This window comes from Vanessa atalanta, chromosome 11, assembly GCF_905147765.1.
Source record: "Vanessa atalanta chromosome 11, ilVanAtal1.2, whole genome shotgun sequence".
In the NCBI taxonomy this organism is placed as follows: domain Eukaryota; kingdom Metazoa; phylum Arthropoda; class Insecta; order Lepidoptera; family Nymphalidae; genus Vanessa; species Vanessa atalanta.
The window spans coordinates 5,595,020-5,710,857 of NC_061881.1; the positions used below are offsets into that span (position 1 = coordinate 5,595,020).

Below are 115,838 nucleotides of genomic sequence, written 5' to 3' on the forward strand. Positions count from 1 at the left end.
AAGAAATATCAGTATACTTATCTTAGCGTCTAATCCAAATAGCTATGTGTGAATGCACCGCAGTACGGATTACAAACAACGCTAGAGTAATTTATAGCTTGTGTTTTATTACTATAATGAAAAGACAATACTGTATAACAACTTTATATAATGTTTTCTATGCTTGCAAACTTTAATATTATAAACAGATAAGAAATTATTGAAGTTCCTCATTACCAAATACTATTCTTGACTATTTACGCCATTATTACGTTAAGTAAATAGTATATTATTTTATTTAATACAATAATAGGCCATGTTAAAAAAATATTCTTATAGTGAGAGTTTACATTATATATTTAGGTATATTTTTTTTTGGTAATTGCAATATAATTTTACTGTTACTGCGTCGTGGGTTATGGATTCCATTCCTTAGACGCGCAAAGCACTAAACCAGTAAAATGATTAATTCATTATAATTTACAGAAGTACTACTTACGATAGTTATAAATTAATAAATCTATCGGCTATCAGCAATTATACTGTTACATTACGAAGCCCTTGTTCTCGACTGCGAGGCTTTGGCGCGGTTGATCAGATTATCTGCGCTCAAGAACGCCGCTTTCACGTCCAGTTATTCATTACTGGATCATTTATAATGAAATAAATGATTAATGAAACGAATAATTAAAATTTTATGGGGTTATAATATATTGCAGCAGTTAATACAGAGTAAAGAATACATGGATAATATAAATAAGTACATGACTTATGCATTTAAGTATAAAATAAAAACTCTAAATATTGTATTATTACAACATATTATATTGTTTGACTTGAAAAGATATGTAATCTGTGCAATTTTAGGGATAAAACAAGAAATAACCTTTTTATAATTATATACCGACAGTTATGTCAACACAAGTCAAAATAATATCAACGATTTTACGATATATGAAGAAAAGCCAGCTGCATCTGAGTATGTAAACCTTTACCCTTCATAACATTAGCCTTTCACAAATCATATTGAATTCGAATTCTAAATATATAAGGCTTAAGTAGACGTTATGTTGATAATCTAAATACGAACCGACGAGGCTCTCATGCGCCAGGAAATTAGAGTTGTACAACAGGAATATTGAGTTAATTTCACCTTTTCCTATCCTATTTACATAATCTCGTTAGCTTTTGAAACGTCTATCAAGGTACAATCTAAAATATAATGGTAAAGCTATATTATTACTAACAATATCAAGCTTATTACTAAGGAGTACCCATTGTTATCAGAATATTAGGCACTAAAATGACAACCGCTTCTTGTTCCTTTGTCTCTATTACCGTTGGTCCCGACAGTCTTCCTTATCTACACGTGTACCGCCTGTTTGGTATCACTCTATATGGGTACCGTTCGGTATTATCACATCAGGTTGTTCGAAACGCAGTCGCACGGTAAGGGTCCCCATTAGCATACAAGTAAATATCTCGATCTACGAGCAGAGCGCAGGCAGATTACCGCCACAACGCTTCCGCACTATATTGAATTTGGCGCTAACGTTCCGACTCCCATTGCCCGTGCACGTTTACTTGTTAGCGTGATTCCCAAATGATAACGATCTCGCTGCGTACGAAACACACCATTGTGCCTAGAAATACGTGAGCGCAGGGCCCTTTCTACGTTCGCATTACCTAAGCCATATTTCACTGCGACTGACATGCGGACTATTCTCAAGTAGGTAATTTGAAGTTTACTAGTTTACCTACATGCGACATTGTTATTTTGAAGTAAATCTGACTTTGATGCATGTTGACAAGCGGAAACAACTTTCGCCTTTTATGACACACTTTATACATCGGTTTTGTTTATTACCAAATATAAATAATAATATTATTCGGTTCTTTTATATTTAAATTATTAGGAGGATCTAACACAAAAATATACTGATCAAAAATAAAAGTTTTTAATATTAAACAACGTCTTAAATAGAAAACGTGTGTGATTGAGCCAAACTTGTATAATATACATATATACTTTCAAAAGCATCTGACATTGTACCTGTTAAAAATTAAGAGCAATATTGCTTATCATTACAAAGTTTAAGAATAACAGGCGGTACGATTGAACAAAACCCTTAAAAAATCTCCTATAGTTTTGTGATTATTAAAAGTCAAGCAACAAAAAACAAACTTTGAGTCAATTAACACTTTTGGGGTTATTTTTGTTTCAAAAACACAAATGTGTTTTCTGTACGTTATAATTTGACTATTTTTAACAGGATATTATTTTTATTAACTTCAACTAAATGTGAAGACTAGGTTCGTCCTAATTCTCCTAACCGATATTGATTCATTCTTTTTTTAAATAAAATACATAAACAAAGTATATAAACAGTCGAGAATTCATCCCGTGTGGGAAGAGAAAGTCGACTATTGTATGCTCTAATACAAGCTTATCTTATACCTATTTATAAAACTACTTTTGTCATGTCCGACCAAGGATATAACATATACCATTCATCAGCTTCAGACATTCATTCGTCATTATGGTTCATCGTTAAATTATAATACTTTATAATGAAAAGTCTAGGTACGTAATTTAATATAAATGGTACCTGTCATTAAGGTAAATAACTGTATGGTTACAAGGTATTTAGGAAAAACGATGTCATAGTTCAGAGAGTAAAAGGTAAGGTAGAAAGAGGCACAAAGTACATTATATTACATACCTCGAGGCTTGATTACATAGATTGGGTTCAGCGTTTGTTGATAAAAATCTACATATATTTATCGAATGACGTTGATTGATTTGATGTATTTCTATAAAAATAAAATATATACATATGTGTCATATACACATATAACCCATAAAGTAATAACATGGAGAGAATTGACTTCATGACCACAACATGTAAAATTACAATTAAATTCGATTAGAAATTTATGAATAACTACGATTAATAAAACATAAAAATTACAATTAACACTATCATTCGTCTTATATTGCGTAGTCTTGGAAGGGCATCATTATGTTTTAAGTCTATTAATTCAAATAATACCTATTTGTTTTTATTTTATTGTAAGCGTTCTTCCTTCTTTCTAGGTACAGAACAAAGAGGCAACTATTACAATATATTATTTAGGCTTTAGCCTTTTACCTACATATCTCCTGTTATTTGTCACTCCATGTATATATATGGTTTAAACGCGAATATTTAGTTTGTATATTTCCTTTTTCTTTAAGGGTATAAGGTAAGGTAAGTCTACCAATATAAATATTTATGTTATTTTTTCTATAACTTTTAAAAAATTTTTTCGATTTTTAAAGTTTTATTTATACCTATAAACACTATCCGTCGCCTTAAATATTAGCAACATACATTAGCATGTATACAATTTTGAGCATTACAATATAATATATGTACTTAGATTATTTATATATCTAGAAAAAGTGTCGCACTACAATAGAACTAAATCAAACGGCCAACGGGCAACTTTATTATCTTGGTATGCATGACAGCTATGCTTGACGAGTGCTAAATAATAACTAACACTAATAAAACATAACTAATAAACACTAATAAAGGCACAAAGCAAAATGGCATTCGCCAAACGTCATACTTTATCAGAGTGCCTTTTCTTAATGGAAACAGTTGGCAACTATTTTTTCCGACTCATACTCCGCACTGAGAGTCTATCTATCTAGACTTTTTTATAATCAAATATAATATATTAGGAGCCCTGCATAAAACCCAATAAATTTATAATAAAATTAAGTAACTATAAAATAATTTTAAAATATAAATATTACGACTTCGGGTGTTTTTCATAATTGGCCATCCCAAAATAAATTAGTGATTCATACAGAATGCAATGATCATTATATAATAACTTACTGTAACTTACAGTCTGCTTCAAGATAACCAATATAATATATTTATTTGTTAAGCGTTTAGTTCTAACGCGGGACGCCATCTGCTGTAAAGGACTATTACTAAACTAATTAATTTAAATTTTTTGATACTTTTGTGATAGATGCCACTACTAGTTATATAACGTCTGAAGACCAAGAATAAGCTTTGTACAATAAATAAAGTATTTCTCAAATATTTTATAATTGAATTAATAATATTTTATGTTCCGCTAAAATTCAATATTTTAAACACAATGGAAAACTACATTCGTCAACAAATGTATGTGATAACAAAACGCAATCTACCAACATACGTAATTGGCCTATCCTGTCCCAACTTATAACGTCATAGACATGTGTATGACAAAAATGGTTGCCATTTACCAGCTGGCACTTATTTTTTAATTACATATTAACCAATATACTTTTTAATAAAGTGTAGTGGTATGGCGTCGGTTTTAGATTTGGTAAAACATTACCAACATTCTATAGAGAAATACCCGAATGATGAGCAAAAAGTAAGTACAGATGCTGATTTGTTTAGGAATATCCACGTTAGATAATTTAAAAATCTAGAGGTTTCATTGTTATAATTATTACGCTTTAATAATCTGCAAATAATAATGCATTATACAATTTAAAAAAGACTACTTTACTTCTATCAAGTGACGGATTTTTCGGTCACTACTAACTTTTGTAATATTAATAACATTACATTAAAATTATAAAAAAAATAAATTAGTATTGACCCCTTTAGTACAAGTGTGTTATATAAACATTAATCTGACAAACATTTTTTTTTATTAAATATAATTTAATTAGTTCAACATATTATGACATCTAAGCTCTTAAGAACACTAGAATGTTATTTATTTATTAATAAACATATTATAACAAAATAGGAAAACACTAAATGATCGTAGGCACCCATTTATTCTAAATTTGAATACTTAATTTTTTTTACTATTTTACTTAAAAAATGAAACAGTTTGTAATCTTTGTTGTATGTATCAAAATACAAAATCAACATGTATAGATAATTTATATCAAGGCACATAATTTTAAGAAGTAAGGAGTGTACCTTTTCGAATGTTTAAACTAAAACCCATTTTGACACTTAAATCTATTGTAAAAAAAATTCATTGCAGGTTTTAAAATGTATAGACAAGTTGTATAACTTGACTGTGACGGTTCAACACTTACAAGAAACAGGCGTAGGTCGCACTGTAAATGCTCTTCGTAAAGAACCTGGTGATGTGGGCCAAGCAGCCCGAGCACTTGTTTACAAATGGAAGACAATGGTAGCAGCTGAAGAAAGTGACCAAGAAGAACACAAAAATGACAGTGAGCATTTTGTGAAATTAGAAAATAATTAATATTTCCATTTTATTGTGTGATTTAAATATGTATTTACAAAATTTATACAATAAAAAGATTAAAAGATTTTTTTATAGACTTGCTTTTGTTTTATATATTTTCTCCTTCTAATATAATGGTTTTCATTTGACAGCTACTAACTATAATGGACATGAAAATGGAAAATACTATGAGAATGATTCAAGTGATTCTAGAAGTAAGCATGACAAGCGTGAAAAATCACAAAAAACACCAAAGACTGAAGAAAGACACCATAAACACACAAATGGAGATTATGGAAATAAGAGAAAATATCAAAGCAGTGAGGTCAGTTACTACAAATATTTAATATTCGCAATATAAGATTACTTTACATATACAATTTTATTTTATCATAAAAATACATTAATGATAATGAGACCACTAATTAAATAGTATTCAATAAAAAAAATATTAGATTTTTGAGCTTTTATTAAAAATCAAGCTAAGTATTGTTGAATAATATTATACTATTTTATTATGTTTCCAACTGTATTTTATCTTTAATATTTCGGTGTACATTAAACCATGTTCTATTCCATATTTTACAATAAATCTGAGAATTATTTGTCCATCTTTTACTTACTACAATAGCATACTAATTGACCAACCGCTTTGAAACCTTTAACCTAATGGTAAAACATTATGCAAGCCTGTTTGGTAGGTCCCACCCAGTATCTAATAAAATAAAATATTCTAAGGCCAAAAAGGAATATTTAGTGTTATTGTTAATTACAAGGATCATTGAGCCTGATTAACGTAACAGTTCAGGGCTCCTATGGTTATTGGTACATTAAAGATTTAAGGGATAACCGTCCCATTCTCTATGGGAAACTCTTATTTCACCACCATAACTAACTATTAGTTGGCACATTAGCCTGCCTGCATAATATTTAAAGTTAAAAAAAAGTTTATTATATTAGAATAGGACATATTAGATAATTTGAAAGCTGTTCTAAGCAATAGACAAAAAATAGTTTTAAAGTATTTGTGTTAAGAGGATTATGATTTCTTTACAGGACGAAGAATCTGAGACAAAAAAATGTAAATACTCAAGTACAAAAGATAATGGTTATAAAGTAAAATCCGAAACAAAAACGGCACGAGATTCATCTGAAAGTGAAATGGATAGCCAAGCAGATAGTTCTCAAAGTGATTCTGAAAGTGAGGATTCACAGTCATCTGAAGAAGAAAGAAAACCCGAAATCAAGATGGTGAAAGAGAATCACCAATCTTCATCAACTAAACATTTAACAGGTAGTCAAGATAAACATAAACCTAATTCTTATTCCGACATTTCATTGGAAAAATCAGAAAAACACCACACTACGAATAGTTCAGACATTAAATCATTACCCGAAAAACTATCTTCAAAAGACAAGTCACATAATTCCCATTCACATAAGAGTTCCAAAGAAAGTGAACATCATATGGAAAAAAAAGAAAGGGAACACAGGTCCTTAGAAATAGAAAAAAGGCATAAAAGCGAATCTTCGAGCAAACATTCAGATAAACATCGATCCTCACATAGCTCTGAAAAACAGAAGTCCAGTGGCAGTTCAGATAAGCATAGATCCAGTAGTAGTTCGGAAAAACAAAAAAGCAACAGTAATCCTGAAAAACACAGATCCAGTAGTAATGTAGAAAAGCATAGATCTAGTAGTAGTTCAGATAAACATAAATCAAATACAACAGAGAAACATAAAAATAATTCGGATAAAGCTCATTCTAGCAAATCTGAAAAAGAAAAACATAAACTACCATCTGAAAAGGAAATTTCAAATGAGAAACACAAGTCAAAAGAAAGTCGTAGTAGCAGTAAAGATAAGCACACTTCAGCGAGTAGAGAGAAAACAAAAGATAAAAGTAGTTCTTCAAAGGAAAAAGACCACAGTAGCAAAAGTGAAAAGAAACATTCATCATCAAAAGAGTCGAAAAGTAGTGATGAAAAAAGAAAATCTGAAAGCAGTAATCGAGAGAAAAGTAATAGAAAGAGTAAAGATAAATCTTCAAGTAAGTCTAGTAGTAGTAAGTCTAAAGATGGGGAACCAAAGAAAAAAGACGCTGGCGGGGATAGCGACGATGGCATAGATTGTGGCTCAGGTGTGTTTTATTTTGCATGCGACACTGTTACCAGGGAAATTTAAAATGTAACGTTTTGTAATTGTTTTTTAGGTGCTAGCTTTGCTGAAGCATTAGGCATGGTAAGTCCTGCCAAGCCGAAAAAAAAATCAGTTTTCACAAAGGATAGTGCATCGCCGAATTCTAATGATGATGTGAGTACTAACTTGAATATATTATAATTATTGGGAAAATCAAAGATATCTGAGAGGTAAAAAAGTAGAAAATAAATAAATAGAGTATAATATGCGAATAATATAATATGTAGATGAGTGAACTATTATAAAAAAGTTATAATATTTAAAGACCTCTTATTTTGTATTAGGCGAGTATATTTTTGAAGTTAATATTCTCTCATTCACTTCGCGGGCTGTAGTATATATATTGGCATATCGAACGAAATGATTCCTCGTTTTGCGTACAATGAATGAAAGATTCTGATTTACTTATTAAAAATCGAATTGAGACCGGAGTATAAAAAAACTGTTACTAAACGTACGGACGAGCAAGTATACTGCTATGTCCAAAAAATAAGGTGACTTTTGAATTTCAACTACGCGCGTCAAAGATTTCTTTTTTTTTTTAGTTTGATAGTACCGTCAGTGACATCTATGTAAATTTTCATGTCAAAATATTCATTAGTGTTTGAGATACGCGTCGTCTTGTGAGCTACTAAAAGTGAGTTTTTCGTTTTTTGAGATGTCGAAATTTGTTGAGCAAAGAATTTGCATTAAATTTTGTTTGCTCAATCAATTTTCTACTGCGGATACGTTGAGTATGGTGCAAAAAGCTTTGGTGTTGAGGCTTTGTCTAAAAAAATGTTTACAAGTGGTATAGTGAGTTCCAAGCCAGCCGTGAACGTGTCGAAGACGACGAGCGTCCTGGGCGACCATCAACCTCAACCGACGAAGCTCACATCCAACAAATCAAAGATTTGGTGTTGAAAAACTGTCGATTAAGGATTAGAAACCTTGCTGATGAGGTTGGCATATCGAAAGGCTCGGTCAATACAATTTTAAAGGATGTTTTGGGCCTCAAGCGCGTCTAATCTCGACTGGTACCAAAAACGTTGAATTTTTATGAAAAAAGGCGTCGCGTTGAAGTGTGTGAAACGATGCTTTCTGACTATCAGGACAAGATGGAACGCATGATCACTGGAGACGAGACTTTGATTTTTGCTTACGACTCGGAAACAACTGATCAATCGATCGAATATCGTGCCAAAGGAGAGCGAAACCAAACAAATCGCGCCAAAGTCACTCAAAAATAAAGGTCATGTTGACTGTTTTCTTCGATTATCGTGGTGTTGTGCATTATGAATTCCTTCCGGCGGGCCAAACAGACAACAAGGAATATTATTTGAACGTTATGCGTCGTTTGCGTAACGCTATCCGCCTAAAAGGGCTGGAATTGCGGAAAGACAATTTTCAATTTTTACACCACGATAATGCACCATCCCATACTGCACTCTTAATTCGTGATCATTTCGCCAAAAACTCAACCCATATCGTTCCGCAACCACCGTATTCACCTAATCTGGCGCCGTGTGACTTCTGGCTGTTCAGTAAGCTCAAAAGACCACTCCGAGGACACCGTTTTGATACTATAGAGGAGATTCAAGCCGCAACGAAGACCGAACTGAAGGCCATCCGGGAAAGTGATTACAATCAGTGTTTCGAAGATTGGAAAATCCGTTGGCATAAGTACATTGCATCGGGAGGGGATTACTTTGAAGGGAATTAAATTAATTTGGAAGAATAAATAAAAAATCAAAATAAATACAACGTCACCTTATCTTTTGGATACAGTAGTATATCGTTGTACCAGCCGTAGACAAAAATTAAAGTTGTTGTTCGAGTCCATTCATAACAAATTTCCGTCAGCGATTTAACCCGCGTGTTAGGAGGCAGGTTTAAGGTACCCTGTCTTTTTCTGGTATGAGTAGTTAAAACGCCTAACAAACTAATAATATTACTGTTTTTCATAATTAAATAATTATGCGGACAGACATACGTGCCACCTGATGGTAAATATTCATAGACATTGACATCACCCTTAGTCTCATTTTTTTCAAGAAGTGACGAGTAGGTGGTACCTACCCAGATAGGCTAGCACAAATACTAACTTTGTGGTATTTTGGTTATGAAGTAATAATTAAAAAAAACTCTATATCGTCTTAGTGCGATTCGCGAAGTCCAGACTGAAATTAATGTAAAAAAATCCTTCCGCTCATTTTTTAATATAGCAATTTTTTTTTTTATATTTCTAGATGAGTCCAGCTACTCTTTTAGCGCCAACTGCAAAACTGGCTCCGCTGCCAACACTAGAAATATCTGCACTACCGGAGATATCACCCAACTACAGACCCCGACCACCACCCAAATTCCTGCCCCATTTCACAGACGAAGATGCCATGAACGCCGGTATATCATCTAAGAACCAAAGGTAAACAAGTAAAAACCCGTTAATGTCCCAAAGTTGGGCAAAAATTCTTCACTTCTGTTAAGGACCTCGGACGTCTACTGTCTATTGGAAGAGATGTTACACAATATCTATCTTATATAGTTTTTTGATAAGCTTGATTAAAATGTCAATCGTCGAAATACACTTAATATATGCGTTATCCACAATAAAAAATAACTTATTTTATGCTTTTGTGTATAATGCGGTAAATATCGCTGTTGTTTTATACTTTGCTTTATTCAATATAACATTCATTAGCATTACATACTTGTTTTAACCGACGGAAAAAACTCATCAGGCCTGTTTTGTTTTTTATAGATTGCTCACTGCTCCACGAATATCGTATGGATAGAGAATAACAAAAAATGTTTTAATTATTTTGTGAATTTTTCAATTTTCTACCCAAATCAGTAGGTGTCTCAATGTGCTTCTTTCACTGCCGAACACGATATTATAAACACAAACTACGTAAACCTCGACGGAGCTTTTCGTATTCCATCTATTGGCCTATATCAGCTTATCCAAAATTTTTAAAGGTCGTTCTTAATATCATAATTACACCGTATGCTTTTTTTTTCAGAACAAAAGTGTATTCCGGCAACAAAGTAATTGGCAAAATTCCTACATTATACGAAATGTGTGTGCATATACTGCAAGAACATATTGACTGTAAGTTTATATAAAAAAAAAATTTCGGTAACAATTATGTCGAACAATTTTACTATAGAATAAATATCAGTAAAATGTTTTACTCCAATATAATGAATGTATTATATTAATATTTCAGCACTTGAATATACTGGCGGTGTTCCATATGATATACTTAAACCTGTTGTCGATCGAGCAACGGCGCAACAACTTTTTGTGTTGGAACACTATAATCCTTATCTAATGGAAGACACAGATCATCTTTGGCAGAAATTTTGTGAAAAAAACTTCAGGAACAAAAAGCGACAGGAAATGGAGACATGGCGGGAAATGTATATGGTATAATTCTTTTTTTAATTTTACGATTAAATATAAATAATTACATTAAAAATCTATTATCATTTTATTTATTACTAATATATTTTTGTACAATTGTGTAGAGATGTCAAGAGGAACAGGAAATTAAACTTAAGTCACTTACTGCTAATATTCGAATAGCCCAAGAAGCGAAAAAAGCACCTATCAAGCAAACTAAAATGGCCTATGTTGATTCTGTTGTAAAACCACCGCGGAACGTTGCAAAAAAACAAGTAAGTAAAATATTATTACATTTATATCAACTTAGACAAGAACAACAAAATTGTTGTTGTTCTTGTCTAAGTTGATATAAACAAAACTGTAAATACATTAGATATACTTTAGAAGCAAATAAAGATAATTATATTTTACTACCTTGCCCAGTCCAGTAGTAATAAGCAAAAATGGATCTTTTGTGTGATCACAGGCACAACATGGGACAGCTTTTGCAGCAACAGCCAGCCCCGCAGCCAGAGTGGCTTCATTGGCTGCAGCACCAAATGTCCTCCGAGGTGGACGACCTACACCTGTACCAACCGTATCCACGTCATCATCTTTCAAGCCTAAGAAAGCTCCTCTTATGCAGAAAGCCTTGCAGTTCTTACGTGGACGAAAACGATGATTATTATTACACCTTTTTATCTCAGGGTATGTTTTAAAGTTTCTGTCTTATACATTGAATAATGTCTATTTAATTCAAATGTAGAAATGGTAATGTTAGATTTCAAAACATAAAGACTTTTTATAAGATCATTCATCATGGTTTATAGAATTTAGAATATTAGATGTCATAATTTAAAATTAATTAACAATCTTTTGTACATTATTACCTATATGAATAGATCTATTGGTATTTGTCAACTCTCACTCTCACAAACATTGTTATGGTTTTTGTTATATAAATGAAGTAACCAAATCACAGAAAAAAAAGGCATACATTTTCGTAAGTGCTTAAAATTAAATATTGCAACAGCCAAGCACTCAGACAAAACAATTGCGTGAATCAAAACGATTTATGATATTATATTGATTTAAGAACACAGAAGGTATTCTTGCAAGTTTGATCAAAGTTAAATTGTAAGCCAGACTGATCTTTGTTGCAGAACGAAATATTTTTATATTTTGCAAAACAAGTTCAATTTAATTCAAATTAAAATACATACTAGATAATTCTTAAATATGAAGTTATAGTATCCATGCGAAAGCGCAATTTTATTACTATTTGACTGATGATTTTTCAGTTAGGGTTACTGAATTATTTTGTTTCTCATTATTTAAAAAATTGTATATATTGAGAAAGTAGGAGAAGTAGTATTATATTCGTTAAAAAAACAATACAGACCCGACAGTGTATTTACATAACCCAACTATTTGTCCATGAGTTTCATATATTATTTATTTTATTATTCCATGCTTATGCTTCGACTGGTAAAAAACTACTAAAACACAATTTCATTAATTAATTTAAAGAGAACTCTGATGTTTCAGTTGTTAGACATAAGGGCCATGAGTACTTTTTTGGAAATCTAATTTATTTTCAATTAGGAGTAAAATTTCATAACCTTTTCATTTGTTAAAGAAATTTTAAAAATAAAAAATAATAATGGAGTGACTTTCATTTACTATTAACAATAATCAATTTATATGAATAAGTGTTGAGTTTTAATGAAGCGTAAGTCTTAAACTTAATTATATGCACAGCATTTTCAAATTCTAAGGGTATAATTATGGGTAATAATTATGGACTCATATTAAAAAAATAATCATTAAAATCAATATGTGGAAGTGTAATTAGTTTTTGTTTCAATTTTTGCTATAACTATAAATGATAGTCTAGTAGTGATAGTATCTTTTAATATTCCATGTTGTGCAGAAATGTATTAAGTCACAGGAGAACTAATAAAACTTATTCAGATTTAAAGTGGAAAACTAATGAGTTAGTACATTTCTGCACAACACAGTTCAATTATTTGCCCATTCATAGTATCAAAATTTGTATAAAAATAAGGATGAGTTTGATATATAAATATATATTTCTTAATATTTATTTTGTGTTAAACATATTTTAATATGAATTAGAAATGTCTTATTTAAATTCAACAACTTTTAGGAACACTACAAATAAAGGTTCACATAGATCAATTTTTTTAACTCTAGTTTATTTTCAAAATTATGAAATGATTTATTTAAGCAAATGTATATATATTAGATAGAAGTAGAAAATCATAATGTTTAAAATCTATCCTAAATTAGGGTGTTTGTATTTTTTGTTCCTGAAATAAACCAAAAAGGAATATGTACAGAAAAAAAGCTAGAACAATCTAAATTAAATTTCGAAAACTTTCATAGAAATAAATAGAAAAATAATTGTGATCCGTAATGTTGTAATACTAATAGTATAGATGCATCTTCTCAAAATAACTTATTATAAATAAAATTTAAATATATCTAAACTTCTAAAACTTAAAAAATTAAGTAAGTTTCTTAATACTATATGTTCTTACAAAAATTAGTGTACTGTTTCTATATTTTATTGGGTCTTGCTTGTCTTATGTCTTTATGATCAAGTTTTATGAAGTAACATTTTAGATATTTTATAAAACTTATTGAGTTTCTTCAGGTAAGTTTTTAGAATTATAAAAAAATACAACAGAACAATGGAGGATGAAATTGAGGTTGCCGTGATAAATATAGCTACAAGTGATGTAAAAATATATTTTTATATATTGTTATAAAACTTCTTTATACACATACAAATAACTATGTATTACACATAAGTTTACTAAAAACAAAATAATATATATGATCACTTAATGAAACCACATCACACTTACATTAATCATAAATGAATTATTATCATTAGGTTATTAAATTCACTGAAAAATAATTTTATACAAACAAATATTTGTTTCTTAACATCAATGTTTTAAGACATGTCAAAAAGTATTTATGCAAGAGAGCTTGCTTGTCACAGACAATTATTACCTACCTTTAACAGGTAGCACTTAGTTGTTAGCTTAAAATTACTACAAGATTTTCTTGATGAAACAAACTCTCTTGCATTATTATGTTAAAATGCTTTTATTTAGGAATAGAAAAGCAGGAACATAATTATTATACATTGAAATTATATCATAAGCTTATGACTATAGCAAATCATAGTTACCTAGATGTGTTTCTTTAGTACAACATATTGTAAATGTAAATGTTTATAATGTAACAAAATCAACATCTTGGTAAAAAAGTACTTTAGTGAAATATTTGTTATTATTTTAACTTTTTCTCATTTATTACAATGCCATTGTTTATACTGTGAATATACTTAGTTTGTGGATTTTATTATGTCTTTTCTTTAAGTGTCATCCAATTTCATTTCTAATAAAGTACTACATCAATATTTCTAAATTTTGATTTAAGTTGTTTCTCATAATCAGTATTTATTATTCTAGGGCACTGATATAAGGCTAAAAACTTAAGATTCTTATAATATTCAGATATAAGATCAACTATTACAGGAGTGATATTTTGTATTCGAGATAGACTCAAGCTTTGTAAATTTATGAATGTAGAACTTCCTAGAGTCCTTAGCAAAGCTAATTCAGAAAAGTTAGTATTATTCCATAACTGTACATGCTCTATACTTTTTAAAGAAATTAAGGTGACCAGTCCTGCATCGGTCAGATTTTCACACCTAATTATAGCCAAATCTTTAAGATGTGGGCAATTTGATAACTGTTTGAAAGAATTGTCATCAACAGAATTTCCACCATAAATATGAAAAGTCTCTAGTATTTTCTGTTGAGAGCTGATCAGTTCTTTTATAAAATGGGGTTCCAAGTTTTTCACTTTTTCAATTAAAATATGACTGAGGTGGCTACATTGCAATAATGTGTCACAATTAAAAGAATACAAACCAAAATCAGACAAAGCTAGATAATTTAAATGTTTAAATTTATCAAATGGAATGATTAAGTCTTTATCACCTAAAAGCAGAATAGAATTTTTTAAACTTAACTTTTTTAATTTAGGCCAGTTCAGTATGTCATTTACAAATTCTTCCCCAATTCGACACATTACTAATTCGAGACTAATTAAATTTTTACATTGGTCTATAACAGATTTAATGGATGGGTAACTATAGACATATTGTATTTTTAAACAGCAAATATACTCACTATGCGTTGAAATTATCTCAAGGTTTTTTTCACTTACTTCACTCTGACCAGGTTTACCAGAGTAAATTAATACAATGCGTCTCCATAATGCTTGGTCGCGTGCTAATTTTTTCCACCTTTTACACACATTTTCACAACAGAGAATAGTATCAAGTGGGAGAAATTTAAAAATATATATTAGTAACTCGTCAGGCAAAATATTGATTTGTTGCGAAGATTCATCACAATTATAGACGGTCATATCTTCGTTTAAATCTGCAAGTAATAAGTACAAAAATATTTAAATAAAACAGTACAATAACGTTATAGATATTACACTTTAAAATAATTTTAATCTTTACATTTTTGTAAATAGAGAAGTAAACCAAAAAATTTACCGATGAAAATGTGTTATTTAATGCGTTGTTAGCCAAATAAACTATTTGCACTCGCAATTTGCAAATCATCCACATATCTATATTTGTACACAAGCTCGCAATTTCAATAGAAGCGCCACAAATCTAAAACTCAGTAACTAATCAGCAATCAGCACCTATAAGTACCGAAAACGTCAAACAATAACAAATACAAAAGTCAAAATCACCGCTCCGGCTGGCGGCTTCCATCTAGATATTGAATGTTTAATAATAATTTGTTATCTTTGGTAAATACAGTGCTAACAGCTTTTTTTTAAGTACCTTTATGTCATTAATAGTAATTATTTTCTTGATTTTTTGGCAATTTTGTATTATTAAATTATCAAATTAAAGAAAATAGATTGCTAAGCGATTATTATGAATAAGGTTATCCTTTTATTAAGTGATTACTTTAGAAGATATTTAAACATATTTTAGAGGTCAGTTTCAGAGTGGTATTTACTATTTGCATCTGTACACTCACACCATGCCATATTTATTATTTATTCATGTAGCACCACAGGACGCTGACACCATGTGTACGAAAAATATATAACAACCGTTTAGTCTTAAACACACAATATGTAAAATATTTTATAAGTATTATAAACAACATGAATATATGATAAGAAAATTTTCTTTATTTACAAAAGATAAACATTTTATTTAAAAAACGAATGTCTAAACTATTCAGTATCATTTTTCGATTAATTCTATCACATAGACTCATATAACTTTTTTCATTATTTGTTAATTTTACAATAAAAAAATTGTCTAATTTTTATGTTTCAATTTTTATTTAGAGTCATTTTATTTTTTATTTATTATTTAATTAGTAACCTTTCAATTTAAACAAATAATATCTAATAACGGCATGAAAATAAACAAAAAACGTCTTTGTATTGATATTATATTTTCCAAAAATTTATCGATTATCACTTTTTCAGATTACAAGCTTCATATAATTTATTCAAAGAATGGGTAAAGCATTTTTATTACGATTAGACGAATATTAAAAATACTAGTCATCATAATTTAAATAAAACATGAATACTCAAGTATGTACAGTTATAATTATTGCTCAAGTAATATCATCAATAAACACTTGCGCATTAGAAAGAGAAACCAAATCCGCATGATCAAAGTTCTTGAGCCTTTTGTCGCTGTATCGTTGTCTATGGTCATTTTAATCACTACACTATCACTTGTGCAAGTCGCTATTCGCTTTGCCGGAGTCAGAGTTTCATAGTCTGTCGGGGCGGGTCGTCTCTGCAGATTATTAGTAACTCGTAGATTCGTGTATTTTCATATTTTGATTTAAGTGTAGGGCGACCCGATTCCTAACCCGACTTAAGTACTTAAAACAGACAAAATGTTACATCTAAAGAATATTGCTAAAACAGTTGTACCGCCTCTTAAAAACACAATTCAAAATGAGGCAGTCAATAATATGCTAAAGATCGCACCCGCTGCAGTGAATGTTTGTTGCCGTACCTATGCCAGTCATGAAATACCAGACAGGCTCAAAGATATTCCAACAAGTGCAAATCCTAGATTCTTTGACATGGTGGAGTATTTTTTTCACCGGGCGTGTCAAGTGATCGAAGACAAATTGGTAGAGGACATGAAATCCAGGGTTACAATTGAAGAGAAAAAGAAAAAGGTCGCCGGCATTTTACAATTAATGCAGCCATGCGATCATATTCTTGAAATCCAATTTCCTTTACGACGCGATTCTGGTGATTATGAAATGATTCGCGGCTATCGTGCCCAGCATTCATCACACAGGACCCCAACAAAAGGAGGTATGCACCTTATAATTTGCCCATCATTGCTTACATCACTCCGTACATCCAGCTGGCGGAGTTATTGTAATAGGGATTTTTTATTTATAGAACAGGTAGACACGTGATTTTGCCGACCGTAATGTTACGTAGATAACCAAAATCTGCGTGAACATAACCTCTTAAAATGTAAATTATATTAACGATGACTCATTCCTAGCTGAAATAAAAGTAAATATATTGATAACCCTTTAGTGCAATACGTTTTTATTGTGTTATTATTAATTAAATTAATTTCTCAAATTACATTATTCAACTTTAATTCATTTGTTTATAAATCATACATTTATTCAAATATTAGTCATGGTTTATAGTACATAGTCACACAAATAAAATAATTATTGGATTAAATAATGTTTTACCGTTCTTATAAAAGCATAAATAGTTAGGTATATTTTCATAATTACAATTACAATTTTTATTACATTACAATTAATGTTATCAAATACTTCTTTGAAACCAAATTCAGTTGTGCCTTATTTTTAACAACTTCAACTTTTAGAATATGAATACTGAAAATTGACATAACATGTACATTATTTTTGAGAGTGTTTACTCTAAATATAACATAAGAGAAGTGAGGCTTACTAAGTTAGAAAAGTTACAGCAACAAAGATGTTGATAAACAAAAAAAAAAAATCTTAAAAAAAAGTATAAGACCACAGATAATATCGATTAGATAAAAATATAAAATTTTTTGTAGTAATTTTTCTGAAGCATTGCAAAAGTTAAGTTCGTCTTCCTGATTATAAATAAATTATAGATTTTTGTTTGTTATATTTCTCTATTACTTTGCATTTTTTCAATTTGAAATTCCATAAATGTCACATTATAACTACGTTACAAATAGTGATGTTTTAGCGGACGCAAAATTTTTCGAAGATTGATATCTCGTTGCAGCAATAATGAACAACATATTATTGCTTTTACTTTAAGTTTCAGGTTGTAGTTCGAGATGTCCATTTTTATGATGAACTAATAGGTCTATTCTAACTCCAACGAAGACATTAATATATCTATTCGCATTACTTTAAATTAGTATCAGTATTAAATTCGTGAAGGATTATGTAACAAATTAAAAAAAATATATATAAGTACTTGATTATGTAATATCATATTTTTAGATTTAAGCGAACAAGTTGTAACGTCTTAAGGCTTTCTTTTGTACATCTACTGAATAGTCATATGTATAAATTGTAGATTATACGCAGCCCACAAGATTTGTTAAAGTATTTCGCACGTAATAACATTAGTATTTTTTGCATCGAATTTTGTAGAACAATCAGACAAAGGTTGCTTTTATGTTATATGTGATACAGACTAATAACATTTTGTATTACGTGGGCATATAATTGAACACTAATTCAATTTGTACCCGCAATTTAGTTATTGTAGTCTTACGATACAAACCCAATAATCATGATGTCCACCTAATTCATTTCGGCCACGACGGTAATTCTCAAGATGGTTAATCTGCACAAGTGTTAGCTCAAGCAAGTGCACTCTTCTTTTTCATAATATGATGGGATAGCAATCTGACCCAACTGGTAAGATTTCAGGCGAAGGATCAATGGTTATAATTGCTTTCCGTACACGACAGTTTAAACACTGCCAACCTTAAAGCTACCTGAACTACTGCTACAGAATTTCTTGACGGAAATTGGCCCGACCCGATCTGCAACCTTATAAGTTAACCATTTATTACGCAAGGAAATCCTTTAAATATACCTGATGGGAATCCGTGTTACGTGGGATTCTTATCACTAACACATCTGCATCCCAATCACTTCAGTAGTATTACGCATGAATTTAGCGAAGTTCGCTTCGGGGGTATCTCGATCCCACCTAACAGATCGTCAGCGCATACGAAACGTGCGAGGCTATCTTGCTTGCCATCCTTCTCTAGGCAGTTTGAAAGGATACGCAAGGTGTCCTTTATACGTCCTCAACCCGAGGGAAAGTTTTTTGGGGGCGCGAAATGAAGACGCCTCAGTCGAGCGGGTTTAGCTCTCTACCTTTCTCGCTCTGGCGTCCTTACAGACCATGACTCTCATACCAGAGGAAGGTGAATAACCTGCACCCCTTATAAGTAACTCACTGCATCAACGAGGTAGTAATATATTGTATATGTTACCTTGGGCTAAAATTTTTGGAATACCATCAGTGCCAAAGTATAAGTTATAAATAAATCCTTAGTAATTTCTAAATAGCATTAGTGTGTGTGTCTCATTTCTATTTGATTCGGTTGTCATTTAGGTCAGTATGTAGCGTATTCTGTTTATGATGAATGTTTATACAAATTGCATAATGATATTTAATTGGTGTCAAGTTCAAGACACTGTATTTACTTATGCTTTCTAGCTATCTTTATTGTCTATACACGAATTTATAGAATTTCAACGTCGTACCGGCATCGTCTAGTCTTGAATATAATATATTTATTAAGACAAGGCAAAAAAAGTATCAAGGCGATCGTTCTCTAGTAAGATTAGCTAACTGCGCAAGACATTATATAATAGTGAAAAAGTGTGGGGCTAAATACTCTATTTAACCCGATATTCCCAATAACTTTTTATTGTATTATCAAAGACCTCGGGATCTGAGCTTTATAAGCTTAATAATTGGAGATTATATACTATACCAAGGGACACACAAAAACATAATGTACCGAGTATTCGTTATACGGGGAAACGAGTATCAAGTTCTGCTCGGCATCTGCAGAGTACTTCCGAGTACAGGTTTATATACATTTGCATCGCGTGCATATAGGTAAACACGTTTAACATGGTGACGGTGTTTGTACGCATCAGTTTTAGCCGTAAAACCTCCATAGTGATTCTATTTTAAACTATAAAAATCGCCTAAACCTAAAGCTTAAACTCCAAAATGAACTACATAGCTGTAACTATTGCTGTTACGGTCAGTATAAACTGTAAACATTCAAGCCAAAAAGAACAAACAGATATTATATAATGATTATAGTAGCTATTGAGCGACGTTCATTTAAATGTTCCTATGTGTTTATTTAATTAATGCAATTAACGAAACAATTGGCTACATCCTCTGTCATGTAAATTTAAAACTAAACTAAATGCACATAAAAAACAAAAGAATTTTTAAACGCCTTATTCATATCTATAACTTATTAGAAACTACCTGATGGAATATTTTAAGAAAAGAAGCTCAGCTGAGTATCTCGGTGTAAGTTATCACGCGATTAATTTAGGCTAATAACGTAATTTTACGAATTCACTAAGGAAGGTTAATAATAATAATTTTGAGGAAGGTGGAGGAAAACTATCTTTTCTATTCCCTTTCTCCTCGTACGACTTGCAAAGAACAATCGCTTGCTGTCACACTTTAATGTATATTTGTTGACCATTACAAATCTAATTTAAGAGCGATAGGATTCTTAAAACTACTTTTAATTTACAATTTTTGTATGAGGCTTGCTTTTGTTTGCGCGAATAGGATTTCGTGTGCCGATTAATATTTAAAAATAGAAATAATCCAAAATTTACGAGGGTTAAACTTTGCGGTACGTCTCTATTTTTTAACAGTATATATAAATAATAATAACATTTGTTTATAAGAACTTTTTGCTGTAATACTTTATCTCAAGCCATTCACACGAAGTATTTTCCTGTTTGAACATTTGTGTACAGTAAAGACATTTACAACAAGTATGGAGTATTAGTATAAGCCTAATGAGTACGTCGTGATTATGTTTTAAACTTGTTTTCGCATCACAAACCTAAACCTAGCATACGATGCATCACTAATAAAAGTACTCTATGTTGACTAAAAAAATATTATACTTTTCTTACTGTATTCCGTATTTGAAAATTAATTTATAATTTTAAATAATAAAATGTATATATTCAAGGAACGTAGTAATTATTGACTAAAGTTATTAAAGTTATGGTATAAAACGATAAAAGTAAATCAGTTCAGTTTGTTTTTGTAAGTTTTTATTTTAGTGTAATAATATATATGAAAATTTTACAATTAAAATAGTATACTAAACTTCATAAATATGGCTCTAAATACTCACTGTACTGCAGTAAGAAAGATTTTTGGTCATTCCTCCCTTTTTACACATTGTTGCACAAAGTGCTTCTTAAAATATTTTCAATGAGACAAATTGTATTTTAATCGGTAGTTCATTCTGCTTAGAAAATTCAATGATGCTTAGAAAGTGAAAAAACAATCTTATCATATCATATTATAAGAAATTTTTAAACGAAAATAGTAGATAACAACCCACGTATGATTGTGTTTACGCTATGCCGGTGGTAACAGGAGGCGCGGCTGTGACGTAACCAGCGTCAGAATTTTACGTAACAAATATTTAATTTATAACTTATATAACATTCATAAAAGTAGTACATTTGTGTAAATAATCTAAGCAAATCTTATCACTGAGTGAAAAGTAAACTATGCACACCCACCCAGTCACGTATTCAAATATCACGGGGGCTCAAGGTCGGGCTGACATCATAATTTGCTATTGTTATCCTATATTTAATAGTGAATATGCTACATACATTATCAACCTGAACCTTTTATCAACATATTGGAAATGACTGTGTGCCTACATTTTATTCGAGTACAATTTATCAATTAAAATGAAACGCATGGTAACAGAAATCATGACGTCACCGTTTTTAATCCTTTTTGACGGATTTAAATGTATCCGTTGATAATAATAAGTAGAAATATATTTCCTGCTACATTAAATTTGCTTTGCATTGAATATTTAATATTAAACTGGTATTGCCATGCAGTAGTGGAATGATGTATATGTAAACTTTTTGGTTTCAAATATCAAATAAAAACCTGACAAACAACTACTGACTCTGAAGGCCTGATCGGTCTTAAGTCATTTAATTTTAATTTAATATTTAAACAACCACCGGCTGAAGTAACATTCACCTCAACAACAATTAAACATACCGTATCTTGCAAACAGGCAAAATTATTATAATTTTCGAAAAAATTGCTACCTATTTTTGTTTAATTAAAAAAAAATCCTCTGATGATAGACTTTAGTTATCATTTAGTATTTTGCAGGTGCTAGTAACATTAATATTTATTTTAATATTATTTTATTTTAGTCTATAATATATACTTTAAGAAATCATTTTTTTTAATTCAGAACAACAATATTTTTTATATATTTATCGATATCACAATACCAAATCGTCTTAATATTAGACATGCAACATAATGTTCTGATTATAATAAATTTATTTCAATTATAATATAATATTTATTATCTTAATTCGTTCAGGTATAAGATTCTCAATGGACGTGACAAGAGACGAAGTCAAGGCCCTGTCCGCTTTGATGACCTTCAAGTGCGCATGTGTTGACGTACCCTTCGGAGGAGCCAAGGCCGGTATCAAGATCAACCCTAAGGAATACTCCGAACACGAGCTGGAAAAGATTACAAGACGCTTTACGCTTGAACTCGCGAAGAAAGGATTCATTGGTAAGACAATTTGAATACATTACTAATACTTAAATAACTAAGAAGCGTCATATGATCACAAAAACACAAGTTTCCTTGAAATAGATCCAACAGCTCTTGCCGGATAGACTGTGCGAACGTTTTTCTAGTCGGTGGCTAAAAAAAGCACGGAACCGAATTTACAAATTCTTATTACTAGCCATACGTTTTTTATGGTACATTTAGATTTTGCTTAAGATATTAAGAAGTCCTTTTTGAACAGAAAATAAAGTAAATAAATGTAACTTCGTAGTGAGCAGTTATGTTATTCATGGTGAAAAACCTTATCACTATTCTTCACTCATAATCAATCCAAATTTATAAAAGCATCAAAGCTAGTGACGTAATATACATACTTAAACAAACATACTTATGTATTCTTCGGGTTTTCGTTTACGTATTCGTTATCACATAAAAATTCTCAAATTTAGTCTAGTTTAAATAATAAAAATTGCTAGTAAAGAGGTTATAATGAATTGCTCAAATAAATCGTGACATAGGACTATAGTTTGTATGAGCTATTATAAATAATAACGTCTGTATCATCGTCATTAATTATAGACCAATTTGGACATAAATCGGTTGGTGATTGGTCTATACGCTATGTCAATAACCCCTTCTCCGTTAATAAGTTTGCATGCCGTAAATTGCTCTCACGTCTTCCTCGCCAGCAATAATCCATTTAATTCGTACATAACAATATTACGTTGCGTTATCGGCAATCGAATGAAATCGAATTAACATTCGTTTAACCTTGACAAAGAATCGAATTCTTAATAACAATGTGGCGGCCATATCTCGCTATTGATAGATTTTACCATCTACCGGCGAATTTACGATTGTATTAAAAATTAGAAAAAAAGGAGTAATTAAATTCATATCGTGGCTTTCAATTCGATAAAGACGTGTCACAATTTGAGCATAATTGTAAATATAATCTATTCACTATTGATTGAATTTAACGTAGCAAGTCAACATAATAAAACATTTTAGCATGTCTATTTCTGTAGGGTTTACGTTGTGTATTGTGAGCGCGTAGGTAAGCTTAAAATGTTGTTAAGGAATGGGAGATGGGATGGGAAAGAGGTACTATTAAAACTGATACTAATATATATGGTTAATAGAAATGATATTGCTGTCACAGAGTTCGAAGCAATGGCCTGTAGTGACTCAGCTTCACTTTGTCATTTTGCCAACGTGGCTGGTCGTTCGCTTTGAACAAATGCAAAGACCGCACTCTCTTTAAATTATATCAAGCGTCTCAATTTTGTTTGTCTGCATCACGTCTGTCTGATAAAATTGATACCTATACGCGAGAATCCATACAAGAGATCCATGGAGAGATGTAGGTTAGTTGCGTATCTAAGACAAAAAATATAATTACATAATTATGTGGAATTCTCGTTTGATATTCTCAGATATTAGTAGTTATTAAATGTATAACTTGTTTGTAACTATTTATTTTTTTGCTGCGTTGAATGTTATATCTAAAATATATGTATCGGTTAACTTCACTGGAATTATGATAAAAAGCGTTAACCTAATACTTGTTGAATATCAGGCAGGATATGTTATATAAATGTACCGAATTGTATATATCAGTTATATAACTTTGTATTTCAAGTGTTGAAAAAGAGCAACTACTGAGTTTCTTGTCGGAACTTCTCGGTAGAATCTACATTCCGAACCAGTGCCGCGGTGGTAGCTCATTATGTTTAATAAAATTCTGTGAAATGATGATTCAAAACATCCTTGTAAAGCCTACTTTAGTAAACTATATTTTAATTATAAATATTATAAAATTATTACTTTTAATAATTCTATTTCAGGCATTCGGTTTTTGTCTTATGTATAATACATTATTATAATTTATATTATACAAGAAATACCAGTTAGTGGAATAAAAGTCGAAATCGAGAAAATATTACTAATGGTATATATAATTATTCTATCCGCTTCGATAATTAATTAATTACATTTACTTAAATACAAATTACAAGTCAATTAAATTAGAATAAAATAGCGATTCTTTCTTACAGTTGAAACACTGTAAAATTGAATTATAAAGAAATACCTACGTCTGTTATAATGCTACCATTTTTCTTTTAATATGTTTGAATTAACGTAGATATTATGTATATTTTATTTTTGAAGCTAATTACATATTACATTTTTTTTTAGAACTATCTATAGTAGAACAAATATATATATTAACTCTATTGCTATTACAATACCTATTTAAACTTCACATTATTAAAAATGGCGGATGTTACTGTACTAAAATTGCCAGACTTTAATATTCAATCATTTCTTTCAAAGCATTCAAAGACGAACATTGCCTAGACTACAATTTCCTGTCTTGTGAAAAATGAACCACTCGTAACTGTCTTTCAATTGAAAATGATTTCTTTTAATTTTTATTTCGTACTGGGTTTCTATAGTCTAACGTTTTTAGGGCCCGGTGTTGACGTCCCCGCCCCTGACATGGGAACCGGTGAACGAGAGATGTCATGGATCGCGGATACCTACGCTAAGACCATCGGTTACCAGGATATTAACGCACACGCTTGCGTTACTGGCAAACCAATTAACCAGGTTCGTATTCAATTTGCGACCTTATTGTATATACAATATTACAAATGATGTTTCAAAAAGTTAATGAAATGTTTGTTATTTAGGGTGGTATTCACGGAAGAGTATCTGCCACTGGCAGAGGTGTATTCCACGGTCTTGAAAACTTCATCAACGAGGCCAACTACATGAGCATGATTGGTTAGTAAAATTTCACAGAATATTCGGAATTAACTATTAGCCTACGCTGGATTGTAGTCTCACGCTCACTAGTAAGGTTCGGCGGGAAGGTTAATCGAAGTGAATGGAGAGATATGCTCTCCCTATGAGGAGAAAGTTTGGAACTAATTCCACCTTGCTGCTCTAATGCGGATTATTTGGGATATACATATAGACGATTTTCTTGGTGTGTTGTGAACATTTATATTTCCTTCACTGCCGAGCACGAGATGAATTATAAACACAATAAGTACATATTTATTCAGCGGTGCTTGCCTGGGTTTAAACCCGCAGTCATCGGTTAAGATGCACGCTTTCTAATTACTGTAACTTAGGCCACGTTTGAAAATAGATATTCCTGTGTAGAGTCCCAAAATATAGCATTATAAATGACGACTCTCCCAGGCACAACTCCGGGATGGGGTGGAAAGACTTTCATCGTGCAAGGTTTCGGTAACGTGGGTCTGCACACGTGCCGCTACCTCGTCCGCGCCGGCGCCACCTGCATCGGCATCATCGAGCACGACGGCTCCATCCACAACCCTGACGGCATTGACCCCAAGGTAAATATCACGTTAATTTATAATAACACAAGATACTTAAAGTCATAAAAAGGAAAACCTATTGCTGTCAACTTTTGGCGGCAAATATGCATTAGAGAAAAACATAGATTATGTAATAAATGCATTATAGACGCGTAAATAGATGTATTAGAAGTTTACTGGAACAAAACATCTTTATATGTTTCATTAGTTACATTATATGTGTGCAAAAGGTGATAATTGACAAAGGTTCTTTGAAACATTGCCTTCACAGTTTGCAATATCTTGTTATATTTGTAAAATCATAATCATTCGTAATGACTTCAACAAGACGGCATTATTTTGCAATTTAAATACATAGGATAGTTTAGTAACGAAATTATTTATAGTAACAGCCTGTAAATTTCCTACTGCTGAGCTAAGGCCTTCTCTCCCTTTGTGGAGACCTTGATGCTCCAATACGGGTTGGTGGATTCACATTTGGCAGAATCTAAATCCAACGAAATCGTTGGATTTAGACACGTTAGGTTTCCTCAAGATGTTTTCCTTCGTCACCGAGCTCGAAATGAATTATAAACGTAAATTAAGCACATGAAGATTTTGTGGTGCTTGCCTGGGTTTGAACCCATCATCGGTTAAAATGTACGCGTTCTAACCACGGGGCCAACTCGGCTCTCGTAATAATATCATTGTTTTTTTTTATATGTAATGAAATATTTATAAATATTAAGAAAGAAGAATTTTTTATGTTGTCTAGCTACCACGTGAAAGCCTTGAAATGAATATAAACTTCACTTATAAAAGTTACCGATAAAACGTTAAAAATGATTAAAAAGAAATTACGAAGTTAAACGATATATTTAATAATTTCTAAAGAAAGAGATAAAAATAACAAATATTTTTATATTATGACATTAAAACTTGAAACCCATCAATGCCCTACATTGATACTAATGAAACTGACCTGAGCGAAGCTGAAGTCGTGCTATAATCTGGCATTAACTTATAAGAACCTCGGAATAGTTTTCATCGCTACTCAACTAACTCTGAAATAACAATTTATTTTAAAATTCGCAATGGAAAAGATAAGAGACAGACTTCATATAATTTAAACTTCTAGATTGGGGTATGTTTGTACTTTTAAATAATTACGTATTTGCTTAGAAAGTATGTGCAAGTATACAAATAAAATAATAATTCCATTTCAAGCATGTTATACAGCATAATATAAATATATATTAAAAGTTTTGATTTTGGGCTGTTAAAATAAGGAACAATTAAAAACAATATATTAAAATTATTTAGTGGCAACAAAAGACATGCACCACTACTACTTACAAATTTTAATTTTCAGAACTTACAAATAAAACTTATTTGTGTGTTGTTATGTATTCATATTCATGATTAAAGGAAATAACAAGTGGGTACTTCGTAAAAAGGTTAAATATTATCTGAAGTGTAATATTGTCGTCGGCTATCATTTGTTTTATTATAATAGTTTTACAATTGAATAGATAGCACTGGATACACTTTTATGTTAAGACCTATGATTGACATATCGTAATCGCAACAAGGCGTTTTTTATGTTTTATCTATTTTCACAAACGTCAAATTCTTGCGTGACGTCACACAGATATCAGTAATTTTAAATAAAGAAGCAAGTTATATGACGACGATTCGGTCATATTTATTTATTTTTTACCAATGTTATAAATAATTATATCAAAATAATATAATAGAAATGTGAAAACTTCCGCTTGTTAGTCGACCATGATCAAGCAACTGACGTGATGTACTATTTATGAAAATATTTATTGCGAAATGATGCCGTCCTTCATCCAGTTATTATCCATTCCAAAATTATTTATTTTATTAGTATTTGTATGGTAAAATATAACTAAATAATTTCCATATTATTATTTGTTTTGTTTTTAACAACTGGCAACATAATTTTGAAATGTCCAAAGTAGAGGAAGATCAAGTCGATTAGTGATTCATAAGATCGATATTAAGTGATTTTATTTTTTGATAAGATAAGATATGAGCACTTCATTATTCAATCTTTGACTGATAATGTCTTTAACAATCTACCGTTTTATGAATTTCATGATACGCCTTCATTTTTATATTGATGTTTTGTAAAAAGTGAGATATTTATTAGTAAGAATTGTCATCTATTGGCATTATTATTTTTATTCGATTCAATTAATAATTAAAGAAATAATTATCTCTCTCTCAAGAATTCTATGATTGTACGGGTTGCCCAATGATTTGATAATGTTCACAAGCTTACCTAGTTCCATTTTGATTTATTGAATAGAAGATCTGTAGAGAAGAATTATTTTAAAACAATCTATAAATTAGAAATTTTCAGAGCTTAAATACGTAATAGGAATACCATAAAAAAGTACTGTAACTTTAAACTAATGTTCCTCTTCAGGCTCTCGAGGACTACAGGATCGAGAATGGCACGATCGTCGGCTTCCCTGGCGCGAAGGCCTACGAGGGTGAGAACATGTTGTACGAGAAGTGCGACATTTTAGTTCCCGCTGCCGTCGAGCAAGTTATCCACAAGGAAAATGCACACAAAATTCAAGCTAAGGTAAATAATATTATATGTGTACTAACCAATTCAAATACAAATTAACATCAATGAATTCCGCAGATTAAATACGATAACTCGATTTAAAACTCGGAAAATTTTACAGAACCCTTTGATCGCTATTAATTTGATAACCTGTCGCGGTACTAACTCATATAAACGAATTGATGTTGTATGGCTTATGTGACCGATTACAAAGAAAGTTAACACATTACGTACATGTATATTGAATCATAGAGATTGTTTTTATAATATATACTTTTTATAAATCACAATACTGTTCAACGGATCGCCATCACAATTACTATAGAGGACAATGTCTGACGTAATTTGCTAATTCTATATAAAGATAAAAGTATTTGACTCTAATTAGCTTGAACCTTTTCCAATGTAAGTGCCTTTTGATAATTTTATAAAGTGTTTACATTCGTCATAATAATAACGCCGTGAGCTAAATGAAATAATAAATTATAAGTAAGTGTCGTCGTATGAAACAACAAAATTACTAGTAACGTTGGCAACAATATTTTTGTATGACAAATTTATCAGGCTTATTTTCCATTTAATAACGATTAAGATGTCGTTTTCTGGAAAAGCAATGAATTACGTGATTATCAAACGTTAAGATATATGAAATAAACATGATAAAACATGATCGCATTACCGTTCCATTTAGGTAACAAGTTCTATCACCAAGTGGATAAAATATATCAGCGTTACCACGAGTCACGACAATTTATCAATAAAAAATAGAAACGATAAGAAAGCTTATCTATTGATAAACTTATTTTATAAATATTTAACGAAGCACTTCAATACAACAACATTTAATTAACAAAATTGCAGCACTTTCAAAAGGTTAACATAATTATTATGATATTATATATTCTTGTTTTTAAAAATACGTACATTGAATGTAGACAAATGAAGTATGAAATAAAATTTGTAGAATAAAATGGAAATTAATAAAACTGGCCACTAAAAAGTACTTTAAAGCTTAAATTTTGCGTATTATATAGAGAGCAGGAAGGTAAATAGTCATGGCATTTTTAAAGCTTACTAATACTACCTAAACTAATTTTTAAATTAATAAAATAAATGTTGTAACAGCAATTGGCATATTTTCGAATGACGTGCAAGTATTAGTGCCTTAATTGTTATGTCCTTCGTCTCCATCATCGCAATGAAACTGTTATGCTTATATTTTTGTCTGATGATAGCTTTCTATAAATTATATTACATAATTATTCGTCGTTCTTTGATGAATGCTTAATGATTGAATCTATAATTAATAAAACATCACATTCCCTAAAACTATTTCTAATTCCCATTTCGCGTCATAGTACCGCAAACATCTTATGTAAAAGCGTAACTGGCCAAAGTCCAAGAGACAAAAATCCAATTTTAAATGGGTCACTGACCTAAATGTATTGCAGATAATCGCGGAAGCAGCCAACGGCCCGACCACGCCCGCCGCAGACAAGATCCTCATCGACCGCAACATCCTGGTCATCCCCGACCTCTACATCAACGCCGGTGGTGTGACCGTTTCCTTCTTCGAATGGCTCAAGAACCTCAACCACGTTTCTTACGGCCGTCTCACGTTCAAGTATGAACGCCAGTCTAACTACCATTTGTTGGGTGAGATTCTTTTTTTAACGTTGTATTTGAGTAAACTAACTTTGAATTTAGAATTGTATTTGGATATTTAAAACAAAGAATGAAATCAATTTCGTTATTACATAATATGTAATGTATATTGTAATTATAGAATCCGTACAAGAGTCGTTGGAGAGACGTTTCGGTCGCGTGGGCGGCCGCATCCCCGTCACTCCCTCAGAGTCCTTCCAGAAGAGAATCTCTGGTGCTTCGGAAAAAGACATCGTGCACTCTGGTCTCGACTATACCATGGAAAGATCAGCTAGGGTAAGTTCTCATTTTTTTTTATATAACTACACTATATTAAAAATTTAAGAAAAGTAAGATTGTCCTTTTAAAGTTATAGTATCTTGTTTCTTATATTATATAGTAATATTCTCAAAACAAATGCCTACAAATTTTTAACTCTTGTATTAACAAGAGTAAAAATTTGTAGGCATTTAGAATATATAATCATATTTTATTATTATTACAGGCTATAATGAAGACTGCCATGAAATTCGACCTGGGTCTAGATCTGAGAACTGCGGCGTACGCCAACTCAATCGAGAAAATATTCACCACATACGCAGACGCCGGTCTCGCGTTCTAAACACTCATTTAATATACGAATTTAAGTATTGTCTGCATTTTAAAGACATATAGTCCCTTTGCACTTAAGTATAACTTTTAAGACATTATATTCACAGTATTTTATTTGTTGAAATCATGGCTTTTTATTTTTAAACTTAAGAGAAGCTTTGTTATTAAACTCAAAGTAAATATTTCAACTTCCGATTGTATCATCTTTTATTTTCGAAATAAATTGTTTTACTGTTATTTGGTTGTTTAATATGTCCCGATAACCTCTTTTTAAAGATAACGTAATAAGCTCTTCTGTCTACTAAGTATTATCAGTATGCAGACATAGTACAATACGTCTATAAGTGCAATTTGTATATTTTTTTAATATTTCCATCTTTTGTACACAACTTACTGTTTTTTTAAATGTCAGTTTATCACGTAACTTTCTTATAAATAATAAAATTACACAGATTTGAAGTAGACTTGATATCATAAGCCGTTCATCCAAGCGTGCCTAAACCCTAAAGTAGAAGCCATACACATACTTGATGCTCACCTATTTCAGTTTTATGTTAGATTTCGCAGATATCAATTGTATTGATTATATGAGAATTTTAATCCTGAACTATTTAATAAACGTTTTCTAGTATTCATCTATGAGTTATATTTAAAATTAAAGTATATTTTTAAACTTATTTACGGTTATATAATATAATATTTTAAACACTGAATTATCAAACTCCAAACATATTTTAAAAGAAATGAGTTACAAGTAGCCCATTTTCTCGGTCAAAATATATATTAGGTTAAACCTTTAAAAAAAGCTTTAAATATTATTTATTTATTTCTAATTAAACGAATTAGGTAATACGTGTACTTCGTTTATACGTATTTATTTCATGCTTCTAAAAGTTACTAGTTTATGTCATTTAAAAAGTAACCAAAAATAAAATTTACCTTACTACGAATAATATCATAATTTATCGTTATCAAATGTTTAACTAAATAATTGTGATACAATATTGTGATTGTCTTTAAGAGAAATTAGCCACGCGCACTGACGAAATAAATAAATAGACGGCTATCTTTTATTTAAGCGTTGAAAATATATAAAATTTTAACTTCGCACTACCATCTGTATGCCGATGACTTGCAGCTCTACGAACACTCTACTGTCAATGATCTTGCCACGGCTATTAACTCCCTAAATGATAATCTCCACCGCATTTCTCTTTGGTCCGCTAAATATGGTATCACTGTCAATCCATCCAAGTGTCAAGCCATCATTATAGGCAGCAGGAAACAGTTAGCTAAGTTAGATGTTCTGACTCTGCCCAGCCTACGATATAATAATATACCAATAGAGTTCAGCAGTAGTGTTAAAGACCTCGGCATTATCATTGACAGTAAACTCAGTTGGGGGGAACATATTAAAGAAGTTTCTCGTAGGTTTTACGCCACTATGCATTCCATAATGCGTTTAAAAAATTTTTTGCCTATGGAAACTAAAATCCAGCTTGTTACTACCCTCTTGGTTCCAATTCTTGATTACGGTGACTCCTGTTATCTAGATCTTTCGGAAGAACACCTGAATAAACTTAATCGTCTCCTTAACACTGGCATTCGCTTTATCTTTAGCTTACGTAAATTCGACCACGTTTCTCGTTTTATGAAACAGTTACACTGGCTTCCTATACGGGAACGTAGATATACTCGGCTTCTATGTCTTACTTATCCTCTAAATTTTCTCTTCTTTCCTCTACTCATAATAAGCCCCTACGATCCTCTCATTCCCTTACCCTTTTCATGCCTTCCCATAAATCTGGCTTTGTTTCCAACTCTTTCTCTCTAGTTGCAACCCGGCTTTGGAACACTTTGCCTGATTCTATTCGTAGAGCTCCATCGCGCGACTCCTTCAAGCGCCAAGTAAAAGATTTTTATTTGTCGTCTGTCAACACTATGTGATGTCTTTTCATAAATACTATTATCATAATTGGATTATCATAATTATATATATATATATATATATATATGTATATATGTTAAATATTTATGTATATTATGTATATGTATATTTATGTATTATATATAATATCGAAATGTACTGTATTATTATTATATATATTTATAGGCATGTATTGCTATGTATATATTTTTTTAAAATTATTCTTTAACTTCTGTGCACACCCTACTGACTACTCTCCTACACTATTCTGGGTTGGCTGGCAGAAAATGCTGTTATAGCGTTAAATCCGCCCTCTGTACATGTTTTATTTGTACAATAAAGAATAATAAAAAATAAAAAAAATCTTTCAACGGAAAGTCAGACTGCAAATTTGATTATGATTCAAATTTATTTTACACTATTTGATTGATTGATTTTGAGTAACATATAAAGGGTAGGTAAACGATGATCAATAACATAAAATAATAAAAGTTTGTTAGAATCTTTTCACCTATTAATATTAATATATTTTTATTTTTAAGTCCCTATAGCTCCATTAAAAGTAAGCGAAAGAACCATGGAAAACATTGTGACAATGCTGTATAATAATTATTATCAGCGTGCATAATGGAGTTAAGAGTACCACATTCTACCAAGTAATTTGGTTTATAATAACAATTATTCATAAGATGCTAACTAATATGATGCAAAGAAGGACCGCATCCCATCCCGATATACTAACTTGTAGTGTAGGTCGCGTAACCGGCACTACTCCGAGCACGACAGTGGTCCGACGAGAAAAGAGGAGCATCGAGGGAAATCTGGTACCCGTCCGGACGAGAAGTTAGCAGGTTTAATTGGGAAGGTATATTATCCTCCGCGTCTGGGATAGGTCGGATCAACAGATCTCGCCGTATGACCGTTAGCTAAGCAATTAGGTGTGGTGTTCGTTAAAGTGGTCGAGAATTAGTCACGATCTCAACGAATTATATCAACTGTAGCACGAAATCTTTAGCTAGTATTACCGCTATGGGGCCAAATATATATGAAGATATAGGCAAATGATTTTTATAATAAACTATGGCAGTTATTTGGAATGTTTATAAAATAATAAATTAATGATAAATAATAAAAAGTGTATCTAATTACTGAGTTTCTGGGCAATTGTTCTCAGTACAATCTACTTTCAGAAATTGTGGTAATATTAACTTTAAATTAATTATTGTTTTTATACTGCTTATGATTGTATTATAAACCTGGTTCTCTAAATTTTTCAATGTAACCAGGCAGGGCAACACAGGTAAACATTGCCACTTGCCATTGTAAAAAAATCAGTATTACGTGTAATGTGTATGCCGATTGCAATGTCACTGTCAAGTAATGCGATAGTTTAATCATTATTATTTTTTAATGTTTCTGTGCTTTCTCAAATTATAATTACAAAATGTTTATAACGCCTCTTCTATTTACAATACTAGTCGCTTTAATTAGTGGTATTTATTCGAAAAGTGTAGAACTTACATTTGAATTACCCGATAGTGCCGTAGAATGTTTTTACCAAGAAATTGACCAAAATACTTCTGCCACGCTAGAATATCAGGTAAATAACTTTTTATTTTTCCTGTCCCTTTTCAAGGTTTTGTTTCCCTTACTTACATTACGCTATTATTTTTCTTAAAACATTTTTTTTCTTATTCGGATATCAGATATAATTAGTCAGAGTTAATGAAAACATTGAATTATAGCTTAAGAAAATATATATTAATTTAAAAGAATATAATTTTTTTTATACTAATACTCTAAAATAATATCTCGATATATTTTATTCAAACTTTCAGGTTATAACTGGAGGCCAGTATGATGTAGATGTGAAAATTGAAGGCCCCAATAAACAAATTTTGTACCAGCAGCAAAAAATGCAGTATGATTCCCATAAATTCATAGCACAGCAAACAGGTACTCGTTGATTTGTATTCTTGTAAAGATGAAAAAATTTCAAACATTTAATCATATTATCTTTTACTCAACAACATTTACATTTTTTAATAATATTTTCAGGGGTGTATAAAGCCTGCTTCAGTAATGAATTTAGTACTTTTTCACACAAACTTGTTTATATGGAGTTCAATGTTGGTCCTGAACAACCACTTCCAGGAATTGGTGAACATGCAACAGTTTTAACTCAGGTTACACTATTAACATATTTTTTAATTGTATATATACCTTAATTTAAATTTCTTATATAAATTAGATATTTATTAGAATATACAAATTATTTGTCTTCATATAAAACATTATTTTTTTAGCTGGAAACCTCTGCTGAAGAAATTCATTCTGCGCTCAATAAGATTATTGACCAACAAACACACCACAGACTTAGAGAGGCTCAAGGTCGTAAACGAGCTGAAGATCTCAATGAGAGAGTATTTTGGTGGTCCATGGGAGAAACCCTTGCAATTATGTGTGTTGCACTTGCACAGGTTATGGTCTTGAAGAACTTCTTTAGTGATCGACCAAGTTTATACAATATGAAATGATATTGTAATAATTAATTAGTTAATGTATTAATATTAATATATTTCATGGGCTAATTTTTGTTTTGTTTTAAACCTATTAATAAAATCTTTAATTATAACTTTAGTGTGATTTATGTCTACAGATTCATAAGGCTCGACTTTTGTAATGCACTTGTATGCTTTAATAATTTTTACTAAACTTTGTCATGGCAAAAACTGAGCAAATAAAACTTACACTTGTAAACAGACGATTTTGACACTTATTGGCAAACTTACTATTTTTTTTTTAATGAAGAATTATTTACACTTCCTTACATCACATACAAATAAAAATTAAAAATAGTTTACTTTACAAAATACAAATCATGACTGCTTAGAATGATGGCAAGAATGCTTGCAGTACTTCCCAGTTGAATTCTATTAATTAAAATGATATTGACTAGTAACCTGTTTGTAAATTAATTGACAATGTACAATAAAAATCTATTACTATCATTTAACTACAATTCACAGCTTACTGTATGAAGTCATACTGAAACAAAACACTAACAGTCTTATTAATAAACTTTGTTTCGGTGGAGAATGATTTTATTGATATATGACAGATTTTTTCAAGACATTGTTTGATTAATCACCCCCTAAACAACATTTATTGTTAAAGTCATAAGAAGACTAAAGTACCTACTTTAATAATTTGTTTACCTAATATATATATAAATACCATAGGAGTATTCAAGGATATGGTTTATCAAAAAAATATATATTAGCTAAAGAAAAATTTGTGTAGAAATTATTTAGACTAATCAATCTATTATTGATTTTTATGCGACATTGAAGTTCGCTAATATATTGCTTACAAACATAGTAAACTAAAAAGACTAAACCGATCATGATATAGTTATATTTAGAATAAATATGAATCCTATCAGCAAATATACAATAGTCAAATTTTGTACTGTAATTGAGCAATAGAAAATAATATAAAGTATATTAACACTGAATTAATTATATCACACAGAAAGTGACTAATGTTACTACTTAGCAAGTTTATATTTTGTAGGTAAAAACAATTTCAGTATGTTTGTCTTGCTAATTTCTCATTATATGAAAAATACTATCTCAATTAAATAATTTTAATAATAAAATAAGCAAAAACTTTGTATTTACAGTTTATTTATTGCAATACAGAATATCATAATATTTAAATTTATATAATAAAGACAAGGGTTACATACAGTTACTTGTTAGTCCATATGACTTTCTATACAAAATATATCAATTTAGATCTGTAGTTATTTTAATAAAATTATTTGTATGATACATGCATTAAAATAAAACAAGGAGAGCAAAAACTCCATTGACTAGGGCACATGGATATGCAATTAGTGGTCGTTGTTCAGAATCACCAGACATTGTTACAAAGAGGCGACTTGCAGACAGAGCTGACCAAATTACTGCAATGGCAGAAAGAGAGAGTCCTATAGAACCTTCAAGAGAAATAAATATACCAAGACTAGCTAAAACCACCATAGGTAGCATACAATAGCCCAGTACACTAGCAACACTCAGTAAAGTAAAAACTCCTTCTGTTCGACTCATTAGGGAAAGTAAGAAATACATTAATATAACTGACATTACTGATAATCCATATACATATCCAAAATGCGCTTTATTTCCGGAGAGAAAGAGACAGACAGCTAAGGCTAGACAAAATGCTATGGGACCTGCTATGTCTGTATCTCTTAGTAGAAAATTAGCATCATCTGCTTTAGATTGACCATGAAATGGATTAAGCACAGCTAAAGTCTTCTCAAGTATTCTGTCTGGATAAATTTCTAATTCATCAAGAAGTGGCGGTTCATCAAATTCAGAGGTTTCTCCTGGTGTTGGTTCTCCAGGTATTGGTGCTGGGGTAAATATATTAGGATTATAATATTGATTGTTGTTGGCAGGAAGACTCTGTCCTTGGTCGAAGGAATAATTCTGTTGTTCTGCTGTAAAGTTCTGAAAATCTATAAAAAATAAGGCAATTCATGTTGATGTTTCTAAAATTCATAATTGTAATAAAGAATATAAAATTTATACCGACCTAGTGTTTGAGAATCACCAAATGTATTTGAATTGTTAAAAGAATAGTTTGAGGTGTTATTTTGAGGTTGCCAAGAGTAATCTTGGTTTGGGTATGCCATTTCGTGTGTTTAAATGTGAGTATTCTTATTGGCTTATTAAAACGATATACCACAATATTTATATCAAACTAATACTAACGTCGGCATATTTCTTCAAAAATACGTTTTAGTTAATGTCAACTGTCACTCGATATTTGTCAATACGTCAACAAATGCACGTCAGCCTAAATACTTTAAGCATTGAATGCAAGGCTTTAAAGAATTCAATGTAATAGTTGAAAGTCAGGACTCAACGCATGGACTGAACAAAAAATATTTAAAACTATAAAAAAAGATATTATTAAATATTTAAAACTATTAAAAAAGCAACTTTGTATCCTTGTTTAAATATACAACTAGTATTAATCATGGTTTAAAAGTATGCTTATATTTTACTGGTAATATGAAAACACCGATGAATAAATGTGTGATATGTTTTAGCGTTCTTTGAAATATTATTATTATTATAGTAGTCATACTTCTGCTCTAGTCTTGGGTTTCCAAGGTTTTCCAAAGCAAATGGTGCTCATCCAGTCTAGTTCGGCCAAGATCCTTAGACAATTGGACTAGTGTCGCATATACATAGTCCACTATCGATAGACAATCGATAGTCTATCGATAGTTAATTTTAGTAGGTTTTTGTTGATTATGTTACGAGTTTGAAATCCATCTAAAAATTAATTTATAGTTTTAACTGTGTTTTACATTTAACAATGTTTAACATATGATTTTATAACATTTGCATGTCCTCTATTTTTATCTTTATGCATGCAACATAAAATATCTTTAGAGTACATTAAATAGCTCTAGCAAATAAATAATCTTGCCTCATCTTCTAAACATTTTTGTAGGGCAAACTAAACTTTTTGCACAAAAAAAAAAACTTACAGCTCAATATGAAATATCGAAATCTTAGCTATTAGTTTAGCTTGCTTAGTATAATTTGCTTTCTATACTTTCCAAAAAGGGCCCCAAATTTATGTGTGCCCAAGGGCCCAAATATAGCTTGAGACTTGAGCTTGAGAAAATCGCGCCTTTGTGGATTTTCGGACATTTAGGTGGTGCGGATGAAACTTGAAATTCTGATGTGAGGTCTGAAGGTGAAATTCAGCTGGGAATAATTCAAACAATCCCACGGAACATTGAAAACCAGTGAAAAATACAGTAGAAGATGCCTTGTTCCAACTTCTCTACGCAAAGACAAAATATAAAGCAGACCGGACTGGGCTTTATCGTCGATAATTCGAGCCTCTCTGCGTTGTATTTGATCAAATGGAAGAAGCTGGCAGTTGGAAGCTGCCGCCCGGAGATGAGTAATTGACACCTGGTATAGTTTTAGGCGATGGGCCGACGTGAAGTATCGTCTTGCCTTGCTATTATTATTATAATTGACCGTGGAACTGAACGAGGCTCGAAACATCAACACTAAGTATTCCGATACCGGCTACGGCACTTGCTGCCAATGGGAATGGGAATGTTCTCAAAGTGTGGAGATACGACAAATGGTGACATTTTATCGGTTCGGACACAAGTTTGTTCCTGTTTTTGTCCACGTGTTCTTGAGAAATATTAGCGCAGCCGGTGTATAGGATTTCTACGGCACCATCGTCTGCATAGCAGTAAATATTGCTGATATGCAAATCATCAAAATCATTGATATGCAGAAGAAACAGAATTGGTGACAGTATGCAGCCTTGTGGAACGCCAGAATTGACGAATTTTAAATCAGAGCATGCATTGATACTCCGATCTGCTAAAAAGCTGGTGATCCATTTGCATAATTTCCCGGGCAGCCCATATGAAGGAAGCGCTTTCTGCCATCGCTATGTCAAAACTGGGTGCTAATGCCTCCCTCTTGGACTCAACTACTTCCGCCCATCTATGTGGTAGGTAAACTAGAAGATCACCGCCTGAGTGACCCCGATAGTAATCGTATTGGCGGTCCTTATTCAGCTGGTGCTCCTCTACGTACCGTAGGAGTTGGCAGTTAGTAGTAGACTTCATTATCATGGATAACAAGGCGGTGATGGCTATAGGCATAACCCTATAGGATTTATTTATGGATATGTCTATTGTCCATAGCCATCACAAAACAAAAGCAGCAAATCATAATTTGCTTTGAAATACTTTGCAATTGTCCTGGATTTGAGCGTCATCGCAGCAGTGTCATACATTCATCACAGCTCGATTTGTCTCTGTATTGTTTTCACTATAGATTAATTGTCTTGTTTAACTACTATTTACACTTTAAACTTATTATTACTACAGAGTCCACCGGCATAGAGCCTACTCTGACATTGTTTTTTGGCGTACAGTCAAATAGTATATATCAGACTTTTAGATGTAGACAATTTTATTACTATTAAATAATTGTTAAAGCCTTAGTCTCTAATCGATGTTACATTATGATTTTAAAAGGATGCGATACTTGGTTTTGAATTTGGTAGCAAAAATTTTAATAAAATACGTCGTTCATATGGCATACTTTATTTCGTTGAATATATCATTTACCCATCGACTGTGATCAAGGAATGGTTGCCAGATACATTTATAAATCCATCAATTGGATATACAGAACACTTACATAAGCGAAAATTATATTTACATCGAACAGAAATATATAAGGGCTGATTTAAAAGAGAAATATTTTAGTTTAGTTTTGAATTTCACCATATATAATTTTATATTCGGTTTATTATTATAATTGTATTTATAAACCGAATACAAAATTATATAAATTGTGTTGTTTCAGAACAATATCATAAAATATTAACATAAATAGTCCATACAATGTTCAGCTTCAAAAGTCGTTATGCATCTTTAGAAAAATTCGAAGTGCATTTGGTTTGTTAGAAGATTACATAGTATATTTAACTTGTTATCATTGCATAGATTTTTCCATTAATCCGTTCGAACTGATTAATCTCACTATTGATTTTTATTGGATTTCTTTAAATATGATGTGGTTGATTTTAAGGAAATTTGTACAAACTGTTATCAAATCTAAAAACTATTAAAAACAAATTGTAACAAAATAAAATTGTCATCATATTATATTACAGTTATTAATAAGAATTACCTATAAAGAAAAAATAATAAAAATCTATCAACTTATTTAATTAAAAACGTGACCTTGAAATCTGAGGTAATTTTGAGGTTTATTTTTTTTCCAACAAACTTTGTACAAATTTGATTGAAAATAAGTCCTTCACTTTTTTAAAATTTCATACAAATAAGACGTAACTGCTAAATGATTTTTTTTGAACAAAATAAGGAAATTCTCTTATCCATAATAACCAGTTGTTAGGTAATATGTTAAACCTCTAGATTTAAATTTGAACAAGTGTTTATTTTATATATTGCATTAAGATAACTTAATAATTGTGAGAAAAGTGGAATATTGTATTTAGTAATTTGTTTTGTAATGATTTTTTGTTATTGATGATAGCACCAAAAGTAAATACACTCGTTAGGATCAAGAGTATTTTGTATTATAATGACAAATAATAGCTTGTATATTGAACATTATACATTTAATAATAATAATACTACCAAGGATGGGTTTTACTATGATGTAAGTACTTATCGAAAACCAAACAATTTTTATTTAAATTTAAAACATTTCATAATAAATTATATGTTTAAAACAAAAGATCAGGTACTACTTTATAAGTCACCTATCATATTTTTATTTAATCGATACGGACGATAAATTAACTTAAAATACTTAATTATAATCATAACATACTTTGTGTATTGATAACAAAACATAACCATTAATAAAAACAAAATATATCATATACCACAAGAAATATATTAGAATCAGTTTAGTATTATTATATAGAACCATTAAATATTTCGATAAAAATATGGATTTTGGCTATTAAATGCCCATTGGTTTAAATTCGCTAAATTAATATTAAATGCCTGTACAATAATTAAACAAAATTGTATTTATATTTCTCTTGTTGGATCGAGGATGGATGGGCACTAGTTGTTAAAATTGCTTTGAATGCATGATGAATGAAAAAAAATGGTAAAGGTATGATAAGGTAATGGATCTCATTATGTCAGTGTGTGTGTTTGTGTGTATGTGTATCGGTTTAAAATAATAATTGGATGTATATTGTGTCATTATGGACAACCAGATCAAAGAACATATAAGTTCAAATATCGACTAAATATAACACATTTAGTTACAGAAGGTATACAAAATGTTTCTACTTTTGTTACGATGCACTTGGTTAAGATAGAGATACATTTAAAAAACATAGTTCTAACTGTTACAAACTACGTCCGCAATTATATGTACACTCTACAATTTGTACATGTATGTATATATAATCACATGTAATACACCTGTTTTTAAAAATATGAACACACTAATAAATGGAGATTACAAATGTTTTAAAAGCCTGCATTTTAATAAAACATAAACAACATTGATGTCGAACTTAAAACTTAACTGAGTAAGAAAATTTTCATACTCACAATATATATCACAGATACCTAAGGAAGATATTAGGTTACATCTATCTTTGAGGTACTATACACAGTATATTTGTAAAAATATAAATAAATAAAAAGCACAAAATCTCAAAGTTATTCCTAGGTATGTCGTCAAACACTAACTACGTTTATGACGCCATCGTAGGTCCATTACAAGTAAAAAAAATACTTTATATCAAAAGTTAAACTTGGAAATAATCACTTACAGTGCAATCGGCTCCATTATTAATACTGTTTTTTGAGTCCTTCGTTTTTTGAACGTTAATCTTCTCGTAACCCGCTGACGAATCAGATCTGTCAATACCAGAGCTTTCAGCGGTTTCGTTGTTGACCTTCTCATATGGCGGTTCTCTTTTAGATAATTCGAAATATTTTACACTTTCATAGTTTGGATCTTTTTTAGATCTAACTGAGTCGTATTTAGGGTCTTTTGATCGCACAGATTCATATTTAGGATCTTTGCATCTTAACGATTCGTAATTAGGATCCTGACTTTCAAAGCTGGAATCTTTCGGTCGAACGGATTCGTAATTAGAATCAGATTCGCTTCCAGTATTATAAAAAGGTTCGTGTGTCATCGATTCGTAATTTGGTTCTAAAGTAGAGTCATCGTTATTGTTACCAGACCAATTGTTATATTTTCCTGTCCTCTTATTTACCGTTGAATATGTAGGTTGGACTTTGTAGTCAGGAGCAATAGTTGCATAAGGCGGTGTCGGTGGTTGATTTCTTAGCACTTCATAATTTGGATCCGAGTCGGAAGCATTGGCATCTGTCTTCGAAATATGTTCGTATCCAGCATCACTACTTAAAATACTATTAGGGCCACTGTCGACATTCAAACTATTTAATTTCGATAAATTGTTATTAGGATAGTTCGGTGGGCCAGCTTTATTTATATCCTTGACCGTCTCGTAACCTGGATCCTGATTGGAGCCTTTCCGTTCCTTGCGTGCTATAGTCTCATAGCCATGATTAACAGATTGCTTCCGGTCTATAGTTTCATATCCGGGATCGTCACTTCGATATTTCAGTACTTTCGTTTCAGTTTCGGTATTAGTGGGGTCTTTTGATTTCCACACTAATTCTTCTTTCGCCTTAGCTTTTTTCATTACTTTAGCGTACATTTCCTCTACATTTCGAGAAGGACTTTCTGTAGCGCGTTGCTCCGAGTTGATACTGTTATTGGCTTCTGCCGAAGAATAATCACTGTAGCCGGGACCGTCGATAGAGTTATAAAAGTTGTCGGTGGGGTTTTCTTTTTGGTCAATATCAAAGTTTAGTTCTCGGGCTACAAGTGGTCGCATGAGGTCGCCGGAGCTAAACCGATGTTTTTCAACCGGATAATTACACCCATAAAAGTCGGAAGAACTGACGCAACTGTTATTCCTCTGGTGTTTCTCATTGAGGCTGCGGCGTAGTTTGTCGTGATTAAAATGAAGGTCACCTTCAAAAAGATAAGATTATTATTTATTAGAATTGATAATTTTATTATTGACAATGTTGGCAAAAAAGTACTAGAATAAACAATACAAATTCTGCTAATACCCGATCAACAAACTAAACTAAGGTATGTCCTCTCACATGAATTATTTTAGCATTATCAATGCATTCAGATTCTTACCAGTGCTAGATATCCTCTGATGTCTTTGCGCAAGTGTATCCGCGGTGCGAGGCGGATGTGACGCGTGCGGAGCGTGCGCAGTGTGTGTTCCGTGCGCTGCATGTGTGCTGTGTGCAGCATGTGTGGCGTGGGCGACGTGTGTAGAGTGTGCAGTGTGAGTGGCGTGTGTGGCATGTGTGGAGTGTGCAGAGTGAGTGGCGTGTGTTGCGTGTGAGGAGTGTGCGGCGTGAGTGGCGTGTGCGGTGTGCGTTGTATGCGTGCCGTGCGAGGCGTGTGCGGGATGTGGAGCGTGCGAAGGGTGTGGGGGCGGTGGCAGCGGAGAGTTGGCCTGTCGCTTCTCCGGTTTAGGAGATCCCAGTGCTCCCGTCGAGTTTGAGCAAGATGACATTGACGCTGAAAATATGAAATTATGGTTGGCATTCATCATTTATAAGACCATTTTTAATATAAATATTATATACAGTTTGAATATTGTTTTCGTTGTTAAAAGTTTATGTTATCGGTAAATAATTCATATAAAAACAGAATTCTAATAAGATATTTTTATATAATAACAAATTAGGAAGTACTTTCTCACCAAACCTTAATTAAGTTGACAACAACATCTGCCTCTCAACATTATATGGAAAAGATAAATAATACAATTTGTTATTTATAATTACCTTGGCGGGAATGTGTTGCTGTAGACGTAGATGCTCCAATTTCAGGTGGAGCACTCCTTCTGAAATAACACAATTATTGTTTTCAAAACACATAACTAAATAAACATTTGACAGTTTCTTACGTACTAACAACACTTCGGCTAGTATGACCGAGACACTACATTATAAGAATCTTCATAATACGATATCATAGTATTGCGGACGCGGGCCGCACTCACCTGGCGTGGTGTGTGACGTCGGCCTGCAGTGCGACGGGTGCGGCGGGCACGGCGGCGGGGGCGACGGAGGGTTCTCGTCGGCGAGGCTCGGGCGCGATCTGCGCGTACGTGTCCGACCCCTCACCAACGCTAGCTTCCTCTATTGCTGCATACATCTCATCTGGTGAAATAATCCAGATTTCAAATACCACCAACGCACATAACGTAATTTACATAAAAAAAATAAGAATGTAATGAATGAAGTTTGTTTTTTAACTTATTAGTATAGTAACTGCGTTTTTGACTTTTGATTAATTCTAAGGTGTATTTAATTTAACATTTTTATTTTATTTTTAGTAAGCGTATTTTTTCGAGTTCTAGAAACAGTATCTACAATACGGTTTCTACATACATCAATTGAAATTCCATAACACACTTTTTAGTGGCAATTTTTCAGATGGAGCATTAATTATATTCGAATTTTGTACGTAAAAAAAAGGAAGTTACCCGAATCGTCGGAGACGGTAGCGTAGTGAGGCTGCGTGGGCTTCGCGCTTTGCGCGCGGATATTGCTCAGCGGCTCGCGCACCGAGATGCTCGTGTAACCCTCTGTAAACATGAATATTAACTAATGAATAAAATTAGTAATTATACAATTCGTCTTTTTAATATTAATCCGAAATTTCAAACCGACAAAAAGCAACACAAAGTATTTCTGTTTAACTGTCGAATAAACTGGGGGAAACCCCATCTTTGTAGCGGGTATTTTCCCAGGAATCCCTGAATGAATGAAGTGCATTTCAATTCAAGTGCAAGTGCAATTCTCTATTTACGTCGAAAAATAAACATTTGCCTCATTTGAAATATATTCAATTTCATTAGGTTTATATTCAATAGTTTATTAGAGCGTACTGATATTTTCGCGAACGAATAAGCCTTTTTTCAGATTAACATTAACAATTATTTATGCATACAAACGTAAAGTAAAAAAACTTGTAAAACTACATTTTTTTTAAAACTTTTTAGTCCGTCACTGAGTTGATTCGTAGTCAAACAGGTGGCTTTGCACAAAGTCCGGTCATCGGTAAGATTTGAGCGAGATTGGATGCGCAAACGGATTTCTCGGGAGAATGTTCGGCAAGCGAGACGCGGCACGTACTGGCGGAGTCGGTGGAGTCTCCGCTGAAGTGCACGGGCTCGGGGCGCGGCGAGGGCGGCGTGATGTAGGGCAGCTCCTGGCTCGACGGCAGCTGGCCGCTGATCGCCACCGACGCCGATATGAGCACGGCTTCAGCTAAAAGGCACATGAACATTTTAATTTTTGTTAAGGGTTCTTTATTACATTCATATGTATATTATATATCATATCGATACGTTATATATGTCGCAGACAACTGGTTAAAATAGCCGTTTAATTAATTGCTTAGACATTTTACTAAAGGGCGCCGTTCAACCAGCGGCCTGAATGACACCCTCATACATATTCAACTCATAGAATAGGGTAAATAAAAATATTTAGATTGTTACTTTAGGCTCTAATATTAGTAGTAGTTATACTATAAGGTTAATTGCTAAATATTTATAACATCGCGTCTACATTGTGGCAGATTTTTTTAAAAAGGTTTTGACATCATAACTATTGTTGTTACGTAATAACGCCACTGCAGCATAAAAAAGAATGGGTCTTAGAATTCCGCCGCGCGATATTGGGGAATCAAAGTGTTGTATGGTAGAGGTTTGGTCCCTGATTACAAGAATATGTTTGTTGTAGTTTTCTTTGATCATTCTGCTAGAAGACTCAGATTGATTGCACAAAATTTACACAAAACCAACTGTTAGCTCTGACTCAATATGGTCTTGTTGCTTTCGCCTTTCGTATCAAAGCACAGGCACGATGTTGCCAATATCTCAGAACTGAGCATTTTTAGGTTAGGGGTCAGACCAACAATACCCTTATTGAGTTAGAGAGTCGCGCCTTTTTAACCAATTTTTCTTAAAAAGGAGAGTCTAAAGCAAGTTACCCTATTCTATGAACGGAAGATGAATTCGCTGAGTGCCATTCAGGCAGCTGGTTGAACAGCACAGTTTAGTAAAGTAGCTAGGCGTTTAATTGGATGGCTAATTAAGCTAGTTTCCTGCGACATATACAATCAAAACAATTTATAATAAAATTAAAAAAAAAATCGTGACATATTAAAAATCAAAAGTATTTAATATGAAATAATTAATTAATTATAAGGTTTCCGCTTATTCTTAAATCAAGGTTACAGTTCACTTCCTCTGATTGATAAAATTAATAAATTAGAGGATAATCGATTAATGTGTAAATTATTTTCAATGATTAGCTTTAATGGTAACCAAAGCAGGAGGTATTTACCGGCGGACGAAGGGGCCGCTTCTCTTTCATCGATTTGAATTTCATTATCCGATCTTTCGTCAGGTGTTATTTCTACGATTCTGAAAAATCACACAATACAATGAATTTGAAACAAGTTGGTTAACTCTAGTGTTGCTAGGCTATAGGATATAGTCCACGATCAAGAAACCACAAAAGTATCGATAGTTTGTCGATAGTGTCCTCACAATAGCTCTCCATAAGCATTACTATTGATATCAGCGATAATATGGCGAAAACCAATCGTTTAACCAAAACGTATCGATACGATCGATAGTTTCGATGGTTTTGTAACATCGATATTCAGTGATTTTTCGATAGTGTTATTTTCTTAAGGTAATTAATTTAGTACCTAGGCCTCGTAACGACACTATTTAAATAAGTTTTGTTAAATTAATGTTTTTTTTTAGCAATTAAGGCTAATTGAGTGAACTATTATTAGCAACACTACTATTGTCGATATGTTTTTCTTTGATTTAAGAAAAAAAAAACATTAAAATATACCCTTAAGTTTAAAATTAAACTACATTACTTATATTAAAAAAACATACATACAAAAAAACAAACATACATAAAATACTATCAAAAAATCTACAAGCATTAATAGTATTGCTGTTGTCAGTAGTATTACTTACGGAGAGCTATCGATACTATCGATAGTGTCGATAATATTGATACAAGACGATACTATCGATACCCTGAATAGTTTTGGGGATCAACTATCGATGGTTCTGCAACACTGATTTACCCAGACCGTTTTCCTACTTTTCATCAACTTATATAGTAGGGTAGTTTTTTTATATAATCATTTTTTTTAATCGAAATCACATAATTAAATTTATCGTTGAATGTCATAATTTCTACAGGAGATATGCTAGGTACGCGTATCGTTCACAAGTCACAAGTCTACAGACTTGGAAACGTAGATAGGTTACTGCCCTCCGTATCAATTCCCTGCGCAGCAATGCCGTTTAGGTTGGGTTAAGACTGCGACGGAAGCGACTTTCTATAAGACCGTCTAAGCATTTTTTTAATAATAAATACAATTTGAAATCATTTACTATTTTTTTAACATTTGTGTATACTTACACGTTGTGACTTTCGTTTTGAAGTTTAGCATAGGCATGTTCGTAGGGATGGTCTCGGCTCGTAGACGCAACCACTGCGGTTTTATTTCCTGGAAGAATGCGTAACATGCATAATACTGATAACGACGTTCTTTAATCAATTAAAGATATTTGATCAATTTCCAGCAGCGGCTCTTTCAAGTCGCCATTTACGATTGATAAATAAATATATCGCGATAATCGATTAGATTCCTTTAATGAATCCAGTAGCAGATATAAATGCAATTTATTTTGTCGTTACGTTTATAGTCTTGATTATGTTTAAAAATAAATGTATCTCCTATTAACAGTATTAGTCAGATTCGCACGTTGAAGTGATTCATTCAGTAATTGCATTGTACTTTAAGATGTTTCATTATTCTAAGAATGTAGTAGTTATTAAAAATGTAAATTGACTTGTATAGAAGATACGTAATAGATATAGCAATAATTATATGCTTACATAACATATTTCTTTCAGTCTTAATTAAAGCTGCATTTATTTTACTTATGTTTTAATTAAATATAAAGACCCGATATCGAACACGAGAATCTTAGCTGAATTGAGGGTTCAAATCCAGACAAGCAGCTCTAAATTTTAATTAGTGTTTATAACAAATCTTGTATCCCCGGCGATAAAGGTAAACATTAAGGACAAATCTGCTACATGTATATCCATCAAACACGCAGCATAGTAGAATAAGCTCCATTAACATTTTTCAAATTAGAAGAGGCTTTATATTTTTATATTAGCCAAACATCAGCTCTTACAGGCTCTAGTTTATTTTAATTCATTTACCGGGTAAAAGAAACTTCTTAATAATTATTTCTTCTCATCGTTTTTCAATAATAATATAAAAATATTCAAAAACATTAAAAGCTGTTTAATGATTACTACTGGGTGAGTTTAGAAGCTAATTGAAATATATTAATGGTTATCGTTTTAAGAAATTTCTAATATTCCTGCTCTATTTATATTCAATTTTTGTAAGGACCCAATGATTACAACTATAGCCCAAGGTTTATAAGCCTTGGACTACAGTCAATATTGGGCTAATTAGACTTATTAAATCAAAGTGGCACAAACTTAAATTTGTTTCTTTTTTATTATTATTATTTTTTATTACCTTCATCTAAATTGACTGTTGCATAAATTTCAGATGCTGTGTCACCACTGTCATGTCTTCCAACAGGATGTGGGATTTCTGGCAAACTACGCTGGCTGTTTTGTGTGGATGCCCTATTGAAAATTAAATTATTCATTTATACACTAAATTAAATATTACAATTGTAAATGAAAATAAGTAATCATTTTGGTTAAATGAAAAAATAATTTACAGATCTTTATAGCAATGTAACAATTTAATACCTTAAGTTTCAAGTAATTTTTACTACATGTTATACTTTTAAAAACATCAAATAAGCGCAGAGTATTGCAACAGCTTATCAACAGTTCACTAAAAATTGAATAAAACAAAATCACATATGTACATGCAACAAAAATATATATAAAACATTAAAATAAATTATAATCATTACAAAATGTTCCCACAAATAGTTAGTAGATAAACAAATGTCTGGCTGTTATGTAGCTACTAACATGAGAGGCTAGACTTTAAATAAATAGCAGTGACAGAAACCATAGAACATTAAAGAAATCATGTTAAATTAACAAGAGAAGATAAAAGAAGTAAAATAATTATGAAAAATAAATATTAGTAGCATAATTAGCATTATACATCTATGTTAGCCCCGTTAAATTTATTTTGTCTAGGGCATGCTAATAACAAACCGCTTGATGGAGGCCGGAGTGGTGGGTGTTGGAGATGGTACCTCCTCATCCAAACGGATTTTGACCACACCGGCCGTACCAACCAACTCACTTCTGTTAAATACAATATATCTTTAAATTATGACTAGGAAAATAAAATTATGTATTATCGATCATAGAACTATAGTTTGTGACATATCTTTTAGATATTTTTTGGAGTTCTTTATTTACTTGATGTTCATAATCTGCTCCACTTTTATTTTTTCTATTCTGTAACATTCTTTAATATAAATCGTACAATAATCCAATTTGAATTCCTTAAAATTATCCTAGTATTAAAACACTGCTATACATTAGTTATGATATTTAATTCTATATAATTATATAATAATTAAAAAAATATCTGAAATATAAAAGAGTATATATTTAAAAACAAATTACATAAATAACTATTTTCATATTTCACTTCATTATTAATTTAAATGAAATATGTTTAGGTAAAGTTTTACATTCACTCATACAGTTGTATATAGATATGTAAGAAATTGTGTGTAGCACAGATATGTTAAAATGTAAAATATTTTAACTTAGAGAATAATACTTACTTTTGGTTGGAGTTCTTACAGCCACAAACGCATCCTGATAGGACAGTGACAAAAGTGGCTAGCACTGCTAAGCTCAAAGCTATCTCTATTAATGTATACATAATAGTTTATCAATCGATTTCGACACCATAAAGCCCGATAATATTACCCATTACAAGTTTATTATTATGATCCCTTATAAAGAAGTACAAATACGAAACTTTCTTCCATTTGAGAAAAAGTATGAAATGTAGGGCACTTGTTTACGCGACGATTTCAGGCGTAGGTCTAGTATTGTTAGAAACATTTCTTGGCATTTTTATAAAGCACTCTTCACTTAACATTTCACAGATTTCATTTAATATCGTGGAATAACTGGTTTTATAATTTTGTAGTAAAATACGAGCACCTTCTGGGGCATAAATGTCGCAAAAAGTCAAAAGCTACTAAATAAATAATAAAATAGTGACAAATCTACCCCACAGACTATAAACTTTTATTTATTTCACTGATAAAATCAATTAATCAAAGAATTCATGACAACAATAATTAAATGAAGACTTGATTTTAACCAAATATTTATTTATGGAGATAAATATGTACAGTATTATTTTCATAGAAATGTTGTTGAATGAAATGAGTTGAAAAACAAATGATTACCTAAAAGAATTAAATTATTAAATATTTATTTACTATCAATAATGAATATATTTTTCTTTTAATTCATAAATATTTCGCTATATGATATATATTGTATTGAATATTTTGGTAATTAAGGTGTTTCTACCGGTTTCTAATTATAGAAAAATGTTAGAATTCAGAATGACAGTTTGACATACGGCGGTTGCAAGCCGAAGCATTTTTAAATTCATACTTCTTGCACCGAAATGCATTAGTAAAATAATATTATAAATTTAAAAAGCACGGTTTTTTGTACGCTTAGGATGTGTTAAGACTAAGAAGAATTAATAGTTGAACAATTATTTGAAGGAACAAGAAAATAATCGTTGTGCTTCGTTCACAAAATATATGGAGAATTCTTTGAACTAAAAGTAACCTATTAGTCAGTATGGAAACAAAAAGTGAAATATTTTCGCAGCGTTTAGTAAAGGCAGTAGTATGGAACATAACTTTACAAATTTCTCTGGCTATAGTATTAGTATTTTTTATTCAAGTCGATTTAATTCATCCGATATCATGGATAACTTCTACATTTAATGATATTTTTAGCTGGAAAATGGCATTAAATGCGATACTTCTAGGACTAGTATCATTCTTTCAAGCATATTTATATGGGAGTTATTTCTCAGTTCCTGTACCAAAATACTTTACAAGATTCTCAATGTTTTTAAATATATTTTCTGTGCAAAACATTATATTCAGCACTCTTTATGCTTTGAATGGTTATTTCACTATGAGTTTATATTCTTCACTGGCTAAAAGCAACTTTAATATCCTGAAGAAGAAGTGTGAGACTTACGATGGCCAATGCCTGGCTGAGCAAAGTCTATTTCTGCAATTTGGAGGAATGTGGATGGGATTATACTACTTTACTAGTGCCCACTTGTTAAGTGCTACAGTACTGACATTTCCCCATATTTATCAAGAAAAATTTCAGCAGATTAAACTTGTGATAAGTAATATAATGGCAATGGGATTTCAACATTCTATAACACCGGTAATATACTATTGCATATTTTACTATGTATGGGGTAATAAGCCTAGAAATGTGGTATCTGAGGTGTACAGTTTATATTTGGAAGATCCTCCACTGGATAATATTTTTAATTTGATAAGTTCCGGTATTTGGATTGGCCTTTGGTTTTATACAAGTTTATATTTTATTTCAATATATACCATGAAAACAGTTTTTAACATAGTATTAACAGAACCAATGAAATTCCCAATTGAAGGTGATGCCCAGTTTACATTAAATAATGCTCTATCACAAAGATTACAGTTTACTGGTTATTTGGGTGCTCAGGACTTAAAATACATGTCACTTATGGATTATGCTAGACGCTCACAAATATTTACTCTTTCTCAACCCGGTGGTCATCCAAGAAACTGGAATAATTTACTGGAGAAATGTCTGCAAATGATTAATAAATTTAATAGTGAGTTAGACAAAATTAATAATGATTCTCATTCAGTTGAAGCTGAAAATACACATAATAGAAAAACTTTTAATACAATTGCTCCAGTAACACCACCTTCTGTTTACTCAAGATCACTAAGAAATATGGCTCAATCGCCAAATTTACTTGAGCTGAAAGATCACAACAAAAATAAAGTGGATGATACTTTTGCTACTGCTATTAAAGAAGAATTTAAAAATGTCCTGCTTAAACTTTCTCAAAAACCTGGTATCAATTATTTTTTTGGAGAGCTTGTTGACACTAAGCTCAAATTTATTCTTATTCAAGCACAGCCAGTTATATGGACATGTGAAGGTTTAGCCTATATTGTATCAGCATCATTAAAGGAAGACAAATATGGTGTTGTACAAAATGACCTACCCATAGTTTTATCAACATTAATTTATCTTAAGCAAAATTTAGATAAATTAACAAAAGCTGGTCTTGTACCTAGAAAACATATTTTAAATGATGTTCTTGCAATTAAAATTAGAAATGCTCTTTTGTCATCAGTAAAAAGAAGTTTATATAAAATTGTAATGACATTTTCAAAGTTCATTCATGAGATCCCATTAGACCCTGATGTTCAAATTGCTATTCAATCATTTTTATCATGTAAAGAGGCATAAATGTGATATGTATGTATGTATTATTATATTAGTGAATAAAATTTTTCTTATATTATTGCAATTTTATTACATATGTTTATCAAGTAGTGTTGTGTTCCTGAGATTTTTCTCATTCTCATTCATCAGGTGCTTTTTATAGTTTGTTACAAAATATGACATCATACATTTTCTTCAGAGGCATGATATCATTGCTAATGGAATATGTTTGTGCTTAAGTTGTTGAATGAAGAATATTATATGTCGTTACTTAGAAAATGAAACACATAAGGTCAACAAAAATATCTATTAACAGTTTTCAAAATTAATTGTAATACATCTAATTACACACAATAAATTATTATTATAATAGTATCAACTATAAGACCCAATCTTTGATAGTTTTTCTATTATTATTTTTTTGTGTATTTCATACATAACAATATATGACGACGTGATAACATGAGAAATAAAACATAATATAAACAATCTAAGACTGTTTTGTGGTAGAATTTCATTGGACAGTTGTAAAACACTGCTTCTAGATTTTTACTAAAAGTTTAAACTCTTTACATAGAGATTGCATAATGCAGAAAAATAATTATAACTTCTTTTTGATTGGTAATTATGTAAATTGATTTTTCAAAGTTAATAAAATTAAAAATTGTCTAATGTTCTATGAATTGAATATCAATTTAAAGTAGTGTATCTTCGTCACGTAGATCGCTGCTCAAAAGTAGAGATCGTTGGCTGGCTGCTCCAAGCAAAGCAGTCCGTTCCGCTGAAGATGTTGCAGATTCACAACTCAAAGAAGCTGAAAATTATTTTTTATCTATCAACAATAATATATAGTTATTCATCCGATTATAAGTAAAAATTGGATAATTGTATTTTATATTATGATCTGATCTCTGACTCAACATTTATGTAATTGAGTTTTGTAATTTCTTTCCTACAAAAATGGTCTGTAAAATATTAAAGGCAAGGCTTTTGCTTAAATGATAATTGATTAAAATTCTTATAAAAATAATTAGTAAATAAATAACTAATTTAGATAATACAATTTTATTAAGTAGGTAATATATATGTGTATGGACAGAAATTACTACAGTAAAAGGGAACAAACAAGTTCATTAAAACTAGTATGGAACAGTGGCATAGTAATTATTGTTAAGGAATCGGTTTGTCACTACAACATAAGCACACACGCATAAATACTTGCATAAACAATCTGGGTAAAATTGAGAGGGGTAATGAAAGTGGAAGAATTATTATTATAAAAAGTTTGTTTGCTATCTAATTTTAATAAACAATATGAAACAAGATTAAAAAATATTGGGGGTGTTTCCTCTAAATAATAACTAAAGTATTACTCATATATTATAAATTGTGTTCTGGGATTAAAATGCTTACCTACCTATCTTCATTAATTTTAAGTTAGCTTTATAAATATATAAGAATTTTCGAACTCATAATAAACAACAAAAATATGTGTTTATTTAAATAAAAAGCTATCACATACTTTTGAATCACTTATAAATTTGTGTCGCTAATTATATCTACTATAATCTACACAGGACTGGATACAATTCTAGAATTAGAACAAGAGTAGCTGCCGTTTCTTGAGGAGAATTCTCAGCTACTTTTGTTAACTACTAATTTAATTATTCTTAACTCGTACACGCTTTTTTATCCATAAATATGTTTAGTGGCAAAAGTTTATTCATACATTTTTGTAACAACACCGAAATGCTTCAAAGATTATATTGCTTAACAAATACATGGATTTAAAATAAAAATAAAACGTGCTAGGAAAAGGGAGATGGGCAGAGAGAAAGAGAGCTAGAGCTTCGGGGAGCGGGTGTAGGCGGGCGCGGTACATACGAGCGCGGTGCGGGATTACCGTCGGGGCTGGCGTGCGGCGTGGCCGAGTCGCTGTGCGCCGCGCGCACCGACCCGCCCGGGGACTCCGACATGGACGCCTGCAGGCTGTAGCTCTCTCTGCACAGACAACGAGCGTCAGCAAACTCGCCTTAATGACATACTCTTTTCATCTCAAAATAATCGTATTAGTCAAAGTCAAAGAAATATCTCCGGAATTCATCGAATTTAGTAAATTTTTCGATAACAATTACATTGCGAAACAGCGTGGAGGCGATCGTTCACTCCCCAAGTTGAACGAGTTATGAATAGATGAGTTAGAGAAGTGTGCAACTGGCCTGTAACCGGACGTGGAGGAGGTCTGCGAGATCTCGCTGTCGTAGGAGGTGTCGGTGGTGGGCGCGGCGGGCTGCAGCAGCGAGGGGCGCGCGCGGCGCGGCGTGACGTCGGCGGCCGGCGACGAGCACTCGTCTGACTCCAGCCGCGCGCGCGCCGTCTGACACGCGTGATACTTCCGATTTACTTTACGTATACAGTTAGCTACGCACTCCTCAATTTATAAGGTTACAATCACGGAATCACCGAAATAGGCATACTAATATCAACAAAATCATCTGTTCTGACATCGATCACTCACAAACTCACAGTGTACAGCATGCTATGCATTAGACAGCAGTACGATGAAATCATCTGCCCGATTCAGACTACTGGGGTCTTATAATGTACGCGCTTAGCGATCATTTTTACAGTTCGCTATGATGTGTCATTTGTATATAACGAACAAGCCAATCTAGATTTGATGTTACAATCGTGGGAGTACCTCTGGTTTTGCGTAGCGACTGCGGCGGAACTTGAAAGTCTTTTTGGAGGGCCCGTGCGCGCGGTGCAGTCGCGGGCGCTCGTCGCCCTCCTCGCACGACTCGCCCGCCGACGGCGCCGACACGGGCGACAGCGGTGTCTGCGACGTCTCACCTGAGACGAGTTCATAAGGTGATTCATCGTATTCATGAACTTTGTGTAAAGAACGGAAGGTTCTCTGTACTTCATTACACGATATTATTCCTTAATCTCTATATTCATTATCGATTTATATGATTATTCGTTTGAGATAATCTATATATATATTCTTCATACAAAAATATATATTGAAGAATAGTTTTTTTTAAGCACCTTTTAAACTACTAAAGACTGGATGTATATACAATTTAGATTAATCGATTTCTTAATAGAATAAAATATTTAGGATTATGAAATAATTACCAGAAGTTAATTTAAACTCCACAGACGACATGAAGCGCAATTTTGTTTGTATGTTTCCATACGGCGGGGTGTTGACTGCTGTCTTTGGTTCGCCACCATAATTGTTATTGATCGCTCCTGTTATATTTAAAGACACGTTTAAATTTGTACCTTTAAATTAAGATAAGTTATTCAAAACATTACGTACCCAAATGTGCATTAGCGTTGTTAAGATTATTATTTCCGTTGTCACTGTATCGGCCGTTATTATTATTTGGCAAATCAAACACCGGTTGACTTGTCGTCGAACTGCTCGATAGCGATTCTGTAAAGAGGATTTCTTAAGTTCTATGTAAAGATGTACACAAGTTTGATGATCGGTCAGGTCATCCAATTCAAACTCCTGCTCTACTTCGTAGACAAATATTAGTTACAGTTTAACAGTATCGAATTTAAAGATCTCGAGGCCCTGGAGCCAACGAGGTGTGGAGGCCCTAATAATTATTTTGAAAATTTATATGAACATTTCCATTTCAATAAATCCGGCCCTGACGATTACTGTCATACGTCGACACTGAGTATAATAGGGTATGATGGAGAGTCGCGGACCTCTCTGCGCGGACAGCGTGGCGGCGGGGTGGTCGGGCGTGCGCGGCGCGGGCGCGCGGCCCACCAGCATGGAGATGAGCGAGGGCCGGTGCTGCTGCTGCTTGTCCGCCGCCGCGCCGCGCGGGGCCGCCTCCGACGCGCGCTTGCCGCCGCCCTGCCCGATGCTCTCCGCTATTTGCTCTGAGGGACACACGTGCGCGTGAGACGCTTCGTTCGCGATCGTCACCTTGCCTGCGGTTTCTATTTATTGCAACGTTTTAAATCGTGAGAAAAGGCAATCCGAATCTGGCTGGATCCCTAGCAATACGTATGATTAAAATAAATAATAGGTTTAACTCAAACTAATGTCTCAAGAGTAACGTGGTGCCGCCGTGCTAACCGAATTTGTAGTGATCGTGCGTGTCTCTCATAGAGCGCAGCTCGCGAGCCAGTTCTGAGAGGAGGGCGCCGCGAGCGCGAGCCGCCGGCAGCTTGAGACCGCGGACACGTTCGCGAACCACGAACTGCATGTGGCGCTCGTGGTCACCGATTGGTGGCTGAGAGAGCTAGAGATGAAAATACAAAACAGTATGGTCATTTCATTTTTAATAGCTTTCATAATACATTTTTTAATTCTTTTATTTCACACTACAAAAAAAAGTCTGAGTTTTAAATGATGGAGATGAAAGGGACGCATCATCATAGGAGCGCAACACGGGTACGTACCTTGTGCACAATGAACGGTTGCAGCAGCACGTAGAGCGGCGTGCGGTAGGTGACGACGTGCTCGAGGAAGTCCCACAGATGGTGCGCGGCCTCGTTGCGGCGGCCCAGCTCGCGCATGGCGCGCGCGATCCGGCCCCACTCGCTGCACAGCTCGCTCGTGAAGCACGCACATAGCACCTTCAGAGCTGTGCGAGACATTTACATAAACGAGTTCTTTAAAATATCTCTCTTCTCTAACATTAATGTGTTAACAAGTGACACCTTAGTTTGGGTAAATTTCATTTATTTCATTATTTATCGTTGCTAATATAATAAATAATATGAAAACATGCGACGAGAATATCGAGACGACTCACCGAGGAAGGCGATCCTATAGAGGTGGTTGGAGAGGCGCGTGGTGTTGCGCGTGTCGCGACTGCCGGTGAAGGTGAGCGAGTTGGCGCGCGCGTCGGTGGCCAGCTTGGAGTTGGCGGCCACGGCCTGGCCGGCCGGCGCGGGCGGGCACAGCGCGTTCACCACCACCGACACCAGGTACGACACGTCCGACTGCCGCAGCGGCGGCACGTCTGACGGACACAATATACGCGGTTTGTTGGAAATGTATGCGGATTCCTTAGATTAAATACTTCAATGCATAATGTAGGACACTGAGTCCAGATATCGATAAAATTATCAAGTATATTTTGTAATTAATTAAGATGAGTGCTTTAAAAGCGTAAGTATTTTACCTTTTCTACCGCTTCCGACTCTCAGACATAGCGGCATGAATAAATTCATAAGCATGTTTTCAGTTTTCTCGGCTGAGGGGAAGATTGCACTCCCACCGCACATTTGCTCGAGCGAGTAGCTATCCTGTAACAAACGTCATATGTATATTTAAAAAAACCTTAAGTAAGTCCGTAAATGTCCCACTGACCGACAAACACTATTTATTCCACGAATCTCCAGTACGGGTTGGTGGATATGCATATGTGAGAGTCTGCATGCATTTGTCAAATGCAGGTTTCTATATGGTATTTATACTTCACCTTGGAATTATGAATTCAAATTCACACATGACAACTCAGGGGTTTTGTCCGAATTTGAATATATATTTTCAGTTAATATTGACGTGTTCTATCTGCTGGGCTATATCAGTTTAATCAAAGTTATTTAGTTTTATGTTCCTTTATAAATAGTTTCATTAATACTAACCCCAGTATTTATAACTTGAAGTGCTATTAACCTAACAACGGTGCTACAAAAATGTGGAGGCGGAGGTTGGGACATCAAAGCAGCTGTTGCTGAAGATAGATTCTCTCCGCTGTTATTGTCTGATACTATCAACGCCTGGAAAAAATATTAGGAAGCTCATTAAAATAAAATTAACATTTGATCGAAATTAAATTGTCAAAAGTCAAAGTTTAGATACTTAATTATAAAAGTTTAAATGTTTTAAACACAAATGCAAATGTTTATCAAATTTGGAACCCTTATTGATTTCGAAAATTTTTTACATCATTTTACTTACTTGTACAGTATTGAGAAGAGTTTTTACTTGTTGCCAATGCATAATGTATGGACATCGCGACATCGTCTCAAAAACGCCTTTAAGTAGGATTGCAGCTGAATCCCAATCAGTGTTTCTCTGTAAATTTATGAATGTTTACGGCAATATATTTTTATTCAACGAAATATTTGGGCGATTAAGTTTAAGTAATGAAATCCTTGTTGTTAAAACACTACAAATCGACGTCAAGCAAAACGTTGCATGAAAACTTGCCTCAGTTCTCTAGTATTTTCTATTTGGTAGGAAAAATATTTACATTTTGCGAGTTATATACTTAAAAAATATTATTTATAATCCTACATGTTCACTAGCTTATTATTCCCCCGGCGAAATTAATTATAGCCTCATAGTAGCCCCTTAAAAACTCAGTAAAGAGAAATTATAAAGAAATGAGCAAATTTGCATTTCCTATTCTAACTTTACTACATACATAAGTATGTTTTTAAAAACTCACTCTTATGCTCGGTTTTTTAGCAATTTTAAGAAACACTTTGTCAAGTCGTCTTAAGATCATGATAAGCGCAGGTCTAAGAGCATCATCAGCCCAGTCACCAACTGGGAGAACTTGCATCATGTATCGCTGGAGCCCACGGCAGCCCATCGACTCAGGGTCGTATGGAGACACTTTTAATAGTGAGTGTGCTATTTCAGCAAGTCTCTAAAATGTAACAAATCAATTTTAAAGGTAATTCTTTATTTTGCAAAAGTAAATATATAAATCTAAAACAAAAAGTTTTTACCGCATGTGACTTGGAGTCGAGAAGTTCGACAGTTTTTCCATCAGAACCGGCAGTACCTTTTGATCCATTTATCTCTAAAAGACGAGCGGTAGCGCGGCCAATGAACTCACCCACCAATGACAGCAATACGTCACGGGGTCGGCGATACTCTGCGCGTACTAACTGTAACGTCAAATATGTTCGAAGATTTACGCTCAACAAGAGGGCTTTTCGAGCAGGTAATCATATATAAATAAATAAAATGTCATAACGTAATCATTTAGACCTACAAGGCGTCAGCGACAAAGTAATTTTTTTTTTAATTATATTGCTTGTCGGACGGGCTAATGAGCTACCTGATAAGTAAATGGGCTACCTGGTAAGTCATCATGTCCACATATTTTTACATCCCCTGTTCCTCTAGTTACACTGGCTCACTCACACTTTAAGCCGGAACACAGCAATACAAAATATTGCTGTTTGGGTAAAGAATATCCGACGAGTGGGTGGGACCTACCCGGACGGGCCAGTAAAATCTAACGGTTAACGGATATCCGAAGCAATATTTGTATATTGGGCAGCCACCTCCGAGTCCTCCGTGCCGGTGTAGTCGGCGAGCGGCGGCAGGCGCGAGTGGTCGCTGACGTAGCGCGAGTGCGACTCGTCGTCCAGGATGTCGAGCGTCATGAAGGGCGAGGCGGCGGAGCGCGCGCAGCCGCGCTGCGACGAGCCCTTGTGCTCCGGCGACGTGCGGTACGGCCCGTTGTACGACCTGCGCCAGCGCACTGTATCCCCACCGGCTCGGCCCGAATGCCCCGCGAGTGACGTCGCGGGACATTCGTTGTAGGGAAATACGAAGCACGATTCGAGAGATTTGACTCACGCTTTACTAAAGTTTCAAACTAATGTACTAATAATTAAAACAATACTATTTAGCTGTGCGAGTTGAATGTACTCGTGGGTGTGAATATTTTAAATTCGTGACTTACTTAGATAGTCCTTCGCAATTGTTGACGAGTGTTTTAATGGCGATTGCGAGTTGTTGGATTATTTCTTTTTCGGTTTTGCCCTCTCTATTGTACGTTGGTAGTTTTATTTGCTTCACGTAACACGGAAGTATGGCCTCGAGTATTATCTGTTAAAAAATGTTTCTTACGTTAAACGTGTATACGATAAGGTTCCTTACTAAGGATAAATGTGCATGTGATAAAATAATTTTAAATTTCATATATAATAATAAAAAATGTTTTGTTATCGATTATTATGATGAAACTCAGAAACAATGTACTCATGACATTTAAGTCAAAACAATCGATACATTTAGTTTAATCTCAACGTACAAGTCAATATTAATATTTATATAATTCCTAAAATAACAACCCATAATTAACAACTTACTAGCATTTGGTATCCTCTCATGCTCTCAGCAGAATACGATACCACCATCACGCATAGGCTAATACAATCGAGTACGTTAACCATTTCATCTTCATCTCTGTAGCAGAAGTCGATTGGCTTTAAAGGTTTCTCTTCTTTGATTAATTCCGCTATGTGGAGCGGGTCGGGGGAGGGAGTTTCCAAGCTCAGTAAGAGATTAAAAAGGCAACTTGATTGTACCTGTTTAAAAAAGAAATGATATATAGACGTCCTAAGCAGCAGCAGGTATTTAGTATTTAAAAAAATATTTATATTTATGTATCGGTACATACATTTAAAGATAATTCATGATCCCATGAGTTGGGTGAGCCCAAAACTGAGGGTTTAAATTTGGACAAACATTGGAGTTTTCAAGTGCTTAATTATTGGCTCATCATGAACTCGGCGGAGAAAGAAAAACATCGTAACAAAAGCTGTTTGTTTCGAATAAAATTTTATTAATATTTTAATTAGGATTAGGTAGTATAAGTTCCAAAACAATAGAAGAGAAGGTCTTTAGCCTATGGACCTTAGAAAAATGACTATTTATATGAAATTTTAATGGATTTTCTAACATACTTTACTTGCATCCCCATATGCTGCTTCTTCATCTGTGTCCAATATGGCGGAAACTGAACCAAACATTTGTAGTATAAAAGGTTTTCTATTTAACAAATAGAACTGCTTCACGGCATACTCTATAGTTGTAGTAACTAGCTTATTCGTTTGGAAATTCGAGTATATTTGTAACAGAGTTGGCATTATAAGAAGATATCTGTAAATTTATTAATATTTTATTATAACTTGTACAAAGCAAGAAATTATTTACACGATGTAAAATCCGATGTCTAATTTACTTACCCATTAGTAGAAAATATATTCTTAAAATTAAATGCTGCATTGACGTAGGTAGCTATAACATATCGCAGTATTAATGAATCTTCACTATGTAGCATTAGAGCTCCGTTTAGAACATTTAGAAACAAATGTATATCTCTGGATGACGTGAAGTTTCCCGCCATCGCTTCGAACATACGAGCTATAAGACGAACCCACCTGAAATATAAAGACAAATAAGAAAATATATGGCGTAGGTATATCTAAGTTTCTTATGCATCAATAAGCTAAGAAGTACTCCATACATGAATTTATGTAACACATCCAGCCCAAGCAATGTTGAGCCGAGAGGTCCCCGACTGTATAAAGCCAGGTCGGCTTCAAGAGCTTTTCTCGGGAACGATGGTAATTTCATGAGTTCGTCGTGGAGGAATACTACACGTTGGACCACCTGAAAGAATTAAATAAATGTTAGCGTAACATTCTTATATTCATTTCCTTCATTTGACGTTATGTGTGTGTGCGTTTATAATGTATGTGTTCGTAGTTATTATCACTTACCATATCCACATTTTTAAGTATAGCCCATGTTAACAATACTTTTCCTGTTTCAACAAACTTGTGCAACAGTTCCTGTTGCTGTAGTTTTTCGAAAGCTTCCTCTGGTTCCATGTGTACAAGACCTAATTGAGGGTACTGGGAGCGTTTGAAGAAATAATGGTCACGTACATAGCTTTGAGGGTTGTGGATTTGACCTGAAGTTATTTTATTTAAATTAATATTATAAACTAAATTAACAAAGTAAAGAGTTAAAAATAATAACATTGACTCAACTTACGCGTTTTAAAATCAACAAGGAAGTATTCGTCATGTAATCTCTCTGGTATTCCAAAGTAATCCAGAGATTCTCTTAAAATTTGACAAAATTGTGTATCTTCTTGTACTGGGAATTGGGAAGGTATGCTGCCTTCGTTATCCGCTAGAATAGATAAACGCTTGTAATTTCATTATATAGTAATACTTACGAATGACTATTCTTTTTATTACAAGACCGATACTCACACGGACCATGTACTATTATTTTCTTGGCAGCTGGAACGTTTGCAGTGAGCAATATTGAAGCGTCACACTGTTCTTTACGTAATATTTGTTTTAAATCTTTGAACATAATACCATGTACACTGTGCACTACCTATAAATTACATATATTCTTGTTAATAAATGTAAAAAATAATAATTATAATATAGATAGTGAAAATATTACCATCCACAAAATTGATAACGCGGCTCCTATAAGTCTCTGTCCGTCCTCATGAGGTGACCTTACATAGAACATCACATAACCTATTATATAGTTATATAGAGCGAAGGCAGCTTGCTGCGGCAGTCGTGGTATAAATCTGATCAAGTGGCGAAGGAGCTTGAACATTTCATCTTGATGATCTCTGGTTAGCCTTTCTAGCACATGACGGAGGAATAGCGCTGAATCTTCCACAAGACAACCCCATATGACCTGCAAAGTCATAAACAGATAGTCTTATTAAAATAACAAGTCTTTAAACGTATTAGAAAATGTAATACATATAACGAGTTCACTGGGATATTATTTATAAAAAGCTGTGCATTTAAGTTGGTTATTTAAAAACGTACTTGGTAAGCGACTTCATACACGGAACAGCCGTCCCTGGAGACGGCCGCGTCGTCCAGTAGCGAGATGATCTCGGCCACCGCCGAGCACAGCACGGACGGGAACAGCGCCGACGCCACCTGCGTGTGGTGCGACCCGCGCACGCCTTCCGCCATCTCCTCATCTGCTGGTGCTGAAGGCGTGCAGAAGACTTTTTATAAATTATAGTAACAGACAATGGGCTTCCCTGAACTCATTAACTATTCTTCGTAAAATAATTTAATTAAAACCGGAACCGGATTTAATAAGCATAATAACAATTGTCAATTTAACAAGATAAAAATAATAATTTATGTTGACCTACATTCAATGAATTTAAAAAATATTTCAGAATATTGAAATTAGACTCATGAGTGCATTTTTTGTACTGTCCCAATAATTTCACGTTTAGACTGATGACATTTCCTTACAACTCCAAAGACAAACATTGCACACAATATTACAGTCTTTTTTGTGTTTTATATAGACAGGTGGACGGGCAAAAAATAATCCTGATAGTTTCGCCAAAATTTTAGAAATTGGTACTATACGAAGTATTCATCATTTCTCATATCAACAATGCCCGACCAACGCCCCCAGGGTTGTAAGATGTAAAACTTTGGCAGAAATGATAAATAAAATAAATTATACCATTTATGATTGCATGCAACTATAGTATATTCTTTAGGCTCCTTAATATACTTAATGTATTATACTTACGTTCAACGTGATCGTCTGCAGCGTGATCTAGAGCTGGTTCACGTGCGGCTTGACGAGTGATTGGTATCGTTGTTATGAGGAAACTTTCCCGTTCAGCTTTCTTCTTATCGTCTCGTTGTTGCAGTGCCTTTTTGATTGCTTCCGTTTGTTGTTTCTTTCGTGTTTTCGTTGCAGTGACTAGTGAGCGCTAAAAACCGAAATAAGACATCAAAATTTGTCAAGAAATCGGTTTCAAATTTAAGAACATCTTTAAGAAACTTACGTGTCGTTCTTGGTTTAAAGTCATTTCCATATCTTTATCTTTAACTTGTGGACTCCAGGGTGGATCTACCACGGCCAAAGATTCGATACCTATTTTCGGTGACGGGAGAGTGAATTCGATACCCGGCGGTGGTACTTTAAAAGTGACAGATGCGCCTTCTTCCATGCGTGGCCATACTTGATATCTCAATTTCCACATTACTTGGAATCGTAATATAGCATTAATTCTGTAATAGATATTTATTACATTTATATTGAATTTCTTTAATAGAAAACATCATAATAATGTGGGTTATTATAAAAATCGACTGTAATAATTTCATTATTGTTATACTGCTCTCAAAGTCCGTATAAATTTAAAGAGCATTGCGTCTTCAAACTCATAGTAGTCTCAGAATTTTGCAAAACAATTGGACTATGTTCGGAAGTGGTCTTAAGTGTATACGTCAGTTTTCGTAACTTAGACGTTAGCTTTTTTTACAGTTGCGTCACAATATATTTACAAGAATGCCATGTATATTTACAGTAACATTGATCAACTCGATAGAATCAGTGATAATTATTGCAATAACGAGCAGTAAGGATAAGCTTTAAACACCCAGTACAAAAATTGCAAGTCCTCGTCACTCGCTGGAGAACACTCACCGCACGGCGGGGTCGGCGTGCTTGAGGTACTTGTGCATGAGGTGCGTGGCGTGCAGCGGCGCGCGCACGGCGGCGAGCACGAAGAGCGCGGCGGCGCACGCGCTCAGCTCGCGGTCGGGCTCCAGCAGCAGGTGCCACGCCGCGCCCGCCGCCTCCGCGAACACGTCCTCGCTCAGCGTCGTCGCGCCCTTCACCAGCGCCGCCAGCGGGGCGTGGTACGCGTCGCGGACCTAAGGAGTTTGTACCGACTTGTTTGTGCGTGGATATAATACTGATTGCTGGCGTCCGATCGATTTCGGTCACGGTGGCCGATCTCATGGTAGACGAAACAACTATGCAGTGTATATTATAGTGTACAAGTATGTGCGCAAATACTGGTGCACTGTCGATATTGTTACTCTCATTGTTCGATAGAAGAGCAAATCTCTCACGATCGGAAAAAGTTCAGGCGCGGGTACGACGGCTTTGTGTACTTTCCGAGATAGTGGAGGAGTCCAACTTCTAGACTTCGGGCTGTGGCTGAGAATGTTTCGACAGAAAAACCCAATAACTTTTTATAATCCCAACTTGTAGTTTGAAAATAGTCAGATTAGTCATAATACAAAAAGCGTTTAAACAGTTAATCTAGTGAGGTCTAGGTGTTAGTCATTATCAGCGGTCCTTTAACTAGGAAGTTGTGCTACATGTGCGCATGTTTTGTATGTCCCGTAGTACCATTATACCAGTTAGGCCTTGCCATCGGATTATAAAATGAGGAAAATACTCTAATTAAACTCGTTGTTCATAGGAATTACTCGTTTGTAATTAGCAAGTCTTTGAGATCGGACGTAATGGTCGAAATATATTATTTCAACGATTCTAATTTAAAAATAATAGTTTTTTAAAATTTCTCTAAATCTTACCTGAGTTTTTATATATTTTAAAATAGATGGCGGTTCAGCAGGCGGATATGGCATAGTACCCGGTTTGTTGATCGGTAATGATTCATTGTGGGGAAGGGTTTGTTCTACTCCCGCCGTGCGGTAGGCTAGCCCTGCGCTTTCTAGCACTGACCGATCGATTCTGTAAAAAAATATTACATTATCAAATATCATCAACATCATAAGTAAACACATGTATTTATACTAAAAAAGGCTTTTTAACCTATCGGTCGAATGTTCTGAAGATTTGCGGGTACGTCGTCCTCGTCTCGTCCCACCTGAGCCCTCCTCGTTGTTAGTTGTACTTATTTCTGGGCCAAACTTTTCACCATATATCTTAAAAGAAATTAAAATATATAAACGTTGTACGATAGAGGAACCATTTCATTAAATTAATTTTACAAACAAACCTTTTGGACAGACTTCATTAGACGAACAGTCGATCTCATATTGCGACGGAAACAGTAGGGATGGCAGAAATTTTGGTGGCAGCACACGTAGTTAAAAGAATTCATGAATTTGACAATTACCTGTTAAATAAACAAATTGTATTACTTTTTGGAATAAAATTCTAAAAAAATACGAGTAAAATGAAACTAAGGTTTATAAGCAACGATACGCTAACCTTCAGCCAAGGGAAACCTTTGTTAATGTCAGGAGGATCTGTAGAGTTACTATCAGGGCTGTCGGGCGGATGATCGTGGTCATCGGACAAAACTCCAGGGCTTTCTTCCCCACCACTATCCATTTCGTTTGGCATTATCACTGTTCCTCCTAGTAAAGAAACATTTAATATTAATAAGAGAATAATATGATTTATGTAATGATTTAATTATTGTCTTTATTACCTGTTCCAGGATAAACTTCTGAGGTGTCACTCCTGTCAGAAAGGGACGAAACTTTTCTCCTGCTTTGTATTGAATCCGATCTTCTATTAACAACTGCAATTTTTTTTTCTCAATAATATATATTACAGAAATATAGACAATTTTAGTTTATCAATTTTGACATTTCTGCTATTCTTTTGAAATATTTTTTTCTTCAACTTACAATCATCACAGACTTCTCTCGCGTCTTTCTGCCGTAGTTTAATGGAGCGTCGCTTAAAAGACCCGTAGGCGGCATGTTGCTGTGTGTTCCGACGAGCTATACCTTTGCCTCGCGAGCCCAGGCGAGACTTTTTATCTTCACTGATTGGAATAGCTTCAGGAAGCTGAACAGTTGATGCTTTTATATTTTGTTTAAGAGAGTACAATTGCCAAAGTATTACTTTGATTATTATTTAAACATTTATTTTTCCAAAATTGTATTATTTTCACTTTATCCAATAAACATAATTGTAATTTATAAAAATCATATCAATTCTATTTAAATTTTTGAATACATAAGCCAAAAATATCTTCATCATTATTTTAATTATATGTGATTCTTACCGTGACGCTGCTACCTCCAGATACGTTTTCTGGTTCATGAAGAACGAAAGATATCTTTCTCTCCGTTTCCGCTCCAGCTATTGATTGTAAGCTTTGAGCTGATGCTTGAGAGTGCCCCATACTCGATAGTGCCATACTCCATCGTCTATTAGCCTCCCTACAATGCCATAAATTAACTTAGAAGATGATTTCGTTAAGATTACGAGATGCATTTATTTAGCATGAAAAGTTCTTCTATCTATTTGGATCAATTAATATATCATGTTTTGTTATTTTTTGAATTTCGGCATGCCAATGTAGCAAAGCGAAATACTTCTAAATTTGTCTAAACTATATTATTTCTCTTGTCCTATTATGTTTAGTGATGTCCTTTTAATAATTATATTATTTTTACCTACCTTTAATAGTTATTAGTATTCATTGCTTCAGAACATACCATGCTTTTTAGGTTTGGGCGTCACAATTTTTTTATTGGTATCATTTTTATTTAATTTTTTTGATCAATCGGATCAACACGGAAAGGCAGATTTCAAAGATAGAATTTACTATAAGTTCATAAATGAAATTGTGAACAATAATAAATTCAATCAACACGTCTGCATTTACCGCAGGATCCCTTGCTAGAGATATGAAAGCGAAAATCCTACGATACTCTAAGAATTTCATTGCTATGTGAAGTTTTACGGTTCGAATATAGTATACCGTGTTAATACTAAATGTATTTACAAACTATGTGCATGCACATATTGTGCTGTAAGTCATGCATTATTCCTTTAGATCACATACTCGACTGGCATTAATGTGTGTTGACTGCTAAGAGCCCTGTTAAAATGAAAAGTTTGATCACAAATATGCACTCTTTAATCTTTACTAATGTACGAAACATAATTAACTCACTTATTATTACACAATAAACGTCTCCGCTTTTGCATCCACCTTCGCAAAACATAATAACAAAAATAATCATTGACACAACGAAGACATATGGCAACTACTTACCAAAAGAAAACAAAATAAGAAGAACGTGCAAAAATCGTACCTGTAGACTCGATCCCAAGGTCCTCTTTCCTTTAACGAAGATCGACAGGACTTAGGTAAGTTTTGATAGGTTTCTCGGAGAAATGCTGTGATTTCGAATAATAGCATGCAGGCGACTAATCTTAGAGCACGGGGACATTCAGCGCCAATAGTTTTTCCAGGAAGCCGTATACTAGCTGTGGTTAACACAAATATGAAATTGATCGCTATCTACTTTGTTTTCTTATTATGCAATAATCGACTGTTTAAACAATTTATTTATACCTTCATCTAAGAAATCTTCTTCTTCGTCTTGTTGCAAAAGTTCTCGTTGCCCATCGGGATCATTAACGAGGTTAACAACTGTATCAATGTGCTTTCTATCCTCGTTTAACATGTCTTCTAATCTATTTCCAATTGCCTAAATACAAAGTTACTTACAATTAACATCAAGTTATTAAAGGATAATCTACTAATGAAATTGTACATAAAACAGATCTTGTACACAGGAATCATAGCAATTCTCTTTGTAGTCAATTGCGACTAGGTACTTTTAAAGTAATAAATATTCGTACATAAAAAAACTGTTTATCGGTAAATATCAGCTCTTGTTAACTATTTTATAATTTAATTCTAGTTTTAATACTTACTTCTGCCCATTGATAAAAGAGTTTTCCAGCTAACCGTTGTCTTCTTAACTGTAAAGGACCCGAAGATACTGCAAATAATTTTAACCATAGACGTTAACAATTCAAACAAATACATACATATATACATATAATCAATATAATTATTACTTACATGGGTTTTTCGCCATATTTGATTTGAGCCAATAAGGCCATTGACCCTTATTGCAATTATGTACCAAATGAGCACATTCTAGAAGCATAGCGGCTCGTCCAACGACAACTGTGTGTGGCTGTAATATTTTAATTGACAAGCTATTTTATTAAATTCAAATATATTTTGCTACAATATTTATAACGTTTTACTTAATTTAAATCCTTTAAAGTATACCAGGATAAAAACAAAATGCTCTTTTATTTCGTTAATCATATAAAATTTTAACAGCGTTAGAGCTAAAGTGTATGTATATAAGAAAAGATATTCTCACTAAATCCAATAAAGCAGCCATAAATAATGCATCTGGAGTGGCTCCGGGTTGAGTTGCGTCAAGAATAAAACTGAATCTCGCGAGACCAGCGTATAGCGGCGCAGCTGCAACTAATCTTCGTCGTTTTAAAACAACTACTTCGGATTCCCCGCCGCCAGAACCACCCTCTGCGGACCCCCGACGCGACATATCTGAAAATTTAAATTATAAATGAAAATGTAATTATATTTTTTATTGAATAATTATTTACAATATTTTATTAGTACAATTATTAAGTAGAACTTACACCCTCCTATAGTTTCTTCTATGCTCCCGTCCCGTTTCTTTCCCATTTTTCTCAGACCAAATCTATTCAATCTATCTTCAACCCTTTTTCTGGCTCTGAAAGGTTCAAATTTGTTAGCTGGTTTTCATTTCTTGTATTTGATGACATATTTACACGCAATACCTGTTAAGTGTGTAACCAACTCGTCGCTTGACATGAACCGGACGCGACACGTGTATCGGTTGCGTGTGAAATGGCCTCGCTAAGGACGCCATGCTACCGGATATTGGAAGAGATTCGCCGGAACCGCATCCGTTTCGCACTAGATTCTGGGGCTGAGGTTTTTGGCGAAACCAATTGACTGTTACAATAGAATAGAAGCAAACGCTATAGAGTCCAGACTATACTATATACTATATAGAAATACCTTATAATATTATAATAATAATATAATGCGAGAATGTAAAATACTTTGGAAATGTTTTTTTTTTTTTTCAAATTTACATTCAAGGTCAAATTAGGAATTGGAAGTCATAAAATAAGTTCAAATTTACTTTTTTTATGAGGATTTTAATCCACTAAAAACCACGTTTACAAATAAAAGATAATTATTTCACGCTCACCTATGCCGCTAATATGAAATTTAGAAGGAATAGATTTTGAATGAGATATCTTGCGATGTGGCGTTATATCAGCAGACGAAGCAGACGGGATAGTTCGCTCAGATTGTCGAGGCGTCAGTTGGTATCTTCGGGTTCGAACAGACAAAGGCGACTGACTGGCTGATTCATCACCGGCCTCGGTTTCTAGAAGGCTCTAAAATGAAATAAAACGTTATTAAAGTTATTACTTTAATTTGCTCTCAAACATCCCATATCTAGGTCAAGGCGTCTTATTTTCTTAGGGAGAACGGTTGAAGTCCATAGATTTCATGCGTTGAAACAACGTATTCCTTCAATGCACTATCAACTGAGCAATATTATCTCGCTTGAAGTTGAAGTTACTTGCTTACTTTGTACCTAAAATTTTTACGGACTAGCAAAGTTAGAGTTCAAAAACACAATAAAAAAATCTAATTATAAAATTTTATTACATGAGCACCAGTGGAAGAAGTGCTTCTTTTTTTGAAGGTAAACTTTTTATGGCTTCTGTCATCCGCCGCACAACCAGAGTCAGCGCCAGTGTCTGAACCACGTTCATCATCAGCCATTCTAGGAATATGCCTAATAAAAATAATTATTGTTTTTATTATATGAATAATTTAAAATTGATCATCCAGACTTCTGTCAAACACGAGTTTTCGTAGAAGATCGTACTACATAAATTACAAAAATAATAATTTAAAAGTGTCATGTATGGATAAAATTCTTTAATTTTTTTGGGGTGAAGAGCGACAGTTTTTTTACACGCTACTTTAGGGCTCACTTCTATATATCTTTTAGTAATCATATTGTTAAATGTAAAAAAACAATATTTATGGATTACCTGATAACTCTCGTCGTCTGCATGTTGGAGTCCTTCGCCTGCGTGCCCGGCCTCTCCGCCGTGTCTAATAAGGCACTGAAGGCCACGGCACGAAACTCTCCCCCGTGAGCCTCTCGTACGTAGCTCAGCAAAAGACGCACTTCCGCGTATAGAGCCTAGCGATAGGTAACTTAATAACTTATTATAGTGCGACTGATTAGTTTTAATTTAGGTCTCGGTGTAATTTAAATATTAATCATGACATTTTTGTAAATACTACGCATCCAAGTTTGTTACCTGTCACAAAATAGATATACGTAATTTAGAAAAAGTCCAATGTTATTGTAATTTTAAGTAATACTAACCGAGTTATCAAGCAATTTTAATTCTTTATGCATCATGGCAAATCTTGTAACTAGAACTCGAAAAGTGGTTTCCACTATAAAGTTCTCTATTGCTCTGTTTGCATTGGGCCCCTGTCCCGCTCCGAAGTTCGTTGCATATCCTGTCTGTAGATGGCTCATTTCTGGGGATTTTGCGAAATTTCTTTTTTGCTGATCTGAAATACGTTAATTTTATTTATAAGTTTAAAATATTTAGTGACCAATAAAGACCTTTAAAGTATAAGTTCTTACTCATAGGTGATACCATGGTCGCAGGTTCAGTACAATAGCCGAGAGTAGAATGCAAATTATCTAAAACCTCTCTGATTGGTGCAAATTTGGTCATTTCTTTAAGTCGCAAAGTGAATTTAGTCACAGACGCAGAACGCAGCTGCCGGAGCGAATTTCTTGATTGTACTCGGAGACATTCAGCTTGAGGGCCTCGCAACGCAGTTGTACAGCCGTGAGAACATCCTAATTGACGTAATAATCTGCAATATAAAGAATTTACGTTTGGAAAATAGTTTTATAGACATTATAAGATCTTTTGTTCAATAAAATTTTTAGCAAACAATATTTTAAGTCTAACCTTAGAATTATGTACATCAGCATATAGTAGGGACAATCAAAATGTTCTTCTTCTTTCGTTTTTTCTTTACTTTCACCGGATTCAACATTTGTTGAATCTTGGCTCTGAGCGCAGGGAATGCCCGAATCTCTTTCCTAAAATTCAGAAGGCAACTGTTGGACCGTTTGTAAGAAATGTGTGTCATAAATATTTTGCCGACTTAGAAAATATAAATACCTTGTTTTCTTTGTCTTTTTGAAAATCTGCCAAAGGATCAACTGTTTCCGGTTGGGGATCTTGCCCTTTATCAGACTGCCAATTTTTATGAACCCCAATTTCCATTAGTGTATCCACTAAGTTAAGCATCACTTCCATCACTCTCATTGTTATGTAAAAACTATCCATAGTTGACACGGAGTACACGGCCTGTGACACAATGAAGAAAATTTGTTTTATTTTGGAAAATTACAGGTAATTTCTAAAGTTGGGCAATTATTAATGATCAATTTCTTTCATCCTTGCGGTAGCGAAAATAGTCCTAAGAGAACGTTTAAAATAACTTCTTAACGCAAGGGCTGATTATTATTATATTATTTATTGCCTCAAGAACAACCTTCAGGAGCTTTTTTTAATTATTTTTTTTAATTTTCAGTATTAATAAATCCTTACTTTAAGCACAACTTGGAAATCAATATCTCCGTCTTTCGTGATATAATGCAACGATCCAGCCGCTTCCTGTATCTCTTCCACAATATAAGTGATGTTGGAGTCAGTTTGTGATCGTGTTAAACTTGGCTTGCGTTCTGGAGTCGGTATATGTTGAGACCCTTGCATGCTTACTGAGTCCATTTGTGATTCGAGGGAACCCTGTAAAAGTGCATTTGATTATATATCAGAAATATTTTAAATTCGCGGTGAAAACTGTTTATTAATATGGTATTAAATGGATTACATAATATAATATTTGTAACTGAAACTATCCGAAACAATCGTATAATCCGAAATAATTTCTTATGCGTATCCATATTCAAATCCGAAATTACGTATCCATAACATCTCTGGTTTAGAGTAAAACAAAATGATGATTTGATAATTATTACAAATTCTCACTTGTCTTGTTTTCGAGAGGTAGTCAGGTGACGGTGTGGGCGTGTGTTCTGTAACAGTGATGATGGGGTTCTTTTTCTTTTGCATGTTAGATGGCTTAATAACTGTCGTGTCCTGCGCACGTTCCGTCTTGATCTCACCAATGTATCTGCAAAGTATATTTAATTCATCTTTCTAATACATATGATTGTATAATTACTACTTTTTAACGCAAAAAACATCCGAGATCATTTATTCTATCTTTAAAATTTAAAACAGTCTACTGGTGATGGTGCAGTTTCAAAATATAACAATTAAAGTTTTAAGTACGTACTTCCTTTTCGTATGTGCTAATTGAGATGATGTGCGTATTATCATTTTAGTAACTTAAGTACCATCAACAAATATTTTTATTCGACCAGCAATCTTTGCCTACGTATCATGCAGTTCAAAAATTAACATCGTAATAACACTCTACAAGCCATGATATCTGTTGTTATTAAAGTATTAAAAAACTTGAAAGCCCGAATTTTAAACTTCAAAAAGCTTCAAATGACAAAGAATTTCAAATGAGATGATGATGTTCAATAAAATAGCATATTTAACTTATCTTAAATTGATATTAACTATTACTTCTCAAGCTAAGCTTTTACTTTTGACACTAATTTATTTTTTGTAAATTGCTAAATTTTAAAACGATAACAATCTACGCTGTAATGAGACCGAGAGTCTGTTTTGATTTATCGAATAACTAATGAAGCTTCTACTTCTAAATTCCTGTCATACGTTTTCTTAAAACTTACCCATTGGATGCTAGCTCGTCTATCAGACAGCTAGCGACCACATCGTTCGTCCGTTATAATATTGTACAGGATTAAGCGTAAGGAACACGGGAGAAAGAGAAAAATACATTTTAAAAAAGAAAATTCATTAAATAATATTATAATATGTGTGAGAAAGAAAACATGCTGTGCTGTGATTGAGAGAGTAGTATATGGTTAGATAGAGATGAGTTCACAAATAAAATACTGGTATTTAGAACAAAATAGTGGGCGCATTCTAGAAATTTTGATCTCATTAGCCATAGAATATAGATAGAACTTATATCGAAATATCCTAAAAAAATCTAATCCTATGAAGCTAAGCTTCTAAATAATAGATATCAGTTATTTAGTTTTTTAATATATATTTTTAAATGCGTTTTTTATTGAACAAAAATTACCTAAAACTACAAAAAAAAAAGAATGTTAGGAAATTCTGATATGTTCATTTACTTCAATAGGTCTTACCTGAGACTCGGCATACTTTTTCCTTTAATGAGATTACACTGGAGCAAGTCCCCTGTCAGCCTCGGAGCTAGAGGCGGGAAATTGCTTGCGAGCGCGGAGTTCGGTCGGTCGTCCGCGTTATCTAAACTTCTGTGATACTCCTAAAATTATATTTTTTACTCCGTTTGCTGTCAGAAGCATATACTACAATGTAAATAGCTAGGGAAAAAATATCTACAGATATCATTCTTACTGCTGTATGAAAACTAAATTTATGTTCATCATGACCAATTTTCTCCAATGCTTTTTCTGATTTCGACAGTAATTTAGTTTCGACGAAAGCTTTCAAATCGGCCATTTTCATTTTTCGTTTAACTTTTTCGCTGGCTCTTCTCGACATTACGTTGTCTTCCTCTGACTTAGTTATGTTCGTGAAAGGAACTTCTGTTATCGGTGATACGTCTTTTGAATCTGGAACCTCCATAAAGTTTTTCAATGAATCACGCTCTTTGATTTCCGGGCTTTGGTATATCGATACTTCTATTTTCGGTATTGGCAGAGAATTGCTTCGTTTTCTGATTTGAATTTGTTTGGATATATCGTCGCAAATATCTCGCAATCTGGAAAATAGTTATAGTAAACTTTTAACGTGTTATTCAATAGTGGATTGTGTTTTGGTTTGTTTATTACACGATTATTGATGAACTGACCTATTATATAGATAATGTAGCGCCCAATATACACCTTCTTCTTGCCATTGCGATGCAAAGAGACATCTCATGGTGGCCACGTCGAGGAAAGTTGCCGCGGATACCTTGAAATATATTCAATGATTTGCACATACAATACATACAATATTTGATCTTTACTTATATAAAATTATAGATTTATTAGTTTACTAAGGCGCGACCTACCCACTTTTAAATTATTTTTTTTTTCTTCATAAAGTACACTTTTAACACATATCTAATTAAACTAAAATAGTTTGTGAGCACAAGCCGCGCTCATATATACTAATGTACGCCGATAATATAGCGAATAAGAGTATAGTACATCTTTTTATTACATAGAAAAGAAAATATGTACAACATGCTATTTTATCTAAGGTTATGTTAAGTTCTTAAACCATTGTGATTTTAAAAACGTGGGTATTTTCGCATAATAATTGTGATGAAGTTCGTTTCCCACACGGTAGTAAAGCTTACGTTAATAGAATATCGAACGGATTTGTACGCTAAATTGAATAGATTTTTGCCTTTAATTCCATTGTAAACAGCAAGATTCATCATAAACCTACTTACATGTTGTATTTGTTTGATACTAGTTCCCTTTTCTATCGACGTCGGGGTGCTTTTTACACCGGGCTGGCCTCCGCTATCAGACAACGACTCCTTATCTGATGAGCTGAAAATGATTATATGAATGGCATATGTACTGGATACTAATATATAGGATATAAATATATCCTTATTAATAATGTATAATGAATATTTCCAAACGCATTTGAAAGTTTATCAACTACCGTTGATATTATTGTAAAGATTATATATATTTTTATGGAATAGGTAGGCGGACGATGAGACTATTAGGTAAGTTCTCACCACCTACCATAGACATTGGCGCCAGAAATATTAACCATTCTTTACATTGCCAATGTGCAGCCAACCTTAAAAAATAAGATGCTATAACCCTTGTGTCTGTAACTAAACTTGATCACTCAGCCTTTAAACCCCATCGATAAACGCTCTTATGATTACGATTAAGCCATGTAATATACCTCATTTTGGTGATTTGAGGTAAGGGCTTGATCCCTGGTAATGTAGGCTTCGCTGAGTCCGTTCTGCGAACTTGAAATATGCTTGGGTCAGCTGCATACACCGTATAAGCTCCTTTATTTGCTCCACTAAAATTTTGTTCAGACGGTAGGCGATAAATGAACTGCAAATAAATGTAATGTTTAACAACAGTCTTGTAAAGAATATTTTAGGATATGAAATAAAATTGGTTTCGTTTTGAGCAGAAGTATAAATAAGAACATTATAGATTAAAAATGTTATTTGTATATAGAATGTATTTGAAATCTATAGAAGCCTTGGTATCGTCATTTTAAGCGTAGATTCTACCAAGAAGAACCGACAAGAAACTCAGTAGTTACTCTTTTCGGACAATTATTAAGAAGTAGGAGACTAAACGTAGAGGAATTGCATGAATTACGTTTATGATTATATTGTATATATATTATTTATTTGTTCGCAATTCCTCAGACGAGTTCCTCAGTACTAAATTTGCAAAGGTGACGTTGCCGCTGTTGTGATTTTAATACTTGATTATTTACTTCTATTACATAAACAATTGTATACATTACATAGGCACTTTTATAACGGTTCAATTGGGAACTGCAATACCTTCCGAATCAGAAATGTACCTAATATTTAGTGTAAGTGCTTTTTGCAGAATTGCGAAATTGGACTAGGGCTTAGGAATTATTTGGAGAATAATGCGGTTGGTGTTTTGGGGTAACATCTGTAGGTACTAGAAAGTACTATCGGTGACTTTGCCAATAAATTTATAATGTTTATTTTTAGTCGGTACTTGGCTGGTGTTTATAGCACGCTATTATATTTGTTATGAATTTTTAATGATTTCTAATTTTCGGATTCTGATTATTTTCGTTATTTATCTTTTAAGGATTCAGAGATGACTTGGTGTCAAAAGGATGTCAATGATTTCAAAGTCAGCCTGTATATACCACATGTTCCTCCTCTGTACTGGAGCTCTCCTCCGGGATTGTCTCAGGAAAAATTGTATCCTTGGGTGATGAGAGCCACGGCTCTTCCTCTGTACTGGCTTGTTTTGATGGAGCTTCTGATTGTGACATTGAAATGTTCTGACTAGGAGGGCTGCCATTAACGGCACTTTCTTCTTTTGAAAATTTTCCTAAAAATTAATAATTCGTGAGCACAGAGTAAAAAATGTATTTCACATGCATTATAATATCCATTTATTAAAAAATATTCATAGTTATTTGATTATATCCCATTAAAGCTAATTCAAAAATTATTTATTAAGCATTGTTTTAAATAAATTATAATTATTTAAAATATTATATATTTTGTTATACATATTTAATGTTATAAAAAATATATATGTAAAGTAATTTGTTTAGGTTTTCATGGTTTAGGTTTTTGTGTTTTTAAGGCACATAAAATCTAAAAACCTATTTATATTCTTATATACATACGGCCCATAAAGACATCACCATGTTGGTTTCTTTTCGAGTATTTTCCTCCTAGAGGCTTAGGTTTGGGTTTGACAAGTGTTGTGAAACAAGCTGAATCAGGATGCCTAAATTCCCACATTGCTTGCCATAGCTTCAATCCATTTTCCAATCTGTAGTTGTTTGTAAAGTCTGATTCTTTGAGGTGATGTGATATAGGAGCAAATAGGAAAACAAACAGCTGAAATAATATAGAATCATTATTTACAAGTTCAACAAGCAATCAATATTTACAAGCTCTTAGCTTTTCTTATGTCATAAATAAACCTTAACCTGCTTACTTTAAAGATTATGGCACAAAAATAATATTCATATGCATATATATAATTCTGCTCTAATATATATCTAATGTATATCACTCTATAAAAATGCATTAAATTCACATTATATAATATATGTAACATTATTAATAATACTAAAAGGTATTATAATAATTAAATTTTTCACTTACAGTCATAGTAGGTACAGAGAATAGATAATGGAAGGGATTGGAATAATATTTTCCATTTTCATAGTCATTGTCAGCACATTCATCGGAAGCATCAAGTAATATCCAATGCAGGGTATACAGAAGTTTTGTTTCCACATTTCCAAGGGTCTGCATATTGTCTTTTACTCTGTAATTATTAACCAAAACTGTATAGAGTAGATTTAGATATATAAAATATTTAGATATTTTAATGTTTCAAGTTGTAGTAAATGATATATATATATATAAATTCCCTATATTATGAAACAATATTTAAGAGCACCTGTTGTGTAAAAGTCCAGCTAAAGCATGCATCACATGAGGTAGTGCAGCTTGTATTAGCCTCCATCGTGGAATAGCTTCTATAGCATCAATGAGGTTGTTTGATAGTCCAAATCGAAGATTTTGTACCAACACTTTTTCAAACGACTGAAAATATTTTGTTTTAATTAACTTCTGGTGAACTATAGTTTCAATAAAAATAAATCGAGATTAAAACGTCCTCTAGCCATAAGCATAGCTTTTTTATAACATTAATTTAGTACAGTTTAATGATGGAGGAAAAATATTATAATCTATTCTGCTTAAATACTGAATGATTTTTTTTTGTGATGATAATAGTGCAAATGTTCTCTTCTCGTTATAATTTTTTACCCACGTTAAATAATTAATTAATTAAAAATAATTATATATAAAAAAAATGTTTAATTTACCTTACAGGCCTCTTTGAGTTCCTAAGTCAGTATGCAGTAAAAAAAATTTATGATTAACAAACACAAATTCATTTTAATTAATCAGTTATAAGTTTTATTATTGTTTACAAATACTGTAAACAAAGTTGAATGACAGGACAGTTGTCAATATAAATGTCAAATATTTGGCATTTGCATATTGGAAAAATTAAAGCTGCCACAAATAAAAATAATAATCTGCCTAAATACATTTAATAAATAATTATTAAACTCTAAAAACGATTTATATTATATTTTAGCTGATAGATAAATACAATACAATAAAATTAAAACGAAAATTCTTAAAAAAAAAACTAAGCATATTTGATTTTAAAATAAAAATCTAATTTCATTCTAAAAAATCTTTATTTTGTAAGATGTAAGTAAGTATTAAAGAACTAAGTTTTTAGGTTTTATATCAACATATAACATAGATTTAAAACATATTTTTAATAACAAACTTACGTGATGTCCTGGAGCCCGCTGACAGAACTGCATGTTTACAACAAATATATAATTTACATATTACACATTAAGAAAAACAAAATATATATTATTCATATAGAATATTAATAATATTTATAATTTTAATTTATAGCTATAAGATGTTTAAGTGCGCTCATAATACATTTTATTATTTTCAATATGACTTGATAAAATCGTGTGTAATATATTTACATAATACATGATAATTTGTAAAAGTCTCGTATGTAAAACGGTTATATATACTTACAAGTAAGGTGTTAAAAAATAATATTTTATACGTAGGAATACCTACTTAGAATCAGCGCGAATTCTTTATTAACTAACTAATAGTTTTTATTATTGGAATTCAACATGAAAATATCATAACGATTTAAAAATGTAAGACGCACTTAAATAATTTTATTAGCGACTTTAATAGTGGTAGTACTATTTCGAAAATTAGTATTAATATAATATTTTTTGCCATTACATAGTTACATTAGTTCCTTTCTATAACAATAATTGATAAAAAATAAGATTAGAAATGAAATAGAATGACTTATAAAAAAACATTTTAATTAATAAAATTTTCGACTTTCCAAGAGCTTATGTTTTAAACTATTACGTGCGAATAATTATCTGATTATATAATTATATTAAAATTATTTTACTAGCTTACCCTACTATACTAAGTTAGACAAACCGTGCAAGTAGATTCGTGAACTTTTCCGAATCTCGGGCGCATAAACGGTGTTGTTTGCCTCCATAGAAATAATTGCACCGCAATTGGAACATTGTCGTCGTCGATAGAGTCATCCTCAGTCACTTCTTTAGCAATTTTCATGTTCAAATGAGCAAGGGATGCTTCCGATGGTCTATTTTTTTCCAAATAAAAATATGTTATAGTTAAAAGCTCTATACAAGAACTGTTGATATTGTTACAATGTAAGATTTTAATATATAATACTATGTTAAATAAATAAATGAAGACACTTAAGAACTTACCTATAAATAATGTTTTACATCCATTATAAAATGCAATAAACGCAAATAATTATAATAAATTAGGTGTAAAATTGCTCAATATTAAAATAGGTCACATCATTTTATACTTAAGGAGCACTGTTTACATTTTAGAGGTCGTAACTGTAAGGTAGGTACGTGGGAATGACACGGGACAGAGAAGACTGTCGCGAGTAACCGAAGGGAGGTTCGGCCGAGAGTGAGGCTTTGCGCATTCGTTTCGAGACGAAGACTTAGGGTTTATACAATTAATTGCTTGGTCAACTTTATAATTTGTTTATCAATGTTAGTATTATTATATTGTAATAATAAAATACTTGTGAAAATGTTATTTTTCTTACAGTACGAGTTGTCTTAATTTATTTCTATTTTTTTTTACACATTGCATTGCAATATGTTAAATATACAATTTAATGATAGTTTTTTTTTTTTTAAATAAAAGTTCTATTACATAAATAATATTAAAATGTCCAATCGAACATATATTGTCAATAAGTTAGCAGATTTAAATAATTATGAAAAACGAACGGTGATAACCCTATAGAGATTCCATTGATTTGTGCGCGCAGATAGTCGCGGAACAGCAGCACCGCAGCCTCCCGTTGTCATAGAAACCGGCAAAATGGCAGCATGATCTGGGCCGATAATTTATTTTTGAACTAATTAACGAATATACAGGTCAATAGTTTTCAAAGATCCGTGATAAGGAGTTTAACAGTGTGTTCATCAGTTTGATCCCACTTGCTTGTGTTAATAATTTTGAAGTAGTCTGGGGTACCTTTTTTATCACAAAACACATATATGATAAAGTACAAAATAATTATGTATCGAAGTAACCATTGCCATAAGTATATGGCTTTAGATGATAGAATGTTTCATTAGACACTTTATCATTATAGAACTTAAATCAAATAAATAACTTATCTACTGTGTTGTCGTCTCATCGCACAAAAAAAAATCCGTATGGTACTTAAGGTACATTTCCTTAATTGGTTGTAAATAACTGGCTACCCAATAGAATTAACAATGTCGCTTTATGTTCACACGGTGGCAAGCAATTTATAAATAGAGCCTAACAGGGAGTGCCGGCAGTAACGTTTTCTACTTCATAAATTGTTTTCCCCTTTTCAATATTTATTTTGAACTAAGTAGGTATTAATGAATACGCTAATATGATGAAGAGGAAAGTAATTGTAATTTCATATTATGATAGCGTATTTAAGATGGAAATAACTTATATTGTAGCTTTATTACGTCATTTATATTTTAGGAGTTTTTGTATTTAGTATTGTAAATTGTTCGACGTAATCGTAAAACTATAACATATATAGGTACATATTAAAATAACTATTAAAATAAACATAAGCGATCTATTAATTTATAAGCTTTCATATACATATGGTGTTTATAGATCTAATTTTCGCATGTGCTGTCCGAGGCACATTAGGGCAAATAATGCCATTACTAATTTCATAATTTCGATTTGCTACGGATAATTTGATAGGAAAACGTAATCGATTTTATTGGCTGAAACCGGGCGTCGAACCCAGGATTTACAAGGTAAATTGTAACAGTGTGACGATAATGATGTATGAATTATAAAATGGTAATAATGAAGAAATTACTTGCGGATTATTAAGTACAGGTTTATTCTATTTTCAATACAACAAGAGAGACCATCATTTTTTAATGTTGGTTATTACTAAAAATAAATATTCTCGGCTTTAGATTAATTAATTCGTTCCTCAATATATCTCAACATAATAAATACATTTGAATGAAACTTTATTTTTGTTTCTGTGTAAAACCATTATTAAGTAATATTATATTATACCATTATTAAGTAATATAAGTATTACATACTTAATATCATATTACTTAATAATGGTTTTACTTGTAAGTAATGTCTTAATAATAATACTTGTAAGTAATGTCTTGAAGGTTAAACAAATAAGATTTTCAAATATATTAATATTTTTGTAAATATATTTTTGTGTATTTTCGATCAAAAAATTATAAAGACGATAAGTAGTAATATAACTTCTATAATTTAAGGAAAAAGGCTTAGAAAATATTCACATTTAAAGTGAATATTTTTTGAGCCTTTTTAAATGAGATGTTGAAATCTGTGAATGGTAGTCGGCGCTGGAAAACCTTATACTTTTTGTCATCCTTTAAGGGGTGGAGGGCGTATCCTCCTGGATAAAAAAGGGGTCAAACTGGATTAATTTGACAAGCAAATGAAAACTTCACCCCATATTTTCATGAGCTAAACTGTCACTCTCTTATAAGCAACGCATACTTATAAACATATTATACATAGATTTTCCACAGTACAATCGAGAAACTGGCTAAAATAGTTCGAGGCTAAAGAATACTATAGCGATTGGCTGGGCGTTACAGAAATAGCGACGGTGTTTTTGAATGAATAATGCTCTTTATGTAAACTTCGTCCCGGTGATTAGTTACGTGGAACATAATTCAATATTATAGAATGTATATAGAAAATTGGAAAACTATATTTTACATAAGGATATACCTACCCTTACCCCTTTTATTCCTTTTTTATATTATGCTGTTAAATTTTTAAAAATGTCATAATATCATTTTGTTACAAAAAGTGTTCATATATTCAGGATATATTGTTTCAAGTTTTATTTGATTACCACATTTTAAGTCGATCTCCTTTTTATTCTAATATTTTTTTTTACAAATAAATAATTATTTTTATTTATATTAAGTCTGGCCGAATATACTTTTGGTGAATGAATAGGTTTTATTTTTCGTGACATTTTGTAATTAATTTAAAGTACCTATCAATCACCAATATAAAACTGAAAAATGACGAATAAAGACGGTTTGTAATATTAATTTAGTTTTAATTGTAGATGAAAGAAGAATCTCCATTTTTTAATAATTAATATTATTTGCCTTGTTCATTATTTTCTATTTATAGATTTTTATAGATTTCATCTTACGCGATACTGGCGCACGTTGCACACGATAAGCACAGATACCGTATATGTAAATGAACCGAAATAAATAACCACGTTGTTAACATTAATATGTACTTATTTTAGATAATGAAGATGCATCTAGCGATACTCGATTAGCTGATTTATTAGCTGTCCATCTTGTTACCCAGGTTTTAGAAGAGGCCTGTATTATAGTAAATAATGCTAAAGATTCTGGTTAGTGCACAATTGAACATATTATTTTAAAAATTAGAAGGATTTTAGGATTTACTAGCTGTTACTCGCCCACTTCGTTGGACGTTTTAAAAATTATTTAAAATTAGTTATGTATAATAATAATTATTATTATTATAAATGGAAGCCATACTTTTTTATTTTGAATATTTTTATTGAACATATAAGATCATAGAAAAAAGAGTCATAAAACGAATATTTATGACGAAATTCGACATAAAAATTGACTGTACAGAGAGACTACAGATTTATATAGAAATATAGATAGATATAGATATATAGCCTATCATTTGCGCAATCATATGTTTTTAATGTATACCAATTTTTATAAAGATTGGTTCGACCGTTCTTAAATTATAGCGGGATAGAAAAAAAATTCAAAAATGGTAAAACTGATGTTAGTGAGTCATAAACGAATATTTATGACGAAATTTGACAAAAAATTGAGTATACAGACAGACTACAGATTTATAAAGTAAAGACGTGTCGCCGACATGTATAGTTATAACATACATATCTACATGTTTAAATTATTGGTATGAAAAACTTAACATGATAAACATTATTCCAGGTCAGCCATGGAGATATTTTATATCAAGTCTGAAAAAAAATCGAAACCATCGGTGGGATGAGACTTACGATGATGAACTAACTTTTGTTGTTTCAAAAGATGACAGTGAGTACGAGAATCAAGAAAATACTGTCGTTACTTCGACACCTCAAAAGATAGAAAGTATGTACCCATTTCATAAACATTGTAGTCACTTCTAATTTTGATAAATAGAAGAACTAATCAATCACAAGATAACTTGTCATCATTTGACAGATATGATCACAAAATCTAGAAACGAAGCTAGTTTTATGGGTCAAGGTGATGAAGAGTTGGAAGTGGTAAGTAAATGATATTATCTTATACGTTGGCTGATATCCAACTAAAATGCTTGTTTCTTAAATGTCTGTAGTTCTTTCCTTTAAATGGGAATAAAAAACTATTACTTATATTACACCATGATATTGTACTTTTAGCTAATTTGTTCAGTGATACTTATATTCATTGTTTCTCCTCTTAAATTGTAATGAAATATTTATAAACAATTGATTTTATCAAAATAATTTGATGAAGATTTATGTAAAGTATTTTATTTTATTTTGGAAATATTACAATTTTTTTTAAATATATCTTTATACATATTTGAATTAACCAGTTAAGTTTTCGCCTAAAGTATTACATAACAACTTTTTTTTTTAGAGAGGCCATTATGATTTGCGTAAATCCACATCAATGTTTATAAACCATCTATTTGACATGAGTAATGTCGAGCATGTAATTATTACCGATACACAATATGTCATGGAAAACAGAAATAGTAGGTCTGAACAATTTTTAATAGAAACTAATAAAAATAATATGGAATGCAAACAACAAAACTTTCAAGATCAATCAAATACTTTCGAAGTGAAGAGTGAAGAAAATTCAAGTTACTCGTTTTTAAACGATGCTCTTTTCACTGAAACCCCTAAAGATTACGATTTTTTTAAATGTGATTATGACAAAACTAATGATAACAAAGTACTGGATGATGTCCAAAATTCTACAAGTAAAGAATTGACGGTACATTTACACATCCTTATTTAAAATTTATATGATTAAAGTACAAAATCTTGACACTTTTTAATTTGATGACAATTACAGTGCAATCTAAATGAAACTATAGGAAATATGGATAAAAATGATCTCGCATTGTACGAAAATGCATACTTAACCATGAATCGTAAGTGCTATTTACAAAAAATATAAATAGCTAGCTAGAATTTTAAGTAATTTAATTAACTTATTAGGTGATTATGATCAAAATTCAGAAGAGGACGAGCCTATCTTACAAGATTCGAAGGTAGCTTCTTTGGAGGAAATAGATTTAATAACTGTCAGCGCTTCTAAAGACAACGTTATTAGTCATGAGGTATATATAACTTATTTTACTCCTACAAATATCCATGAAGAAAAAAACAAAAACGTTAAAAGATGTCATATATTACATTATTTGATAAATTTGTTAACCTTTGTTCGGGTGGAATTTGGATTTTGAGATTCTGTTTTGAGAATTGGACACATCTATTTTGTGTTATTTATTAACAATAAAAAAAGAAATATATTTAAGAATGTTATTATTCTAATAATCTGCATAGGTGATTAGAACATACATAAAGATTTGTATTTTGTACATGACAACTTTTCAATTTTAAGGAATCAACAAAGGAATTAAAGGCTGTATCTGGTGTATCGAATAGCGGTACTAGTTCTCGAAAGGGTAATATTGTGCGCCGCTGTCGAAATCAGGGAGCGAAACTTTTATCATGCTTAAGTGGATGGCTATGGCGTAAAAAACTGTTTGGAAAACGCAAAGTAACATTTTTTTTTGTTTTAATATTAATCGTTTTGTTTCTGTTTTTTGAACCGGTCAGTATAATTGTAGCATATTCCAGGGACCTCGTGTCTGCGGTTCGGTTCGAGGTCTATGTTCTCTTTCGCCCGATACTCGTCGTCGAGCGGCTAGTCTTCTTGACCACCGAAATTTAAGCACACCTTCCCCTTCAAGATCAGTCGTTTGGAAATTTAATACTGTCAACGAAGCTCTTGTTCATTCTTCTCATTGGAAATATTTTGACTTCAAGATGAATGTCAACGAAAACGATGAATTTTGATTTAATTGATTAACAAAAGTTGATATTTATTTACATATATTAACTATTATTAATAAAAATATGCTTATATGAGTTTGCCTTATCATTTGTCACCAGTGTCAAACCTTATATGCCGTAACTGCATTGGTGTACGGACACCTTCGATTCCTGACGTATATATATGATGTACATTAGATCGAAATAGCGTAAATGTAGATTTACAATAGGAGTAACTACGTATCGAGAAAAGCTTCATGTCTCTTTCTCGCTTAGTAGCCCATGTAGTGTCTGAAGATACCGTCGGCACGGTTCAACTCCGCTGAAAATAGAACGGTTGCGGATTCCTGGGCTAAATCTCAAATATCCAAACGAGAGCGCCATCTGAGTCAGTTAAAACAGTCCGGCGAAAAGTTGCCGAGCCCCACTTCTTGTCTAAACGTCTGCCAGTGAAGACCGGGAGGGAACCGACTAACACCACACAAAATGGTGAGTTATATCTAAAAGAAGTGAAATTGTGACAAGGAGTTCAGTGCTGTTGAAAATGGGATGAAAATATAACAAGTGCAATACTATTCGCGTTAACGCTAAGTGCTAAATTCCGCAGACCGGAAGCCTTACGTTTCAGCACAGAAAATTTAACAAAATATAAGTCAGTGATGTGCTAATAAATAGTGGAAAAATTAAGTTCCTTACTCACCGACCAGATAGAGTAATTTTCAGTGTTGTGATGTAATCCTATTTACAACACTACACTACCCTACATGATGTTTATGAATTAAAAGTAACAAAATGTTTTTGATAATTTTCAGAGCGACCTCAGCAAGAACGAAGTTGAAAGTGAGTACTTCTACTTTTTTAATTCTATTTACATAAAAATAATGTTATCTTGTCTAATTTCTTCTTTAAAAATTGACTATGGATAACTACACTTTAATATTTTTAATTTACAATATAATTTGTCATTTTTACTGTGTCAATGTTTTATTATGAAGATTTTTTTAGGAGAAACATAATCGTAAATCTAAGTATAGAATGGTTCTCATAAAAGGTTCGCGTTGCTATGAGATATCGGCAGCAGTGGTGCGGCCACTATGCGCGAGCGTTGCGTTCCAAATTTAACTCTTGCGTCACGTGATCCAACTTTACCGCCCGCCCAAACAGAGAAACTGCGCTCGAATTTCACCGAAAGCGCCATACTTATAATTCTTAACATTATAAACATTTTATAGTGGAATCGATATGAATATAATTTATTATTATTTGTTTTAGTAAATGAATTTTCATTACAATTTTTAACTTTAATTAGTGAGTCAATATCAAGGTCAAATAATTTATTGGAGGTTTCAATAATTATAATGGTCTTGAAAATTTAAATCACTTTTTCGAATCATATAATTCTCACTTCTCATTCAAGAGTTTAAAAATGATTCTTTAGATGAAAAAGAATATAATAGAATATCGGTATTTGAATAAACTACAATTGAGTTATAATTAGACAGTGACTAATGGGTCCACACTGAACAAATTTGAACATGTGGAGGCAAAGGTTCGAATACGTGGACTCGCCCACGCCCGCCCACTATGACACCTGAACCATGGCGTTTTAAAATATTTAACATATTTTCAAGTTTTATTTATCTTGGTTTTAGTTAAAATGAGATGTTAAAAAAACTTTTACATTTATTAGAAAGAAAGGACTTCAACATTGATACACGAATGTCAGATTATGTTAATACCTATTACGATGCCGTAAACAATTATTTAGTTGTTATGTATGTTACATACGCTTACTAAGTATATAGTACATACAATATAAATTGAATTTATAGTTTATGCAATAAATAAATAAGTTTATTTGGGAAATTATTATATCAAGAAAAATATAACTGTTTTTAAAATATGTTTTCAAGATTATTTTAATGTAATAAATACATCGTAATCTTTTATTATTATTAATCAGGGGCATCTTTCGCCTTCTCCATCTACGACTTCGATGGCAGCGGCAAAGTCGATGCCTTCAACCTTGGTGACATCCTGAGGGCACTCAACTCTAACCCCACATTGGCTACCATTGAAAAGCTCGGAGGCACCAAGAAGAAGGGCGAGAAAATGCTTTCGGTACTATTTCATACGCATCATATCTATGATACAGTATTTATCTAAATATCTAGAGAATGTTTAATGTATATGTTTGTGCTTAACGGAAAGATACATATTTTTAAGAAACATACATTATATATTATTTTATATAATTTGTTGAACTGAAAGACGACAACGTTTTTCCTTAATTGTAATTGAAATACTAAATATTACTAATTAGACTAAAATACAGTACTTATGTCGCTTTATACTTTCGTAGCTCGAAGAGTTCCTTCCCATCTACAGCCAATGCAAGAAAGACAAAGACCAAGGTTGCTATGAGGACTTCTTGGAATGTCTGAAGCTGTACGACAAGAACGAAAATGGCCTTATGCTTGGCGCTGAGCTCACACACACGCTTCTTGCCTTAGGTAAATGAATTTAGACTAGGAAATTAAATGATATACACGTAAACCTTTGAAGGATTTTAAATGTCGAATTATTTTTTATAAGTTTTTATTTGTCTTTTATTTTCTGAAATGGAATTGAAGAGCAATTTAAATATATTTTGGAAATTTGCCAGAGCACATATGCACGTTTTAATTTGCTAAATTTAGATAATTTTAAAGTAGAGCACCGGTTGGATTCATTTCCTGCATTGGAAATATTTGGTATATGGCATAATTAGCATAGCATAAAATGCGTCCAACATTTTTTTCTATTGTTCGTTCGGTAATCAAAATAAAATATTTTTATTTCTATAAATAGGTGAGAAGCTTGAGGACAGTGAAGTCGCAGAAATCACAAAGGACTGCATGGACCCTGAAGATGATGACGGCATGATCCCATACGCATGTGAGTATTAGTTGGCTAACTTTTTAATAGCCATTGTTTATCGACTGATGGTTTTGCTTTATCACAACATACAAATCAAAAGAATACATAAAGAAATTTAGATAAAAAAAGTGAATCCAAAATTAAAATATGATAAAATTAAATAGCAACATAAAAATTCGACTATCATTAATTGATTATACTGAATTTAGATATTTTGTTACACTGATATACATTTAATACTTTTTATTACATAATATTTTTTAAACACATTATATACTTATACAATTACCGCTCACCTTATCTTGACCCCATTACAGCGATTGTTGTGGCAGTGGTGGTTTTTGACATTGTTTTTATTCATTATTATAGTATTTAAAAATAATTGTAGAGTATATTTCAAAGTAAGCATGAAATTAAATTAAAAACAACTTTTGTGTAGCAAAACGTACATTTGGACAGTACTACTAGAATTTAACCCAATATATACCTACCTAATATGAAAAAGTAATTTTTCATTACGTATTTAAAATGTCAACGGATGTAATATATACCATTTTAAATAATCATATTCCTACAAATACCAATGGACATCGAAAGGACAGTTCTTTGTAGTCCCTTTAGTAAATTTGTGTTTGTGTTCGTCTGTGTGAACCCTTGTCTGACTTATTGTTTACAGCATTCCTGAAGAAGGTGATGGCGTAGAGGACCACAATTAACGTCATATCTTTAGCTATAAGATCAAGATCGTAAGTTATATACCGTAGCGGTGCTGGGGCAAAAAAACTCGCTTCTTGTGCAAAAATGCTTACATGTTTCCATTTATTTTAATTTTATTTAAAAATCTTTATTTTCAGCAAATCTTTTATGTGCTATTGTGTCGATGTTTTAAATCTTACCTGATGTTCGTTACTTGTCTATCTAAATGCTTCTCTTTCTATGATACTGTCTCTAACTTTTTCTATTCCGTGAACTACATTAACTAATAAGTTTTAAAAAGTCAGCTACATTATGTAGTTTTTGTTTTTAATATAAATAGTTTAAAACATAATAAATAATATTTTGTTTCGCAAACATACATAATGTAGCTGTTTTAACATTAAGAAATACCCTCGAGGTTGTAAAGCAGTACTTAATATTTTTTTTCTGATTTACAGCTTTCCTCAAAAAAATGGTTGCGGGTTGGCAGGGCTCTCAAGCAAAGCCGGCGGCAGCGCCGGCGGCTGCGGAGGCGGCGCCCGCAGAGGGTTAAGCCCCCGGACCCGTAAAAACCGCGGCCGCCGCGCCAGCCCCGACTACATCAAAATCGCATCGCCGTACACACCATCTTCGTTACGGAATACCCCTTTTTATACGAAACATCAATTTAATACATTTTGTACAATCTGTCAATGACTCTACGTAATAAACTAAGATTAAAAAGAGTACTGTAAATGCACGTTGTACGTGTTTTAAATTTTATTATTATTTATAAGTACGTTTATAATGACAAAACACAAAAACCGTAAGTAATTTTGTAATAAACTATTAAAACGACTCTTCTTGTGTTATGTTCGTCAATCTAGAATAAATTGAAAAGATATGTAAGGACTAAAATATACTTAATTCTTTGAAATATCCTTTAGGTTTTTGTTTATCAACCGAAAATATAGTTATATAATTTACAGTCCATATTAATTAAAAAAAAAATTGTCACTTAATATAGGATCAACGTGATAAACGATCGTGTATTGATTTATCTTTAACGTAGTATTTTTTTTCGAGTGGTTAGGTTATTTTATTAGGTTTTTCATAGACTCAGGCTTTACACAATTCACGTCAGTCCTGTAGGAAGATACAACGCTATTCCCTTGAAACTTTTGATAAATTATGATTTATACTAAAGTCAAAAAAACAACCGATAAAAATAGTCAAATACTTATTTAAATAAATATAATTATTTCTGTTGGTGTTATCTAATCTTAGATTTTTTGCTTTGAGAACATTGGAACGCCTCCAAGGATTTTCTTCGACACTACAGGAAATCTAAACATCATCCCAAGAGGTTGATATAATCGAACGATAGAAGATTCTTTTGAAATTAAACACGTAGCGACATGGCTCGAAAACATTTTCAGTAAACAGGATTGTCCATATTCGAACAGATCAGAACAAGAGGTTATGTGTGCAAAACTAATTTTAAATTAAGCAACAAGTAGAAATTATAAAGTACATTTATGGCGTTTTGTAAATTATTCCAAAAAATATTATCAAAGTCTGGCAAGGCTGGCAAGAGGAAATTAAATAGTATAAGGTACACTTTTTTAACAAAGCTTAAGCAATGGTCATCCCCAACTCTTTTCCACGATGACCGTCCCGGTCCTTAGAGGCTGATAGTACTATTAAAGTTATTACTTTTGTTTGAATTAAAAAAAAAAATATAAAATCTTTCGCCAGCCTCTTAAACATAAATAGTATATAACTACTAATAATTCTATATTCAAGTATATAATCCTACACATGTAACAATCGTAGACACTATAAATAGATAAGAAAATATAAATACTAAGAACACCACGTATGAGACATATGATGTGGAGAAAAATATAATTTTAATTTTACTAATATACTCTTGAGGGCTTAAAGGGTTACGTCTACAGTATCGCCTAATCTGCGTGCATAAAACACGTGGCAACTGCTAGTTTTCTATTTAAGATTCCAGTTTTCCTATCCTTATTGAATCTGGTCCAGGTTTGGGGGACGATGACTTAGCTTCTAATAATCAATCAAATGTGGAGATTTCATTATCTTAGTTAAGAATGTTGTGTCATGTAAAATGACACAACAATATCTGTCTGTTATTTTTCACATATTTACGTTATTTAATAGAACAGATTATATATCCCAAAAAATGTGCAAACATTGTGCGATTACAATCTATAATCTAGAATAATAGAGAGGAGATTGTCCGACATTTCAGCGTGTGGGCGGCGAGAAGCCTAAACCTAACCAAACGCCACGAAAAGTTCTTAATATTTTTATATTACAGTTAGATACTGAAACTCCTTAATTAGCTGAGATTGGTAACACTGGTGGTTCTTAACCGAAGATTGCACGTTCAAGCCCAGGCATGTACAAGTGAGCTTTTATGTGCTTAATTAAATTTGTGTTTATTATTCAATTGGTAACCAGCCTTGAGGGAAAGTACCTATTTAAAGGAAACTTGTTAAACCTCAGGCGATATTTAAATACTTAACTTACTTACTGTAGTGACCAATACAGTTTTATATACCAATGTATTCTTAATACTGCGTATTAATAATAATGCGTCACACAAAAATAGATAGTATTATAATGTCGGTTAGTATCGTAGGTTAGTGTTTAGTTAGATAAAAAAATGGTTAAGATTACAAATCAAAGTATATTTATTTACCGTCCATGTGACTAAAATATGTTTCGAGTCTGGTGCAAAAACCGCCACATTCTCCTTTCCTGCACAATTATATATTGTATTGAAATTCCCACTCTTTATTCCACCTATACTCCCCTATATGGTTTAATGAAACAAGTTTTTAAAACGAACCATGAATTGGGTGCCCGTGCCCCTTTAATACTCACCCTTGCGATGCAGCGCTGAGCACATAGTAAATATAAACTTAAAAAGCCAAAGCGAGAAGTTATTAAAACATATTAAATATACGTTTATATATGTCATATTTCTCCCACATAAAACACACAACAATTTGTACCACATAAGTAGGACAGGAGAAGGATTAGTGCTTAATCCACAGCGGAAGGGTTTTACAGCGACACTGTTAGTACACTGATGCATTTGTCTCAGCTTGAGCTTGTATGCGTTAGGATAACAGATTTCACGATTCGTCTCGACCGTCTCCACACAAGATATGCTTTGTTTCACAAAAAAAATTTTTAGCTGCTTGCTTTCGACTACTTATTTCCCCCTACGATCGTTTGAAAGGGAATGTCGTATTTTATACCTGCACTTACATTAGTCACGAATACAAATATTTTTGGTTATATGAATGCAAAGAAACTCGGCTATTTTTTCTGAAAAAAGGATGTTAGTAATCATGTCCTTCAGACCGATTGCAATCACGGTGTTTATTCTCAAGGATGATTTCTCAAGCCCAATTGCGTGGGACTTATTATATAAGTATGTGTGAAATCACAAGTGCTCTCTATTCATTTATACTCATAATCCGACAGGATTGCAAATAACAGGAAAGAGTTTAGCCTTAGAAACCGTTGTTTCTACTATAGTCGTTACTATAAGTTCTTTTTGAAACAAGGGAATCTTAGCAATGCCAACTTACCAACTCCAGACTGCTACTAAGAATTTTTTGATGGAATCCCAGTAAGTTTTTTTACTTGCTCGACCCGAGATTGAGACCACGGAATCTACAGCTACTAGCCACGAGACCAACTCGAATTGAAGCAATTGAAATGAATAGATTCCAATTTGAATGTTAAGTATTTTTTTATAATTATTTTATTTCAAATTGGTAGGCGGACCACTTACTATCATTTAGTCCATTTGCCCTAAATAATGGTATGTGGTCACCACCGTCCATAAACATAGGCACTGTAAGAAATATTAAAGTTGGGAACTTAGATATTTATATGTCCCCTGATGTGTGGGGTGTATGTTTATCGGGCACGCACAAAGCCCTACCACCATGTAGATAAAAATTGTTTATAAACGTTTACTTATAATCTTTTAATTTTTTTATGTCAGTTTTCGAACATTTGAATTAAAAATAAAACCGTAACCGTAAAATAGTATGGTTACGAGTTATGCAATTTTATGAGGGTGGTTGTTGCTCATTGTATCATGTAGATGTTGGCGCATGTAATGAGGTCTTTGTGCTCGTGAGCACACATTTTATCAAACAACATTATATCAATATAAATCTTGTTTGAGATAAGATAACAATTTATAACAGAAAAGAATCTGAGTATGGTGTAATTTTAATTATAGAATTTGTAGTAAGGTTGTATAAATTTTATTATACATAATGATGTCACTTTCCGATCTCAAAAATATTGGTAATACTTCTCGACGAGTACATTTTTCACGAGTACAACATAATATAATTTACAGTCTTAGGAAACGAGAACATTATGTATAAAATCCAACGGCTAGTTAAAAGCATTTCGGAGAAAAAATCTATTCAACGGCTTTTTATTTGTACGAAAGTATATATTAAGGCAATACACTGTATTAAAAAACGAAAATGAGGTTTTCGAAATAAATAGTCTCGTTGCACGTAGAAAATGGCGCGGAAAATGTTTGTCAGCATCAATAGCGTAATCGGGCGCGCTCGGTTTCGTTCGGATACGTTCTCGAAGGGAGAAGCTGTAATAAAGTGTGTTCATATACAAGGTCTATTGAAAATTCGGGGTAATTTAAACAATCTTAGAACAATATTATTTTCAAGTAATATCAATCCAAATTTGCTTTGCTTTTTAGTTTTCAGTTAGACCAGGAGTTTTGTTAAAACATTTGATTATATGATTGTTTTTCAATATTTTTGTGTAATATTAACCATTTTTTCTCATCAATTCGTTACCAAAAAATATCAGATTTTTTCATATAACAAACGCGAGACCTTCTCGCTAGGCATAATTGAAATAAAAAATCCAACTGAAAATATTCATGTAAGAAATAAAATAAAAAAAGAACTAATGCGGGAATTCATAAAACCGAACGGGCAACACTGTTACGTTTTCCGCCTTCGAATTAATTCTCAAGCGTAGTAGTTGCTCGACGGCGCAGTATTCAAATCCTGTCCGCGAGTGAGTGTCTCGCAGTTCGAAGCCGTGTTTACAAGTGAGTGATTACAGTGATAACGTGATAACCGGTTTATATTAAATAAAAGTAAGTTGAAATTAATTCAGGAATATAAGTTAAAATAAAATAAAAAATAGAGGACAATGGAATAATAATACGTAAGCGATTAGAGTAACAACATAAGACTTGGCATTACACAGAACGTGAATTTGTCGTAGTGTTGATTTTGTTACTTAAAATAAACGTGATTTTAAAGCCTAAATTGTTATAATTATAAAATAAGTACCTTATATAAATATTAACTCAAATTATACAGTATTGTGACTCAGAGACTCTTGAAGATTTCATCTTTGACAGAAACAATGGTTTCTTTTCAAAATACTTATCATTTACGCGGATTAAGTAAATAAAATTTTAAACGATAATTCATTTTCAGGTGATTTTATCGTGATTCAAACTTAAAATATGGCGGAGGTGAATAATTCACAGGCTGCAGAAAGATGCGTAGAAAAACATAACACAGGTATTTTAGTTTTTCATTACTGCTACTATTACTACTACTACTATTACTCAATATGATACCCCGGTTTTATTAATTAAAAGATTAATTAGACAAGTACATTTTAATAGCGGTTTTAAGTAAGTTGCCATTAGACGTTACGACCAAACATTAGACGTTCAATAATGTTATTTAATTACAAATGATCGTTGAAAAATAAATATAAATATCCCTTTGTTAAGGAACTTTTGACTACCCGAGCGTATGTTATTACTCTTTGGTGAGGCTATATTTGAGGAGGTTGGCTGGCGGGGCTATGGGTGGGTGGGTGATCGTTTGACGCGAGACTGATTGTTTTCATTCCTAAAAAAATGGAGTCAAACTTTAAATGTACAAATACGAATTCTGTGTGGACAAAATCCAGTACTCATAGTCTTATGTACGACATAATTAATATAATATTGCTTAAACTCAAACTCAAACTCAAATATATATTCTGACATAGAATAGCTATATTCTATGTCATAATAATATATAATCATTATTATTACACTTGTTTAGGGTATAAACACTCTCGTCCTTCTGCACGTATAGAAGCAATGGTTTTTTCTCTTAAACAATTGCACGAAAGGGCTCGCTATAAAAAAGAAAATACATATGTGTATTTATTAAGTCTAAGTTGCAAAGCATAAAAGATTTAAGTAAAAAAGAATGACGATCTTTTGGGACGCTAATATAAAACTTATTTTATTAATTTTCTAAATATATCTATTCGTTAAATTTAATTATTACACTTATGTAAACATGTTTGATTAATTTACAAGCTTTTATCTAATATCACTTTTGTTATTTATGTGCAACTGAGTTTTAGTCCTGATCCAATCAAACGATTAAGTTGATATTTTGCTCCCGCTTGGTTCTGATGATAGTATAATCTAGTGATAGAGTATATCTCATGGCTTATCATTATGCATTCACGTCGTAGGTGAGGTTGCACGTTTTCTTGGTATTTTAGTTATAAAAAGCTAGAATATACATGTATATGATATACTATATATACATTCAAAAAATATTGCAAAACCTTTTTTTATATTAAAATATGCCAAATTAAGGACTAGAGCATTTTTAATATTTCTAATAGTTTTTTTAAGCATTGAAATGATTTTGTACAAGTTGTATTTATTTGAGTAACATGTCAAACAAACGAGTAGAAATTTTATAGAAAATCTCGTTTCATTTTACACAACTACCTTCAAAAGCAAAAGACAAAAATCCCTGGTTTATGGGACTTTCATATTATGATATTTTTTGGTAAAAGGGTTGAGCAGGCCACATTTATGCTTTACATTATGTGTATTTAAATGTCAATGTTATTGAAAATAGTTGTCTGTCCCTTAAAATAATATTAATTGATTAGAATTAAATATATCCTCTAACTTTAAAAAGAAAATACTTGTTAATCGACTTCAATAGTATATAGCAATAATATAACCTTCGCGGTGGATTTGCTGGCATTTATTGAAGAGTTCCGTTGTCTGACTCCGAAACTCATCATCTGATCTTTACGAAATATAAATGGGACAATTTCAGGATAAATCTCACTCGAATAAAGTTTCTCAAAACTCGAAATTTCAAAAAACCCTTACATTGCCTATGCGCCACCAACCATGCTAAGATGTTTTTGACCAAAGTTACACTGGCACACACACCTTTCAAATCGGAACACAGCAATGCTAAATATTGTTGTTTGGTGGTAGAATATCAGATATTTTTTATTCGGACTTGCACAAAGCGCTACCACTAAGTCTATTAAACCCAGTTAAACAAACGAATAAAAAAAATAATCCGTGTAGGCGGATTACGTCTTGTATGAGCACAGTATGGATGAAGAGATGAAATGATTCAGTATCTACAAATTTTATTTTTCTCTTTATTACGTGTTTTTTTTTACTTCAAAAATATAATTTATATTTGATATTTTATATCAAGATTCGCACACAAAGGTATACCTGTAACTGTATTTTTTAAAGTTGTAATAATTTATTAATAGCAGCGGCTGCGCCCGCATATTGTTAAGAAAGAAGAATTTGCCCGTTTTCAAGGCGAAACTAATCCCATAAACGTGTATACATTTACATGTATATATTTATTTGTCTTGGTGTGCTAAAACTAATGACGAAAGGGTCCGATGGGATGATATTAAGTGTAGCACCCTCATTAAAATCAAAATATCTTAGCTCAACTCTTAATTACAAGACAAGAGTCTCCATCTTATTTCAAGGTTTTATGTTTTTTAGTTTATGCTGTCCCTAGTTTATCAGTCAATCACATTGAGGTTTAGTAATTTGTATGTAAAATTTATTTGAAAGTATACTTGTAATCATAATTATAAGAAATATTAATATTTATCGTCTTCAAATAAAGTGAAACGTGAAAATTACAGTCACGTGAAACACAACAACTTTATCCAATTTTTGGGACCTTTATTTGTTAAGCAGTATCAACCCCAGTCTGTCTCTAAAGAACCTCTAAAGAAGCACTCAAGTATTTCCTCGCACGTGACAATATATACGTAAGCCAAAGCTTCATGCGCGTTGTAAAAAATCAATTATTAACAAACTTTATCTATCAAAATTATTTTAAATACATAGCAAAGTAACATTTAGCACGTGTAATAGATTACATTGCTGAATATTTGATTAGAAATCTATAATTTGGAATTTTGAATTATAAATTAAATTATAAAAAATCTTTGTAATGTTGATGAATTAAGTAAAACATAGACATGTTTTTCTAATTAATGTTCCATTGATATATGGTTTATGTAAAAATAAAGTAATATATTCATTAATTAATTTGAAAGACGTTTATGATTACAATTTTCGACCGTTATAACGTCTCCCGTATGGTCTAGTGGCTAGGATACCTGGCTTTCACCCAGGAGGCTCGGGTTCGATTCCCGGTACGGGAATACCTTTTTTTTGTATATATTTAAATTCATTTACAGTATTATATATAAATATTATAGTAAATATTGTATTGAAATAGTAAGTACTGTATTGAATTTATTAAATGTACATATAATTATTAGAGTAACATATCATTTCAATGTTACATCTTCAAAGTCGCGTGGGGGCATTGACCAATTAGCTTTATGGAGACAAATGTCTTTAACTGCAATTAGTTAAGTTACCAAGAACTCTTATATCAGGGTTAACAGGAATGCCCTAGTTTATAAAAGTATAAATTTATCCGTCAGGGCGCTTCCATTGTAACGGATTTATACTTTCCATTATCAGCGTCGTGTGATACTTATAAATGTATTATTTATAAACAACGTCTCATGAGAAGTTACTTACTACGGTTACTTTTAGATATAGCAATTCTGTGGCATTATAAAAATCAAAAATCGAAATAAAATTATTTATACAATATTAAGCACTAAACTTGATTATTGTATAAAGAATTGTCAAAAATCTACTCCTCAATCAATGATTCGAAAAGAAATACGTAAGACCTGAGTAGAACCGGTGAAATCAATATTTTTTGTTTACAATAATTATTATTTATTATATGCAACGACCGGGGGAAGCGAAACGATCGAAATCTATCTACAATTAAAAGTGAAAAGTGTATGCTAACAAGACATACGTCATTTGTTATGATACATTGTTTTGTTTCTAAAACTTTAGGATTAAATGATTACAAAATAGTCAATAAATTTTACACGCAGTGTACAATGCAATGTTTGATCAGTGACCTTCATGTAATAAAAATATTCAAAATAATAATGTTTTAAATTTTATCTACAATTATTATCAATGAAATGCTTATAATAGCATATTACATGATGAATAATGTGATAAAGATAACATTTAGTATTAAAAATTAGTGTTTTTACACGAGCGAAAATGCGTGACTGAATAATTTACGAAAAATAGCGACAAATTATACACTAAACATTCCTCTTAAAAATACGAAAACCCATGCGAGAATCCATAATAATTAAAAATCTTTCGTTTCTCACTTAATGAAAAATATAATATTTTCGCTTTATTATTTTTATTTAATAATACATAATGTTAAATAGCTATCCAGATAATATGAATGAATTTTTCTGAAGAATTATCGTCAAGATTTTTAAAAGCAATCATTATCGGCTTATCATATCTATTTCAAGATATAAATATACATGTTTAATCTGTTGTGAAATCCAATTGAAGAAAACAAAATTAATGTGTCGATATATATAATACTGTGCCATATAATTATATGATGCTAGGATTTAGCAATAGGTTACGGTGACCGTGCTAGTGCGACTACAAATAGATCACTTGTAGGTGGTACTTCTAAGAATAAACTACCTACATTTAAATAAGAGGGTTTTCTTTTACAAATGCTTTGTTTTTTTTTTAACTTTAAATTTTTTAATTTTGTTTAACAACTAATTCACTATATATAGATATGTAATTATTATTGCAGCGATATCCGTCATAGATCTTACTCATACATAGTGCTTCTATTTGCTACTACGATTTATTAATCAAAGACAATAAGATTTTCCCAAAGACAATTTACTACTTTTTACTAATTTGACATATTCCTATATAACGAATATCATGATGAAAGAAGAAAAGTTACAAAAATGCGCATGTACCTATACTGTTTATAAGTATGAACAACTCGAGTAGCTGCGCTATCAATACGATATCTTATTTTTACAGGACACTTTGTCATATGATAATGTTCAATGTTAGGTTTGTTTATTGTTTTTAGATACAATTTTAACGTACTATTTATGTACGAATTACAAATTTATCTTCATCACATATCTTTTGAAAGAATAGCATTTGCTTATTATAGGAAGGTAAGCATTTTTAATTTTACAATTAATCTATTAATTATATTATTTATTAAACGATATTTCGTTTAAGTCTATTATTAGTTATATATTAACTCTCAATATGTACTCATTTTATAAAATTGTCGAATGCCTGTATAAAGTAATTTCTATGATTTTATTCCCCCTTTTATGTGTGTGTGAGTTTTTATAAGTGCTGTGTTTTGAAGGCCTTGTCATGAGTAGGTGTAATAAAAAATGTAAACATTGATATTCTTAAAAATGTAGCTTACGCAATACATTATAATAGTATTTAAATATGTTATGTGTGTTCATAATAACTTATGAGATTTTTTCTGAGAATTGTGACACACATATTTTTAAAAAGCAACAAAATATATAGACTGTATTATTTAAAAATAAATAAGGAATGGTATGGGAGCTGGTTAGATTTGCGTTAAAAATATATAAAGTAATTTATTAAGGTTGCCTAAGTTTTTTTTTTTTGTAATTAATGACAGTAAGATAGCAGTGACAACACTACGTACTTTCCTAGGAATTCACCGTTTTCCGTACCTGGTACAAAAGTCGCACCGTATAGATCTCATGCAACCATGTTAATTGCTGGCTAATAATTAGCTCCATTAATTTTTACGATAACGTTTGACAAAGACAGAAAATTAACTTTACGTTTGCTACACAATATTTAACAGCCTTATATTTTATAAAAGGGATGGGTCGACGTTTAGTAAAAAATAATAGCAAAAAATTATAATTAAAGTAATTTCAAATATTTTTTTTGAATTTATATTTACCAGTTTTACGTATTGTTAAAATTATGCAAACTTGGAATACAAAGAATATGAAAATAATAATAATTATCTTGTTAAAGGTTGAAAACATTCTTCGTATCAAACCCGTAGTTTTGGGTTTAATGTTTTTTTAACTATCGGCAACTGACTGGCATTTTTTCAGACTATTATTTACATCGTTACACTACATTATCATTAAATTAGAAACTATTTGGCTTCAATAATTTGAAAACCTTTTTTGACCTCATTGTGGTTCTTTTTTATTGTTTACTGATAAATTTATTTTTTAAACTTAAAAAGAATATTATATATACTTATTATATTATACTGATTGTTATATTAATTGTTATCCAGATGGTTTGATGTAAATATGAAAGGGGTTACTTACAAGATCATAGTACGCTTCCTGCGTAACTCTTTTAGATAGAGCATATTTCCCACGCTGTTCCCACGTAGTTGTTTTTATTTTCAATACGGTAATAACGTTTTTAATATTATCTAACTGACAAATTCCCACTGCGCGACTCATACAGTAAAAAATGTAATTAATGCTATTGTTTGTTGATAGTTGTAATCAAGATTAACTGTTCTATATTAAAACAATTGAATTTTCTGTTATTTCGTTTCGGAAATCTAATAAAATAATGTAAAACAAAAAAAGTTAGAATATTTTCCACTAAGCTAACTTCTACATAATTTAAGATACATAGGTATATCACAGATATTATGAATATAACTTTTAAAACCATCTGTATTTTTACATCTGTTCACATTCATTATTTTATATGGTCTTCTAAGCAATAGTCAAAAATTTAATCAACGTAATTCCTGCGTAGATATATGATATGTTTTAGAGTGACAGAATATTCGTAGCGTGAAGACAGTAAAACCTCAGTGGCTACATTCCTATTGTGTCATGTTAATACTATAAACACAATTAAAGTCACTTGTTCTCGTTACTGTGATAATGTAGTGTCTTTGCCCTCCAGCTTCGTGTTTGTTTCGTGGGCGATATTAGACCATTGTTTTATAAATTGTTTATTAAGCTTGTTTGGTAAAATGTTACAAGAGAGTTTGTTATTAAAATAATATATTATATTGTTATGTATTTGTATTGATATTTTTTAATATAAAAATAATAAAAATGTTAATTATGTATCGTAACGTCAGTCAGACATTTATTTGTCTCGATAATATGCTTTCTAGTTTCAAACTACGTCCGTTTTATCAACATAATTCAGTGTGTTTGTATTGGTTAGGTATTTGACTTGTCGATCCACTTAATACGTATAAGCTTTAGGGCTGTTCCTGTTAACTGAACATGTCAATCACCTATTTTAAAATGTCTATCTAAGATATATCTATTTTATACTGTTAAAACTATTTTAATAGTATAAAAAATATATATATATATATATATATATATATATATATATTTATAAAAAGCATGTGTATTGCCTCATTGGAAATTGATATCAGTAATAAAATAATATACATATATCATAAAAAATTTTTAAAGGAAACAATAAAAATAAGTAATATAAATAATTGAAAATGTTTATATTTGAAATCAGTTTAATTTTAGTAACGTATAGCCCTAAGTATATTTAACTTTTTTGGACGCTGTTAGTGGACTGACAGGCTTTATGCAATATATCTAATAAGGAGGAAAGCCATGTATGATGTAGGTCAAATTGTAAAGACCACTTATTACCGAGATGTGGAATGCGATTATGTCATACAAATCATAATGAAAAGACTATCCTGGTTTATCGTAAATTAGATAAGACCGACAAATAGAGACTTTGCTTATTAAGGTCGATTGAAAACTAGGAAATACATACTTTATTAATTAAAAGCAATTAATTGCAATGTGGAACTCTTTATCGTCAATGTACCTTTTAAATTAAATCGTTTTATCAAACGCTTTATCAAATACAAATTGTAATTATACAAATATATCCTTTAATAACAATTAATTATATGTATATTTTTATAACACATTATTATACAAATAGATTTTAAATAAAACAGGCAACGTTTTTTAATTACTTAAATAATTTCTCACAATGTGGTAGCTTTGTTCTGAAGTATGAACATCGCCTTTGATCATAGAGATTTATTTCCTCACAACCGATGCGCTTCCTGTACTCACGCGACCAATTAAGTAAAAAAAACAAATAGGGCGCGATGAATCGTCATTATGTTACAGTTTTTATTTTTATTCGAAACAATAAACAATTGAGTATGTTTTACTGTCAAATGTTTACTTAATATAGAAATAATTCCTATTTCAAAAATCGTTTTCCGGTTTAAATAAACTCAGACCTTATAAAAACTGAAGAAAGAAATTCAGAAAAACGCCTACAAATCATCGAAATTCCTAAAATATGTATGTACGTTACGGAAAACGTATGAATATATAATATTTTAGGCTTTACCCGTGAGTAATTTATAGAATTAGCAAACAAACTGTCAGCCCCAATTTAACCCCTCGAGGGGTGAATTAAAAAAATAGCCTATGTCCTTCCCCGGGACTCAACCTATCTGTATGCCAAATTTAAATCTAAATCGATTCAGCGTTTTAAGCGCGAAGAGGTAACAGACAGAGTATTTTTTTATAATATTTAGTAGGTAGAGATACGTTATGTTGACAAAGGTGAGGCTGTATTTTGATGCCCTATATTTAGGATCCCAATAGGTGTGGCCAAAGATGATCCCGAAATTTCACGATACTTTGATTGGTTAATGAACTGTAAACTAAACAATAGGTGACCTTTACATATGTATATTATGCAAGATTAGAAATAATAACAAAACCAGATAGTATTTTAATTTAATACTAGCGAATCGTCCTGGCTTCGCACGGTTATAATAAGGTCCATATAAGACGTTTATATTGAAGGACAAACATACAAGAAAGAAAAAATAAGATATTTTTCGGTTAGGTTTCGGTAGGTTTCTCATTGTGTGTTTGTTCGCAGAAAAACTCACACTCAAATAAAGTTTCATCACAGTCGGATTAATGGTGCACGGACACATAGTGAGCAAATATACATATAAACTTCATTTTTGTTAAACAGAATAGTGGTTAAGTGATTATAAAACGTCATTTTTCGTTGTAGTTTATGTGGTTACTGATTAAATCGTGCCGTTATCTGACATCAAGGGTAATTCACATTTAGTTTCATCTCGTCCGTGATTGGTAAATTGCCGGACGAGTTCGGTAGGCAAGAATCGCTTCCCACCTACGAGTGTCACAGTCCAAAGTTAAGCTATTTTGTTCGACCATGATATGGGTAATTTCTCTTTGTTTAACTGCACACATTGAAATTCCAATCATAATTAATTTGCTTTTAAATCTATTTACCGCTACAATGGGTGGATTTCCCAAGCTTGTCAGTATCGAAGCAACGATCGTAACAAGCATTTCATTCAAAGATGAGGAGAATAGTAATGTTTCTGTTAAAACTTGATTACTTTATTCATTACTTAAACCTTTTTTACCGAAATAGCTACCAACGGTTTCTCGTGATTCCTTATTTTCCTGTAAATACAATTTATAGAAACCATGATGTTAAGTCTACCTTTTTGTCAAATTTCACTACGTACGGTTCAGGAGAAGTATGGGCACGATAAGTTCAGAAACAGACATATACGCATATTTAGTATTATAATTAGACTAGATAAATAAGTTTAAGTTCAAATATGTTTAGCACAATAAAAGTATACATTAAGCTATTATTTGTTCTGTTTTTGGATTTAAGGATCAAGACAAAATTGGATTTAAATTACGGCAATTTATCGCCTCCGCATTAAATGGTAACAATTATGTTGACAATTATTGTACCGATCCGGCAGAATTTATTCGTGACATCGCGTGATTATCTTCAGTTAGCAAGTTTCAAAATAGAAGTTTAATAAAACACTGAAAAGTAAGTCATATTACAATGACTAAAATAATTACATTATAAAAGAATTACTTCTCTTGTGGATATTCAAAGCTTTGTGCAAGAAGGATATTGCGCCATCAAATTTTTTTAAAGTTAAAAGTTTAAATGTTAAAATTTTTTATACAAAAATTTGTTAAAAGTTTAAATGTTAAAATACATATAATGTAATATTTAATAATATTTTTTATCGAATATTAAAAGATGACGTTTTTAAATTATTTTGCGACGATTCAACTACATGCAGATAGTTTAAATAAAGACGACGGATGTCACTAGATTGATGATTTGACCTAGAACACACATCAGCTGCTGCACTCCGTCGCTCAAACATTGCTTTTATACTTATAATAAATATGAACTTCGTACAATATTAACTCTCCCCTACGGTAAAACAGGATTCAATATCTGCTAAAAATAACAGTAACAAAATGGGGTGTACTTCCTTTTAAGCTATTGATTTTTAAGCGATTGATCTGAATTTTGGTATATATATGTATTTTTAAATACTGATAACGACGTATCAAAATAAAGATCAGGATATTTAATTTTCGAGATCGAGTCTCAAAAAATTTTTATAACTATTTATTACTGATTTTAGAGAAATATTTTCTTACTCCACTATAAACTTCCCCTAGAATGGTTTTGCTTTGTTGCTAGCAAAGTTACCAGCAAACTGCGAAGGTGAGTTTTTTTTTGTGTCTGATTATTTAAATGCTTTTGGCCACAGTGGTCTTTACAGCGTAACCTGGCGTGGGGGCAAATGTTAGACTCCGCCTTGAAATTTGAGCACTCGTGTGCTGTGTCCTTCCTTAGGGTGTCTCTTACGATCTCACCTTTACTTAGGACGTAGCCGCTGCCATGGGATGCAAGTGTTGGCACCTATGCTTTTATAAATGCAAAGGTCGAGAACGCCATAGACGTCACAATTCGATTTTCGAAATTAAACATTTAACATTCTTATTAAATGATAAATTTAAAAACAGATTTTTATAAAAAAATGTTTATTTTTGTTTGTACTCTGTATTCACGTTTCTTTCGTTCGGTCATTCATCTGAAATATCGTATAAGAGTTCGCCTGACACGTCGTTTAGGAGGTAGGTTGTTGTTGGCATTTATATGAATGTTCTGGCTTTATGGAATATACGGTACTATGGTAAATCAATGAACAACGCGTGTCAGGAAAATCATCCATATTTGAATTCTTCTCCGAACTACTTCTGACTTGTTTTATTTGCAAGTTCTAGGTTAGAATAAAAAATATATGTAATTAAATAAAAAAATTAAATAACAATATTTTTTTTCAACGATTTAAAAAAAAAATCTTGTTAAGATATTGTGAAGACGCTGACGATACATGGATCATGTTAGTACTCTCAATTTCACTGTTCTAAACAGAGGTGTGAGGTCGCATACAAATTGATTTAACATTGGTTGTGTTATGCAAAGCGTTTTCCTCTAACGACAGAGTTTCTTATGTTGACATCCTTGCTTGTTAAGTAACACTGTCTGATTTTTGTGAATGGAGCATTAAAAGACTCCGTTGTGAAAAGAAAAAAAAAAAATATTGTTATTTATGTTACACAATAATATCATGTTTAATTAATTACGTTATAATATGTTTGTTTCAGAAAATTCAAAGGTTATTTATAATAATTAAATACATATGACATTATAATTAAACAACGCCCCACGCTATAAAAAAGTCCCATTTTGTTTAAAAATAATTTGTCTTTAAAACTATGTAACCAACAACAAACAACAAAGGTAGGTGCTTTGTTTTAAATACATCTACTTATCTACATATTTTTATATTGTATTCGTGGGCCTTGTCTAAGTAGGTTCTTACGTTAAATGTTATGTTATAACGGCGGAGACAAATCTATTACAAAAAAAAAACAGTCAAATGATACAAACGAGACTTATATAGTTTACAATAATAGGTAATAAATTATTTTATTGGTTTACAAAATATCATTTTCAACAGTCAAGGGCATTATAGCTATTGTTATTTCCAAACAGATATGCTCAGTTAAATCTAAATATAACAAAATAACTTATTATTTTTCTAGTTCAGATAAAAAATACCGTAATATTTTTATCAGAATGTAATAGTAAATACTTACTTATATCTTTGCGAGTGTTGGTGAGAGTTTAATTGCATGTGAGTGTTATAAAGCGGGTGTAAGGATAATACATATAAAAAGTTTAATGAAACGGAATATAATATAACAATTGTTAGTAATTACTGTTGTAATTACTAGCAAAGACCAAAGCACAAGCAAGGCTCAGTCATAAGTGAAAAATATAATCTTATCAGGTTACTGCGATTGTGATTAGGGAGGCGAGGAGTTAGGTGTGTCGACATTCTGAACCGGTGACCTGTTGAGTGAGGTAAATATACGTAGAAGTAATTCCGATGATGATGTAATTCTCACCAGTTATCATGACGCGATTGAAGGTCACCAGCCAATTCGCAATAAATGCAATATTTGTTATTTTTAAACGGTATATTTAGCTAAATTGACGGACGCGTAATATTCTTAACTTCTTTAAATTTATAATTATGTTGAAGAAAAGTACCGAATAATTTATTTTGACAGACTAACACGGTATTATTACGTAGGGTGTTCTTTTTATTTCATTATAAGTCGCCTCTAGATTAATAGCGAAAAAGTAAGATTTTTTTTTTTTTATATTTTCTTCAATCGTTTACCAATTACACGAAGTTAATGCTGGAATAACAAATTTTAAACATAGTAGGCACCTTCACATGTGGTCCGAGCTAAACAATACACTGTATACACACAAGCAAGGAGTAACATAATAATATGATGTATTAATATAAATTTTATAATTGTTCTCTTATCGTGTAATTGTATTGCATTGTATTTTATTGTATACAATAGTTATATTTATTATTATATATAATAAGATATAAAAAGTAGTGTGGCTGTGCTAATAGTAAAGTTGGTTTACATATTATGCTACATCGTTGGATGCTTACAATATTGTTTTGTATAATTATTTTCGTCTCGACGTCATCTTTATTCCGTTAGATGAGACGTAAAATTTATAAATGCCAAATTTTATGAAGCTCGCTTAAGCCCCCCTGTCAAGCTTAAAACCCGTTTCTTTCCCATACCTTTTCATCCCCTTAAAGAGGGTGGCGACCGATGAACAATGTGGTGAGCACCATTGTTTCCTATCGTCTATTATGGGAATGACCTCAATTGCAACGATAAGCTGAGATTTATTTTTATATATCAAGTTATAACTCACAATAAATTATATTTGACAATTAAATATTGGCGAGTTGTGCATAAAAAGTATTTTCAAGTAATTATAATGGAAAATACGTTTAATTGTAATTTTCTATTAAAACGCCATCTGTACGTTACATGGAAACATACAACAGATAAAATTGGTATCGTAGTCTGCGGTAATTTCACTAGATGGCGCTGTAAATTCTCTTTCTAAGGGTGACACTTGGAGCAGGCAGTCGCTTAATGTTTTTAATTTACACTAGATGGCAGCACCCATCCTCCAAGCTTTAAGAGTAGGCCATTAACGCTTGATTAATTAATTCAAGAAACGATTCGTTTCACTTACGAATACTTATCGTAAGTGTATTTGTCTCATTGTCTGCGAAACGTAATTTAGAAGCTATATTTTGTCTTTGTTATTTTAATAACAAAGACAAAAAATATGCTTAATCAGATCAATAAAAGTCGCCTTGTAGGTTGGTATATGTATGAAGACGACAGATAAGTTTAATAAAAAAATCCGTGAGTGAAACGAATTACTCTTTAAAATTAATAAAGTTTAAGTAGAAACGAAATTATGTACGATATAGGTATTTATATTTTGACAGTAAAGTTGTTTTAAGATATTGCGTTTCAATATAATAATATATGTAATTAGGTATTACCTATCTTTATTTAAACTATTCTTTCCTGGTTACATAAACAAAGTCTTTTCCGGGTTAATTATTAGAGATACGTATCTAATTGTATAATTAACCCTTTGCACTCACCTTCTTATTTTGTTCAAATATATTTTTAAAACGTTATTTCCTTTTATAATTTGGCAACGGAATTCAGTTTGCTATCCTATAAATTGGAAATTGTATACATTCCCCCACAGAAGAATTACTGACCTCTAAGCTTAAGCTTCAATAAGTCTTTGTTTTGTAACATTGGTAGTAAGGATTTTACAACATTTCGATTTTCATTGGGATGTTGCGAATGTTCGACTTATTATATTTCTTTAAAAAATACAAATACCAATAAATAATAAATAATATTTTTAGATAAGACATACGTGATGGGCGTAAACGGCACAAATGTATACCTACGTAAATCATATAGTTCGACGTGTCATTTTTTCGAGTACACCCAGAAATAGATATAATTATTATAATCATATAGTTATAACGTATAAAACGTTTCTAAGATAAGTCAAACGTGACATGCGTTTATAGTACAAGTATAAACGTAAATCATGAACTTCGTTCAATAGACTGCGATAAACAATTATTTTAGACTACTAGACATTTAGTAGGTAAGACTGCGTGAAATTAACGATTCCTGTCTGGATCACTTTTGGACTAGCTAGAAATTTAAAAATTCGACACGCTTAAAGTTTTATGTAAAATTCTTATATTTTAAAGCCATTGCATGTATTAATATCAATTTTTCCTGATCATCTGATCTTTTCTCGAGGCTGTCTTACTAATTCGCAATAGGAAGGCTCGCTTTTTTAAATTTGTACCGATAATAATTATTGTTGTAATATTGATAAATAACCAGTGTTTTTATAAATCAAAATAAATAATGAGATTTCAATTAATACTTTTATTAAATATTTTTATGACTTATTTTGAAAAAAACGTGAAAACTCAAAAATGGTTCACTTTTGTATTATGCATGTGGGGGTTAAAATTATCGCCACCCCTATTATCTCCTAACGGGAATACTTCGAATTACCAATAACCCTGTATATATGTGTCCTAAAATTAACTACGGTTATTTTTACCAATATTAAATACTGCTTAGATTGTAATAATTTATTGTGAGTAATGATACGACGTTTATTTCCCATGAAATATTTATCTAATTACTGATACCCATAAATAGTAACTGTAGCTTTAGATATTGCAAAATTGATGTGAGAATAATATTGTTTAGCTACGCTTTCACTTCCCGTTAAACGGATGTAAATTTTAAATTTTTAATATGTTTTTCAATACACGTATCTTTCTAAAAACGAATAATCTAATTCTGTGAATTCACAGTGTGGTTGTTTATCCATATTTTAATTTTTATTCTATTTATTATATTGCTACTTAGTTAAATTTTCGTCGAGCGAAACCCCAACAGAGCTTGCAATTACTCCTACAGACTCATAGTACTATCATTTTATTGAAAAAGCTCGTCTGTAACCTTGGCAATTTTCGTTGGCTTCTATTTTATGTAGAAACGAACCAACTTATTTGCTATACATAGGGTATACTAGTTACGTTGACTTTTATTTTATGTGAAATACGTAGTCGTTACTTGTTTGCGATACTCATCTACTATATACAATATAAAAAACGTTATTTTTCTTAAATGTATAATTTATTAAGTTTACGACTCGTGCAAAATTAAATTTTAAATTCTGTTTCTTTAACAATCAATAAAGTAAAACGTAACTTAAAGGTACCTACATATTTAAAATTGTTATATTTCGTAAAAACGTCGCAAAAAAGTTATTGGTTGACTTAAAAGACGATCGAAAATGAAAATCACGTATTTTTTGAGCAAGCGCCTGAAAAACACGCACGGTCCCAATAACCTAATGAAATGCGACACGCGACACGCAAACCACGCTTCTTCCTGCTTGGAGCGACACCGGTGACTGGTGAGCGCTCGCAAGTCGTAATCCTCAAGGACTTTCCAGTTTTGCATAGCAGGAATTATAACAATACAGTGTTAAACCACGCAATACATATAGTACTATCTGATATATCTATATAGCCTAGTACACAAATTACAAATATTTATTTTCGATTATGCGTGAAGTATGTCCTAGGAGTAGATTTAATGCTCGGCGGCCATTATACCACGGCCACGGTAAACCATTGCGCTATCGATGCTTCTTGCCTTATTAGTTCACATGAAACGAATTTCAAACTTTTTCAATTTTAAGAATAAATTATCTTTCACAAATAAAGTTATTTTATTTGCCTATCGAAATTGTCTGTTCATAATCGACGTCACGACATTGACTACGGTTATTTATACCAATAATAAATACTGAGGGCTTAGATTGCAGTAATTTATTGTGAGTAATGGTATGCCGTATGACGTTGCCAATCACGTCTAATAAGTAGGTAGTCTTGTTTGTCAGATATATTATTATTACATCTCCGATGATTTTTAGCGTTCGTAATGAATTGTATTCGTGTATCTCACATATGTACGTATCTATTATTGTATATAGATATATTACATATTTACAGTAAACTTTAATATCAACTTTTTATTAGCTATATAAGACCTTCGAATACGTAATTGCTACTCATATATCAGCCAGAATTGTTAGCAATATCGCAACTTTTTCTATCTAAACAATAAAATGTTATTGTTTATTGATACTATACTTGACGTTTTGTTAAAGTTAATCGTTCCTCTCTACAGACTTGTGTTTTTTATATACAACTAGCAACCGGCCCCGACTTCGGACGGGTGTAACGCCACTTAATATACCTACTTCAGAATGTTTTACAACGTTCACAGTTTTTCAGTAATTAGACATGTCCCCGTGTTTTAAATCTGTAATATCTTTAAAATTATTCATTTAAATTAAATGCTGTAAAGGCTCTATTGATCTTAATGTTGTCTTAGATTTTCGCGATTGTTACACATTGAAATAAAACTAGTTTTTTAACGGATTTAATCGCGTATATTAATTATTTTATTTTAACATCCCGACGTTTCGAGCACTTTGCAGTGTTCGTGGTCACGGGCAGACTAAGGTGACATTTGTCTGTTCGAATTAAAAATTTTTAATAGTTTTATTTCTATTGATCTTTATTAAATGCACAATGTATTTAAGATACTTAAATGGTTAAGGATTAATGCTGTATTTCTTAAAATAGCTTCGAAAATAAGCCATTATTCCTCGTAAAAAGTAAAGAATAAAAATGGTTGTTGTGGGCTATTCCTGAGAGATAGTCATGTACCATCGCGATTTTATTTTATTTTGATGACATAAGTACGTTATTTTGATCTATATCGTAGGGTTCAGCCAGCGTTTGCAATGAAAGCGCAAAAAATGTGTTTATTTACTATATCATTTTATAAACCTCTAAAATTATCAGTGTTTCTTAATATATTGTGCATTTATTATACATATAAAGCTTTCTCTTGAATCAATCTATGTATTAAAAAAACGGCATCAAAATCCGTTGTGTAATTTTAAAGATCTAAGCATACATAGGGACATACAGCGGTAAGCGACTTTATTGTATACTATGTAATGATTAGTGTTGGAAAAATTACCTTCAAACGCAAACGACATTTACATGTAAATAAATAGTTTAATTATTATTAATAATTTTCCGACATCGCGAAAATGCGCGATCATGTTGCGGGAAAAACCCTCATTCGTTACCTATGTTTTTTTTTTTTTTGATTCAAGTATAAAGTATGAAATAGATTAAACAAAAAGTGTAGTCTTATAAATTCTTATTATTAATTCAGTCGTGTACCTGTTGGGATTGGAAACCATACCATATGTACCCATTGGAAACATCATTTAAAAACTACCGGATCTTTCTTAATTACTACAGGGTTTTTGCTACTGCTTTCCCCATCTGTGTAAGCCAAAAGTTAAAATTCATTATTTTTATTTCATGTAAAGATGGACAATTGTTTAAATAACATTGAAATGTGAGATATACATAGCGAAAGTTAAAATTATTGTACTTTTTTCACATTTGATGTGTATGAGTTTGGCAGTCAAATTTATCACATAATAAAAACAAAAAAAATACTTTTAACTATGTATTTTATGGCATAGGATACTAACTCTACGTTGTTTGGAGTGGAATTATTTTATCTATAGCATTTTATTATTATATCATTTTATTAGGTAGACGTACTTTAGTCATAAGACAGTATGTGACTTTTCCAAGAAATCAATATTGTATAAATTCGACTTCTCTGGTATATTATTATATAGCAGAGAAGTCGGCGACCGATACGGAGAAAAAAATATTCAACTAATCTCAATATAGGAACACAAAGAGTTTCTATAAGCTAGTGTTTATGAAAGAATGCGCGGTTCGAATAATAAATCCTAGTGTACTCTTGGCCTAAATCATAATGCCACACTCCGCAGTGAGAACTATGTGATCGAGTCAAACAAAAAACCAATACGATGATTTAACTTCGGCATACTCTGATGATGTGGTAGAAGCGATGTACGAGGACATCGCAAAGGCCCTCAACAACACCCCGAAGGCCCACTGCAATGTTGTTATGGGAGACTTTAATGCTAAAGTGGGAGTACAAGATAGCGGTGAATCGAAAGTCGGACCTTACGGCTTGGGCTGCAGAAATCACAGGGGGCAAATGCTGGTAAACTTTCTCGAAGCGCAGGGGCTCTTTTTGATGAATTCTTTCTTTGAAAAGAAGCCCCAGAGGAAGTGGACCTGGCGAAGCCCCGATAACGTGACAAGGAACGAGATAGACTTTATCATTTCGAATAAAAGGCACATATTTAGAGATGTCTCAGTGATCAACAGGTTTAATACCGGTAGTGATCACCGCTTGGTTAGAGGCACTCTAGATATCGACTTCAAAGCCGAAAGATCGCGAATGATGAGGTCTACTCTCCGACCTACCATGCTCCAGGCTGCTCAAGGCTCCGAAAAGTTCCAAATGGAGCTTCAAAATCAATTCACCGCGTTGGAAACCGTAAGCAGTATTGATAAGAAAACCGACACGCTGGTCAAAATACTGCAAAACACATCCCGCAAGTGTTTTCCGCCACAGAAAAGAGACAGCGCACCAAAACTCTCTGCTGAGACAATCGAGCTCATGAGGAAACGACGAGAACTACCATCGTTTTTGTCAGATAAGGCCTTAAACCGAACAATAAAAACGCTGACGCGGCGCGATCTCAGATGCTCCAATACCCGCGCCATCAAGGCTGCGATTGAGCAAAATCGGGGATCGAAAGTGTTCGCTCGCAAGTTTGGGAGGCCGCGTCTGACGAAACTTAAAACTGAAAATGGTAAGGTCGTTACCTCAAGGCCTGAGATCGTCGAAGAAGTAGAGAGGTTTTATAGGCAGTTGTTCTCTTCAAGATCGGATAAACCTGTGGGAATCAGTATTGATGACCAGCGCGCCCCTCTTACGCGCCATTATTCCGAGGAGCTTCCGGTCGTTGACCAAGGCGAGATTAGGGCGGCTCTAGAACAGCTTAAAAACAACAAAGCTCCGGGAGATGACGGAATCACAACAGAGTTGCTTAAGGCAGGCGGGACTCCGGTCCTGAAAGAGCTAGCAAGCCTCTTTAATTCCGTCATCCAACATGGCAAGACCCCGGAAACGTGGAGCGGGAGTGAGGTGGTACTGTTCTTCAAAAAAGGTGATAAAACCCTCTTGAAAAACTACAGACCAATCTCCCTCCTGAGTCACGTGTATAAGCTGTTCTCAAGAGTCGTCACGAACCGTCTCGCCAGACGACTTGACAAGTTCCAGCCCCCAGAGCAAGCCGGCTTTCGATCAGGCTACAGCACGGTAGACCACATCCATACTGTTCGGCAGATTGTGCAGAAGACCGAAGAGTACAATCAGCCGCTGTGTATGGCTTTTGTGGATTACGAGAAAGCCTTTGATTCCATCGAAACCTGGGCAGTGCTCGACTCATTGCAGAGATGTCATATCGATTGGAGATATATCGAGGTACTGAGGTGTCTGTACAACGCCGCTACAATGACTGTCCACCTCCAGGACTGTAAGACGAAGGTGATCCAACTGCGCAGAGGGGTGAGACAGGGGGATGTAATATCCCCGAAACTGTTCACCAACGCGTTGGAAGACGTCTTCAAGACGCTGGATTGGACTGGATATGGAGTCAATGTAAACGGCGAGTGCATCTCACACCTTCGATTTGCCGACGATATCGTCATCATAGCAGAGTCGCTGGAACAGCTAACCGAAATGCTGCGTAGCCTAAGCGATT

At 32.3% G+C, this 115,838-nt stretch overlaps 10 protein-coding genes and 1 non-coding gene across 17 annotated transcripts; 7 read left to right on the plus strand and 4 right to left on the minus strand.

Moving 5' to 3' along the window:
- Positions 1–4,228: 4,228 nt before the first annotated feature.
- LOC125067180 (transcription elongation factor B polypeptide 3-like) lies at positions 4,229–12,633 on the plus strand. Of its 2 annotated transcripts, none has more exons than XM_047675607.1 (10): positions 4,229–4,404; positions 5,035–5,230; positions 5,397–5,569; positions 6,301–7,384; positions 7,457–7,557; positions 9,672–9,847; positions 10,446–10,534; positions 10,653–10,852; positions 10,954–11,103; positions 11,298–12,633. In XM_047675607.1, the coding sequence occupies exons 1-10, from the start codon at positions 4,333–4,335 to the stop codon at positions 11,490–11,492; spliced, it is 2,436 nt and encodes an 811-aa protein (XP_047531563.1). In that variant the 5' UTR covers positions 4,229–4,332; the 3' UTR covers positions 11,493–12,633. The 2 variants fall into 2 exon arrangements, with proteins under 2 accessions (XP_047531563.1, XP_047531564.1); XM_047675608.1 differs by having other exon boundaries at positions 6,301–7,294.
- A 515-nt stretch (positions 12,634–13,148) lies between these two features.
- Positions 13,149–15,641, minus strand: LOC125067181 (F-box/LRR-repeat protein 2-like). 2 transcript variants are annotated; one of them, XM_047675609.1, is made up of 2 exons: positions 15,423–15,641; positions 13,149–15,300 (listed from the first exon to the last, which is right to left on the minus strand). In XM_047675609.1, exon 2 carries the CDS (start codon positions 15,284–15,286, stop codon positions 14,246–14,248), a length of 1,041 nt encoding a protein of 346 aa, XP_047531565.1. In that variant the 5' UTR covers positions 15,287–15,300; positions 15,423–15,641; the 3' UTR covers positions 13,149–14,245. The 2 variants fall into 2 exon arrangements, with proteins under 2 accessions (XP_047531565.1, XP_047531566.1); XM_047675610.1 differs by having other exon boundaries at positions 15,387–15,641.
- A 1,017-nt stretch (positions 15,642–16,658) lies between these two features.
- LOC125067175 (glutamate dehydrogenase, mitochondrial) lies at positions 16,659–31,208 on the plus strand. The gene is made up of 9 exons (XM_047675602.1): positions 16,659–17,245; positions 22,578–22,778; positions 25,252–25,391; positions 25,475–25,568; positions 25,992–26,149; positions 28,569–28,730; positions 30,167–30,371; positions 30,502–30,656; positions 30,865–31,208. The coding sequence occupies exons 1-9, from the start codon at positions 16,813–16,815 to the stop codon at positions 30,979–30,981; spliced, it is 1,665 nt and encodes a 554-aa protein (XP_047531558.1). The 5' UTR covers positions 16,659–16,812; the 3' UTR covers positions 30,982–31,208.
- Positions 31,209–34,240: 3,032 nt separating this feature from the next.
- Positions 34,241–35,662, plus strand: LOC125067177 (transmembrane emp24 domain-containing protein 7). The gene is made up of 4 exons (XM_047675604.1): positions 34,241–34,498; positions 34,737–34,854; positions 34,957–35,084; positions 35,205–35,662. Exons 1-4 carry the CDS (start codon positions 34,343–34,345, stop codon positions 35,433–35,435), a joined length of 633 nt encoding a protein of 210 aa, XP_047531560.1. The 5' UTR covers positions 34,241–34,342; the 3' UTR covers positions 35,436–35,662.
- Positions 35,663–36,573: 911 nt separating this feature from the next.
- LOC125067176 (protein YIPF5) lies at positions 36,574–37,733 on the minus strand. Its single transcript, XM_047675603.1, has 2 exons — positions 37,504–37,733; positions 36,574–37,426 (listed from the first exon to the last, which is right to left on the minus strand). Exons 1-2 carry the CDS (start codon positions 37,601–37,603, stop codon positions 36,741–36,743), a joined length of 786 nt encoding a protein of 261 aa, XP_047531559.1. The 5' UTR covers positions 37,604–37,733; the 3' UTR covers positions 36,574–36,740.
- Positions 37,734–40,053: 2,320 nt separating this feature from the next.
- On the minus strand, positions 40,054–50,854 carry LOC125067173. 3 transcript variants are annotated; one of them, XM_047675599.1, is made up of 12 exons: positions 50,452–50,854; positions 49,868–49,960; positions 49,203–49,315; positions 48,059–48,146; positions 46,952–47,031; positions 45,734–45,868; positions 45,082–45,183; positions 44,596–44,755; positions 44,378–44,436; positions 43,941–44,108; positions 43,716–43,904; positions 40,054–43,538 (listed from the first exon to the last, which is right to left on the minus strand). In XM_047675599.1, exons 1-12 carry the CDS (start codon positions 50,550–50,552, stop codon positions 42,274–42,276), a joined length of 2,553 nt encoding a protein of 850 aa, XP_047531555.1. In that variant the 5' UTR covers positions 50,553–50,854; the 3' UTR covers positions 40,054–42,273. The 3 variants fall into 3 exon arrangements, with proteins under 3 accessions (XP_047531555.1, XP_047531554.1, XP_047531556.1); XM_047675598.1 differs by having other exon boundaries at positions 43,716–44,108; XM_047675600.1 differs by lacking the exon at positions 49,868–49,960 and having other exon boundaries at positions 43,716–44,108.
- Positions 50,855–51,260: 406 nt separating this feature from the next.
- LOC125067174 (nucleoporin NDC1) lies at positions 51,261–53,249 on the plus strand. Its single transcript, XM_047675601.1, has one exon. It carries the CDS (start codon positions 51,500–51,502, stop codon positions 53,195–53,197), a length of 1,698 nt encoding a protein of 565 aa, XP_047531557.1. The 5' UTR covers positions 51,261–51,499; the 3' UTR covers positions 53,198–53,249.
- Positions 53,250–53,681: 432 nt separating this feature from the next.
- Positions 53,682–80,913, minus strand: LOC125067178 (protein unc-80 homolog). The gene is made up of 68 exons (XM_047675605.1): positions 80,886–80,913; positions 80,584–80,755; positions 79,881–79,907; positions 79,398–79,418; positions 78,968–79,113; positions 78,667–78,832; positions 78,180–78,396; positions 77,688–77,875; positions 76,716–76,876; positions 76,240–76,342; positions 75,649–75,752; positions 75,177–75,558; positions 74,960–75,099; positions 74,474–74,503; positions 73,695–73,839; positions 73,254–73,451; positions 72,822–73,010; positions 72,606–72,739; positions 72,269–72,507; positions 71,999–72,192; positions 71,655–71,809; positions 71,263–71,392; positions 70,793–70,985; positions 70,353–70,530; positions 70,191–70,285; positions 69,905–70,095; positions 69,592–69,709; positions 69,441–69,508; positions 69,076–69,211; positions 68,813–68,987; positions 68,671–68,709; positions 68,560–68,595; positions 67,774–67,930; positions 67,391–67,553; positions 67,189–67,281; positions 66,966–67,114; positions 66,751–66,870; positions 66,564–66,676; positions 66,323–66,482; positions 65,421–65,650; positions 64,777–65,002; positions 64,515–64,701; positions 63,779–63,948; positions 63,393–63,641; positions 63,191–63,320; positions 62,967–63,107; positions 62,690–62,883; positions 62,434–62,579; positions 62,153–62,347; positions 61,871–62,066; positions 61,274–61,492; positions 60,865–61,010; positions 60,461–60,647; positions 59,897–60,058; positions 59,611–59,814; positions 59,118–59,234; positions 58,802–58,936; positions 58,336–58,459; positions 57,964–58,173; positions 57,608–57,792; positions 57,282–57,447; positions 56,903–57,082; positions 56,502–56,618; positions 56,315–56,431; positions 55,875–56,026; positions 55,393–55,550; positions 55,077–55,174; positions 53,682–53,987 (listed from the first exon to the last, which is right to left on the minus strand). Exons 2-68 carry the CDS (start codon positions 80,722–80,724, stop codon positions 53,869–53,871), a joined length of 10,254 nt encoding a protein of 3,417 aa, XP_047531561.1. The 5' UTR covers positions 80,725–80,755; positions 80,886–80,913; the 3' UTR covers positions 53,682–53,868.
- Positions 80,914–83,731: 2,818 nt separating this feature from the next.
- LOC125067525 lies at positions 83,732–86,815 on the plus strand. The gene is made up of 9 exons (XM_047676183.1): positions 83,732–83,760; positions 83,984–84,094; positions 84,684–84,845; positions 84,939–85,003; positions 85,362–85,724; positions 85,806–85,884; positions 85,952–86,073; positions 86,358–86,516; positions 86,597–86,815. The coding sequence occupies exons 1-9, from the start codon at positions 83,745–83,747 to the stop codon at positions 86,813–86,815; spliced, it is 1,296 nt and encodes a 431-aa protein (XP_047532139.1). The 5' UTR covers positions 83,732–83,744.
- Positions 86,816–87,148: 333 nt separating this feature from the next.
- LOC125067290 (myosin light chain alkali) lies at positions 87,149–91,244 on the plus strand. Of its 3 annotated transcripts, none has more exons than XM_047675795.1 (7): positions 87,149–87,280; positions 87,604–87,631; positions 88,755–88,912; positions 89,154–89,304; positions 89,642–89,728; positions 90,387–90,456; positions 90,865–91,244. In XM_047675795.1, exons 1-6 carry the CDS (start codon positions 87,278–87,280, stop codon positions 90,410–90,412), a joined length of 453 nt encoding a protein of 150 aa, XP_047531751.1. In that variant the 5' UTR covers positions 87,149–87,277; the 3' UTR covers positions 90,413–90,456; positions 90,865–91,244. The 3 variants fall into 3 exon arrangements, with proteins under 3 accessions (XP_047531751.1, XP_047531752.1, XP_047531750.1); XM_047675796.1 differs by having other exon boundaries at positions 90,897–91,244; XM_047675794.1 differs by lacking the exon at positions 90,387–90,456.
- Positions 91,245–98,896: 7,652 nt separating this feature from the next.
- On the plus strand, positions 98,897–98,968 carry Trnae-uuc. Its single transcript has one exon. It is a non-coding gene; the product is annotated as a tRNA-Glu (tRNA).
- The last annotated feature ends 16,870 nt before the right edge of the window (positions 98,969–115,838 follow it).

Bases quoted from the DNA above. Each gene is read 5' to 3' on its own strand.
- LOC125067525 (XM_047676183.1), top strand. The intron at 84,095-84,683 runs GTTAGTGCACAA...ACATTATTCCAG, and splicing joins AAATAATGCTAAAGATTCTG to GTCAGCCATGGAGATATTTT. The intron at 85,725-85,805 runs GTACATTTACAC...TGACAATTACAG, and splicing joins CTACAAGTAAAGAATTGACG to TGCAATCTAAATGAAACTAT.
- LOC125067178 (XM_047675605.1), bottom strand. From the start codon at position 80,724: ATGAAAATTGCTAAAGAAGTGACTGAGGATGACTCTATCGACGACGAC. The intron at 79,419-79,880 runs GTAAGTTTGTTA...ATACTGACTTAG, and splicing joins AGCGGGCTCCAGGACATCAC to GAACTCAAAGAGGCCTGTAA. The intron at 69,212-69,440 runs GTAAGTATTAAA...CTTTGTATTTAG, and splicing joins TCTTTTATCAATGGGCAGAA to GCAATTGGAAATAGATTAGA.
- LOC125067174 (XM_047675601.1), top strand. From the start codon at position 51,500: ATGGAAACAAAAAGTGAAATATTTTCGCAGCGTTTAGTAAAGGCAGTA.
- LOC125067176 (XM_047675603.1), bottom strand. From the start codon at position 37,603: ATGGCATACCCAAACCAAGATTACTCTTGGCAACCTCAAAATAACACC. The intron at 37,427-37,503 runs GTCGGTATAAAT...TATTTTTTATAG, and splicing joins TGGTGATTCTCAAACACTAG to ATTTTCAGAACTTTACAGCA.
- LOC125067173 (XM_047675598.1), bottom strand. From the start codon at position 50,552: ATGTATACATTAATAGAGATAGCTTTGAGCTTAGCAGTGCTAGCCACT. The intron at 48,147-49,202 runs GTAATAAAAAAT...GCATTCTTCCAG, and splicing joins AACAGTCAATTTAGATGAAG to GAAATAAAACCGCAGTGGTT. The intron at 44,756-45,081 runs GTAACTTCCTTT...TTATTTCACCAG, and splicing joins TACCGTCTCCGACGATTCGG to ATGAGATGTATGCAGCAATA.
- LOC125067290 (XM_047675794.1), top strand. The intron at 89,305-89,641 runs GTAAATGAATTT...TTCTATAAATAG, and splicing joins ACACACGCTTCTTGCCTTAG to GTGAGAAGCTTGAGGACAGT. The intron at 89,729-90,864 runs GTGAGTATTAGT...TCTGATTTACAG, and splicing joins CGGCATGATCCCATACGCAT to CTTTCCTCAAAAAAATGGTT.
- LOC125067177 (XM_047675604.1), top strand. From the start codon at position 34,343: ATGTTTATAACGCCTCTTCTATTTACAATACTAGTCGCTTTAATTAGT. The intron at 34,499-34,736 runs GTAAATAACTTT...TCAAACTTTCAG, and splicing joins CTGCCACGCTAGAATATCAG to GTTATAACTGGAGGCCAGTA. The intron at 35,085-35,204 runs GTTACACTATTA...TTATTTTTTTAG, and splicing joins ATGCAACAGTTTTAACTCAG to CTGGAAACCTCTGCTGAAGA.
- LOC125067180 (XM_047675607.1), top strand. From the start codon at position 4,333: ATGGCGTCGGTTTTAGATTTGGTAAAACATTACCAACATTCTATAGAG. The intron at 7,558-9,671 runs GTGAGTACTAAC...TTATATTTCTAG, and splicing joins CGCCGAATTCTAATGATGAT to ATGAGTCCAGCTACTCTTTT. The intron at 9,848-10,445 runs GTAAACAAGTAA...TTTTTTTTTCAG, and splicing joins ATATCATCTAAGAACCAAAG to AACAAAAGTGTATTCCGGCA.
- LOC125067181 (XM_047675609.1), bottom strand. From the start codon at position 15,286: ATGACCGTCTATAATTGTGATGAATCTTCGCAACAAATCAATATTTTG.
- LOC125067175 (XM_047675602.1), top strand. From the start codon at position 16,813: ATGTTACATCTAAAGAATATTGCTAAAACAGTTGTACCGCCTCTTAAA. The intron at 17,246-22,577 runs GTATGCACCTTA...TAATTCGTTCAG, and splicing joins CAGGACCCCAACAAAAGGAG to GTATAAGATTCTCAATGGAC. The intron at 30,657-30,864 runs GTAAGTTCTCAT...TTATTATTACAG, and splicing joins CCATGGAAAGATCAGCTAGG to GCTATAATGAAGACTGCCAT.